Source organism: Mustela nigripes, chromosome 4, assembly GCF_022355385.1.
Source record: "Mustela nigripes isolate SB6536 chromosome 4, MUSNIG.SB6536, whole genome shotgun sequence".
NCBI lineage: Eukaryota > Metazoa > Chordata > Mammalia > Carnivora > Mustelidae > Mustela > Mustela nigripes.
This window is the reverse complement of record NC_081560.1, coordinates 96,043,581-96,187,759: the sequence shown is the minus strand read 5'-3', so window position 1 is coordinate 96,187,759 and position 144,179 is coordinate 96,043,581. Positions and strand designations below refer to the sequence as shown.

The following is a 144,179-nucleotide window of genomic DNA, read 5'->3' as shown; positions in this document are numbered from 1 at the left end:
TGCTTGACTGTTGTTAATTTCATCATTTTTTAATTAACTTCTTAATTATAATACTACATGTACCCCATGTTTTATATTATGCTTGGTTATTTCCCTTTTTAAGGAAATATTCCCTATCCAAAATTCATGAAGATTTTTTTCTCTGCCTTCTTCTCATTTCTTTGTATGTCAGTACTGATCAGTGCTTCCCTCTCTTATCAAGATTTAATCAGGTTGTTCTCAAAACTGCAGCTGGGAAATATTCTGCTCGTGAGACTAAAACCTAGAAGATAATTTTGCTAATCTTCTACTTTATTTTTTTTTAATTAATTTATTTATTTGACAGAGATCACAAGGTCCACAGGCAGAGAGTCAGGCACAGAGAGGGGTTGGGGGGAGGCAGGCTCCCTGCCGAGCAGAGAGCCCAATGTGGGACTCCATTCCAGGACCTTGAGATCATGACCTGAACTGAAGGCAGAGGCTCAACCCACTGAGCCACCCAGGCACCCCAGCTAATCTTCTACTTTAAAGTTAAATAACTTTTGAGAATTTTTCCTCAATTCCACATGAAGGAGAACATGATATTTTAGAATATGTTTTAGGAGAGAGAGATAAGGTCTCTGAAGTATTGTACATACTATGTTATAGAGATTTATTAATTCTGAGAACATTTATTAGATCATATTTATTTAAGTTGGGTTTGGATGATTTCTTGCCAGCGTCAGCTCCACTGGTGATACTGTATGTGTGTAAAGACTGCCTGCACATTTACGTTTCTCTTCTCCCTATGTGTTAACACATACCTTTTCTTAGCATCCATATTTGTACTTTAAGAAATACTAATATGTGTTTTGAAAGAAAGAGTACCATGATCACACACCTTTGAAAAATATCACATCATGACATTCTTACCCTGTACATTGCCACTTTAAATACTGTTATTACTGCAGCAAACAATGGACTTAACTTTGTTTAACCAGTACATATTCCTGAAACATGATTCCCCAAACAAAATATCTATTAAAACCAGAATGAAAAATACTTTCTCTGAGTAATGGTTAAACTATTTCCCAATTTGAAATTTTATTTTTTGAACGAGCGATATGAAATGAAATAATGTACCATGACCCAGATCCAAACAATGGCACGTGTCATTGATCATGGTGCCAGAAAAATAATCTTCTCTGATGGCCCATAATAGCCATGCCTTAGATGTGCAACTGACATCCCTGTGAATCCTTGGCTGACCAAATTTGCAATAGGAAAAGGAGGAACAGGGTAATCAGAGACCCCAGCCCAGTTTGATAGGTGGGCATCACGTGGCCTCCAGCATGGGAGAAGTGGTCCCACAGACGGCAGAGCATTTATTGAGGCATGGCGGTGTTCTGGTTGCATTTTCATATAAGTCATCTGATTTCAGTCCTCTCATAATAGTGTAGTCTTCCTTGTTACTGGAACTGTTTTACAAATGAGGAAGCTAGAACTAAGAATTGACCACTTACCCAGAATCCAGAGTCAGTCAAAGAGAATATATTTGCCATTCGATTCTTTTTTTTAATTTGTTTTTTATTTATTTTCAGCATAACAGTATTCATTATTTTTTCACCACACCCAGTGCTCCATGCAATCCGTGCCCTCTATAATACCCACCACCTGGTACCCCAACCTCCCACCCCCCCGCCACTTCAAACCCCTCAGATTGTTTTTTAGAGTCCATAGTCTCTCATGGTTCACCTCCCCTTCCAATTTCCCCCAACTCCCTTCTCCTCTCTATCTCCCCATGTCCTCCATGCTGTTTGCCATTAGATTCTTTCTGCCCTTCTATACTTTCTGATAGGCAAAGATCACTGTGGTAACATATTCCTTATATACAGTTATCCATATTTTAAGGATGATCAGACTGAGTTAAGTTAGTAATTTTTTCCAAAGTTAATCTTTCAGCAAGGGACAGAAATAAGACATGAAGTCAGGAGATTATTAGAAATAAGCTGGGGGGAGTGCCTGGGTGGCTCAGTGGGTTAAAGCCTCTGCCTTTGGCTCAGGTCATGATCCCGGAGTGCTGGGATCATGCCCCGCATTGGTCTATCTGCTCCTCAGGGAGCCTGCTTCCTCCTCTCTCTCTCTGCCTGCCTCTCTGCCTTTTTGTGATCTCTGTCTGTCAAATAAATAAATAAATAAAAGAAATAAGCTGGAAGTCCTTCCCATATCTGGGGTATCTTTGCGTTGAAGGCGTGGTTGTTAGTGTGGGCCCTCTTCTGCTCTTTGGCTTCTGATGCAGTCTACCAGGTAACCTAGCTAGCTTTCTCAGCTCGACCTTGTGTGATCAGTAAAACCATGTGGGGTCACAGTCTTGGTCTAAGCCGGGAAGAAGTGAAAAGTTACAATTTGTCACTTATATGAGGTATTTAGAAATAGACACTAGAAGGATTGCTACTAGGCATTAGGGGAAGGGGAAATGGAGAGGTGTTTAATGATATAGACTTGCAGTTTTTCCCAGATGAGAACGTTCTGGAAGTTAGTTGTACAGCAACATGAATATACTTCACACTGTTGAACTGCACACTTAAAAATGGTTAAGATGGTAAATTTTATGTGTATTTTACCATGATTAAAAACAAAAGTTATAAAAAGAAAAAAGAGTCTTTTTTGAAAATGTATTCTCCATGTAAAATTAATTGTTGTGGCATTTGAAGGAACTGGTGCTTATTAACTATTCTTTCTTCACAGTGATCTGCAGTCCTGGGTCTTATAACCCCCGCGATGGAACCCACTGCCTTCAGTGCAACAGCAGCCTGGCGTTTGGAGCAAAAGCATGCTTATAGGTCATGAGTTTGAGATCTCTAGTAGTTTGTTAAACACAAAAGTATATTTTTGAAATATTAATACATAATAAATCACTATTATGCCAAAATTAAATATATTAGATTTTACAAAATATGGTGTCATCATTTTAATTGAAACATTGTATATTGTATGTCCAAATGCTTCACGAATGGAGCATCCACTAATCTTTATCCATTAATGCCAGAACTACACATGATTTCAGAATATTTCTTGGATCACTGATTTTTAAAAAGGGTTTCAAATACACTCTATTGGTGTTAATCCCAAAAGACTTTTCCGGATTATTTTAAAACAGCCCATTCTCTTTACAGTATGTTAACTAATCTCAGGTCACCATGTTCTTTTATAATCATTTTAATTTCAGCTTGCTTCCTACCTTTGATTTAATTTTTTGAGATTATTTTCTTCTAGTTTGACCTTCCGTACTTCAAGATCACGTCTTACAAAGCCGGTGCATCTTTTCATGGCAGACTTTTAGCCACTATAGTATAAGGTCAGGTCCCAACAACTCAGTGGGTTTTTAATGTAGTTCAATGTGACCTTCACCTTTTTGGTTTAGAGACCTTTAAATTACCTTTCTGACATTTTAGAGTGGAATAATCATTGTATGTGCCTAAATTAACCTTTGAACTTTCACATTGTGGAGAGAGAGAGATTAGGCAATCTCTTGCCCTGAGGACACCTCTAGGGAGAAGTATCGAACAGTCATCACATCTTTTATTGTATTTCCTTTATCATTAAAGTGTTACATCACAGATGCTTCTGCTGCCACCAGTGTACCCCTCTCTCACACTGGGGTTCTGTATTTGAATATGAAAAATTACCCAAAATGTAAGGGTTTAAGTATTAGAAAAATACCTGAGCAACTTAGAAAATTAGTAGTTTCTCAATTTTTTGTTTCACTTGTAACACTTTCTAGTCTCTTGGACATTCCCTGTTTTTTCCCTTCATATTTCCTTTCTTAAGACATAAGCATTTGTAAATGGCAAATATTCACAGGTGGGGTCTAGGCACAATTTTGCATTGACAGGAAGAAAGTTTACTTATATCTAGGGTCTATTTGACTTTTTAAAATTGACCAGTAGATAAGTTAGTTTCTCATTTGGTCATGCTGTGGGCAAATATTACCCTGGAATTCTCACAAGTACAAAGGGAAGTGAAATGACATTTCTTTGTTAGCCATGGTGATCTTTTTTTAAAAAATTACTTGTAACTTTCATAATGATGACATAAATGTTTTCATAAGATTTTTAGAGGTCTTTTCTTTAAAAAGCCTTCTTGGCTCTTTTAAGTCACGTATTTGCAATGATACTCTTTGGGGGCTATGGTTCTTCAGTACCTGTCTTTTGTAACTAGTAAAAGGCCTTCTAAGTCATCATCTGTAAAAGCAGTGTAGCTGCTAGAGCTCTTCAGATTTCAGATTGTGTAATAAGATGGAATGAAATGTATGTTCTTTAGTATTGCCTGACTTTGGGTTAACTCTTTTCCTGGTATTTGAAAATACTGAGGAATTTGACTTAGAAAACATTTTCCTGGGGATGAACAGTATCAGCTCAACAGCTAGTCAGCCTCGGGAAGCAAAACAGAATTAAAATGGTGCTGCAGGTTACTGAGATTGGAATCCAGTCAAGAAGAGAGGGTGATCTGGGATAGGAAAAAACCAACCATAGGGGAGTCATGGGAGTGAGGCATGGAAGGGCCCTGCGAGTATAAATATACTTCAGTAATGAATACTTCAGTAATGAAGGTAACCACTGCGTCTGCTAACATATAATGTAGACTGTTGGAAATTGTTTTAAGTGATGACAGTGTGTTAGGTGAAAATTACAGACTAATCCCTGAGAGACATTATTGTCATAAGGCAGTTTCAAGTGTTTGTTGTTTTTGTTTGCATCAGAATAATATCTTAACATTTATATAATGCCTTCATTTTAACCTATTTTTAACAGTAAAATAATGTGATGTTTACATGAACCTGCGAAGCTAAGGTAAATATGATTCCCATATTATATCTTATTAATCAGATTTGTTTCTTATTATAAACGTGTAAATGTGTATTCATTTGGTAATATGTAAAAAAGAGCCCTAACAAGGTTGATCCAGGAATGTCACTTACAGGGAGACTATCAGAAAGTAAAACAGAAATCAGGTGTGATATTATGCCTGATGGTATTAACATCCACATTCTATATAACAATGCAAATGGAATTAATGTTGATGACCTACAGGAGTGAAGTGATTGAATAAATTGTGCTATTTCCATAGGATAGAATGTTCTGTACTATTCTTTAGAGTTTTGAATCAAATGAACCAAAATGTTAACAACAGTTGTTTTATGTAATAGGATCATGTGGGAAGTTTTTTTGGTATCCTCTGTTTCTCAAATTTCCTACAAAGAAAGAAATTACTTTTCAAAAACTTGGAAGCGATAAACATACTTGGAAAAATTAAAATAGTCAAAATTGGCAGAAGACATTATTGCTCACCTCTCCAGCATGAATTTGCTTCTGCCCCTCTTCCCAGCAAAGCACCAAGTTTGTTCACTGCAGAGAGAGTCCTTTCTTAACTGTCAGCCCATGGCTTCTTTCTGGAAGTCGTATATTGAAACCATGGACCAACCTGCGGGCACAGAGTGGAGAAGTCCAAGGAACCAGGGCCTTGATGATGGTGTTGAACCGCTGCCCAGGTTGTGTCTGAGACCCAGCCTGCCCTGGGCTTGCCCAGTTGTGTGAGATGAGAACATGCCTTGTGCCAAAGCAAGCTAGATTTTCTGTTTAACTCGCAGGTAAAAGGATCCTAACCGATAGAATATTTACTACAGTAGCAGGGAATGTGGCCTGTAATAGCAGAACCCAGGTAACAGCAATGCTAACATTTCCAGATGGTGTGAGCATTTTATTCATGCTGTAGATACCAGTGTTTTCCTTAATATTAGGTGTATTTTCCATGCTAATTTATTCAATTCATTAACATCATTTTAATCACTGTAATATTTGGTACACTTTAGCAAAGTTAATATGGCTACATGTTTCTAATTTGTGGATGTTTGTACTGCTTTCCAAAGTTTCACTGTTACACATAGCATGACAGCTAACTTTTTCTTTCATAATACTCTGTGATATTTTGAAGTCTTCTCTATGCTAAGTAGCCAGAAGAATACCAGATTTGGGTACTTCTAATCATCTGGACCATTTGCCAATCTCCTTCCTAAAAAAAGGTACCAGTTTGTACTCCTACCAGTAATATATCCGAGTGCACACTTCACTACACTCTCTCTGGCATCATTTTTTAAATTGTTATTTTAATACATGGAATAGTTTCCCACATTTTAATTATGTTGAGTATGGGTGAGTGCTTTCCTCGTAGAGGAGAGCTGCTGCTGTTGCTGATAATTGTCATTTACCGACTCCTTACTGTGTGAAAGGTTTTGTTTGAAATCCTTCATGTGTATTTTCATATTTAATATTCTCAACTCTGTGACTTGCCATTATTCTTCTTGTTCTGTGTATGAGAAAATGAGTCACAGTAATTCTGTAACTTTCCCAGGTTACACAGCTGGTAAGTGTGAAGATGTGTGCCAGCTTTGACTGGGTTCTACTGCAAGTCACAGAGTACTGATTTGGTGGTTTCTTTTCTCTCTGAAGTCCAGGAGGTCAGCTTAGAGCTGGTGCAGTGGCGGCATGGTGCCGTCATCCCCTCACGCCACTTGTCCATTTTTTGGTCCCCCTCCTTAGTGCAGCTTTTGTCCTCACAGTTGCTGGTGGTGGTTGTGCTTCTAGGCCTTGAGTTTACCTTCCATTCAGAAGATGAAAATGAAAACCCAGTATAAAACTTCTAAATTATACTGAACGGAATCATGTCACAAGGGCCCCAGTAGTACAAAGGAGTGGAAGGCTGATAGATTCAGGTTTTGTTCTCATTAATAGAAGAAAGGAATAAAAGACATGGACTTGGGTCTTAGTGGGTCAAGCAGCAGGTGAAGTAATACAGTTTAATGAAGACTATGAAGTAAGGACTGGGTGAAAGAAAACAGTGAGTTGAAGGCTTTGGAGGACTAGAAATCCTCTTTGACTGTAATGAAAGTAGCTCTTTGCTCCTGTGACCACACAGATTTCTAATAAGTTCTAGTCAGACGGTGGGCTGATTGATCAAGTAACTTGAATTCACAACCTAGTAATGTTTCTCATGATAAAGATAAAACCGTGATTGGGAAAGAGAGTGTAGGACCCTCAAAATTGAGATGAGGGCCTAGGGAAGATCCCAGTGAAGCTGGGCACATTAAACCCAACATTGGACTGGGTTGCTTTTGCCACTGGAAGCTGCCCTTCCACCCCTGAGGAGTAGTCTTCCCATTGTCTGGAGAATCTATTGTCTCTCCTAAAATGGTTGTCTCACCTTCCCAAAGCCATCATCACTGTTTTTCATTGCTTCTCAACCTATACTTAAACTTGAAGTGCCCAGTGAGTAGCTGGCCAGTTGATATCAGAAGATATCTGGGTTATACATGCTGTCCCCAATGGGGATCCTGTCTCCAATGAGTTGTATCCTGTAGAATCCTGTCTGGAGTGTGGGAAGTACCTTTGTCTTGATTGGAGACGATAGAAGATGTCAAAGGTGGGATGGTCACTTATATGATTCCCTTACGTTATGTTAGACTTTGTATTAGCAGACTGGAGCAAGAGAGTCACCATCTGGTCCTGAAGAAATGAGCTGCCATGTTGTGACAGGACCTGTTAGAGATCCTGCAGGGAGCTCTGCACACTGAGAGCAGCCTCTCCTGTCAGATAATACCTATCAGGGCCTCAGTTCTACAAGTGCAGGTAATTGAGCTCTGCCAACAGCCACATGGGCTTAGAAGGGGTGTCCATACTCAGAACAGAACCCATCCCAGCTAACACCTTGACAAAAGCAGTGTCCTGCACAGAGGACCCAGCTAAACCACACTCAGACTCCTCACTGGCAGACACTGAGAGAATAAATGAATGTTGTTTCAGGTCACAAAATTTGTGGTAATTTGTTACACAGCAATAGAAAACTTATAACTGATATATATGGGAGTAGATCCCAAGGACACCTAGAATAGAAGGAAAATAATGTTGAATTGGACTGAGTTTACTGAAATGGACACACTTATCAGAGGTCTGGATTCAGTGTATTATCTTGAGTAGCTAAGAATAGCACTAAAAGAGTTTGCTCATCTGATTGACTTTGGAATCTGTGAATCAACTTGAATCCAGCAGTGGATTATGCTGAATGGAATTGATGAAGCCAGAAGTACTTGGCATGCTGAATAAGATATCTAAAGTCTGAGAAGATTGGAGTGCTGAAGTAGATTTTCTGTATGGTGACTGCTTGCCCACTCCCCTATCTCTGGTTCCTGACATGTCTAGAGCTTGGAGGAGTTCTTGGCAAGTGGACTGCTGGCTTTCTCAAAATCTCACAATGGAAGCTCTTTGGTCCCGTAATGGTAGTTGGAATGCTGTCATTGAAATAGACTGCACTAATCTAATGGTGATGATGACATCTAGTTATTGTGCCAACAGGAGATCAAAGACAGGTGGGCATCAGGGTTGAAATCAGAACGATTTTTGCATGGGCCTGTTGTTCATTATGCCCCTAGCACTGAGAGAAATGGATGGCAGTCCAGACCACCATTGTTTTAGAATCTAATTTTATATATTAGAGCTCTCAGCCTGTTTCAAAGGAGCCTGATTTAAGCCAATGACAGTTGAGTCTTGACTTCTTAGCTAATATTATGAGAATTGAATCACAGACCCACAGATATTTATACCTTGAACAGTGTGGGACAGGGGCTGCTCATGGCAACTCTTGAGGAAGGATTCACTGCTCTGCCAAATATTTATGCTTGCAAGTCTTTCCAGCCCTCCCTAAGGAGAACCGCATCCATTGAGTAGGGGGACTGCATAAAAGGTTATGAAAACTAGCAAATATTTTGGAGATTACTGGACTCCAGCTCTTACCTGATGCTCCTCCTGAGAACCAAAATGCCTCTATGCTTAGGGTGGAGACTAATAAAGGAATTTAGGGTCAGGCTCATCTCTCTATAAATTGGATGGACCTCCTAGCCCACTGTGAGTCCCAGAAAGTATAGTTGGAATAGCAACTGGACCTATTCCTCTTTTTGGTTTCATGAACTGTACAGTTATGGTGACTATAATAAAAAAAAAAAAAGTCTCAGTGAACTTCTCTAGAACTATCTTTACCTACCAAAATGTTTAACCAAAGCAATATTGCATTTCTGGAGGGCTTGCAGAGACTAATGTCATTTTCAAAGGCCAGAAGGAGGAAGGGATAGTGATTCCTATGCATCACTGAAGATCCCATCTCTTTGGGCTATACCGAAGATAGACATGAATCTCAGAGAATGACCATCCAACTTGTTCAGGTGGGATTCCACTCAGAGCTCCTTTTACAGATATTGTTTATTGACTAGAATAAATTTAGTCCCCAAAGTATGGAATGCAGCTGCAGATCTGGTGAACAGCTTCATCTCTATGCTTTAAGGTAGAGCCCACCAGGAGCAGTTTGTTTTCTGCAGGCTGGCCAGAAGCACTGTCCTGCTGCAGGGATGTGTTGTACTCTAGCCTTGCTCATCAACTTGACTGCTGGTAATTTCACAATTTTGTCCATTTTGTGGTGCACCACACTTATCTACTCCAGTTAGAGGCACCCTTATAACTGCATCTGGTACATAGGAATTATCAAGGTCTTCACACAACTTTGTGAGACGTATGATGTCAGAGGGTTGGATATAAGCCCCCACAAAAATTCAGGAGCCTGCTACCATGGTAAAAATTCCAGGGGTCCTGTGATCTGGGGTATGTTGATGTGATGATGGATGAATTTCTTTATTATCTGACTTCCTCCACAAAGAAGTGCATTACAAAAGAGGGGGGTTTTCTTGGGTTTGAAGTTAGCATTTATGTCAAGTAAGTGTTGTTTCTGCTCATTTACAAAGTAACATGAGAGACCACCAGTACTGAATGAGGCTCAGAACAAGACCTGGCGCGGCAGCCATTATAGCCAGTGCACTAGCCGCTCCCTGTGTGGGCAGTGTGACCTAACCAGTCCAGACACACTAGGAATGTCGCAGCAGATGATGTACTGTGTGCAATCTTGGGCAGGTTTCTAGAGGTGTGGTAAATCGCCGTATGAAACTTTGGATTGGGAGAGAAAACCATGCTGATAACTCTTCTTCAGATAACTGTTCTCCTTTTGAGACACAGCTTCTGGATTGGTTCTGTGTTTTAGAGTTGTTTGCCAAGCTGCTATGTAATCAGAGCTGCTGGCAAAATGTCTTGTTCATTTGTACTCCCAACACATGGGGCTGTGAAACTGGGCATGCACAGGTGTAGAGGCAGTGGCTCAGACTCTCATGGTTCCAAGCCCTGCCTTCTCACTTCCCCCTGCATCCATGACCTCATGTGGTATTCGCCAACACAAATTGACTGGGGGAGAAAAGGTTTGATTCTAACCTATCTGCACCAAATTTTGGCAGCATTGCAAAGTGGACAGCTACAGTTACACTCACAGGGGTGATCCTGACGGGGAGTGGTAAAGAATTCCCCTTCTCCACAGGTAGAACTTGGAACAGTGTACCTGTTTTAACACTTTGTCAGGAATGGGGGATGACTAGAAGTATAGGTCTGTGTAGATTTTTAAGCAACAGTAAGTCAACAGTTTAGCTCACTGATCAGAGACTTGGATGGAACAAGATTGGACATCTGGTGACAGAGTGTTAGAAAATGTGTATGATCTCTCCAAATGAGCACCAAGTGTGAAGGAATGCACAGTAGAGAGAAACTCAGCGGAGAACCTTAATAATCCCATGGGCATGATGACCCATCCATCCATGGATAATGGTCAGTTTCTCTCTTCTTGCCAGTAGGCTCATGAGCTAAGTGGTCATGGTGACAAAGATGGTGGGTCTGCTGGCTACTAAGGAACAAGCTGGCTACAGCTACTTCTGAGCGCCTGACCTTCCAACAGCAGAGTCCAACTATGAGCCCCCAACATGGCAATGTTTACCAGAGAGATGACCAGCCACTGGCATAGCAGATTGGCTACACTGGACCAAGCTCATCATGAAAGGCTCGTCACTTTGTTCACACGGGAACTGGATACAGATTTGCCTTCCCTGCATACAATATTTCTGCCCAAACTGCCATCTGTGGATTTACCAAATGCTTTCATTGCTGTCATTATATTCCTCCCAGCATTGCCACTGACCAGGGAACTCATTTTGTAGGAAATGAAGTGTGGCCGCAAGCTCATAGTCATGTAATTCACTGGCCTTGAAGCCATCTGGACTAAAGCTGAAGACTTGTATGGTGCCAGCCAAGTGACATCACTTACTGGAGCTAGAGTAATGTCTTCCTGGTGTGATGATTTTTGCTCCAAATCACCAACTATTAGCAAATAGCCACATGGCCTTCATCCATTTTGTGCCTGTGGAGTTATAGTGATTATTGTAAGATGGGCATAGTGGGAGACTCTAGAACTATGACTGACTAAATGACACTGATGTATCATGCTGTTGGTGCTATAGTTAAGACTCATGGGTCTCAAGAGTTATATGTGTGTTGGGTGTAGGTAGTAGGAATGGCTTCTGCCTTTCTGCTAGAAAAACACTGGCTTCCTCCCTCTTCAACTTTGGATTTTGCTAGTTTGGAGGTATTATTTACATAGGGAAGAATGCCTCTATTAAATTGTAAGCTGGAACTTCTACCCCATGAGCTTGAACCAAGGGTAAAAAGCTAGTGATTGTACTGGTTTGAACTGATTGACCCAAATCAACAGAGAACTGGATTGCCGTAACACAAAGGAATAGGGATGATGCTAGCAGTCTTCCAAGGCAGGTCTGAGTGCTGCTTTGTCCTGTGGTAAAAGTAAATGGAAGACTAGAGCACCCAGTATAGGTGTGGCTGGCAGTATTGGCATGACTGCCATGACAGTCTTTACTGGAAGGAGTAACTGACTGACGGCCCTGCTGCTACTCTCTGAATCCACCTCTGCTCACACCAATCATGTGCTTCCCACAGACTGCTGCCACCACCAGTGACAGAATGCAGGCCCCTTACCTAGGTCTGTGGGGGCTTCCTGATGGGAAGCTGGGGTTTGAGAACCATTCATCAGCTGAGCCAGTTCCTTCTTAGAACTGTACTATAGTCTACAACTCAGTACCTAAGACCTTCCCTCCTCCTCTCCTCATGGGGTCCAACCTGCATCATTACATGTTTTCTCTTCCTCCCATTTTTCTTTCACAGATATATTCCCAGATTAACCTCTTCCACATCCAGTCCTAGTTTTGTGACTTTCCCAGAAGATCCAAGCTAACCTAAGTAATGCCTGGAGCTGGTCTGAGAATACAGGCAGTAAGATGGGATTTTCTCACTGACTCCCCAGTGGGCAGAGGGATTGCTCTGCTGAATGGCATATCTTTGCAGGTTGTGATGAGTTAGGTCTTTAAAAGATAAGGGAAAGTGATGCCAATAGGTCACTGTCAAGTCAGATTGATACTTTGAAAAGAAAGAATCTGGGGTGCCTGGGTGGCTCAGTGGGTTAAAGCATCTGCCTTCAGCTCAGGTCATGATCCCAGGGTCCTGGGATTGAGCCCCGCATCAGGCTTTCTGCTCCTTGGAGAGCCTGCTTCCTCCACTCTCTCTGCCTGCCTCTCTGCCTACTTATGATCTCTGTCTGTCAAATAAATAAATAAAATCTTAAAAAAAAAAAAAAAGAATGAATCTGAAGTGGAAGTCTTCACAAGCAGTTGAAGACCATGTGTGAGAGCCAAAGGCCCTCCCTGGTACCATACAGAAAGACCCTATACTGGTATGGGCAGGAACTAGGGGATTGGAGTTTGGAGATGTTTGATCAAAGGAACTGGAATATAAAACTGACTATGCAGGAATTTATTACCTAGTATACTTTCAAGGGATATGATATTTAACCCCCTGGCAAGTCCCCTAGGTTATGGGGAAACTTAATGCTTGGGAGATGTCTGGAAAAAGTGATGGGCCACACTGAGCAACATAGAAATGCCAGAGCTGCCCCAGCACATGGTTGACAAAGAAATTTGCTAGAATAGTATTTGCTAATATATATATATATATATATATATATATATATATATATATATATATCATTGTGTTCCACAAAAAAGCTCAAGGACACACCATTCACAGGGTCATCAGGATGTGCTGGTCTGAGTATTGGTGGGTTTCCCACAATGGGAGGAGAGGTAGCCAGAGCTATACAAGTCATACAAGACTGAAGGAATGCCTAACTATGGGGAACCAAGTGGCCATGAATCCAGAACTGTGGTAGTGGCCAGAACCCAGAACTGACCTGCTGGCAATCCATTGTTAGATGGAGATGGTACATTGAGAACTGAATCCAGGCAGGACCAGAGGACCCAAGTAGGTAAGCTGCATGAGCAGGTAATCCAGACCTCCATATCACCTATACCAAGTGTACTGCTCTGCTTCAAGCTCACATTAGTTCAAACAGCTGAGGATAAGGAAAAAATCCCAAGCTTGATTTTTGAGTGGATCGGCTTTGCCAGTGGTTTCAAGCCAGAATTTGAGAGTGGTTATCCTATTTTGGAGGTAGCCCTGAAAGACTGGAGAGGGTAAACTATAGTGTTCCTAGTCAGTGGTCAGTAGCCTGGCTGTGGCTAGAGGCCTAGAAGGAAAAATACTAGGAGACTGGAGACAAGGAGGTCTGGGACAGGGGGCCATGGAGTGACATATATCATAGGTGCAAAGTATGAAGACTTTATTTTATTTGAGAAAGAGTGGGGGGATGGGGTGAAGAGCAGAGGGGGAGGGAAAAACAGATGTGCCGAGCATAAAGCCCCACAACCCTGAGATGATGACCTGAGCCAAAATCAAGAGTCAGATGCTCAACTGTCTGAGCCACCCAGGCCCCAAAAGTGTAAAGATTTTTAATCACACACTAGCATACAGCAAAAATCATCCTTGGAAAAGTTACCAAATGACCAAGTAGTTTAAGTATCTTGGCCAGCTTCCCTCATCAGCTGCACTAGCATACATGTCGTATGGACACGTAAATGCAATGGCCAGGAGACAGTGATGGGGCTATATATGGTCCCAATAGCATGGGCTTCCATTTCCCCCATTGACTCTTATAGCCAATGACACCTCTGAATGTCAGATTTATCCCAAACAGAGACCTGATAGGGCACTGTTCCTCAAGGACACCAAACGTCCATGTGGTAATAAACTGATGACATCCAACTCTTTCCAGTGGTTCACCTTTTATGGAATATATGCCTGCCCATTATGTATAGCATAGCTGCCCAGGCCTGACCCCCCAGGCATGGAACCCTTCATAGAAGAACATTCGGCCAAGGTATGGGCCACTGTGCAGTGTAAGAAGTGCAGGAATTGGGCCAAAACCAGCCAACAGGGACATGGGAGTGCCCTCTCCTTCTGTGGGGTAGAGGATGGGTGGGAGGACAGCTGGGACAAGTAAGACCAGGGCTGGAGGTACAGTCTTGCCTTGGTGCTTTCACTTGGTAGGGTGGGTTTATGGCCAGAAAGGTCTTTGGCTACCAGGTCAGTCAGCTTTTTCCCAACCAATTTTTTGTCTCTGTTTGTTGGTGGGCCTGGGATATATGGGGTGCAGTAAAGAAACCAGGGAACTCCAGCAGTGGTGTCCCGCAACTCCTGAGGTTCTTAGGCAGCCTTCTCCTCCTCTACAGATTCCTGAGGTTTCTTAAGCTTGTTTGTTGTGTCAAGGATTTTTAGTAGTAACATGGTGAACCTTGGGGGAATGGGGATACTTTATTTTGGCAGGACCAGAAGTCTCCTGTAATTTAATTTCATTATCTTAGTATCTTTGGAATCTGTGGTGAGTTTGCCTTTCCCATTCCTGACATTGGTTATTTATGCCTTCTATTTATTCTCACTCAGTCACATCAGATTTATAATTTCTGTTGGCCATCTCCTTTGTCCTTTGGCATATTTGGAATTCTGTTTCTTGATTTATAACATATGGAGATTTTTAAAATATTTTTTATTGATTTATAGTTTAATTGAACTGTTGTCAGGATTTATAATCTCCATGATGTCAGATTATAGTATGTTGAGACTTCATGGCTCAGTTTAAAGTCAGTGTTTATAAATTTTCCACGTGTATTTTTAAAACGGTGTATTCTGTAACTTTTTAGAAAGAAATATGTGCATGTCCAGTAGGTCACCTTTGTTAAGTATGGTGTCCAAAACTTCTGAATTTTTTATGTCTCCTATTTATTCCACCAGTTACATATAAAAGTATTACCCTGTAGATTATGCTGTATGTCTTTATCAAGATGTAATATTTATTGGTCCTTTTACCGTTTATATAATCATCCTTTTTTAAAAAGAATTTATTTGAGAGAGAGAGCATGAACGAGAGAGAGAGCAAGAGCAGGGTTGGGGGGACGCACAAGTAGGGAGGGGCCAGAGCAAGAGGGAGAAGCAGACTCTCTCCTTATCAGGGAGCCAGATGCAGGGCTGGATTTCAGGAACCTGAGATCATGACCCAAGCCAGAGGCAGACACTTCACCAACTGAGTCACTCAGGTGCCCCCTCATCCTGTAAGAATGCAGTTGCCATAAAGATACTTTCAATCAAATGAAAATTGAAAAATTATCACCAGTAGAAATTCACTAAAAGAAATACCTAAAAGAGTATTCTGCGGGCAGAAGAAAAATTATTTGCAGTGAAGCGAAGGAAGAAATAAACAATAACATGGTAAATATGGAGCTATAGCGAAATGAATAGTATATATTAGAAAAATGGTTGTAAGGATTTACAAATTTAAAATATGCAAAACTAAAACAACCAAAACAATAGGTGTAAGTAAGGAGGGGTTCTGTGGAGTTAAACTGTCCTGGGCCTTTTGCATTGTCTACAAAATGATAAAAGCATCAATAAAAAAACTAGATCTTGATGAGGCGCCAAGTGTACTGCGATCTCTAAGGTTCTGTGTCTGTACATAGAATTATTATTATTTTTTAAAATTTTTTTTTAAATATAATTTTTTATTTTTTATAAACATATATTTTTATCCCCAGGGGTACAGGTCTGTGAATCACCAGGTTTACACACTTCACAGCACTCACCAAAACACATACCCTCCCCAATGTCCATAATACCATCCCCTTCTCCCAAACCCCCTCCCCCCAACAACCCTCATAGAATTATAAGTTGGCAGTTATTTCCTTCAGCGCTTTGAAGATCTTTAACTCTATTCGGAATTCCATGGTTTTTGTTTTTTGGTTTTTTTTGATACCATGTTGTTATCATTGTTTTCTGCATTGTTATTGTTGCCCTCCTTCATTGTCTTTAGAAGGTCATCAGTCATTATCTTTCAACTGTTGCTTCTGTTCCACCCTTCCCCCTTCATCCTTTTGTAGCTTTAAATATTCACTATATTCTTTACTTTCTTCTGCTTGCTTTTGCATTTTCTATCTGTGCTGCTTTTCTTTTGTTCGGTCTTCCAATTCATTATTCTCTCTTAAACTGTGTCTAATATGCTGTGAAGCCCATTCGACCATAACTTCGCATTTTGCAGTTCCAAAATTCTTAACTTTTTTTTTTTTTCCGTTTTGCTTGGTCTGAATTGGGTTTCTAATCCTCTGCTGAAATTTGTAATTTTGTCCTGTGCCTGTTGAGTGCAGTGGACTGGCTTTATATTCTGGATCTGATTACTGGCTCATTAGACAACCTGTGGATCTGCAGGTGCTGTTCCAGATTTCAGCTCCTCTGTGTTGATGTTGTCTCTCAGTTCCGTGTGCCTCTGTAGTTTTGACCATTGCTTTGTGTTTGGTAATGTTTGTCGTCATAGTTCAGGGCCAAAGATGGTATCACTGACTCTTAGAAAGGAGTCAGACACTGCAATGACCTGGGATCACTTTAACTCGGTTTCAGCAACTCTGATTTTTGGGAGTAATCCAATGATTCAGAGATGGGCTGTCATTAAGATGGCACCTAGTTCACCCTCAGAACACCTGTGCACCTTGCATGCAGCCCTGGGGTCACCCACTGAAGTGTGGGGAGGTTACAAAGGTCCCACGCTTGGTACACCCACACTCTGCATATTGCCCTACGCACTCACCCCACATGATGCAAAAAGTGCTGTTCAGTGTCTCTGTTCACTGTCCCAAATAGGAGTCATACTGGGGCAGGAATGCTCAGAATGCCAGGCTATACTGCATATTTGAGTTTTCCAGCTCTTGGTTTGGTAGTTTTTCCTAGGTTTTTAGTGCTTCAGGAGGGATTATATATTCTGTCCAGTTTATTTTGTTGACTTTGGCAGGAAGATTTTTCCAAATTAACATAATGTGCCAGTTCAGGAATGTGAGTAAAGTTCTTAGTTTTAAAAAGATTTTTGTTTTTTATTAATTTTCAAAGAAGCCTTTCTTGATTTTACAGCAAAGAAAACTCTAGTGAGGGGTCCATAAAAAGAATCAGAATTCAAGATACGTACTTACCCTGAGTCCATAGTTCTAGTTATTTTGCTTAAGGAGCATTATATTCACTTTTAGAAATGACGGAGTAAAAACATACCATCATCACGTGCTGTGGGGCATGATTATAGTGTAGATACTACTTAGTATAAAGCAGTATCTGTCCTCCATTTAAATGACACAAGTGAAAGCCAGAATATATATTTGAATAAGCCTCAGGATTTTATTTAAATAACTTAAAATAATTGTAGATTTTTGAGTATTTTTAATGACACACTTTATTCTTGTTTAATCTAGTTTAAAAGGCTGAAATATTTTAGACGTATTCTCTTAAATGTGACTCTGTCTGGAAGTGCAAAACCCAGTTTAATAAATAGTTTATTTTACAAATCAGTTCAACACACATACCCATGCAACAACACATACAGATTGGGCCTAACCATATAAATTCAGCTCCACATAATATTAAGGTATTATAAAACATTTTTCTGGCAGATATTATATATAAATGGGATAAAAGCTATGAGATTATGTAAGTTGTATGTTTTTAATTTAAACATAGGAACAAAATGAGTCCCAAATTAGACATCCACTTTTACTGAATTAGAATCTCCAAAATGTGTTAGTTTTCAATATTCTCATATTTCCAGTGTATTAAGTAATAAACCCCGTTATGAGGACCTTGTGCTTTGTCAATATTATCTATTCTAGCCTGTGTGTTTTACAAATAGGAACGCATGTAATTATCTTCAGGGATGCTCTGCTGTCCCACTTGACTAAAGAGCAGTCAGAAGTACAGAGGTAGGTGTCTTGTACCTGATCAACATTCAGTGAGTGGTAGGATGGTGTTTGGAACCACACCTCCAATGGCCAAAGGCTTTGCTGCTAAATTACATAAAGCAAAGAGTTTGCAAAAATTTTTGAGGATATTTAAATATTACAAGGATGCTTTGGCCTTGGATTTTAGCCATTGCAATTCTGTGTGGACTAAGGGCTGTGCCGGGGGTGGAAGCCAGGTGCCCACATCCTCTCACCGGGCACCAGAGCCATCGCTCCACCCAGCACGTGCTAGTCCTTGTTCCCTAAAAGCATCGTGGGCATTCCCTTTGGATCAATTTCCTCCCCTCTTTCTCCCTGACTGGAATTCCCCTTGGTATCTTCAGCACTGAGTGTGATAGTCTCCATATGTCAGATAAGCAGGAAAGATAGTGGTTAGAGATTCCTCTGTTGTTACACTTGGTAGAGAAAATTGATGTTGTTGTACCCCGAACATGAACACTTGCTGGCAGACTCACTTTCACTAAAGAACCTATAAAAATATATCATTGTTCTCAGTCTATAGAAAACTGTAATTCATAAATGTAATAAGTACAACATTTTAGTATATTTTTTTCCCTACAACAGTTTGTTAGAAATGAAAACAATTCTAATTATCTGGCACCTTGTAAAGCATCACATATATTTGCAAATGATGCCATTTGCCAAAATCTTTTCTTTTTTCACTTTCAAATACTGGGTCCATGTAATAGGAATTTAAAATTCTTTAAAAAGATCAATTCAAATTATAAGTAGTAAATAACACAATTGAATACATATGTATATATACACATGCTCGTATTTATAGCTATGCAGAAATAGTTACAGGATTTATGTAGCTGCATTTACACAGACAAATGACAAAATCAGCTGAAAAGGGTCTTGGTCTACCCAGTGCACCTGTTACTGCTTATAGCCAGCTTTCTTTGATATCTGGTTTAAAAGGAATGTCTAGCCAATGATACTTCTTGTGTCTTTTGTTTTCATCATATCCCACTTCTGTTTATATTTTAGGTTTCAGTAAATTTAGAAGGTAACTATCCATTTGTATTCATGCATGTATAGAAAGAGAACCTCCAGCTTTTTTGAGGAATAAATTGAGTGAAAATTATCTCACCCATAAACTACTTTTGTCTTATTATTTTCTTTGTTTCCTTAAGAAAGGGGTTCATTATATAACCTTGAGTTTTTAAGAAATACCTGTCATGATTTGAAAAGTTTCTAAAATGTCTTTTAAAATTTGCATTACTCTTAAATTTCAACTTTCCCATTTTGAGTTCCATGTGCAAATTAATCACTCTCTGTACGTTCCCCCCAATTATTATATAAAATTATTTGTCCTTTCAAAGTGTAGATAAACTGTTTATTGTACTAAAAAAGCCCATAGTGTTTCTTTTAAAGACATTTAGTTTTTGGTAAAGGGCACATTTTGATTCTCATTTCAGTGTTGCTAGTTGTAAAATCTTTATATATATTTTTTTACAGTATCAATGCCACAATTAATCTACAACATACAAAAAGACAGATGGGACATATTTTTGTATCAAACCCCTTTATTGCAACAACATCTATTTTTAAATGGGACTATTTTCTTCTAGAGAAACAGCAAGGGAGGGCAGGGGCAGGTGGATCCACCTGGCCAGCAGCCCACAACTGGCAGCTGGGGACACCTTCTCCAACCACTCCCATCATCTCTGAGTTGTTTTGGGAAATAGCACGTACTTTGAAGTCGCAGATTTAACATTACATAACGTGAGCAGAGCACTCTATAATTAATTTATAGTAACTACATTAAACCATAGTTGGCGAGGCTGAGGTGGAAAATGTGTGTAGAATGCGATGGAGAGAGCAGAACTAACCCAAGAAGGCACTTAATTTTTTTTTTAAGTCATTGGTTCCACACAGTATGAGCTTCATCATTCAGTCACCAGCTAACGTATGCCAGGAGGTAGTGCAAATTTGTTCTCAGTTATAAATGGTGTTGCTGATGCCAGTTAATGGCTTTAGTGCCCAAGTTCAAAGTGGCCTGCAATCTCTTCCCTATTTCTGCTGATTTTTGCACCTCTGTAGTGTACTTGACTAAGGGTACACTTGGGAACCATGCATTTCCTAGTCACCGAGGCTGAAGCCAAACTTGACACAGCATATACCCCGTAAATATCCGTAGACGGAGAGAAATGATGGAATAAGGTCAGCAGCTACTCTGATGGAAGAATATTTGATGCAGGTGGTGCGATCCGTTCCAGCCCTGACCACACCCCACGCAGGAAAATGGAACCAGATGGAGATGCCTCACTTCTCTCCCTGACATGGAACAAGTTACCTACCATGTGTTAATTTCCTCATCAATACTTCAGAGTTGACAAAAGGGAGAACTAAAGTGAAAGAATTTGAAATGCCTGTTGGAGTGCTTGTCATAGAATTGGCACACAGTAAATGGCAGGTAGTTTCACTCAGCTTCAGGAAGACTGGGTCCTAATATTTAGCCATATTTTGTAAGTCTCAGTGGAAGGACCATATCTAAAAAATAGACATATAAAACACCACTGAAGCTTGAATACTATTTGAACAAGCAATCTAGGTATTGTTCAGTTAGGGATCAAAATATATGACAAACACTTAGACAAAGGAGGTCAGTATTTTGTGAGGAGCTACCTTTTGCTTTGACAAATATCAAAATCACCATAGTTGAATTAGGGGGTCAGGAGGCTGATCCCCTAAATGCCATTCATACAAGTACCATTCCCAGTATTTGGGAGGAGTAGAACCCAAGAGCATTTTGAAAATCTGGTCTTCTATCTAGAGGCCCCTGCTCTAAAAGTGAATGGTAAGACTTCAAAGCCCAAGCTCTCTCATAAAGCAGAGTTTTGTTCTTAATCCCATCAATCACTACACTGAAATTTAAGCCTATTTCTGAACTTCTCCAAGCCCACATTGACTTTTTTGCAAACAAAGGGAGACTATGAACCACTGGGGATACTGAGGCTAAATGAAATAAAAAAGCACCTATAGAACACCTGGGTGACTCAGTGGTTAAACCTCTGACTCTTCATTTTGGCTCAGGTCATAATTTCAGGGTCCTAAGACCGAGCCCCACATTGGGCAACTTGCTCAGGAAGGAGTCTCCTTCTCCCTCTCCCTTTACGTCTCCCCCGACTTATGGTCTCACTTGTATGCTCTGTGCCTTTCAAATGCATAAATAAAAAATCTTTAAAAAGTTAATCATTAAATATTACTAAATTTTAAATAAGAGTGAGAAATGTTTGTATTTCCTGAAAATTGAATTTGAAACTAAGGAGGCAACATTTACAATTGCTTTAACTCCCCAGCATGTGTCAGTGATGTACTAAAGTGACTCTAGGTATATCCTTTGATTATAGTTAACCCTGTACCTGAATAACGTTTAAGTCATAGGTTTTGTGTACTTCTTTGAACTCACTGGAGAGAGTTAAATAGTACATATCACTTGGACTGTCAAATGCCCATGTGCCAGAGCGCATTTTCACTTAAATCTTCCTAATGTTATTGACACTTTGGGTGAGCATGCCTGGCAAGGATGTCCCTGTGACGTAGCATTCAACAGGATTTATTCCCTTAAGAATTAATCATTTGGGGGGCGCCTGGGTGGCTCAGTGGGTTAAGCCGCTGCCTTCGGCTCAGGTCATGATCTCATGATCTCAGGGTCCTGGGGTCGAGTCCCACATCGGGCTCTCTGCTCAGCAGGGAGCCTGCTTCCTCCTCTCTCTCTGCCTGCCTCTCTTCCTACCTGTGATCTCTCTCTGTCAAATAAATAAATAAAATCTTTAAAAAAAAAAAAAAAAAGAATTAATCATTTGGTGCCCTAAGTAACAAGATACCTAGCAATAAAACCTAACTAAACAGGCAAAAGATCTATACTCTGAACATTGTGAAATACTGACAAAAGAAATTGTGGGTGACACAAAGAATGAGAAGATATTCCATGAGCATGAAGTGGAAGAACAAATATTGTTACAATGCCAATGTCACCCAAAGCAATCTACACATTTAATGGGACTCCTATCAAAACACCAACAGCATTTTTTACAGAACAAAGAATCCTAAAAGTTGTACAAAACCACCAAAGACCCCAAACAGCCAAAGCAATCTTGAAAAAGGAAAGCAAAGTTGGAGGCCTCACAATTCCAGACTTCAAGTTCTATCACAAAGCCGTAGTGATCAAAACACTGTGGCACTGTAGTGAGCACTGGGTGTTATATGCAACTGGTGAGTCACTAAGTTCTACCTCTGAAACTAATGCAAACAAACATTTTTTAAAAAAGCAATATGGTACGCATACAAATATGGACATATAGATCAAAACACCAGAAATAAACCCACAATTAAATGGCCAGTTATTCTTTGACAAAGCAGGAAACAAAATCCAATAGAAAAAAGATGGTCTCTTCAACAAATGGTGTTGGGAAAACTGGACAGCTACATGCAAAAGAATGAAACTGGACCACCTTCTTATGCCATTCCTGAAGATAAATTCAAGGTAGATTGAAGACCTAAATGAGAGACCTGAACGTAAAAATCTTAGAAGAGAACACAGTGACTTCTTTGACATCGGCCACAGCAACTTTTTCTAGACATGTCTTTTGAAGCAAAGGAAACAAATCAAAAATAAACTTTGAACACTGAAAAAATAAAATTAATTTAAAAAAAAAAACCTACTAGGACTACATCAAAATAGCAACATTATGTACAAGAGCAGAATTATGGAAGCTACCCAAGTGCCCATCAACTGATGGATGGGTGAGGAGGATGTAATATATATAAACAATGAAATGTTTGTCAGAAAAAGAAATGAAATCCTGCCATTTATAATAACACGGATGGACCTAGGGAGAATAATGCAGAGTGAAATAAGTCAATCAGAGAAAGACTGATGCCATATGATCTCACTCATGTGGAATTTAAGAAATAAAACAAATGAGCAAAGGGGGAGAAGAGAAAGAGAGAGGGAAGCCAAGAAACAGACTCTTAACTCTAGAGAACACCCTGATGATCACCGGAGAGGAAGTAGATGGGGAAGCAGGAGCGCACCTGTCATCATGAGCACCTGGAACTCTTGAATCACTCATTGTACTCCTGAAACAGATACAATACTGTATGCCAAGTAACTGGAATTAAAATAGAGATGTAAAAGCAATAAAACATAAAAATAAAAATTAGGTGTTTGGACTTTATTTCTACATTTTCATGTTAAAGTTAAAACACATGCAAAAACAAATAAAAAATCCCCCAAACCCAGGTCCTCTGCAAAACTCAGAGTGAACTTTGACACGCGATGAAATGTAGGCAACCACCACCTCCTAACACTTTCCCAACAGCCTGTGGAAGTGGGTGTTTCTGCAGACATGACTGAGTTCATTGATTCATTACTTTATCAGAGACCTATTGAGTAATTACGTACAAAGATGACAGCATGCATGCATACTGCACTGTGAAAGTCTAAGACAAGAAATTTATATTCTGAAAGTCAGAAGTAAGTAAATAAATACTGTAAAGACCAAAGCTGTAAACTTGATTTGTTTTATCATTACTAAGAACCAGTGTCTCCTCAATATAAGAAATTATTTTCAGCCTCAGAAATTTTAATTAGGCTTGCATCAGAAATGGCCAGCGCCTAAGGGCCATTCGCTATAAACTCTGCAATAGTGGGGATTTGCTATGTCTCAGTTTGCTATACCCTGGACACTGAGGTTTGCACGTCAGCTGAGAAAGCAGGAGACAACAGGTCGGGCAAACAGTCATGGAAGCTTTGAGTTGCTCTTCAAGACAGTCATTGGCCTTAAACATGGACAGCAAAGAACTCTGTGTTAATATATCGAACACAATTCAGCAAGCCTTTAGCATAAAAGTATTGGATGAGAGTCTAGGGACTGAATGTTCTGTAGCCTGAAAGAAAGAGATTTTAGCATGAATAATAGAGCAAACAGACAAAAGGAACTATTTTGCAAAGTATGTTATGATCTCTAAATCATGCTAGCATAAAATACCAGACAGACAGTATGGTAGGTGCCCAGAGCAACTGTCCACATTAGGACGAAAGAAGCTTTCTCAGAAGCAACAGCACGTTAGTTGGATATTGAAAAATGGTGACCGTCTACAAGTGCTGAAAAGCCAGGGAGTTGGGAAACAGAGGCCATGTTCAGAGAGTGGTTGGCGGCACCCAAAGCCTGAGGCTCTCACAGCCAGCAGAGACTCAGGGTGTGGGCTGTGACCTAGCTGTGAAGATGCCAGCCCATACCCTGAGGAGTTTGCCCTGTATTTGTTCAGTCAAAAACATCATCTGTGTTCAGGGAACGAAACTGGTAGACTGGGGAGGCTGGCAAGAATGGCAAGGATGAGCCAGCTCTACAGGGAACAGGGAGAAGTAGCCTCTAGCACACAGAACATATGAGCTAGAAACCTTCGTGTATTCCTGAAGGAGTGATTGCTCTCTCTGCATCTGAATACTCAGGAAAAGTGAGGGCACCAGCCATCCACAGGGGCTGCTAGTGGGAACAGAGGGCTGTGCAGGTAAGTCTAGTAACGACAGTGTGTGCCAATTATACTGGCTAACGGAGCAGATGCTGCAACCACAGGTGCCTGACCTGCCTTGTTGTGTGGATAAGGTGGCACCTAATCACTTCCCCTTAATTGTTTTTTAAGTAAACTCTACTCCCAACGTGGGGTTGAACTCATGACCCCGAGATCAAGAGTCACACGCTCTACCGACTGAGCCAGCCAGGTGCCCCTCACCTTTCCTTTTTACATGGCATTGCAGAAAAGCATCTGATTTTTTAAAAGTTATTAAGAGAAGACTCGATCTCTTGCCTATTAAAGCAGATATAGCAAACTGCTGATATTTGTTAAATTTGGCTTGTGTCTATAATTCTGTTTCCTGGATGTTTATATTTAAAAATAATGGATATAATTTTCAGTGTTCGGTTAAGTTAGTGTATACTGGGAGCATTTCAAATAATGGATACATTAAACACCTTTCACTGCTTAAAAGCAAAGCAAAAAAAAAAAAAAGAAAAAAGAAAAGAAAAAGAAAGAAAACACCTAAATTCTTTGAAACTGGATTTTTTAAACATTGTATACATACGACATTTGTGTTGGGGGAACAGAGAGGAGAGTTTCTTAAACATATTCATGTTGCTACAGATTTTTAAAATGGGTAAGAATCTATCTCTTAAACCTGTTTCATTGTGCAAAGAAGAAGAAGAAATTGAAAGTGTCAAAAAGCCCAAAGAAAAATGCTGAAATGTCAGCTTCAAGGCATGTAATCTCCTTGTGTCAAGGACGCTCTCACTTCTGCACCAGCCTTGGTGCTGGGTGGGGACGCGTCTCACATGTGCTGCAAGAAGGAATAAAATGCAGGGCTTTGAAATTACCCCAGACTTCCGTGAAATGTACAAGGGCTGACAGACCCACGCAACGACACAGGAAAGATCCTGTGACTGAAAGAGAACATCTCGCTTGGATGTCTGGGACGCCAGGTTCGATCGTTTCCAGAGTACATGTCGCTTCGCATGGGCAGATATGCAGGTTGAATAACTTGAAGTACATGTGTGCGTTACGTCTGAAAGCGCTATTTCCCTTTTCAACCCGAAGAAGTCACTTAACAACATAAAGGGACCCAAGGAGCAGACCTATGGGAATACTAAGAATTATGGCTCTCCAACACATCTGCATGTGAACTTTGAGGTTCCTTTTCAGGACCGTGTCCAAACCAGAATATTTTGGAATCGGATAACTTGGATGTGTATTTTCCTCTTTTTATAATGCAGTTATTAAGGTTGAATGAATAGAACAATGTCACTGTTAAAAACTTTTGCAAAAGATTCTATGGGAAAAAAGAAAATAAAATTTCAATGTGCTACCACCTTCTAGATGGGGAACCCCACACTCATGGCAAGAACTAACCTAAGAAAAATAAGTCTCTCTTAGACAAAAATGCAAATAGCATCATTCTACATTAAGGATACGCAGTGTCATTAACCCAGATTGGGCCACATGTGTGGTTTACGCAGTGTTCTTACGTGGAAAGAGGAATGAGGGGTTCGTCCCAGAGAGGGACAGGGACTTACTTCAGTGTAAGAACAGCTGCTGTGTTCCAGATCTCCACACTGCCCCTGGGACAAGGGCGGGTCACACTTTTAGAGCATGAGCAAGTCTGTTTCTCAAGGTGCTTTCCTGTTCACTCTATACGACAAAGTCCCAGGTTTCCCGAAATTCTCACAGGTCCCCCTGTACTTACTGCAGAGCTCACCACCCATGCAGGTGGGGACTTACATCATCACGGGAGGCAGGGAGACCCTGGGCCTCTGACTGAGTCTAACTGTAGCATGTTTCCTGGGGAGAGAAGAGGCTACTTTGTGTACTGTTAGCAATAGTCAATGACCCACCTCCCAATGGGGATTAGAGCCCACTGGTGGCAAAATCGTAATTTATATAACCTCGTCTCCAAAGAAAATCTACCTTTCGATAATAGAGTGATGATGGCCAATGTCTAGTAGCCTTTAGTTTAGTACGGAAGTTTAAGTTTTGGAAAGCAACTGGCTAGTAATTCCCCTGAGTGTTTTCTTGAAAATCTATGTGTGTGGAGCCCATTTGGCCCACGGCGGTTTGTGATAAACAAGATTCAAATTAAGCGTAAGCATATGTAAAGTTCTTGAGGCTTCGGTTAGTGCTGGCTGTACATTTATTAAGGTACATAGTGGTTCATGTTTTCAATAATGACAAATATATCCATTTTTCTTCATTAGTCAACCTTTAATGATTGAAGGGGTTTCTTAGATACTGCATGATATTTTGGTATTCTCTGCTCTTTTCAGGGAAGTTTTCCAACTTTCCTTTGAAAGTTGAAAAGGAAAGTTGAAAGTCTCCTTGAATTGACCTCCTGCCACAAGGCACTATAATTTCCTACTCGTGTTAAGTCTAGGGCCCAAAGCCCATGAAGACAAGAAACCATGCTTTATTCTCTTTTTTGTCATCAGATGATTTGTACCTAATCGCTGCTTAATTCAAAAATTTGGAATAAATAAAAATATGGAAGAAAAAAAAACCCTTTAAAGATTCAGATAATGACAATCATTATTTCTCACTGTATGCCTATTAAGACTGGTCACCTTCCCCAGCAGTGTGCCGGGGGTCAGTGTGATTGCTAAAGGCAGAGATATTCTGATATATGCATTGCTCAAGGATCGGGATCTGCAGTGGCTTCTCCTGCTCCCCTGTCCAAATGAGGAGAGGCAAAATCCGTTTGGGATTACAGGTAACCACACAAAAGTAGCTGAACACATGTGGGGTGCTGTGTTCACAAACTGGCTGGGACGCGCCTCTCTCTGCTCAGGAAGGACGCCTAATACAGGGCCATCTTTCATAGTCTACACTGCCCCTTACAGAGGGAAGTTGATCGTTCTGGTAAGAAACACGCATCCACTGAGAGGACAGGTGGGAATCCCTGCACTGTGTCTGGATTCCAGGTGGAGACTGCCTGGGGTTTGGGTTTTCCTCTATTCTGCTCCAGACTCAAGAAACCCCCCTATTTCACTGTGCGCTTCAGCCTGGTAGGACGGTAAGGCAAACTGTCCATCCTGCGCCATTGCTTGGCTTACGAGATGATTGAAGGCATGCCCGCAAGAGAAAGTAATGTGCGTGAGAATGAGCCCTATGCTTGTGTTCATCTCTGGTCCCCAACACAGGAGCCTTGAATACACAGAAAAAGTGCGTGTCGGTTAACTTTGTACCTTCCTCTCCCAAATGACTGAGAACAGAGGTGAGCAAAGCAGGGAGTCATCACGAGTAGGAAGCATGTTTGTGCAAAGGAGACCGGATCTTGTAAGGACAGACACGGGGTCTGTCTCTGTAACGAGACAGAACGGGACGGGGGTCAGGATTTCAGTATTTCATTTTCTTACGGTCCATCGATGGGCGCACTGTTCCAAGGTGTGAAGCAGAAGCCAGCCACCACTTAAAAGCTCACATGAGAGAATCGGGAACTGAAGACGATATGCAGGTACACAGTGAGCACGGTTGACAACACGGCATTTTTAATCTGTATCTATAGAAAACATTTATATAAGCTCTCTAATAGAGGGATTATAGAAATACATTTAATATAGAATAGTGTACTTCGGTGTACTTACTGTGAAAATAGCACATTTATTTAGAGAGAGGGTTTATGCCCAAAGTTCTTGTGGACGTTTGGAAACACACCCATTTCCTTCTTTTGCAGTAACTGTTAGCAAGAAACGCAAAAGTACCAACCATGTTCCATTGTCCTCATCAAAAAGTCTTCTCCTGTTGAATGCTATTCCCCAGAGTCATCATCTAGAATGTTCCCATCAGTAAAATGTTCTAGAAAAACTTTTTTTTGTTTTTGTTTTTGTTTGCGGTCCTGGGTCTACATCTGCCGGCACTCGTGCCTCGTGCACATGGCCTGTCTCTCGATCCTCCACGTGCCCTCCTCGTAAGTGCAGTGACAGATGGTGCACTCGTCCGTCTTGACTTCTCTCCCAGCTGGGATGACCGCCGTCTCCGCAAAGCAGTTTGGGCCTGCAATGCAGAAGAACATTTATATTAGCAGTGTGCATGAATACGCAATGCATTTCATTAGGTAGCCAGCTTTACAGGATGTGTTTTATTCCCTCTCCTATGAATGACGGTGGCAAAGTGACAACTTAAATGATACGAAGCACTCCCACGTTTGTCCTGAAATGAAACTGATGTTATTTCCATTTTTTATGAGAGGCCATACTGTGATTTTCACTAACTGTTCCATTCGGGGGCCTTCTACAGAAGTCCAATCTGCAATCATTTAATTTAATTAATTCTAAGGAATCACAGTAAAAAGCTAATTAACTGTGACTTTCAAAAACAACCAGCCTTATTCTTCATGGCACCTTTACAGGAGGAAGTTTAAATAAGCAAACTTCCTGGAGTCATAGTAAGCCCCGTGTAACTGCTGCACCTCTCAGAGCCGGTGTTTGGACATAGGCCCCCAGGGGGCTCTTCAAACACTGGCTGCTAGTCCTAACCCCGCAGTTCTGATTCATTCGGTGTGGGATGGGGCTGGAGAACAAGCTTTGGTGACATGTTCCCACGTGCTATGTGCTGCTGCCACTGCTGGTCTGGGATCCCCTTCGGAAAGCACCATTTAGCACTGGACCAGGCCTGTACATTCCACAGGCTTCCAGATCTGCTCTACCTCCGAGCTCCCTGTAAAATGGACACATGAGTACTTACTGGGGCCTAAATAAGGCACCCCACCCCCAGCTTTGAACTTCAACACTGAGTCAGTCTCATTCTCCCTTCTCTGCATCTGTAGTCTTTGATAACATGCTCACTACCAAAATATGTTTAATTGTGATGTTCACAGCCATAAAAGAGATGAGAAACATTCACCTGCAAGTTTTTTTTTTTTTTTTTTTTTTAACAAACTAATCCAAACAAGCTCCAGGATAAAAACTGGCTCTTATAATTCTGCTTTTCACATTAGCCAAGGGGTCGATGTCATCCTCTGGAACCTGTACCCCAGTATACACAGCTCCTTCTCCCTGCCAGGGCTCTGGCTTCTTCTTGCCCCTGGCCCTTCCTACTCAGACACAGCCCTAGGATTCAGCCCTTGCCTTATTTTTTCTCCACTGGAGACCTTGAAGCATTCACAATCATCCATCTGAGGATGAATCCAAATTGCGGCTCCGCTCTTCTCTCTCGAGCGCTGGTTCTGTATATCCAGCCTTACCAGGTGTGGTCAAGATCCTCTCCTCTGTCAGTTTTGGTGAATTACAGTATTTTAAATACAGACCCTCACCCACTCAGTCGGTCAACGTGAGATCCTCCATCTCTGCACATTCCCGCACAACCCACTTGGGGCTCCTCCTGACCTCTGTGCCCCAGGATGGCTTCCTCAGCTCTCTGTCTGAGGTGAGAGCCTAACAGTGGCATGGCAGCTGCTCCGGGCAGGACCCACTTTGTCCACACTGTGGCACGTGAAACACCTGTGAAATCTACAGTCCCTCTAGCTGTCTTTAGCATGTTTCTTTATTTCTGTTTGTTTCTTTTGCAGAGTTTAATCTAAGGACACAATCTCCTTCTAATTTTCCCTAATATCTCTCAGTGTGCTCTTCACACAGAAGACACACTTAGAAGACACAACTGTCCAGAAATCCTGTACTTGTGGGTGTAGGTCCTTACAGATCTCCTCTCCAGAAAAATCTGGATTCAAATGTGATACCTCTGCTTAATAGTTATGTGATCTTGGACTAAGTAATTTCATTGTTTTGAGCTTTAATAGCCTCTTTTACAGAATCTAGGCAGAGGGACCCGGATAGACACTTTTCCAAAGAAGGCATTTGGATGACCAACAGACACATGCAAAGGGGCTCCACATCACTCATCATCAGGGAAATGCAAATCAAAACCACAATGAGCTATTGCCTCACACCTGTCAGAAGGGAAAAAAACGAAAAACAAAAAAACAAACCAACAATAAACAAACAAAAAACAAGAAATAACAAGTGCTGGTGGAGATGGAGAGAGGTGTAAACCCTCATGCACTGTCGGTGGGAATGCAACCAGGGGCAGCCCCAGTGGAATACAGTATGGAAGTTCCTCAAAAAATGAAAAATAGAAATATTATATAAGCCAACAGTCCTGCTACTGGGTATTTACCAACTTGAAAGGGTGCCTGCACCCCCATGTTGTAGCAACATAATTTACAATCACCAAGCTATGGAAGCAACCTAAAAGTCCATTGATAGGTGAATGGACAAAGAAGGTGTGGAATATATATGCACTGGAATATTATTCAGCCATAAGAAAGAATGAAATCTTGCCACTTGTAACGACATGGATGGACCTAGAAAGTATTACGCTAAGGGAAATAAGTCATTCAGAAAAAGGCAAATGCCATATGGTTATATGTTTATGCATGTGGATGCCTAATTATTCTACCACCATTTGTTAAAAAGATCATCTTTTCTTCATGATACTGTGTTTACTTCAAGATCAGGTCACTCTATGTATTTGGACTTATATTTGGGTTCTCAATTCTGTTTATTGAGCTGGTTATATATTCTTTTGCCAATACCAATGACTCTCATTTCATGTGGGTTGTCAAACATGTAGGCACAGAATTGTTCTTAGTATTCCCCTGTTACCCTTCTGACGTCTGTAGGATCTGGAGTGATGTCCCCTATTTCATGGTATTAGTGGTTTGTGTCCTCTCTCTTCTTCCCCTAGTTAGCCTGGCTAGAGGCGTCTCAATTCTATTAATTTTTTTTTTTTTTTTCAAAGAACCAACTCTTGGTCTGTTTGACTTTCTCTGTTTCTCATTTTTTTAAAAAAATGATTTTATTTATTTATTTGACAGAGAGAGAGATCAGGTGCCCCTCTGTTTCTCATTTTGAATGGAATTTATTTCTGCTCAAATTTTTATTATTATTTTTTCTTCTGCTTCCTTTGGATTTAATTTGCCTTTCTCTTTCAATGTTTCTTAGATGGGAGTTCAAATTGATTTCAGTACTTTCTTATTTTCTAATATATACATTCAATGCCTTAAGTATCCCTCCAATCCCCACTTTTGCTGCATCCCACAAATTCTGATCATTGTGTTTTCATTTTAATGAAGTTCAAAAAGTTTAAAAATTTTTAAAATGTTTAAAATTTCTCTTGAGACTCCTTTTGTGATTTGTGTGTTTTTTTGGAAGGCTGTTGTGCCCCTCCAAGTATCTGTGGATTTTTCAGATATCTTTCTCTTATTGATTTCTGATTTAATTCCACTGTGGACAGAGAGCAGACACTGTATGACTTCTGTTCGTTTACATGTGACACAGTGTGTTTTATGGCCCAGGTTGAGCTCCATCTTGGTAAATATGCCATGAGAACTTGAGAAGAATGTGTATTGTGCCATTCTTGGGTAAAGTAGCCAATAAATATCAACTATATTCAGTTGATTGACGGTACTGTGTTCAACTACGTCCTTGCTCATTTTTTGCCTCCTGGATCTGTCCATTTCCAATAAGAGATGTTGAAGTCTCCCACTGTAATAGTGAATTCATGTGTTTCTTCTTGCAGTTCCATCAGTTTTTGCCTCTTGTACTCTGAAATTCTGTTGTTGAAGAATACATGTTGAGGGTTATTATATCTTCTTGGAGAACTGACCCATTTATCATTATGTAGTTACCTCCTTTATCTTGGATATCCTTCTTTGCTTTGAAGTCTACTCAAATTAATACAGCTACTTCTGGGGGCACCTGCGTGGCTCAGTGGGTTAAAGCCTCTGCCTTCGGCTCAGGTCATGATCCCAGGGTCCTGGGATCGAGCCCCACATCGGGCTCTCTGCTCAGTGGAGAGCCTGCTTCCCTTCCTCTCTCTCTGCCTGCCTCTCTGCCTGCTTGTGATCTCTGTCTATCAAATAAATAATAAAATCTTTAAAAAAAATACAGCTACTTCTGCTTTCTTTTTGTTAGCATTAGAATGCTTTATTTTTCTCCATCCACTTACTTTTAATATATATATGTTTTATATTTAAAATGGGTTTCTCATAGACAATACATATATATAGCTGGATCTTACTTTCTGATCTGTTCTACTTCTGTCTCTTAGGCCACTAACATTTGGAGTGATTATTGAGAGTTGCCTAGGTGGCTCAGTCAGTTCAGGATCCAACTCTTGGTTTGGGCTCCAGTCATGATCTCAGGGTCATGAGACTGAGCCCCATGTCAGGTTCCATGCTCAGGGGGGAGTCTGCTTGAAGATTCTCTCCCTCTTCTCCTCCCCCGACTTGTGCACACTAAAGCACCCTCTCTCTAAAATAAAAAAAAAAAAAAAATCTTTGAAACAAATAAAGTGATCATTGATATAATTGTATTTCTAGCTACCATATTTTTTACTCTTTTCTACTTGTTGCTTTTATTCTTTGTTCTTATTTTTATTTCCTTCTCTTTCTACCTTTTCTGATTTAACTTAGCACTTTATAGGATCAGATTTTCTCTCCTTCTTAAACATATGTTGCACTTTTTTTTTTAACTAATCCAAGCCCACTTTCAAATAACACTATTGAGCTTCAAGAATAGTGTGAATAATGACAAATAACAAATAATCCCAACCCCTCCCTCCCAGCTATTGCAGCTATATTACTATTAATTTCACTTATTCATAAGCATAACTAAAGGTATCTATCCAACTATGTATCAGCATATGTAACTGGATCTATGGTTAATAGTTTCATTTTGAATGAATTATTATCTGTTAGATCACTGAAGGTTGAGAAAAATAAGGGGCATCTGGGTGGCTCAGTCAGATAAGTGTCCAACTCTTGACTTTGGCTCAGATCATAATCTCAGGGTCATGAGATTAAGCGCTATGTCCAGCCCCAAGTTGGGCTCGATGCTGGTCATGGGGCCTGCTTAAGATTCTCTCTTCCTCTCCTTCTGTCCCTCCCCACTGCATGCACACGCTCACTCTCTCTTTAAAAAAAAAAAAAAAAAAAAGATTAAGAAAAATACGTTTTTTTCCTACCTTTCCTTATTCATTCTCTGATGCTCTTCCTTTACATAGATCCAAGTGCCTGCATCTCACCTTCTCTCTCTCTCTAAAGAGCTTCTCTTAACATTTCTTGCAAGGGAGGTCCACTGGCAGAAAGCTCCCTTAATTTTTGTTAGTCTGATAAAGTCTTTATTTCTCTTTCAGTTTTCAGGATATTTTTGTAGGGTATAGAATTCTTTCAATATGAAATATTTTAATATACACTACTTGCTTCAGTGGTTTCCAAAGACAAGTTGGATGTGATCCCTTTATTTGCTCCTCTATGGGTAAGGTGCTTTGGCCTCTGTTTCTTCTCTGTTTCTCTTAAGAGTCTTTCCTTATCTTTAATTTTCTGAAGTTTGACTATGGTATGCCTAGGTGTAGGGTTTTTTTTTTTTTTTATTGTTGTTGTTGTTTTGGGTTTTTTTGTTTGTTTGTTTTGGGGTTTTGGGGGGCACTTATTCTGCATGGAGTTCTTGAGCTTCCTAGATCCATAGGTTGGTGTGTATAAGATTAATTTGGGGGGAATTCTCAGTTACTAACTCAAATATTGCTTCTGTTCTTTTTTATGTGTCCCCCCTTTCTGGGATTTCCATTATGCATACATTATACCTTCTGCAGCTGTTCCATGGTTCTTGGATAGTTTGCTGATCAGCCAGCAAAGGCATTCTTTATTTATGTCAGTGCTTTTGATATTTCTATAGCATTCTGAAATTTATTTTTGGTTCTTTCTTAGAGCTTCCATCACTCAACTTACCCATCCATTCTTGTTTGTTGTCTATTTCCATTAGAACATTTAACATATTAATCATAGTTACTTTTTAATTATTTGTTATTTGACAGAGAGAGATCACAAGTAGGCAGAGAGGCAGGCAGAGAGAGTGGAAGAGAAGCAGAAGCAGGCCTTCTGCTGAGCAGAGAGCCCTATGCAGGGCTCGATCCCAGGACCTTGGAATCATGACCTGAGCCAAAGGTAGAGACTTGACCCACTGAGCTACCCAGGCGCCCCATTAATCATAGTTATTTTAAAATCCTGGTTTGAAGGGCACCTGGATGGCTCAGTCAGTAAAGTGGCCAAATCTTGGTTTCAGCTCAGGCCATGATCTTGCACTCATGAGATCGAGCCCCACATTGGGCTCCATGCTCATCAGGAAGTCTGCTTCCCTCCCTCTTAGTTTCCCTCTGCCCTTCCCCACCACCTCTCTTCTAAATAAATCAATCTTGAAAAAGAGTAAAAATAAAATCCTGGTTTGAGAATTCCAACATGACATTATCTGACTCTGGTTCTGATACTTGCTTGTCTCATCTTTATGGCCTTTTAGTATGCCTTATAATTTTTTAAAAAAAATTTTGATAGTTAAAGACATAATATATTGGATAAAAGAAAGCACTGTGAATAAAAGTGTAGTAGCATGGTGGTAAGGTGTGGGGGAGAGGAAGCATTCTCCAGCCTATGACTCCATCTCAGTTTTTTCCCAAGCCATTGACTCTGGACTGTGAACCTCACAAATGCTTCTTATCCCTACATCCACTTTGGCTGTCCAGGATGGCTAGATTGGGCTGGAATTGGGTACTTCCCTTTTCCCATGTGGAAGGCTAGGGCGAGATAGGGTTGGCTATGTCCTGTACCCCAGGTCAGTTAGACTGTCAAATAGTTTCTCCTGAGGGAAAAGAATGCTCTGAACAGTTTCAAAATGGGTATTTCCTCCTTCTCCCTTCCCTAAGACATCAAAGCTCACAAAATTAGTGGAATCCTCCATGACTAGGTCCTGTTGGAGTTTTTGACTCTCAGACTCACCAAGCAACTGAACCTCCAGCAACTTGTCAATTACAAGTTGGGTCTTCATCAACTATAATTTAGGATTTTTAGCCCATCACTGGTTCCCATGGAGGTTCCTTCTCTTCTAAGTTGGCTTCTCTGTATCTGTCTGTGTCTCCAGTTTTAGCGGGAGCAGTTTGCCCTGTGACCTTACTTCTCTGATGAACTGGAAACCACAATGACTGATTTTTGAAGACTAAACAAATTTTGCATACCTTAAGTAAATCCCAACTTGGTTACAGCATAAAATTCTTTTTGTATATTGGTGTATTTTGTTTGTTAATATTGTAGTAAGAAATTTTGTTTTTATTTATGCAGGATATTGATTTGTAGTTAAAAAAAACTGTCTTTTTCTCTTGCCTTTTTTTTTTTTTTCAGCATAACAGTATTCCTTGTTTTTGCACCACACCCAGTGCTCCATGCAATCCATGCCCTCTCTAATACTCACCACCTGGTTCCCCCAACATTCCACCCCCCGCCACTTCAAACCCCTCAGATTGTTTTTCAGAGTCCATAGTCTTTCATGGTTCACCTCCCCTTCTAATTTCCCCCAACTCCCTTCTCCTCTCTAACTCCCCTTGTCCTCCATGCTATTTGTTTTTCTCTTGTCTTTACCTGGTTTTGGTATCAGAATAACACCGGCTTCATAGAATGGGTTGGAAAGAATTCCATCCTCCTCTGTTGTTGGAAGACATTGCATTGAGGTCATATTAATTCTTTAAATACTTGGTATTATTCCCCAGTTGAAACCATTAGGGTTTTTAGGGAAGTTTTAAAATTATTAATTCAATTTCCCTAATAGTTTTCATATAAATTATCTATTTCCCATTTGGATGAGTTGGCGTTGTTTTTATTTTTCAAAGAATTGGCACTTATCCTCTGGTTGTGAAATTCATGCATGTGGAGCTGCTGACAGTATTTCTTTGTCCCTCCTTTCATTTCTGTTGGGTGTAGTGTGGTGTATCTTGTTATATTCCTGTTGTTAGTAAATTGCACCTTCTCCCCCCACTAAAGTCCTTCATTTTGCTAGAGGTTTATCAACTTCATGGATCTTTTCAAAGAACCAATTTTTTTGTTCATTGACATTTCTCTAGTGATCTTCTGTTTTCAATTTTATTGACTTTTTTCTTATCTTTACTATTCTTGTCTTGCTGCTACTTTCGGTTTATTTGGCTTTTCTTTCTCTGGTTTCTTGAAGTGGTGACTTAACTGATTTGTAGTGTCAGCATTCGGTTTCATCCATTTCCCCTCCCGTACTGCATTAACTGCCATCTCACAGGTGTGGATGGGCTGTATTTTCCCTTTTCATGAAACAGTCTTACAGACTTATAACTCAAGAACTACTAAGAATCTTGAGGGGAAAACAAACAAAAACCCACCCACTTCTGCTTATGCTAAGTTGGTAAAAGTTGGTAAAACTAAAAGATAAATTATTGAAGAGAATCCTGATGTATAAAAATAGATTCTGGCTACTTTAGCCATTTAGCTGCAAATAAAATTCCAGACAGTTTACTTCATTAGTAAATATGGGGATATAAATAGGTTTTAATCTTTATTAATTAATCTCATTATACTATTTAACTTTCATATTTATATGCTACTTTAGCAGAAACAGGAGGCATAGAGAACAATTTTACAAATATGGAAAATGAGACTTAGAACAACTATCAGTCAAGTCTCACGACTCCTAATCAATTACGGCTACAATACGTTATGTTCATCGGGCCCGGTTGTTCGGAGAGGACCCTCCGGCTAAAGATGGCCGATTCCGAAATGAACACAGTATAGAAGGCTTTTCTTGCCTCTGGGACAGTTGTTCCAGGGGACAGCTGGCAGGCACGGCCACATCAAACTTCTCTGTGCTAACCTGGTGTCAGGGCAGAGGGCTCGCATTGCGGATGGAAGCCGTCATCTGTACCGTCAGGACCTGGCTGCGGCTGGACGAGCCTGAGGCAGGGCATCGGAAGAGCCTGTAGCAGTCCGAGCGTGGCGAACGGAGGTCTGACCACCGGCGGCCGACCACGGCAAGGAGCGTCTCTCCTCCCAGCACGGTCCTCCACACTGCGTCTCCCGAGGTAGTGGGTCCAGTTCCCTGTTCTGCCTTGGTCACCTACACAAGTAGCCCATGACAGGTGTGTCCTCTTAGTGTGTACTCAGCTCAGGGCATGAGGCTGAGCTTACAGATTCCAAGTCCAGAGGCACCTGCTGGGACTTTCGTCATGAGCCACCGCCCTGGCTGCTCCTGCGTGCGTCTCCACTGGAAACTCCCGCATCTCCACCGGAAACTCCCGCGTCTCCACCGGAAACTCCCGCGGCTCCACCGGAAACTCCCGCGGCTCCACCGGAAACTTCCGCGGCTCCACCGGAAACTCCCGCGACTCCACCGGAAACTCCCGCGGCTCCACCGGAAACTCCGTCCACAGTGACAACCTCCGTGGCCATGACGGGTGCTTTCCCTGATGGGGCGTCCCGGCGGGCAGGAGCCACGATCCCAGGGTCTGGGATGGAGCTCAGTTTATTACTGAGTTATGGTTACAGTTACAGTACAGGTACAGACGGGTTGCAGTTCTAGAATGAAGTCATGAATTGACCTAGCTCAGTGAAACTAACACGTCCAGGCTGATGGACAAGTTGCTGATGTGCTTGAATGTTTACAAGCAATGTACGCAGCAAGACGACCTGGTGTTAATGAAGGCGCAGCTACGCAGGTGCCTGGAGGCGTATCGCCTTCTCTTCCATCAAAGACTAAACGCTGAGGCACAGCCCTGCTCCCGAGAATGACAGGGAGCTGGAGCAGAAATCCACAGGGTGTAGGTGCCCAGCGGGGCCAGCACTGGCTCAGGGCAGCTCATGTTATCTGAGGTACCAGATTACAGGCATTTGCTCCCTGGGAACCATGACATTAATATAAGAATAATTTCCAAGTATGCCGAACTTGAACACCAGTTCCTTGACTTGAAACAACGATGTTCTTTCTACCCTATTGTAAGTCACATTTCCTACCCATAAATCTGACTTCTGAATACGAAATCCCCCTGCTGGTATTTACAGGGAAAACGATGGTTTCAATTTCCTTGTCGTGCACCTGGCAGATATGGTGCCTTGCAGGGCACTGGTCTCAGAAAGGAAATACTGTTTCCCTAATGTGCATTCTCATCTCCCAGCCAAATCAAATGAAGTAACCAAGTACATGTTCGTATGTGTGTGCATACGTGTCCATGTGCACACATGTTCTTCAGGGAAGGATCTAGTACAAGATCATCGTTTAACCAGGAAGCAGCAGCAGGACAATTAAAATAAGGATAAATTTAAAATGGCACTAAATTGTGCACGGAAAGGAAATAGGTTTGATTTCTGTAAAACAGACCTTTTTGTAAGAAAGCTGCCTCTGCCGGAGGAATATACTGTCCTCTGGACAGCTCTGGAAGTGAGCAGATGAGGTCGCAATGTCCCACCTTTCCAGTCCTGGGAGCTGATGTTCCCTTCAGCTTCCTGGGAGAACCCCCTTTTTCCGATTCCTGGAACTTAGGAGTAGGTAATCCTGGGTCATCTTACCCCATCCTTCCGAACTGGTGCAGTTTACTCTCTGACCCCAAGCATGCACTGAAATTCAAGAAGCCAAAAAAAGTCCTTCCCTTTTAAGTGACACAATCTCCAAAAACGCCTTAGTTAAGTAATGAGACCTGAAAGAAGCATTTTCCAAAGTTCTGACACATGGTGAAAGGCCTGCAGTTGGGAAGAAGTCCCCACTGTCAAATCACCCGGGGCAGGCCTCGTGGGGTCTGTGCCCTGCAGACCCAATGGGTGTCTTCACTGTTGGATCTGCACTGAGAGCCTTGGAGGACGGGCTCACGTGTGCAGCCTGCTCAGAACTCAGCTGACCATGGAGGCCTTTGTGCACAAATGGTCACTCCTATCCTGAGGGGCATTTTTATTCCGCAGAGCGGTGTCTGATTAGGGAAGCAGTAAGAATAAGTGCAGGGAGGAGACGTCTCCCCCGCCCCCACCGCCACGCCCTGCACAGCACCGCAGAGCCCACAGGTAGACAGGGGGGCAGCACAGGCCAGCTCTCCAGCAGGTAAGCCGGTGCGCAGGGCCATCCCACAGCCCCCGAAATGTTTCCTAATTCAAGCACGCTGTACACCTTGTTACTGGGGCATTTTTAATGCAATCGTTTTATTTTCCAGAAAAAATGTACAAATATTCGGTTGTAAGCTGGGTGAATTTTTCCCCAGTCAACACACCCATGAACCCGCCACACAAACTGAGGATGGGGACAGGACTGCGACCTGAGTATCCCCCTGTGCCCCGGCCCCAGCGAGCCACAGACCTCATAGGGCCACACGTGTCTGCACTTCGTAGGAATAGAACCCTCATGCACAAACTGGTCTGCGGCAGGCAGCTCTTCCCAATGTGATGCTCCCGCCATCATGCGTCTTTAGCTCATTCGTGTTCCATTTTCTGAATATTCTACAATCTGTCTATCCTTCCTATTATTGATAGATGTCTGACTTCCAAATTTCTGAGAGGCGGGCTAGAGTACTATCTGAGCTGTAGGGGATACAAGCTGCTACATACATTCTTAGACTTGATTCTAGTCTGTGCTCCCCCCACCAGAGTGGGGCACTCGGGTCACATGGGGTATGTGACCTTTCAGCCCTAGTAGAAACCCATGCATACACGTTTTCTCAAAGCGACTATAACACTTTAGTCCCCCAGAGTTAGTATGTGATAATTTTAGTTCATTCAGGTCCTTGGCCACACCTGACATTGTTATTTTTTATTATATTTTATCAGATCAAGTGCATGTGTCAAAATATTGGATTGTGTTTCTTAAAATTTTTTAAAATATTTATTTCTTTATTGTTTTCAGGGAAGGGAGAGAGAGTATGAGCAGGGAGAGGGAAGGTGAGAGAGGAAGAGAGGGAGAATCTGAAGCAGGCTTCTCGCGCAGCCTGGTGCCCTGGAGGGGCTCGATCTCAGGACGGTGAGATCATGACCTGAACCGAAACCAAGAGTCCCACCCACTCTTAACAGACTGAGCCACCCAGGCACCTCTAGATGGTGGTTTTAATTTGCATTTCTCTGATCACGAATGATTTCGATGTTGCCTTTCACAGTGTGACATCCAAGTCTTTTGTCTTTATTTTCCATTGGGTTGTCCAGATTTTATTTATTTGTAAGAAGTCTTCACATACGCGGATGGTTCCTGTTTCTGACACATGTCTGTGAATAATATTTCCTATTATAATTACGGGATTCTTGTCTCTCTTTTCAGTTATCTCAATTTTTTAACCTATTTAAAGCTATGCCATTAGGTACATGTATATTTAGATCAGTGGCATGTTCACGTTTTCATTGGTCTCTAGGGATGCTTCTTGCTGTAAAATCTAAATTATCTGATATCATGTATCAGATGCTCCCGTTGGCTACATTACAGGGTCTGTCTTGACCCGTATTTATTTTCAATATTTTTTTTTGACCGTATTGTTAAAGTATCTCTTGAAAGAAAAATCTGGAGTTAGAAAGGCTCTGCACGAAACTCTTAATCTTTTAGTCACACTTGCTTATTTTTATTTGATGCAATGCTGAATACATTTGGGCTTCAATCTATGGTCTTGGGATTTATTTTCTATTTGTCCCAGCTGTTTTCATTGCCTCTTCTCCCTCTGCTGTCTTCTTGTGGATTAATCAAGCACTTTTATTCCTTTTGATCTCTTCTCTGAGCTTGTTCCTTTTCCTGCTGCCTGACACGCTCCTTGGAGCCACTTCAGTAGCTCACGTCTGCTGGCAAAAGACACTCTCTGCTTTCCTCTTCTGCAGTGTTTCCCAAAGGACTGGAAATGGAGCCTTCACTTCCGAAGGGTGATGCTGTGCTCCTAGACTTCTCCAGCATCCTTGCTGACAGCCGGCCTGGACGGGGCTTTGTTCCCCCGAAGATAGCCTGCCGTCCTTCTGCTCGCTCTTGAGACTTTTGTGTCCTCTGGTTTTCCGTGTTTTTAGTCTCCGTCTTGCTGAAGATTTCTCTGTTTTATTTCCTGCTTTGGGTTTCTGCGACTTGTGACTCTGGTTGGACTTCCTGGGCCAATGCCTCTTCAGGTTCATTCCCATTCCATTCTGTCCCTTTCTTTATTGCTTCTGCAGCTTGGTCAGTCCTGCATCAGACCTTCTGTCTTTCTAGAAATCCATTACGTTCCTCCCATTTTCCTCTTGTTTCTTGGGCTGCCTCACCTATTTTCCACAGACACGCTTTCTAGATCATGACCCTGCTCTCTGCTCCACCTCAGCTCTTGGGCAAACCCTTCCCCAGAATCCTGGATTTCTTCCTGCATTTGTCAGTTTTATGACTTTCTCAGTGCAGTCCAGTTCTCTGGGAAATTCTCCAGCTCTTCTGTGTTCCTTGAGCATCTTAACAGAGTTTTAAGAAAAACAAAAACAAAAAACAAGGAACAAAACAAAAAACAAAAAAACAAACCTGTGTGGTATTTACCATATCTTGATAACCTGTGTGTATATTTATTATTTTCTATTTTGTGTTTCTCTTGGTTTGGGTCATCTGGTCTTATTTCTTGGCCTGCCTGGCTGTTTTTTAGGAAATATGAAGGCAGAACTGTAAGGCTGGGATGATGCCTTTGGCAAGATAGTAGGGGACGTGAGGAGTACTGGACCCAGCTGAGAGTAGACTGCTGGCTTTGTTGGGGTGGGTCCGACCGTCTCCCCACACTCCTGGGGCAATCTCGGTTGAAAGCCCAGGATGTTTACTAGGGTCTCTTTGACTCGGAAGGCCCTGGGATGTCATCTCTGTCCTAAGCACAGCAATTCCCAGAGAGATCTCTACTCCAGTCCCAGCCACCGCACTGCTTACTCCTTGGGCTCTGCGGGCCTTGCCCTGCACGTGAACGGCCTCAGAACCTGTGAGTGCATGGAAGGGAAGTTCCATGAAGAATTTCAGCCTCACTTCCTGGTGGCTCCCTCTTCTCCAGCAGAGCTTCCCTCTCAGTTCCCAGCTGCCCTGGCTGCCCCAACATCATCTTCCATCCCTCAGCTCAGCCCAAAGCCCAGGCTCTGGCTTTCAGTGGGACATCTGACCCAGCACTGCTGTCCCAGGAAGACTGAGGGCACTTGCTCCCCAATGTCTCCAAACCATTTTGTGTGTTTGTCTTGGGTTTAAATGTGGGTCTACGCTATCCTGCCCTTAGCGTGACCTTAAATGGGCTTCTCTTCATCCGCCCTATTTCGTCCTGGCTGAGAGGAGAGCATGGGCTTATAATTTTGTTGTCAAAACCTATTGGACTGACCGTTCTCAAGTGAGGAACAGACCCTAGGTAGCCCTGTAAGGTGGGATGATCACCTGTAGACATCGTGAAGATGCTAACGTCATATAAACCATGGGGGATGCACTGATTTATTGTCAACCATGAAACAGCATGTTAGTCTAACTTAGCAATCTCCTGTGTGCATTCCTTTCTGCAGGAACCATATACGTCCGTGTTTTCTTTTCTTTTTTATATTTTATTTATTTATTTGTGTGTGTGTGAGAGAAAGAGAGAGAGAGAACGCGAGCATGTGGACAAGCAAGGGGAGCAGCAGGCAGAGGGAGAAGCAGACTCCCCGCTGAGCAGGAAGCCCGATGTGTGGCTCGATCCTAGGTCCCTGGGGTCATGACCTGAGCCGAAGGCAGATGCTTCACAGGTGCCCCACGTCCCTGGTTTTAAGCAAGCTCTTTTGCCCTCCTGCTATTAAGTCATTAGCAAATTAAGTACAAGTTTTCATGTGTGCTCTATGTGCTTAAGTAAAAATATAATGTATATGGGGACACAATTTCCAAGTTTGTAGCAAATATACCTGCCCTACCATTAGTAGGATAATCAACACCGCACATGTATGTGGTTCTTCATACCCTCACTTTGTCTTGCCTCCATATGTTCCCATGGGAGAGGCGTGGGTGTTAAGATGGGAAGATGGGAAGGTTGAGGGTTAGGATGTCAAATATCAGATCTGGAACTGGGCATCGTGTCCAGACCTCCCTGACCTACAGATGGGAGGATGGAAGCCTAGAAATACCAATACAGTTGAGGTGAGATTAGACATTAGACTTTCTTTTGCAAAATGTGTCTTTGTCTCTTGAACTTTTGGATGCCTTCTACCGTGCCAGATGGCCTCCCTGTTTTAAAACCGCAAGTGTGAATGACGGTGACATACGGGGACACGTCTGTGCTGTTGCTGAGGACCAACAAAGGCTTCTGGAATTCAAATGGGAAATTTAAAAGCCATGTTAATTAGGCCTGCCAGTCTTTTCCAATATGCACTTTTCCCTCCAACAAAAGTGTACTGGTCACCTTGGAAAGCCACCTGTGGAAGCTCTGAAGAGAAGGGGACCAAGGAGGGAATGCAGAGAGATCCCTGTGTGCCCCAGAGTTCTGCCCAGGCCGCTCTCCTGTAGCCGCCTCCTTGTTCGCTCATTCTGTCAGCCTTGGGTCCCCGCACCTGGGGCGTCCTCCTTTGTCTGTCCATCTCGACTGCTGGCCCTCTCCTCTTGTTGTGCAAAACTTCCCGCTGTCCCCACACACAGGGCACAGACCCCTCAAGCACGTGGGAAAACACCAGCATCACCACCTGACTCTTCTCACGGCACCCAGCTCTGTCCAGTGCCATGTCATCAGGCCAGCCTTCAACACGGACCCTATATGGCATCCTGCAAACCCCATGGACGTGGGGGCAGTCCAGGAAATGGCCCTTTTCCGGGCCATGGGAGACAAACACATCTGAGGTCATCATGAAGTGAGCCCATGTCACCCCAAAACGAGGGCTGTACCACTGGAACTGGAAGAGATTTGCCATGGACGTCTGGTGTCCTCAGCAGGGCCCACTCTGATGGCCACAGGCAGTGCCTGGTCTGTGTGTACACTCCCGCCGGGCCTCCCCCTGCCACACAGGTGTCAGGGCTCAGCCTCTGCACCCCTGGGGCTGGGGCTGTGCTGGAACGCAGCTCCCACTACGGCAGGCCTCCCAGGGCCCAGCATTTGCAGCAACCCCTTTGCACAGAGGAGCCACAAGGGCTGAGGGACATCACCAAACCTGACCAGCAAGTTACAAAAGAGGGTGGGAAAACCCTTATATTTCTAGTAGAATAGAACGTACTAGAATAACACCTTTAGAGTCCAATACCTAAACTTATCTGAGCAAGAACTAAACTTAGAACGTTCGGTGACCCACTGAACCACAGCTACGGACAGGAAGGGTCAAGTCCCTCTACCTAGCTCATGCCATTTTATGGAAGAATAAAACCTACACACACAAGAAAACAGTGAATTAGATACCAAAGGAACATCCTGTTAAATCCCTCCTAAAAGTCAATCAGGAGTCAAGGCAGAATCTGCCAAAGACACAGAGGAAGTTCAGCCTTCTGGGGCCCACAAGCAAGAGGGCCACACAGACCACCCGGAGACAGACTCTGCCTCACGCCCTCTCAGAATGTTCAAGAAACTCCAACAGGAACCTACATAAGATACATTTAAAAGACACCAAAGGATAAAAGCAAAACACACGGGTTGAAAGCCAAGAAAAAAACACAAAACTAAAAAAGGATCCATGAGATAGGAAGCAGCAAAGTCTCATGGGGTTCTGCGATGGTGAGGTAAGGAACAAGCTGATGGTTTTCCATGAACAGGGAAGCTGAAGGAAGCAGCCGAAAGTGTGGCCTGCAAGGAGCAGAAGTGTAGACCAACGATCAGAAAATCTGAACAGAAAGATGAATTTCAAAGAGGGGGCCATTCCTATAGGACATGACTCATCATATTACCTAAAGAATGAATATGAACATTTTGTCAGAAAAACAAAATCTAAAATTAGGCTGTACATATATCGAAGAGCATACTTATGAAATACATGAGGAAAAATCCCTTTGAGGTCAAAGCCTCCACACCAGGAGACATTTTAACTGAGGGTTTACAGCCACCCGGAGACATTATCATTGTAGAGGTCGTGCTGATATGGAGAAGCAACCCCTTCTGATATGAATATTCTTCGTGTCTGAATATTCAAGGGCTTTTACTGAAAAGGACTCAGAGCCCCACAGACAATCTCAGTAAACAGAATGCAAGCGCAGTTTGCCAGGGTCCCCTCTTCCGGGGCTGCGTGGTGGCGGCCAGGGTGCACTTGGCTTTCACCCAGCCTGGTGGCCTCAGACCCCAACGAGCCCCCAGCCCCCAGGTTCTCCCTTCCCCACAGCTCCCCAGCTTCGCTCGCCTGACCTCTCCACCTGTCTACACGACACCCAAGGGGCCTCTGGTCGTCCCTGAACTTCCTCACGCCGGGAACCAGTGTCTCTCCTCCACTGTCACTTTTCTTGGCTGTTACGCAAAATTCCACGTTGTGTCGTTTGCTGGGAGAAATGACTGAACCCCATCATGAAGCATGTTAGCTGCCCAGTACTTTATTTTAGGCTGTTTAACTGAATAATTGAAAGCTAATGGAAAATGATCCTTTTCGCTCCCAGTAATGTAACTGCCACACAGGTTTCATGTCTTCCTAGACTTGGTAGAAGAATTTCCAGATAAAATGGTGTTCAAAATGGCCACAGTTGCCAAACTAAGGAAGAAACAAAGATGCCCTTCAACGGACGAATGGATAAGGAAGATGTGGTCCATATACACTATGGAGTATTATGTCTCCATCAGAAAGGATGAATACTCAACTTTTGTAGCAACACGGACGGACGGAACTGGAGGAGATTATGCTGAGTGAAATAAGTCAAGCAGAGAGAGTCAATTATCATATGGTTTCACTTATTTGTGAAGCATAACAAATAGCATGGAGGACATGGGGAGTTAGAGAGGAGAAGGGAGTTGGAAATTGGAAGGGAAGGTGAACCATGAGAGACTATGGACTCCGAAAACAATCGGAGGGTTTTGAAAGGGCGGGGGGTGGGAGGTTGGGGTACCAGGTGGTGGGTATTATAGAGGGCACGGATTGCATGGAGCACTGGGTGTGGTGCAAAAACAATGAATTCTGTTACACTAAAAAGAAATAAATAATAAAAAAAAAATGGTGTTCGAACAGGTTTTCAGTCTCAGAAGTGTCTCTTGGCATCTCACTCTTTAAGCTTGAATTGAAACAGACATTTCTTGTATTTAAAAGTGTTTTTAGAGCCAATCCTATCATTTCTAGAATAATTACCCTTTAGGATGTGCTTTGCTTATATTTAATTTACTGTCCTATCCATATTAGTAAGTGGGATTTTTCTGTAGCTTTCCTACAGAGCTATTTTTTTCAAATTTGGTTGTGGCAGAATCATCCTAATCTTATGAAGTGCATTAGAAACTTTCTCTCCTTTTATAAGATCATGACCTGAGCAGAAACCAAGAGTCGGACACTTAACCGGCTGAGCCACCCGGACACCTCTTGAGCTAGAGACATATTATCTGCTCCTTGAAAGCTTTCAAAATGTCACCACGTAAACACTCCTGAAACTAAATTATTTAACAATCATTTCAATTTCTTCTAAGCTTTTAAGACCATTGCAACGTTCCACTTCTCCTTTTGCAGCATTTTTAGTAAACCCCAAAATACTTCCCTTCTTTGAGACTTTCGTATTTTATTAATTATGTATTAAACCTTACACGTGTACAATGGATTCTTTAATATTGTAAACTCAGCCCCACCACTATTATATCCTCTTTACGTCCCCCTCATTTTGTAGGTTAATTCTTCGCATCTTTGTCTTTATTTGACTCGTTGGAGGTTGTACTTTCATTGATTTGGTCAAAGAAGTCTCTTCCTGAGTTTTGGTTTCTTTTTTTCTTTTTTTAAGATTTTATTTATTTATTTGACAGAAGTTTATTTATTTATTTGCCTACAGAAATGACAAGTAGGCAGAGAGGCAGGCAGAGGGAGGAGGAAGCAGACTCCCCACTGAGCAGGGAGCCCAATGTGGGGCTCGATTCCAGGACCCTGAGTTCATGACCTGAGCCAAAGGCAGAGTCATTAGCCCATGGAGCCACCCAGGTGCCCCTGAGTTTTGGTTTCTGATCTTGTCTTGGGTTCTCGGTCTCGGAGGACAGACTGGGGGAGAGACACCCCCGGTGACAGAGTGGTGGGGGAGGGGTGAGAGGAGCCCTCATCTCTCCTACAGGCCCAGTGATGGGGATGACTCAGCTTTGGGTGGGCTACTGCTTCAGAGAGGACAAGTCTCAGGAGAATTTAGACGAGAAAAGTACATAAATCTTGCTTAAAAATTGCCTTAATTCCCTTTTGGAAATTAGAATAATCAGATTCCTTTAGATACTTTTCTCCATGCTTCTGGAATAGGCATTTCAAGAAGGGTCCCACATTTATCTCCCCAACTGAAACCTGGGGGTGGGGAAGTCACACGTCTGTCTGTCTGTCTGTCACTCTCCCTCCCCAGCTACACTGTTGTATCCAACCATTATAGTGGAAGTCTGAACATGATGTACGTGGAAAAAGAATAGAAGAGAACACTGAAATGAAGACAGTGGTGGCTTATTGCTGTGAAAGAACAATGTTTTCCTCACTGGCTTTTTATTGCTGTAACATATGTGCAAACATTATGAGATGAGGTGGGGCTAGGGGACAGGCCCTACAGAATGGAGAGAAATATCCAGCAAGCTACGTTCCTCCTCCTACTTGCACATATTGGACGAGTTCCCTGTGAGGAAGAGAGGGCCTCTCCCTTCGTTCTGTTTTCTGTTAAATTAATAGAAGAACAGAATGAATATTAATTGTATCTCCAGTTTATTAAGTGTTATGGCACGTGTAAATCTATTCTTAAATATTTATGCACATTTTCTGTGTTAAAAATTTTTTAAAACCGAAAAAAAAAAAAAAACCTTCTGTGCACCACAGTTAAGCAAGCAGATGGCACTTTGTTGCTTATTGAGAAGCTGTTTTCGTTTGCTCTCAGGCATGGAAACTGATATAAAAATATAATTTATTTTCAGGACAAGTTTAAACAAAGAATAGCAAAACTTTACTCAATTAAGTCAAGATTGACTATACCAAATGATAAACATTTTTATTTTAGTATTTGTTCATTCTTGGGGCATTTGTTCATTCTTGTGGCTCAGTGGGTTAAGTCTATGCCTTCGACTCAGGTCATGATCTCAGGGTCCCGGGATCGAGTCCCACATCGGGCTCAGCAGGGAGCCTGTTTCCCCACCTCTCTCTGCCTACTTGTGATCTCTGTCTGTCAAATAAATAAATAAAATCTTTAAAAAATATATTTGTTCATTCTTTTTAAAAGGATTTTATTAATAGATATAGATATATAGATATGAGATATGGATAGGCAGGTGTATGTATGTGAGACTTACTCTTCCACAAAGTGCCAGGAGCACAGAGTGGGGAAGGAAAATCTCTTCAACAAACAGCTTGGAGAACTGATTTCCACATACAAAGGGAAGAACCCCTACCTTACACCATACACAAAAATCAACTCAAAGTGGATTAAAGACTTCAGTAAACATAAAACCTGAAACCATAAAACTCCTAAAAGGAAACTTAGAGAAAAATCTCCTTGACATGGATTTCTTGGATGGGACACTAAAAGCAAAGAAAACAAAAACGAAAACAAAAACAAGTGGGACCATATCAAGTTAAGAAGCTTCTACAGAGTAAAGGAAATAATCAACAAAATGAAAGGCAACCTACAGAATGGAAGAGGCAGTCGCAAAGCATATAACCCAATAAGGGTCAGTATCTGAGATGCGTGAGGAACATATGGGACTCGACAGCAAAAACACACAAACAAATCACCCAAATAAAAAACTGGAAGGGGCCTGAACAGGCATTTGTCTAAGGAAGGCAGGTACGTGAAAAGATGCTCCACATCACTCATCGTCAGGGAAATGCAAATCACAACCCCAATGAGATGCCACCTCACACCTGTTAAGATGGCCATGGTTAAACCAAACAAACAAAAAAGGAAAGTGATTTTTAAAAAGGAAAGATTAAAGGGAACTCTTCTCCACTGTGGGCCAGAATGTAAACGGGTGTGGCCACTGTGGAAAATGGTACGGAGGTTCCCGAACAATTTAAAGCAGGACGACCATAGGATCCCGTGATCACGCAAAGGAAATAAAATCACCGTCTCAAGGGTTCTGCACCCCGTGTCCACTGCAGCATCATTCACCACAGTCAAGATACGGAAACAATTGAAATGTTTGTTGTCGGATCAACGGATAAAGAAAATGTGGCTTTTCTACAATTAAATATAACTCAGCCTTAAGTGGAAATCCTGCCATTTTCGACCACCTGGATGTACCTGGAGGCTATTATGCTCCGAGAAATAAGCCAGACACGGGAATACCGCGCACTTTCGCTTATATTGGAATCTCAAGACGTCAAACCGACCAAAACAGCAGCGCCGTGCTCACCGGGGGCTGCAGGTGGGGACATCAGGGGATGCTGGTCAAAGGATACAAACCCTCAGTTTCGAGATCAGTAAGTTCTGAGATCCGAGGGACAGGTGGTAGCTACGGGTAGTCCGAATGTATTGCCCATCTGAAATTTGCTACGGGAGCAGCCCTTACGTGTTCTCACCAGAAAATAATTAACTACATAATACATAAGGGGATGAACAGCTCTTGAGCTGTGGGACGGGCCGCATCGAATAAAATACCTTCAAACATCCAGAAGAGATCAGGAAAGGACAGGGAAACCTAATGTGAGGGACACAGGATGCTGCCCCACAGCACAACCAAAACGCGGAGCCCAGGCATGAGGAGAGAGGAAGCAGGTGCCTGCTCGTGGGGGTGGGGAAGAGGGGGAGAGGGCCCTGACGGTTTCAAAATCACCACCATACTAATAATTATAGTAATAATAATTTATTACAATTACATTAATTAGAATTCTATTATAATTAATGATAAGAGGCTTAAGTGAAAGTAGCTGATAGCGGCTGTCCAGGGTTTAAAGTTAGGGCCTGACATAAGGCTGTAACCCCCAGCTCCTGACTCTCTGTGTTCACCCCCCCACCCCTAGCAGACACACCGCAGCGGTGACCAATCAGAATCTGTCCACCCATGAGTCTGGGAGAAGGAGGAGGGAAAAGAGGATGAGTAAGTGAACCGGGCTCGGGGAAGACTTCGGAGCACCCACTAGGTGCCAGGCCAGCGGCCTGTGTCTGCCCACGGGTTTTCTCATTCGACCCTCACACCACCTGGGAGGGATGCCGGTGGCAACATTTTTCCTTCTGGTTCCTTCTGGCATCGCCCCTAATTCTGGAAGAGGCTGGCATTCAAGCAGAAAGTCCGACGCCAGGGCAAACGAAGGAATAAATGTGGTTAAGTGCTCGCCCTCCAAACCCGTCAAAAGAAACAGAGCAAAGGCTCCGTGAAATGAGCACACCAAACGCCCCGCACGGACAAATTTAGACCTTGTGTTTTAAGTTGACTTGGCAGGCTGTGTCATACTCCTTTGCTGTGAGGGTTGAGCAAATAAAGCAACTCCACAACTGTAATTAGGAGATGCGTTTTCAAGCTAATTATGCCGCATTTATGCATACCAAATAGAACTGTAGTGACAGGTGAAGACTGAACACAGATGCAGACTGTCAGAAAGAGGAGGAGGAGGAAGGGGGTCTTAAAATAGGATAAAATGTCAAGGCTCCTGAAAAAGAAAATTCCTCCCCTGACCCCTGTTCTGGGGCTGCCCTCAGTTACACTCATACTCTTCCTGCAAATAGGTCTCTAACTGAAGTACTAAATTAAATACTAATCATGTAAAAAATTATCTCTGGACACTCCTTAAGATTTCCCCTATACTTAGATAGGAGTTTTGGTCTTAAAAGAGATTTGGCATATGTTCGGTGATTTTTAGAACTCTGTGAGACAGGTGTTATGTTCCCACTTTATAGATAGGAAAACTGAGGCTTGAAGTTTAAACGTGACTTGCCCAAGCTCATCAATGACAAAGCAGCAGACGGAAAAAAACCAACATGCTTTTTTTTTTTTTAAATGGAGGATGTATGGATTTTTCACTGAAGCAACCGAAACTGCTCCCCGTGCAGAAAATGCCCGTTTTCCAATTTCCTTGCACGATGTATTTTAGCATCCTAGCGTACTGACAGGACTGACCCAGACTGTGTCTCTTAGCTTAGAAGTCCTCACCAGTGACTTATATGCCTGAGACGGCCTTCTGTAAGTTGTGGGTTACAAAGGATTATTTCCTTTGGATTAGCTTCTAGAAGTACAAGCCCTAGGTCACATATTCTGAACTTCAAAAAAAAAATTATTTTGAGAAACAGTGTGTGCAAGTTGGGGGGAAAGGCCAAGGGAGAGGGAGAAGGACCATCTCCCTACGGGAGCCTGAGGCAGGGCTCGATCTCACGACCTTGGGGTCACGACCTGAGCTGAAATCAAGAGTCGGACACTTCACCGACTGAGCCACCCAGGTGCCCTCTTTTATTTATTTCTGATTAGTTGTTTGAGGTTTGTTTTGTAATGCTCCCTTATCTCTGGATTCTTAGGGGTAAGTTCTCCAATGCGTTGGTTCTTTGGGATGTTTTCCATAGCTTTGTAGTTTTTAGCACATTTCCTCATTTTCAATTATCAACTCCTACAAAGGATTTTCCTCTAAGAGGGTCTAACACATCCCAGAGCGGTTTCACAGGTGCTTTGCTCAGGCCCTATGGAATTTACCTGTCATTAGTCAGCTTTTTTTTTTTTTTTTTTAAGTTTCTTGAATTAGACCCCCACAAAGATCAGTGTAAAATGAGATGTAAGAGAGTCATTCCTCTCCAGGAAGGGACTGGGTTGGACTCATGACTCACTATGCATGGGGCGTCTCCCCAGCCCAGGTTCATGGGGGAAATTTTCTATCATCTCCCCGTGATAATGTCATGGATTCCTGGCTCCTTCACCCAAAGGGGAGCCAGTTTTGCCCTCCCTCAGGCACAAGACACCTGTAGCCTTAGCTCACTTGTGCAGGGATGAGACTCTCAACCCTTAAGGCAAGATCTGTTCATTATTACCCAAGTAATGGTCTCTGCTATCACCTACCATTTACTCATCTTTTAAATTTTGTTCAAAATATTTTCTTTATTTGTTTATTTATTGTAGAGAGAGAGCAAGCACATGTGCCTGTGGAGGGGAGCAGAGGGGGAGGGAGATAATCTCATGCAGACACTCCCCACTGAGCTTGGCACCTGATGTGGGGCTCGATCTCATGACCCTCTGATCTCATGACCTGAGTTGAAATCAAGAGTCAGACATTCAACTGACTGAGTCCCCCAGGTGCCCCTATCACTTAGTCACCTTTAAAAATTTTTGGTTACTTATATACAGTTTAAAAATAACAATCTTACAGGTCAGAGGAGTATTTTCATACATAGGTACTTGTGCAGCGACGACCCCAGTCACCAGCAGAAACTTCTTATTTCCCCCGAATGTTTCCTCACGCCCCTCACTAGCACAGACTTCTAACGCGCTCTTTTGCTCACGGCTTCTCTTCCTCAGAAGAGCATTTCTGGACTCCACCATGTGTTGCATCTGAGAAGTGGTTCATTGGTTTTGAAATCTGGAATTGGTCAGTGTGTTAATCCGCCCTCCTCCGGATGGGCACATAGGCTGTCTGGAGTTTTGAGCTCCTCTGACTAAAACGTATTGCACGCATTTGTAAATGTCTCCTGGTGGGCAGGTGCAACTCCTTCCCCTGGCCGGGTCTCCAGGAGTGAAGTGCTGGCCTTGAGGGGCACAGGGGGACGGTTGCTGAGTGAGACAGCGCCCCCTGCTGTATGCCCTCGCTGTTGCTTGCCACGGGTAGGCTTTTGCATTTTAACCATTCTAGGGAGGAACACATTGATTTTTAGGACTCTTATTCCAATGACTTTGATCAACGTGTATCAAAAAAGGGATTTAAATTTTTGCAAAAAGATTGGGGTGCCTGGGTGTCTCAGGTCGGTGAGTGTCTGACTCTTGATTTCAGCTCAGGTCATGATCTTAAGGTCATGGGATTGAGCCCTGCCTTGGGCTCTGTGCTGGCCGTGGAGCCTGCTTAAGATTCTCTCTCTCCCTGTCCCTCTGCCTGCCCACCCTGCCCCGATCACTCTTTGTAATTTTTTTTTTTTTTGAGAAAAGATGATGGACATATAAACATCTAAGCTACTCACAGCCTAGAAATACTGTGAAACACCAACGGCAGCACCTCATTTTATCCTTTATGAGACGATTTTTTTTTCCCCTGCCTGGAATTTTCCTACCCTCGCGTGGGCCCTGATTTTTGAAACCGTTCATCTCCTGGACTCCTGCTCCTCCACCTGGAGCGGGAGTGCCCCCTTCCAGCCTTGCTCAGTATGACTTCCCACCGTTACGCCCTGGGGCCCGGGTGAAGGAGTATCTCCGTCCACCCCATGCTTCCTACAGGCTTAACCTACAGCAATTACCACACAAAACGGAAGAGTCAATGTCCGCCTCTTCTCCGAGCTACAGGATGCCATGTGTCTCTCAAATGTATGCCCTCGATCTCCTGCAGCGCTTACCTGGGGGGCCAGTGTTCTGAGGAGAGGTATGGGGAAATCGTGTGGACGTGTCAACAGGCCTTCACTTGCAGCATTTCCAAAAACTCACATTTCAGAGGGAACCCCAATGTTTTTTTAAACTCGCTTTTCCCTCTGAAAGTTATATTCTAGAATACCCTACATATATCTGAGACAAGAACATTTCCCGCCATATAACCATCTTTCATACCTCCTTACATGAGAGCATTTAAAAAAAAAAAGATTTTATTTATTTACTTGAGAGAGAGCATGAGCGAGAGAGAGGGTCAGGGGTGGAGTGGCAGAGGCAGAAGGAGAAGCAGACTTGCTGCCGAGCAGGGAGCCTGACGTGGGACTCAATCCCGGGACCCTGAGATCAGGATTTGAGACGAACTGACTGAGCCACCCAGAAGCCCCTGAGAGCATTTTAATGGTGCATGTGAATGTCAGGAAAATTTATCGTAGGTGTAGGACGATCTAAATACGGGAACATTTGCCAGCACTTTCTCTCCTTCTGGGTGGTCTGCATGTTTTTATGAAACATAACCATAAGCCCTCAACAGGCATGGTGACCTGAACTAGACGAGCTTCATCTCACTAGTACTAAGTGTGTGTACCCTGTCCACAGGTCTGTGAGCAGAGAAGTGAACCACCCATGGATAGTTAGAAATTCATGCAAAATTCCTGTGGGTCAAGAGGACAAAACTTGGTTACTGCCTTTAAAAACAATGAAAAAAAAAAAAAGTAAATAAACAAAAATGTATGCCTTCTGCCAGCTGAACCTAATCTTTCCCTGAGCTCTCCTTAATGTTACCTCAAGGGACAGGAGCACCATCACTGTAGGGAAAGTGGATTATATGGAGTCTTCCTGATCAAGATGTAATTTTCCTTAAAAAAAAAAAAAAATCCTACTTCTGGGGACAGCGGGCACCTGGAAAGAGTCCATCCTTCCTACAGGTGTCTTGGGGCACATTCCCAGCCCCTGTGTGGGGAAGACTGACAGGGGTACCTTAGGACCAGGGTTGTCCGCACCTCCAGCCCCAGGTCTCTCCCAGAGCCAGAACGCAGCAAGATGAGCTCCTCAGACTCCCAGGTCCTCCCCGACACAGCCCAGAACCTTGACCTCCACAGAGCCTGTGGGCAGCCGTACATCCCTTCACTTACAACCTGCGAGTGTTGGGTGTCAGCGCGTGGGACACTGTTGATTTAGCTCAGTGCGCCATTTCCTAACCTTTTCCTTCCACGTGGCTGTGCAGCAGGACGCCCCAGGGTCGTCCTGACCTGCCTTCCACCACGCTCTCGGCCTGCTCCCGTCTGGGCTCAGAAGCCCAATCCGGCATTAAGTGAATTCATGAGAACACAGCTTTTCCTCATTTTGTTCTTGTTCCTCCTTTCCACCCATCTTCAGGAGTGAAAAATCCTCAAATATATAGATATTTAGTAGTGATACTTCTGGTTAATAAAATGTCTCTGTGGGATCCATAAGGGGTGTGGACAGATACAGGCTAAATCTCTACAGGGCAAGTTGGCTGAGGGGAAAGATGTTTCTCACACTCTGCTCTGTATACATTGGACTCCAGAGAGCAGGGCCCGGAATATTCGCAGGACCCCTGGTGTTGTCATTTAAATTTCATGAGCCATCTGTCTTTCTACATGGAGCCACAGGATAAGGAGCATAATCCTTTCTGGGTGATCCTGCCCTGGTTGAAAGTCTCCCTTAGGAGCCTCTTGACAAGGAGAGGCCACAGAATGGCTTTCCAATCTCTTGTCCCTCTGAGACAGGAGGGTTTGCTTCATTGCTGTGGCCCACTGGAACCACTTTAGGCATGTCCCTGCTTCAGTCTGTCCAAATTGAAAGGAAGCAAATGTGGTTCCATCCCTACCACACAGAAGCCCAGAGACCCAATGCAGTGCGGCTTTGCTCAGAACTCTAACGAGCCAGTGATTACAGCCCCCGGAAGCCGCTGCTCACGTGTCCTCCCTCCTTCTACTAAATGGGAGATCAGCAACTCTCCGGTGTCCTCCAAAGGAGGCCCATCACCAGCCCTTTGCGATGAGCCTTCACGTCTCCTTCCAGGAAGAACTGGAGTCTGTTCCCCCATCTTTGAAGCCAGGATGTGGTTGTGTGACCTGCTCTGGTCCGAGAAGCACCAGCAAGTCTAACACAAGCAGGCCTGAACCTCTCACTCCTTCCACAGCCCCAAGGCCCCAGGGAACAGCCACAAGCTTCTGTGTGCCATCAGCATGAGGACTGGGCCGCGGGCAGAGGCTGGGCGAGTGGCGTGGACCCTGCTGGTCAAGGCAGGAAGAAGGACAGCTGGGGTCAGGTGATGGTGACACGATTAGCCTATGTGACTTCAGGGAAACTCAACAGGAACACATACACCTCACTTGCTTTGGGATGTGTCTGAGGGTCAGCTGCTCCCAGCTGTGTCTGGCAAGGGACTAACGTGCGGCGGGGGAGGCATGAGCCTGAGAAGAACTATTTAGCTTATAGGCAGTATGGACAGGAAACATGGGAAGCCAGAATTTTCTGGGTTGAAAAATAAGTTTCCCATTTCCCATATTGTCACCTAGAGAAAGACTCTAGGAAGAAGGAAGAACTAGTCTTGGGAGACACATAAAGCAAGAGTTTTTAAAACTAAGACTGGGAAGGTTTCAGGAGGTTGTCAGTGAGTCCATCAATGAGTCAAAATGGCTGCCAAGAATCATGAAGTCATCGCCGACAACATCATGAAATGCTACCCAGTGTAGAGGGCCACCACGGTGTGGAGACCAGTGGGGTACTGGGTAAGAACTTGGGGGACTGGGAGGCAGCAGGTGAGGAAATTGAGGGCTGAAGTTTAACTTATCAAAGAGTACCAAATGGCTGGGAGAGAATCCATGATTTGATCTGAAGGAATCTGATCTCTGATCACAACCCATGAAGACGCTTCCAACTTCCCTGCCATGCCCTTGGCCCCTTCCAGAATAGTCTCCTCGTCTTTAACTCCACGTTCTTATAAAATCAATATACAAAATTACATTTCTACATGACAAATTTCAGTTGGAAAACGTGGCACAAACCCCGTACCACTTACAATTATTTACAGTGGCCCATGAGGCCTTTTGGAGTAAATAGAGTGGTCTCAGCAAAATGGTGGAACAGAGGGCTCCACACTCCATCCTCCTGCAGAAACGCTGAGAAACAAGCAGGAATGGTCAGAAATAACCGACAGAACTTAGGAGAGGAAGCCTGTCAATGGTCTACGGCAGCTGAGTGAGCACCGAAGCAAGAAAACGGCAATGGAAGAATGGAAGGAAAGCTCTTCCCCTCCCCTTGTGGCTCCCCTTGAAGACTGCAGGCTGCTCTCCCCAGGGGGACCCTGGTCCTGGGTGCGGGGGAAGGGGCGTATTTGCAAACCATTGTATATGCGTGTTTGAAGCTGCCCGGGGCTACCTGTGGGACCCCGACCAAGTCTGCTTCTTCTAGCTCAGAACCTGTTCCCTTGGGGTGGAAAAGCCCCACAGAGAACTTGAAACCCTCGTACAGGGACAAACACCTGCAGCCACCTGGGTGTCGGACAGGGGTAGCACCCCACCCCCTCCTCCAGTGAAGGGAGGAAGCTCAGGGAAACGTTTATTTGTGATGTTGGAGCATTCAAAAGTGCCCATGCACACCGGGGTCAGGAGGAGATCTAGAAAACAGTGGACGCACCTGAAGCAAGATGCATGGTCAGAAATATCCCAAAAAGACCCTAAGCTTCCATCTCAGGCTGACTGATCCCTACACTCAGCAGAAGTGCCATGGCCTTTCTCCGGCCCACTTGGTGTCTCCATAGGCTAGTGGTCCTTGTCCACCAAAGAGAGGGGGGGGACCACACAGGCCTTCCAGAATCTTCCAGCTCCCCCTCCTTATGAAGCAGGGCACCCCTTCACTCTCATGTCAGTCCACACCTGAAACGGTGGAGAGCCATGGTCTGGATTTATTTGGTGAGAGAGAAATTAGTTGTCAATGCATGTGCTAACAACATATTTCAGGGTGCAGCAGAAAATATAGGGGCTCTCTGGCCAGGGTGCTGTCTCTGGGAGGAGCCCCTTGTTGATGCTCACTGATTCTCAGGGAGCCGGTATGGGCGCTCAGTGGGCTCAGAAGCATAGCAGAGAACCTTCCTCATAAGTAAGTTACCTGACACTAATAGGATCTGCACGCTTCTTGATTTTAGGAACAAAAGGAGATGCAATTTGAGGCACCTGGGTGGCACAGTTGGGTAAGGGTCCAGACTCTTGGCTTGGGCTCACATTGTGATCTCAGGATCACGAGATCAAGCCCCACATTGAGCTCCCTGCTCAGCACGGTGTCTGCTTAAGATTCTCTCTCCCTCTGCCCCTCCCCTACTCATGCACGTGCCCTTTCCCTCTCTCTCTCTCAAATGAATAAATAAATCTTCAAAAAAAGGAGAGTTAATTAATTCATTTATTCATACAATATAATCAGCGACTGTTTATGGAGATCCTACCCTTGTAGACACACGAGTAGACCGATACATGAGACAGACAAGTTTCCTTCTCTCCTGGAGCTCAGATTCAGGGAAGGGTGTTAGGCAGGCTGGGGAGGGCAGAAAGGAGATGGGAGATTCACACACAAGTAAATGGACAACAATGGAGCTAGCATTAGGAAGCCCCATATGACATAGAGTTCTTGAAATGTATCTGCACATGTAATTTCTGACGTTTTTCTGACCCTGTGAAGCAGGGAGTTGGGACCAATTTGTTCCCATCTTACAGATTTGGAAACCAGTTCGGCGATGTCCAAGGGAAGGGACAGCAAACCAGTCATCATCTAATGAGGGCTCTCGCACCCCAGGGCAGCGCTCTTTTGATCCTCCGTCAAAAACCCCATGAAGTATTTCCTCGATACGAAGGAAGGGTAACTTGTGAAAATGAGACAAAGCCAACACGAGGTGTAGGGACCCACCATCAACACATCTTATGAAGACAACTGAAACCACTACGAGACCCTGGATGCTGTCCTGCCCCTAGTCCCAGGAACAGGGTCACCTGCAATATGCGGGCCCCTCCCCACTGTTGGCTCACCTTGTCCTCACTGAGGCATGTTCCCTCTCTCCTGGACCTCCCTCCTCCTTCCCTTGGAACTGCCCTGCCACGTCGTCCCACGAAGTGGGCTCTGGGAGAGTCAGTCTCATCCAGCAGCAGCAGCGGCCAGTCCCCGTCCAGCACATGCACCCCCCAAGCCCAGGCTATCGGGATCCCACCTACTCTGGGCTGTCAGGGACGGGAGGGAACATGAGGAATCCCTAAGAAGGAACATGGACTGTCAATTCACCAGGAATGTTTTCTCCGGCCACTGACTGCAACACATCCCACTTCCAAAGGGGATGCATGACGTGTGCAATGGAAGGAGGTGCCTTTTAGGAGCCGTGAAATAGGCTCGTCGTGGTCACTGTTAAGAACGTAACAGGAGCACACTTCTTACAATCACGTTTCTGCTTCGGTCACACCTGACTGGGAAGCATATTCATTTCTCCGGTTTAGAATACAGAAGCAGGGAAGTCCTGGTCCCTCCAGACAGACACGCGGTCCTTGCATCGTTACCATACTTCCTATTTCTCTTTATTTATTTGCGAGAGCAAGCGAGTGAGAGAGCAGGGGGAGGGGCCGAGGGAGAGGGAGAATCTCAAGCAGAAAGCCCGCTGAGTGTTGAGCCCCACGCAGGGCTCCATCCCACCACTCTGAGACCGTGACCTGAGCCGACAGCCAAGAGTCGGGTGCTTAACGGATTGAGCCTCCCAGGCTCCCACATTTCTGTTCTGATGGCAAAAAATGTTCTCCCCGGCCCCTAACCAGGCAGTTCCCGCAGCTGGCACTGGCCATACTACTCCTGCTCTGTCCTCAGAGCTCGTGTGGACAGTGACAGTGACCTCAGCAGGTGTGATGGCCACGCCGCCAGGTCCCTCCCCCGTGTGGGTACGCCAGCACCAGGGAGGTAGAAAGTAAGGCCTCAGTCACCTGCGAGAGGTCCTCCTCTCCCGACGGTGCTCCCTGCTTCCCACAGGCGTCAGAGCAGACACTATGGCCATCCCCAGGGACCCCTGCCCGACGGCCTGTGACCCCATCAAAACCTCAAACAAGGTTTCAGCCAAGGCTGAGGTCCTGGGGCTTTTGCCTCTGTCCTTTGTTGCTGTTGGGTTTCCTGCGTGGGGCGAGGAGGAGGAGGGCAGGGTGTTGGGTCATGAAGGGCTGTATGTAGTTTTATGGAAGATGATGACCCCGTGCTTATTCTCATCCTCACGGGGGTCCCCAGCCCCCTGCGGGGGATTCACCGCGCGCCCTCTGACTGAGCCCGCAGTTCAAGCATGCCGCCACCAGATGGCACTGCCGTCCAGGGCACGACCCAACTGTGGCTCCTGGGTGGAGGGGCGGTCCAGGCCAAGACTTGGGTGGAAAGCCCAGACCCCAAAGGCCTGTGCAGGACCAGGCTCCGGGAGAAGTTAATGCCGCTCTAATCTCCGGGGGAGGTTGATGAAGCCAGAGACACCCACCCCCCAGACACAGGTCTGCAGGAGCGACACCCAGCCCGGTCCACTCGCTGCTGGGTCACGGGGCTTCCGCTGAGGACGGACCAGTCGCTTTGTCCCCAGGCCATCACTTTGTCCCAGATGAAAGGCTCGACCACACACACACACACACACACACACACACACACACACACTCACTCATTCAGCCCGCGGGCCCCCAGGGTTTGCTTTGCAGACGGAGTGAGACCCTCTGGCTAAAGGGCTGAGAGGCATCGCTCGGGGAGCGCGCAAAGACCAGCGGCTGATCAGCAAACGTGCCGCTGACAGCAAGTGGCCCGGGCCCAGAAAGTGACCCGCGCGGGTCATCCCGGCTCCTCGGGGAGCCCCGCGCTGCTCTAACGCCCCAAGACCGAGGATGCGAGTGAAGTCCCAGGGCGTGGGGTCACTCCGGTCACTCGGCTGGACGCAGGCCGGGCTTCTGCGGCTGCCCGTGCGCCGGGCCGGTGTGGGGAGGGTCTCACACAAGGCAGGCCGAGGCATGGCGCGTTCCTGCCCGCCGTGTCCACGGGGGAACGTCTGTGCGGCTGGCCCCCCGCCAGCGTCGAGGCCCAATTCTCGGGCAGCTCTTGTGCGCTGCCCATCTGCTCACGCAGATCTCGAAGGCGGGGTGCATGCATCATCGATGGGGGCGCACCTGCCCTCCCCCCACACCCCCGCACCCCGCGCCGCATGGAGCCACAGTGGGAGGAGCCGGCCAGACTCTGTTCCCGAGCGGAGGCAGGGAAAGACCACCCCGCCGTCCGCTGTGGCTCTGAAGGGCTCTTAGTTCCAGGCCGTCCCAGTCCTGAGATATGGTCTTGCCGGGCTCATCCTGAACCCGCCCACCGAGCCCCGCAGGAGCAGGGTCAAGTCAGCCACTGCGTCTGCAGTAAAGGGGGATGTAATTCAGGGCCCGGGTGCAGCCCGAGCAGGGGTCTTTACTCTCAGACCCTCACTGGTGACAGACCCCTAGTGCGTGCTGTGCTGGGGGACTGTGCTCAGTCCTCCTATGTACTTTTCTGTGGTGCTGTGCTCAGTCCTCCTGTGTAATACGTTGTGGTACTGTGCTCAGTCTTCCTGTATATTGTTTTATGGTACTGTGCTTAGTCCTACCTACTGTGCTACAAGACTATGCTCAGTCCTATTCCCAGCTGTGCTGTGGTACTGTGCTCAGTCTTCCTGTGTACTGTTCTGTGGTACTCTGCTCAGTACTCCTACCAGCTGTGGTATGGTACTGTGCTTAGTTCTCCTATGCAATATGCTATGGGTCAGTGTTTGGTCTTCCTTTGTACTATTCTGTGGTACTCTGCTCAGTCTTCCTACCTACTGTGCTACAGGACTGCGGTCAGACCTCCTGTGCAATGTGTAGTGCTGTGCTCGGTTGTTTTGGGTACTCATTTATGGGACTGTGCTCAGTCTTCCCACGCACTGTGCTATAGGGTCCTACCCTCACTTTTCCTGAGTACTGTGTCGTGGTATGTGCTCCGTCCTCCCAAACTCTTCTCAATTCCACCAGCTGGGCTTCCAGTGCCTTCACAGGTCGGAAGACAAGCTGTGATCCAGCCTGGGACACGACGAGGGCAGGAGCCCCATCTGGACAGCTAGACACACAGTCAGGGCACAGTCAGGGCAGTTGCCCGTGGTGCTGGCCCAGGCAGCCATGTGCAGTCCTCCTGTTATAACTGAAGGGCGAGTACACCTCAGACCCTGACCGACAGCTGCTGTTCTCAGACTGAGCCGGTGCAGGAAGGCAGGTGGAGGCTGGTGTGTCTCTGGAGGTGCTGACATCTGGCCCTACCCCCTGTGGAACAGGAGCACAGATGCCTGGGGGCCGTGGACACTGAGCCCCATGAGGCCTGCAAGCCCCATGAGTCCCACCGGCCCCACAGGCAGGTGCCCTCTCCCAGCCCTGCTTCCAGAGCCTTCTGGGGCCACACATACAGCTCCTTCCTTGGCTACTCGGTCCCCAGTGCTCTCTTTGCCCACCTGACTGCCCTGATGAATGATTTCAGAGCTGGGAGGATGCTATGCTTATCTAAAGGACAATCTGTTTGTCAATGACCTAAGTAGCGTGGACTCAACTCCTGGCAATTGCGTCCATTTCTCCTCCAGTGGGGTGGACGGCACAGCTGTTCTCTGTATCCTTCCCAGGGCCGCAGACCAGAAACTGGTGGTGGGGCCTTGGGGGCAAAGTGGGAGAAGGGGATATGGGTCACAGCTGGACAAGAAACCCCAAGGCTGCAGCTCTTGGCTCTGCCACATACAGACACATGTTCTGGGGCCCGTGAAACACTTTGCTACTTCAAGGATCAAGTGCCATAAAAACACACTTGACAAGTATCAGTATGTTTATATGCTCCCTGTAAGATCATAATGCATCACAGATACGGAGCTTTAAAACAATTCTGGAAATATCCTTAGTGGTATTTATCGCCTAGATTCCTTTCTGGAACTCATTACATTGATTATACTTTTAAAATGCATTTTCTTTCTTTCGTTTTTTCTTTTTTCTTTTTCTTTTTTTGTGGAACAGAAAATAATTGAAGGAGGCTCCTAGGTGGCACTGCGGGTTAAGCCTCCGACTCTTGGTTTTGGCTCCAGTCCTGATCTCGGGGTTGTGAGATCGAGTGCCCCGTCAGGTTCCACACTCAGTGCCCAGAGTAGGCTGGAGTTTCTCTTCCTTTACCTCTGCCCCCACCAAAATAAATAAATAAATTCATTCATATATATCTATATATATGAATATATATATAGATATATATGTAAAATTTAAAGACCAGAGACTAGTTACCAAAATGTCCTTCGATGTCATCAACATGTAAGAAAAATTCTTTATACGAAACATAAAAACAAGTTTGTTTCGTAGATTTTGAACCTATGGGATCTGGGGAAGCAGGCATGAGCAGTCAATGGTTTATAGATGGACACTTTGGGGCAAGATTTCACAAATGGCAAATGCAAGTGATAGCTCCTGCCAGCAGCCAGAGGGGAGAAGGCAGGCCAGTGGGGAGCAGGGGCTGAGACCTCTGCTAGGGACAGAAGCACGTGTCAGGGTACGGGGATGTCTGCCCCAGGCCAGGTCATCTGGAGTCACCTAGAGAACGCTTGTCTGGAGCCCCTGCCCTGGCTCCCACGGGGGAGAACGTCTCCTACTTCCTCTGTTCAGTGGGGCTGCACAAAGGCGGCAGGGCAGGGGCAAGATGGCTGTGAGCAGATCTGATGCCTGCAGTGGGGGGGCTGTGGGACCCCTGGGTAATGGATGGATGGACACACAGAACACAACAGATGCCCCATGGGGCGTGCCATGCTGCATCAGCCTGGTCTGTTTCCCAGGTTTTGAGGCTTGGTCATCGGGGGCCCTGGGGCCTGGAGAGATGGCCCCTCCCAGGGCCTCGAAGCTACGTGGAGGTAGCCAACAGCTACCTGAAGTGCTTTCCAGAAGCACAACATCAGATCCCAAGCCACAACCCACCTGTCCTCCATGGTGGGCTCTCACCCTCGGGGAGGTGGAGGGGGAGGCTATCTCTCCTCCTCATCACTGCAGAGCCAGGAACCAGGCATCAGGGCAGCCCTGGTGCCCGGAATGCATGGAATTACTCACAGTCCTCAGCCTGTTCACCTGCTTCCTTCCCAGGAAGACCACAGGAAAGGGCTGCAGGACGTTTCCTCCGTCTCCCTAGGCCTCCCACTGGACCCTGGTGCTTCCCTGTGTGACCCCCTATGGCTGCTGCACCCCTTTTCTTGGGCATTCATCTCCGCATGCGTTGGCTTGCCACCTGTAATCATCACGGAAGGCACCCCATAAAGCGCATGGCCCCAGGAGGGTCGCAAGGATATCAGGGGGCTGATACGCAGGGACCCCGGCTGGCTCTATATTCAGACCCCCACACTCAGCGCTGTTGGACCCTCGCGACAATCCTGCCACACGGGTCCCATCAGCACCCCGAGTTACATATGAACAATGAGGGTAACGGACAGTATGCAGATTGTTGGAGGTCACACGCCCGATCCTGGTCAGATAAGGAATGTGTCGCCCGACTCAGTTATTGGATTATAAAATGCTCTCCCTATTTACGTCTTAAACTCACATATTGCAGAAGCTTCCTCCCACCTGGGAGAGGCCCTTTTAAAACTCATCTCTTCTTATCACGCTCCAGTCCCTGTAGCTTGCTGTTCTTTTAAAACACTTTGCAAGTAAGAAGCCAACATTTTCAAAGACATCCACAGTCTGTAACACAGACCTTCTGCTCACTGCGAGCTACAGTTAAACTCCGCGTGCAGAAAATTCACAGCCTCGCACTGAATAATTCACATGTGCGGTCTGTCAAACTGCTAATTATTCTTTCAAAGAAAAACAATCAGATATTTGTATCATAATATTTTTCTGCATCCAGGAGAAACTGCCAAGGTGTCAGGGTGATTAGCGAGTGAGCGTGCTTCTCTGCCTGTCAGAGGATGTGGGGGAAATTTACATACGCAGCCAGATACAGGGAGGGAAAAGGCGTGCATTCCTCTGTGGTGAGATGATGAATTAATTCAGGGAATACATCGTGAGGGACTAGAGGGTCAGCAAGTCTTTAGGCCCTGTGGGTACAAGGTGAAGAAATCTGTGTGGTGTTAACAGCTGAACGCAGGAAAGAGAATATTAAAATATTAAAATAATAGAGGATTGTAAGGCAATGCTAATAACAGTGTCATTAGGATGAAAGCAGGGAGTCGTCTTAGATGCCACTGGCTTTCTAAAGAGAGGCTGCTTGAGCTGAGTCCTGCAGGGTCACGGCCAAACCAGGAAGGTGGCAAGGGCACAGCCTGCACGGGGAAGAGCAGGTGCAGAGGCCAAGGGGAGGGGGAAGGTAAGCCGCTCTGCGGGGCTCTGGGACACACCCGTGAGAGTGGGGAGCAGTCTGCCCCTGGAGAGCAGCCAAGGCTGGGTCTGACGGTAGAGTGTTTGGGTGAGAAGCTGGCGTCTGTGTTCCGCTGAATGCCTTGGGACGTCGGGGAAGGACGCACACTGGGTAGTAATGTGAGATTATTTTTATCTTAGACACCATGTGAGGTTGGGAAAGGAATGCAGAAGTGGGAGGTCAGTCTGGAGAGATCCTGAAGAATAGAGAAGGTGGTCTAGGACTCTGTCCAGGTGCTTACCGGTCTAAAATTTCTACAGAAATGCACATTTTCATATACAACCAATAATTTCAATAATACCATTTGTGATTATAACCATCCAAACACTAATAAGAGAGTTACCCTTGACATTTAATAGTTTCAGTATAAAAAAGACTAAAGTGGGGTGCCTGAGTGGCTCAGCTGGTTGAGCATCTGGGTCTTGATTTTGGCTCAGGTCATGATCACAGGGTCATGAGATCAAGACCCGCCTCAGGCTCTGTGCTAGGCTCAGAGTCAGCTCGAGATTGTCTCTTGCCTCTGTCCCTCCTCCCACTGGCTCTCTCACTCTCTCTCAAATAAATACTTTTTTTTTTTTTTAAAGAATGAAGTGTAAACAATGAGAGACAGGGAGTGAGAACACAGGAGAAAGGGTTAGTCTGAGAAACCAGTCGGATGTTAACACCAGACAGAATCTTTGGGGCCAGGGACAGTGGTCACTTTTCAAAACCAGAAATCCCTAATGTCAAGACAACAACCCTCCGTGGTACTTCAGAGACAAATTATATTTTCTAGTAGAAGATATTGACATTTTAACACCATGGAAACCATGAACACTTCTCGGTACAAAACAGAGTGAGCTCTCTCCTCCCCTGTGGCAAGTCTCAGAGGGGCCACAGTTCCCAAAGCTTGTCCTGTTGGAGTTGTACGCAGAAGCATCTAGGGAGAAAGGAGGGTGTGTGTGTGTGTGTGTGTGTGTGTGTGTGCACTCAGTTTCTTTTATTAGGTGTTGGTGGGTAGAGATTTTTCACTGCGCTGTCTCTGGAGCCCACGCCCGTGAATTGTTCGGTTAGATCCTCCCCGGCATGCTCATCATAAAACTCGGCTTTCTGCTCTACAGCTGATCTGTCATCCTCCCTTCCTGAGAGACAGTTGAGGTAGCTTCCCAAAACAAGCATCCCCTTGTTTGACACCGTCCCACTGTCTGCAAGACCTACTGGTCCCGAAGGAGCCTGCGAGTGCCCTGTCCCTCGGAACACGTGGGCCTGCTTCCAGACCTCTCTCCTCTCACCCATAATGGGTGTCCTCAGGCCACGGCTGCTGCTTGCCAGGGAATCGTGGAAGAGCGAAAAACAGCCAACAGGTGAAGTTTGGGCACTTGGAATGAAAACCCATTTCTGGACCTCCTGAAATCATTCACTTTAGGGAATAGGAGAATGTTCCTGGGTCCGCAGATTGGGCTGCTTCTCTGTGGACTGAGCTGATCAAGGGCAGGTCCCCTCTCTCCTGAATGTGAACCAGGGGCACAAGCCCCTGAATCTCCAAAAATGTGTGCCTCGTCAGCCGATGGGCCTCACGGAGCCACAGCCCCTTCACTCAGCAAAGCCATGGGTCTGATAATTCCTGATCTGTGGCCCAAGACGTTCATGGGCCTGGAGTTATCTGGGGCAGCACCAAGAAAAGTGGCTCATTCATAAGAAAATGAAGTTGAATGCAGAATTTGAATCTGGATTTTCATGAGTATGGCCAAGTCCTGGAATTCCCATATGCACCCCTCCTTGTTATAGGAATCAAGACGTTTTCAAGCAAGAGCCTATGGATGATCTCACAGGGGCATCTAGCACTCATCATGAAGCACAGGGAAATACAGCCTTTCCCACTGGGTCACACTGGCCTCCACGCTCTGGTGGAAACATCACCAAATTCTCACGGAGATTTTCTTCCATCTCAACAGCTCCATGACAATCACTCACTTTGGACTTGCACAACTTATTGTATCATCTCCTAAATTCCTTTTTGATAACGTCAATGAGAGTTAATCAGTATGCAAGTGCATAGAATATTCTGACAAGAACTTCTTAATTAAGCTCACTAACACAGGCTCGGGGGATCTATTTCTGGAAGAATCCTTGAGATGAAGGTGTAGGTTCCTTTCCTGTCATTGAGTATTTCTGGGGTGGACTTCCCAACATTAGTAACCTAACCCATGCTTGGTGCACATGTTCCCTCTGAGTTTTTATATTCTACTGTACTGATTTGTCTAGACTATTGTATCTAACAGGTATCCATCCACTTAAAAATAAAAGTAAAGGAAATAAAATAAAAAAAATAAAGGAAAGGAAAATAAAATGAAGTAAAATAAAAGAAGTCATGGCTTTTTTTTTTCTATTTTAAATTAAAATCGGTGGACAATAGATTTTTAAATATTTTTTTTATTTCCCAAATGATAGTGTTCTCATATGAGCTACGGTGTCACAGTCGCCATTGTTTATTCATGCAGGTGCATGAATGGGAACTTAGCGTGTATTTCCTGTAGATTTCTATGATGCTAACAACATCGCTAGAAGAGCTGACTTTAAAAGGTTCTCTTCATAAGAGTGGCTGATTTTCTATCGGGTGCAATGTTGCACTTGTCTTGCTGATCTTGAAGGGGTGAAGGCAGGTGCTACAGGTTCTGGTGCTAAGAAATGCAGAGAGGCGAGCACTGATTTCCCACAGAAGCGGGCTCTGTGCAAACGTCTCCTTAAATTATGACACGATTATAGGTGAAGTGGACAAGGACATTGAGTAGGATGAAACATTAGAAGAAAAGGGAGCCAAGCTGTGTACATGTATACAGCAGGGCCTCTCACATGTGTCCCTGCCAACTATGAGGTCAGATGGAACACACTCCACATCCACCTTATTTCAGGAAATTTGCTGTACTGATTCTTAGAGATTTCCAATATGCCCTGCCAAACTGGACCTCTGAGGCATGAAACTCCGGAAAAAAAGATACTTGTTCGCTTGCATTTAGGTGAAACTTTTATATCCACATTTAAGTGGTGAATCCCTCACTTAAATTCCACCAACACATTTAATTTCCTTTCTCTACTCAAATCTTTTATTTCTGCTTGCCTACGGTACTTCGAGCTGATAGTTATGCTAACTGCTTTTGCCTTATTCTCTTCTTACAAGAAATATACCATGTGATGTCTTAGGCTCCCTTGCAAACGCGAGTTCTCATAAGTGGCCATAAGTCTCGGTTGTGTTTGTCTGTGTTAACAGGGAACTGTCAGGGTCCTCTTCCTTGCCTCCATGGTGCCCCGTGAGCCTAGCACTTAAAGACCACATTCTCTGGAATTCCTCCCAGACCGGAACAGACAGCTTCACTCCCACATGTATGATGTCTCAACAGACAGAAAAAAAATCCCAAGCTACCCTCCTACGTGCACTCAAATAAGACCAAGTGTTTCTACTTCCTCTCCTTCGGGGGGATCTGATCCAGAAGAAAGTGTTCCTTCTACTTCTCCTCCTGATGCCCTCCCAGTCCACCCTCCCCCTCGTCCTCTCCTGCAGCTGCCTCGCTGACCAGCGGTGGAGCCGACCTGCACACATGCCGAGGCTGCCCATGGCCTTGGGGGTTAGAGAGACGATGGCGGCAAGAGACAAACCAAATATAAGGGGGCGTGGCTCCTTGTGAACTCGAACCCCAGTGAAGCTGCAGCAGGAAATCATGAGAATTCTCCTGAAGGCCTGATGCATAGAAATGAACGAGACAGGAAATAGGCAGCTTATTAGGCGTAAAGCTCCTGACACTGCACTGAAGTCAGGGTTTTAGATATTTAGGAAGAAAAAAGAATAATCTTTCCACATCCCTTCTATTCTCGAAATAAATAAAAGCAAAGGAATTTCCAAAACATCTGCTTATTAGGGAACCTAACGCTGACACGCTCAGTGACCCAAAACACCTGCTCCCACTGCCGGACATTACCACTGGCGCTGGAGTCTTCCTGAGTTTTTCTTTCTTTCTTTCTTTTCTTTTTTTTTTAAAGAGTTTATTTATGTATTCATGAGAGATATGGAGAGAGGGGCAGAGCCAGAGGCAGGCTCCCCAAGGACTAGGGAGCCCAATGCGGGGCTCAATCCCAGGACCCCGGGATCATGACCTGAGCTGAAGGTAGCCGCTTCACCGACTGAGCCATCCAGGCGCCCCTTCAATGACCACAACTTCAATGCTGAGGTGTGTATTCCCCAGGACTATTAGAATATTTTATACTCAGTCTGAAGAGACAGCCCCCCTCAACCCCATGCTCTCCGCAGTTCTAGACCATGGTGGCGATTCTAATAATTTGCATTTAGTATCCAAAGAAACATTTACTCATCTATGAGCCATGTTAGGAAATAATTTCCAAGATTTACTCCACTACTATCCAAAGAACGGTGGCTGCCCTAGAGTAGCCTTCCTTATGTAGAGTCAGTGTGACAGGAAGGGGGGATTGGGTTTGTGTACAGGATGCTCAGTTGACCATGTGGGCCCGAGTGGTGGCTAGTGTGGGAGAAAAGTGTCCCAGCATCCACCTCATGGAAAGAGACATTATGTCCAACTCCCTGAGCCCTCACCATGGCCTTGAGCTTAGGAAGACACGATATGGCCCTTAAAATCATTCATGTGGGAAAACAGTGACAGACACTTAGTTTAGAAAACAATACACCTGTGTTGAATGTTTGTAACTTCAGGTTCTAGAAACACAAGACCTCACAATGAGAAACACAGGGTTCAAACCCCAGCATTAACCTTGAGATAGGGTCAGAGGACCCTCCTTTGACAGGCTCTTTTATCTCAGAACGTTTCCAGCTACCTGCTAAGCTCCCATGTGCACTGACCCAGAGTGTGTTGTCCTGGACCTTCCAAGCAAGGGCACCACGTGAGGGACCTCCAGCATCGCTGAAGGAAAACACACACCCAGTTCCCGGAGGATAGCCCTGCCCTCTGGAAGGTGCTTTCCTCCCCAGATCATGCCTAGGTGCAAGCTACCAATCCATACACTCTATCTCTGCACTTCCCGTCCCAAATATGTGAAATGGGATTCTAGACATTTCTTAACCAGCAAAGCTTCAGGTCCCCTGCAGTTCCAGGGTCCTAAGAGCACATGTGCCAGAGAAGAGTAAATCACGTGATGTTGCTTATTGCCTGTGAGATACCGGGGCATCTGTTAAAGACTTCGGGGGATACAGAGTCCGAATTCAAATCCTGCCTCTGGATCTGATGTTATACAGTTCAGGCTGCCCTAGCAGACTGGGAAGGGGTTTAAACAACAGAAAGGTATTTCTCCAAATTCAGAAGGATAGCACATCCAAGGGCAAGGTGCTAGGGACTCAGTTTCTGGGGAAAACTCTCTTTCTGGCTTGTGGACAGCCACCTTCTGGCCATGTCTGCATATGGAGAGCACACTCTGCTGTCTCTTCCTCTTCTTGTATGGACAACAGCCCTATCCAATGAGGGTCCCGCCTTCATGAACTTTTTCAGCCTTATCAACTCCCACAGGTGCTATCTCCAAATACAGTCCTATTGAGGGTCAGGAATGCAACTCATGAATTTTGGAAGGATGTAATCCAGTCTGGAAAACCTCTTCATAGTTGCGTGATGCTGGGCACCATATGTAACCCCCTCTAAGCCTCGTTTCTTGATATACTATTTATACACAGTATATATCTTTTGGAGAGTCACCATGAGGCTTAAGCGATATGGTATAAAATAAAAAGTCCTAGAAAATCCTGCAAACTTTAAAGGTCTTGAAAAATTACTGTAGGTATCATGACCGTCGGGATTTACCAGGATGTTAGTCCATCCCTCTCTCGGAACACGTGTTGCACACGGGATGGTCTACTCCAAGAGCAGTATCCAACCACACACCATTTCCAGGACAGACCACCCTGGAGCCCCATCGAAGAGGGCCCTCCCTTCCCCAGCCCCTGGAGGGATGCCAGCTGTGAGCCTCACGTCCTTAACACCTGTCCCTGCTGTGCTCCCACCGTCAAGGGGTCAAGATGCAAAGCAACAAGAGTCTGCTTCTGCTCTGCCCTGGCTCTGCCAACAGCCAGATCCTTCCGAAAGGTCCAACCCATTATCCTAGCAAATGAAGCAGAGGGCAGATGTGCAGAAGAAGACGTGATTTAAATAAGAGAGCATAGGTAAATCACACTTTAAGCCTTTCACACAATATCATTCAAGAGTCTCTGATGAAAAATGCGTCACACTCACACTGCCGTTCCCCGTTCCTGGTTATGGGTCCCCAGTGCATAGTTACCAAAAAACGAGAAGCCTGATTCTACTCCCCGGTTCTTATCAGAGGCTCACACATCAGAGAGGGATACAGAACAGAACCTTCTAGAAAGCCCTCAATCCCACAGCATGTGTATGTGTACATTTAATGCTTGGATAAACCAGACCACCTGAGACTCCCTTGTCTGGGCTGGAGAGCTCAGACTTCTGATTCACTTTCACTGAGCAGTGCTTGGCCCTGACCCACCAAGTCCACAGAAGAAAGTTAAAAGCATATCCTTGAACTTTATGCTTGCATTTTCTGTAAGGATTTCAGAGACTTTATTATTATTATTTTTTATTACATCATAAAGACTAATGGGAATTTCCAAGTTCACCAAAAAATAAAGAGATAGGCTTCTCCTGAGCAACATAGTTTGTTTTATGAGCACTCCACATCATGTGATGGCTTAGAATCCCCCACCTTCGGTTCTAGAAAATGCAAAACAGAATTTGTGTGTCCTCTCGAAGAAGTGTGAGTGACCTTTGGAAAGCATTCAGGGTCACAGCCTGCTATTCGATTGATCTTTTTTTTTCCTTCCTCCCAGATTACGTCGCTTCTTAGATTTCAAACCTTTCTGTATTCTGTATCTGGGGCGAGTGTCATCAAGACTTCCCTTCTTTTCCAGTTTTATTGCGATATCATCACAAGTCCTTTCTGAAAGGAAGTAGGGGTGCAGAGGACAGAGCTCCTTGTTTTTCGTGTATATTTCCCAACTGTGAGTTTCAACGTGTCCCTCCAGATACCAGGGATCGCTCTGAGGACAGGTGTCCAGTGAGTGTCCTATTCTTAGCAGGTGAACTGGAGCCTTGTTCTGAGCTTTTCTATGCCACAAGCAGCCTCCAGGCCTCCAGGACAAGCTTTGCATGAAGGATCTTTTTTTTGTAGCCAAGAAGAGGGGATCCAAAATTCCTCCACCCGCGCTCTCGCCTAATCCAGTAAAGGACATAAACCAGATCACTTGTTATTGGTTTCCTCACACTGAATATCAGTTTTTGTAGAAGATAGACACAATTTTCAGCAATTATTCTAGGAATGTCTGAATTTAATTAAGCTTGATTACACAAGGCAGTATGAAAAACGTTTGCATGGTCCGCCGAGTTTCACAGAGCTCTGGTGGTTTCAATATTCCCTCACTGAATATCACAGTTGCAATTCTTAATTTAAAATCCTCACATCTCTATGGAATATGTTTAATAAAAATGTTTGAAAAGAACTGGGTCATTTTTGTGAAGTTCCTCAACTCACTTCAATAGTTGCCATATAATATCTCGAAAGCCAATTTTTAATGTCACACAGACCAAGTAACTTAGACTTCAAAGACTCAGACTTTGAGTAATTACTGACTACAGTCTTTAGCAGTTAATTGTGCACAAACCCTCATGTCTTTTGAAATTCTGTTCAAGGGCAGGACAAAGGTAGTGCGAACCTCCCACCTTACTTCTCTCTGAGCAGAATACCCAATACAAGCTGTATCCATGATGAAACAGCATCTGGTTTATTTTTGAAGGCACAGATATCGTTTTGCTTCTCAAAATTCTGAAATATTTTTCCAGCCTCCAAGAAAGATTTTTGTAAATTCTGTGCATGCTTGAATATAGATTTCAAATGAAGTTGTAATAAAAGCCAAAGACCAAAACATTAATAGTAAAGATATTAATGGAAGTCATCAACCTACTCCTTTCTCAATTTATTTTAACTCAAACATTGTTACCAATTTGTTTTATGCCCACCAATATACCTTTTGAGTAATCTGGCTAAAATACTGTCTCCACATTAAATTGATGGCTTGACTCCTGTATTGGATTAATCTGGGAATAGCATCTCAGTCTTCTGTTAACACCAGAATGAAAGCAAACCACTTAACGAAGACTCATCCGCCAGCTTCTGTTCATTACTACCTGAAATTATCATGCAACGTCCAGGAATGGAAAACCAAGGAATTGTATTTTCATATAAAGCAACTGAATTGATCTTCAATTGTTTTTGTAAGGAACTTAAATCACGGTAAAGGTTTCAATGTTTTCCTTTTGTCTGATGGTCATTATAACAAATTTGGAAAAAAAAAAAATGTGTCAAGAAGGAAACGAAAAGTATTAATAGGCCAGACAGTCAATGACGATAGGTCATATATGTCCTTGCAGTGACACTGAATCAATAACCCATTTATCACACTTTCTAATTAGTTGTTTTTGTTGTATAGGAAAGCCACTGATTTTTTTTTTCTTTTCTTTCCTTTTTTTTTTTCCCCCCTTTTGTATCAATAGTCACTGACTCCGATGGCTTCTCTTTAGACTCTTTGGATTTTCCACATTCTGTCTTCTGTGAATAGGACTGAGATCATATGATGTCTGGAGTCCAGGTCAATGGATATGGTTCCAGCCCAAGAGCAAACAAGGTCCTGCGCTCCTGTTATGGTCTTAGACCCCCGCATAGCCCTAGATTCCCAAGAACCAGCGGGGCTAAGGCAGGCCAAGCCGGCTTGAGCTCAGCTTCTTCGTAAGGGTGAACTCCTCACCCTGGGAGGAGCACGAGCGTCATGAGGATCCCAGACAAAAGCCACGCAAAACCTTAAGCCCGCCTTTACATGGGACAATCATTCTGACGCTACATGAAAGACACCCGCTCACCCCAACCTGGGGAGCCAGGAGTTTGGAAGTCATTCCCCGTGATCTCCTTATCTGCTGCAAAGAAAGTCACCTTTGGTGACGACTCTCCACCGCCTATAGCCAGCGACAGCTCAGCACAGAGCAGACACGCGCAGCGGTCACAGCACCGCCCTCCTCCCCCGCCGGCGCTCGCTCCTGTGCGTCTGCTACTTCGCTCCTGTATTCCTGAGGACTTCCAGTAACCCGCCAACACACAAATGATGAGAACGGGGAGTCTCTCCTTTTCCTGAAGAGAATGCTTACCGTGTTCCAGCTTTAACTGTGTCTGCGGCCGGTCTTTGTCTTGCTGGCGTCTCTATCAGGTTCTAGACCTCGCTCTCACCCCTCATTTGCAGCGGGTGTTACTGTTTGGTCTGAATAGGAACCGAGGGCTCTCAGACACTTCTTCCAAGCACGGGAAAAGAATCGCACACTTAATCCCCTGATTATCTCTCAACTGCTTTTCTTATGGTGGCCATTGGACTGCACGGAGAAACGCTACTTGATCATCAAAGGGTTTTCGTGTCACTTTGATGGATTCGGTCTGATGACATTTTATGTATTAATTGTTGTATCTGTGTTTGTGCGACCGAATTCCAGAACTACCTTGTCCAAGGACTCTTTTCCCCTCATGAAGCGCTCAGGCACTTTCACATTCTTTCATCACCCACACACTGTAGAGCAGCACAGCGGTTCGCCGCTTCTTGACAGTCTGTAAGACAATCTGCACCTGTTACTTGGGAGCAGGTTTTTAAAAACTAAATCACTAATTTCACTTTTTTTTCAATGTTTGCATGGCTATTTGGATTTTTTTTCTTCTCTTGGATCAATTTTGGAATTTCATCTTTCTCCAAAAATGTTTATTTTGCTCACATTTTCAGTATTTTTGCATACAATTATTCACTGTGTTCTTCTTTGAAATAGTGTAACCTCCATTATCGTTTTGACTAGGTCTTGTGACTTTTCTCTTCCTGAATACTGCTTGTGCCTTTTCTCTATTTTATGCTCCCTGTTGCAAGTTCATTATTATTTTTCACGTGACCTTATTTTTGGTGCAGTTTAATATTTTCAGGGATTGCGTTGCTCCCGATTTGTGGAAATGTCCCTGGACTGGTGTGAGCTTCCTTCCACCAGGGTTCCATGGGTCTAAACTTTAATTTGTGGACCTTGAAGTACCTGGTCGGATGGGACCTCTGAGACTGTGCTGACCCCCACCCGCCTAAAGCTGGCTTTTACCTGGGTGCCCCACCGAGGCCCCCCTAGCTCCTCTAGTCTTCGGGGAGTCCTCACTCAAGAAAACGCAAAGCTGCCAAACACCACCTCATCCGACCCTCAGCCAAGCCACGTTCGGTCCTCTCTTCTGGTACTTCCTGTTTTCCCCAGTCTCCCAAACCCTCTTCGTTCCTCTTTTTTCACTTCCCCGTATCCGCCTCTATTCCCACTGTTCTCCGCTAGAAACCCTCTTACCTGCCTTGGGTGCAGTTGAGCTCAGTCTACACTGGTCTCTCTCCCCAACTGCAGTGGGTTGAAGAGAATCAGCCTTGCACTGCCCCTGGCAACATGTTTCCGATGCTGCTTGCTGCCCCTTGACAATTTCCAACTGTGTTTTTCTGATCCCCACCCTGGGCACAGAAAAAGTTGTACCCCAAGCCCATGCACATGTGTGGTGGGGGGCAGAATTCTCTCACCTTAAAATGCGCCTCTTTGGAATAAGGACTTTTGGGGGCTGAATATTTTTGAGAGGCTGCAAACACAGGAGACGCTATGCAAACAGAAACTGCCCTTTTGGAGGAAAATTTATATTTATAAGAGAAATCATGATTCATATCCGGAAGAGAAGGAAGGCTAAATCACAAGAAACTCTTACCATTGACAAAGGCAGGGCCTTAAATCTCTCAACAAACTTACCCTAGTTTGCTGTTTTCCTAGTCACCTCCCATAACTGGCTTCCATACCCCAACATCTCTGCCTTTAACCAAAGATGGCTTGGGCCGTCCTGGAGACTTGTTCAGTTTTTCTGGGTCTTTCCAAGTAGACATGAGGTATACAGTTAAAAAGCCTATTTGTTTTTCTTTCATTTAAGTCTATCTTTTGTTTCAGGGGTCTCAGGTAAGAGCTCATAAGGTTAGAGGAAGTTATTTTCCCTTCCTACTTGTGTCACACACAGCCAAATGCCCCGTCCCCACAGGGGATCACAAGGCCAATCGTTGGGGCCTCCAGCCAGTCCCAAACTGCCAGGTCACTGGTATTGACTGTCTAATTTGATTGATTGGTTTCCACTTCATGTCTAACACTTGGGGGATTTTACTTACTTATTCTCTTCCAGACCAGCTACATATTTCAAAAACAAAAACAAAAAGTATGTATTTACCCAGCATTTCTTGCATGTAATAGGAGGGGTTTCATGAGCCTCAGCTCTGTCTGCCATATTGCCAGAAAACCTTGTATTTTCTACTGACACATAGTAGGACTGACGAAATTGCTAAGTAATCAACTTGCTCACCAGCTTATTGGAAGAATATATATTCACATCACCAGAATTCTACTCTTAAAGCTCTGTACTTTATTTCCAACATGGGCTTCTTAATGTGTGGTGAAAGCTCTCTGCCTAGATTCATTCTCCATATAATTGAACTATTTGATTCCCACAGAGTCCCTCCTGGAAATGAATTAGCCACTGGAGATAATGAAAGGAAGACAGAGGAACATACAAATGAGCTGCATCAAGTCAACCTCGATGTGTGCCCCAAGGCCCACATAACCCATAAAATGTTGTTCAGCTAAACTCAACAGCCCTGCTCAATGATCAGAGAAGATTGTTTTGGAAAACAGGAACACTACCTCACTCCCAAATCCTACCCATCAGCCCAGAATTCCGAAAGACCACAGCTGGTCTTGCCCAACCAATCTACTGTCCCTGTGGTACAAGGCCAACTTTCCGGACTGTGCATGTGATGATGCAAGGGCCACTTCTACATGTTCCTCTCCAGACTGGATGCCTCGTGTGGGTTCCAGGCTCCAGTTCCTTAAGTGGTAAAACCATTTGGATATCTAATTGGCTTGCCAAACTTAACTCCCTAAAACTGGACTCCTAAGCCATCCCCACCATCTTGATGCACCCACATTCTCAGCATCAACAAATATCAATCCCATCCTTCCAGCTGCTTCGCTGAACTTCTTGTAGTTAATTGGGATGCCTCTTTTTCATGCCCCAAATCCAATCCATCAGCAAATCATAGGGCTTCCTTGTGTGCTTTTAGTCCTGACTATTCATCCTGATTTCCTGAATTTTGTGCATTTTCCACTCAAAATGTACATAGTCAGTAGCTGGAGTTCTGGAAATGTCTTCCTCCCTGGGATGTTTTTAGTGTGATCTCCTGGGGGAAGGGTCAATTTATGGGCCACACCGTTAACTTCAGGACCTAGTGGAGCACATGGTAGGCATTTGGTAAATGGTCCAGGAAAGCAAAAGGACTATTGGGCACTGCTCACTGTCAAGACTTCTCAGACACAAGAAAGTCTTGACAATGTTGAGTTTTATCTGAAGGTCAAGGAATCCCCCCATCATTTTGCATTCTGGAAAATGGCTGACCACCAAGGATGACTCTTCCCCATGTGACTTAGATGAGTTTCACAGTTGCTCTCTTATTCACCCATGATGAAGCCAGACACAGACCTTCCAAATGTTCACTCTTGATTAGCTGGACTGATATATCCCCAGCAATCGATCAGAACAAAATTTGAGTTAACCTTTATTCAGGGCCACCATCAGTGTGAGGGGCAGACAGCAGCACCCTTACCCAAAACACACTGATCTCGTGTAGAATATTCTCCGATGTACTTTCTGATCCATCCCACGTTCCCCCGCATAGTTGTCTCTGTCTGGCTTATTCCTTTCTAGCAAAGAAAGCCTATTTGGCCTGAGGGCACCTGTGATTTTGCTTTTTGCAACGGTCCCTTCTCCCCTTGCAATGATTGTCTTAAATGAAAGGCTATTTTTACCAAGTTGGAATTTTTAAAAATGTTTTTTTTTACTCCAGTAAAATTAACATCGTGTTATATTAGTTTCAAGTGTACACTATAGTCACCCAACATTTATGTACTTTACTCAGTGCTCATCACGACCAAAGCACTCTTAGTCATTATTAGGAGTCTCTATACTGAGCCAAAATTTTCCACCTGTGCATTCATTCTACCCATAAGGGCCTACTAAGCTACACAGAATAAATCTAGCTCCTTCCCCATTAAATAAGTGCTCAGTTATTACATTTCTCCCTTGAAACGTTAAAACCTTCTCCTCTCCAGATTAAATAATTATGCTAAAGAAACACAACTTTTGTCCTATCATCCCTGCTGTCCATACCACATGGAATGTTCCTTTTTATGATAGTGGCTGAAAATTTTTTAATTAAAGGACAGAATAACATTTAACCAAAAAGAATAATACTTCACTCACAATTATTTAAAACAACTCTGTAAAACCACCACATGAACAAGTGTGTTGGAACAAGAGGAGAAGAGCAGGCAGCTGGGGACAAGTACCCTCCGTTTGGACCCAGGGGCAGCCTCCCAAGCAAAAGAAGAAGCGCAACTCCCTAGAGAAAGTAACAAGAACATCCTATTGTATCGGTCATGCTAGACATGCAGTCGGGGGCTTGAGGATCAATGAACTTTCCAGAAGGTTCAAACCACGGACTAGAGAGGAACAATGAAGGGATTTACCTGAGAAACGAGCTATTCCAGGAAAACTATCACCAGCCAAATGGACAAGAAGGCAAGAGTGACACAAGGTGAACTCACAGATTCTGAAATCACATCCAGGAAACTCCCCTCACTCAGAAATCAAGACCCCAGAGAGATCAGAGAACTCTAACCACAGGGAGCATTCAGCACCCCATGGAGGACCAGTTCCTAAGGAAAAGGCTTTGCTTCCAAGCTGGGACTTTTGCTTGCTAAATATATATGTATTTTTTAAACTCTAAAGGGAAAATGAAGATGCTACAACTTGCGAGAATAGAACAGAGGAGAACGTCTCAGGTTTGCTCCCGGGGACTTGGAAGAAAGGGAGACCTCCAGGGAAGAGCTGAGCATAGCCAGGAGAAGGGGAGCTACCAGTGCAAAAGCCTCACTCCATTCCATGGACTGTTCTTTTGAAGGCAGAAGAAAAATGTCTCAGTAGCAGGAGGACATGAGAGAAATCTGTGAACCCACTCCCATGGCTGTGAACCTCACTACAGGCAGCAACAACAATCTGAGAGCAGGTGAGCTGGAGAGATCACAGCAGCCCAGCACAGAGTGGCTGATCTCCAGATGACTCTCTCTTGGAAGCTCAGCTTCCAGGTGGCTAATGCACAGTCTCAGGACGCCATCCTTTTTCCTCAGAACCAGAAGGCATTGCAAGCCCTCTAGGACCTAAGCTGGGATTGAGGTTTAATGTGCTCATCATTTTGGAGCCAAAAGGCCCAGAGTGGATAAATCCAGAAAAAGACAAGCCTTCCTGGTGACAGAGAGTGACTGACCAGGAGGGGGCGGCTAGAATATTTGCCAATTTTAATAGCCCCCAGCAGATGGCCTGATGCTATCCACCAGCTCTGAAGCCAGTCTTCCCCCCCTCCAACACTTGCCCTTTTCCACGGGTTCATCAATGGCCTAGGGGACGTCTAGGGCAGGGCAGCAGAGCTGCCAAGCTGTCCGGGTCTTTGCTGAGCACTGTGCATGCCCTGCAGTGGCACAGAGTAGAAGGAAACCATGAAAGCCAGGGACACCAGCTGCACAGAGGCAGAGCAAGGGGAGCCCTCCAGGGACCAAATAACCAGTGGCCTGGCTGTAAACAGAGAAAGAGTCTCGTAGTTCAGAAAGCTGTCCACTGAAATAGGAAACTTAAAAAAAAAAAAATCCAGGTCAAACTGGTTTTCAGATCCCAAGTCCTGGTAAAGGGATAGCCCTGGTCAAGCTCTAAAAACACCTGACACCAGGGAAGAACTTACACTCCACGGCCGCAACCTGATGTAGATGCTGGGTGGGGGGTGCCACCATCCACCCCCAGGGAGGCTGGGTTTCCAAAGTGACAATACAGAGTCCTGGTGAGGAGGTTTATCACCCAGGATTCTCACACATTGTTGGCAGGCACGTGAAATGGTACCCAACGCTTGCAAACTGTCGATTTCTTGTGACTTTATTTATTTATTTTTTTTAATTAAGATTTTTTTTTTTTTTTTTTTTTTTTTGGACAGAGATCACAAGTAGGCAAAGAGGCAGGCAAAGAGAGGGGGGTGGGGAGCAGGCCTCCCCAATGAACAGAGAGCCCAATGTGGGGCTCAATCCTAAGACCTGAGATCATGACCTGAGCTGAAGGCAGAGGCTTCAACCCACTGAGCCACCCAAGTGCCTAAAGATTTTATTTATTCATCTGACGGAGATCACAGTAGGCAGAGAGGCAGGTAGAGAAAGGGGGGAGGAAGCAGGCTCCCTGCTGAGCAGAGAGCCCAATGCAGGTCTTGATCCAAGGATTCTGAGATCATGACCCCAGCCAAAGGCAGGAGACCAACCCACTAAACCAACCAGGCACTCTTGTGACTTTAAACATAGACCTAATGTGTGGTCCACTGGCCACTGTTCCCCTAACAGCCACACAAGTGCAAGTCTGTGCAAAGACTGCTACAAAGTGTTTGTGCACCATATTCATTACAGCCAGAACTGGAAGCAACCGCATGTCCATCAGCAGGGGAGAAGATCTCCGGATTGCAGTGGATTGTACCATACAGCACCACTCAGCAAGAAAAACAAGCCCAGATGCAAAGGAGCACGGGTCCATGGAAGAGCATCGGAAACAATGCTTGAGTGAAAGAAGCCGTGCACCAAGTATCCCATGTGTGACTCCACTTAAGCGACGTCTACAAACACACAAAAGTGATCTACAGGGACAGAAACTAGAACCTGGGTTCCTCTGGCGAGTGCACGAGGGTGGAAATTAAAGGCTGTGTGCCTGAAGGAGCTTTCTGTGGTAACAGGTAGTCCGACGTACTTGACACAAATGCACATATTGCAACAAACCAGATAATGAAAATACGTGCATTTCATGGCCTGTAAATCAGGCCCCCATACACGCTCGACCCGAATAGAGAAAAGACCAAAATTCATTCTGAAAACATATTCAGAGATCAGCCTAGGGCAATAAAACGAAAGGACTAAGAAGGGAAGGGAGGTCCATGGCTGGAGGGGTGTGGGGGGGTCCCAATGCTCCATCAAAGAAGCTTCCTAGCAAGTCCGTGAGGCATGGAGTCACTGGGCCATGACAGATGGTGTACAACTGCTCCTTACAGGGAGCAAGTGGACATCTCAGACAGTGAGGACTATGAACAAGAGGATTTCCCATAGGAATGGCAGGAAGCAATGAGAACAATCTTTTTTTTTAAAAGATTTTATTTATTTGACAGAAAGAGACACAGCGAGAGAGGGAACACAAACAGGGGAAGTGAGAGAGGGAGAAGCAGGCTTCCTGCCAAGCAGGGAGCCCCATGTGGGACTCAATCCCAGGATGCTGGGATCATGACCTGAGGCAAAGGCAGATGCTTAACAACTGAGCCACCCAGGTGCCCCAAAGCAACTGTTTTTGAATGTAATATTAGTCTAAGTAAAAAAGTCAGACTGAGAAAGACAAATACCATATAACTCAACTCTTAAGTGGAATAAAAGAAATGAATAAATGGGGTTTCTGGGTGGCTCAGGCAGTTAAGTATCTGCCTTCAGGCTCAGGTCATGACCTGGAGTCTGGGGATTGAGCTCCATGTGGGCTCTCTGCTCAGTGGGGAGTCTGCTTCTCCATCCCCCTCTGTCCCTCCCCACAACTGTGTTCTCTCTCAAATAAATAAAACTTAAAAAAGTAGAATAAACCCATTAGATCTATAAATAGAACTGAAGGGGGAAGGGAAAGGAGTGGGGGATGGGAAGAAATGAGTGAGAAGGAGTGGGAGACACAGACTTCCAGTTGTGGTGTGAACAAGTCACAAGTAGAAGAGGCACCACATAGGGAATAAGGTGATAACATAACAGGGTAGCTGGAAGGTATGTTTGTGGTGAACACAGCATGGCGTATAAATCTGTGAAATCAGTAAGATGTACCCCTGATGTAACACTGTGGGTCAACTCCCCTCAGAATAAATCTAGAGAATAAATGCAATTACCTCTCATCTTACAGGAAGAAAAAGGTGGTTACTGTTCCACAGATAGTGAATACAGAACTAAAAGGAGCTGACAGGTGGTCCAAGATGGCGGCACAGGCAGATGCTGAACTTGCCTCCTCCCACAGAAACACTGAATCTACCGCTCCATATCCCCTAATTTCTTCCAAGAAGCACCTGAAAACTAGCTGACCAGCTCCTCCTCAACGAACGATAAAGGAGCTGGGGAAGAGAGACAGAGATGTGGTCTTGACAAAACCCCACCCCTGGCGTGGCAACCTACAATGAAGAGAGATCTCAGAAATCCTGAGCTTCTCTCTGAGAAGCAAGTAGTTCGTGGCCCCCATCAGGCACCCCAGCCCTTGGGAGCTGCACTGGAAAGAGGAGCCCCCAGAACACCTGGCTTTGGGAACCAATGGGGCTCATGTCCAGGAGACCCAAAGGGCCGTAGGGAACTGCAACATTACTCTTAAAGGCCTTGTGTACAGACCCACTCACCCTGGACTGGCACAAAGGCAGCATTTCCAGAAGCCCCAAGACTGTCATGAGGGGGATTCTTGGGCTAATCGTGAAGGATCTGCTGGAGGGCAGGGACCCATCAGAATGGTCTCCAGAAATGGAGGCACTGTTGGTTGCCATTTGTGCACTCCCTCTCTCTACCTATCTAGCACAGGCAGGTGCACACGGTCCCTAAGCTCTCCTGCAGCCCCCACTAGAACAGGCAAGTGGGTTGCAGCCCTGAGTGCTCCTGCTGACCCTATAACATTGGCAGATGCACCTTGGCTTTGTGCTGTCCTGACACCTTGCCACAGCCAGCTCACTTGGGGGATGCCCCTTGATCACATGGCTCTGGTAGCAGTTGGGGGGTGGGGTGGTGGTGTATTTCTCCGCCTCATGGATCTGGGACAACTGGAAAGACAGGTCTTGGCAGGCTGGAACCCCCAAGTACTTCACACAGTGGACTGAAGTGTAAACCCCCTTTTTTCCATGAAAAAGGTCTATTGACTTGTCCTACAGCTTCAGCCTGAGGGACAGGCTTCAGGTTTATGTCACAGATGCGATGAAGGTGTTTTTGGGAGCAAGGGGGCGCCATCTTTGCATTTTCCCTCAGCTTCACTAAATCTCACCAGTACCTCCCAGAAAGGAGCTTATGCACTTGTCTAGGGCTCTGATTTTTGCAACGACCACTCAGGAGACACCTCTAGACCACCCAGGCTAGTGACCAGCAAGGATTACAAAACTATGGTCCCACAGGATTATACATGTGCCTATTTTAAAAGCTGCTACGGGGGGTGGGGTGCCTGGATGGCTCAGTTGGTTAAGCAACCAACACCTGACTTTGACTCTGGTCATGATCTCAGGCTTGTGGGATCGAGCCCTGCATCAGGCTCTGTGCTCAGCAGGAAGTCTGCTTCTCTCCTTCTCCCTCTGCCCCTCCTCCCACTCACACATATGTCCTCTCTTTGTTTCTTAAAATAAATAAACAAAATCTTAAAAGAAAAAAAAAACCTGCTGCCTGAGGGTCTTCCTGCTCCAGTCTTGAACTCATGACCCTGAAAGCAAGAGTCCCATCCTTCTGTGAATGAGCCAGACAGGAGCCCCACCCCTGTACCCTTCACCACCGACCCCACAACCAAATGCACTTGGCCAATCTCCACAAAGGTATTGTTTGTCTGAAAGGTCAAAGAGCTGCCTGCTCTGGTCATTCTTCGGCTCTTCATTCCCTTGTGAAGACTCCCATAAATGTGTAAACATTTAATAAAGTTTGTGTCCTTGTTTTCTCTTGTTGATCTCTGTCAATCTTCTTTTCAGATCCAGGCAGGAACTCTAAAGGGCCAAGGAAAACTATTTCCTCCCTACACTAGGAATAATTATCTTTTGTCGAGTTAATAACAAACTTCATTTTCAGTGTCTTAACCATACAATCCCATTTTTGAGAGAAATTTTTTTATAGTCTTACTATTTTAAATGTTTCCAAAAAATTTCCTGGAATTTTTTTCAAGTTACCATTATAGCTTATAAATTTGTAATGATTAACATATTGAATTGACTTCTCTGAGAGTATATTTTTAATTGGGAAAATTCTCTCTCTATCGGTGCTGAGCTACCACCTGGCAAACTAAGAGAAAATTTGTGAAATGGAAAAAATCCTCATTTCTAATCATGGTTTTCATGGATATGCCAAATATTTTCATAGGTCCTATACAGCACTATAGAGTGACTTTCCTTAATAAATACATTTTAAGACTCAACGCAACAAATATTTTGTCCCTGTTTATGATTTTTTTTGTGTGTTCATTGAATTCAAATGTTAGAAAAATCACAGGGTTTCTCAACTTTGTGTCATTTCATTACACAGTATCTAGGGATCCAATTTTACATGAGCTCAATCAAAACACTCTTCCCACACACTGATATGTCCCCACACACAATGATCTGAAGATTAAATCACACACAGGGGTGGCCCCACTCTTTCTATCCAGAGCCATCTACCTACTGTCTGGCTGACCAGTTTGGTTCTCTCAACCATTCCTCTGTAAAACTTCAAAAGCTGAAGTCTTTTTTCTATTTGTGGAATACTGTGACTAAAGACTCCCAACTGATTTTGAAAGAAATACACAGCCAAAATGTAGACAATGACTTTATGTTTAAAACAAAAAAAGCCAAAAAACACTGTTATGCACTCAAGGTCAACTCGACAAATCTTCCAAGTTCACCCGTTTCTGAAGAGAACCCAACTGGTGAAAGTGGCACCCACAAATCTGCCCAAGAGATTTTTTTCTTCACAAAATAATATGCTTAGATTATTTTAAAATCTTGACAATTATAGCTTCCGTATCTATTTCTAGGATACCACAGTTTGCTTGGACGCCATTACAAATACCATGCACGCCACATTCAACTTCAAATGTATTTCTACTGTACCGGTTTATGAGGTTAGCAAGATCATGGTGTTTTTGTTTTGTTTTGTGTTATTTTGTTTTTTGAGGAGAGACAGAATGAGAGAGCGGGTTAGGTAGGGGTGAGGGACAGAGGGTATAGGAGCAGAGGTAGAGGGAAAGAGAATCTTAAGCAGGCTTCACGACCCAGAGATCATGACCTGAGCTGAAATCAAGAGCCAGATGCTTAAACGACTCAGCCACCCAGGCGCCCGCGATCATGTTTTCACAATGATACTCTGTTCTGCCAAAAATGTATTCATAATAGCACTCAAACAATAATTTTACTTTCAACCTTGAACTTATTAAAACACGTCTAAAATAGGATTAGTGATTGCTTTAGATGTTTTACCTTTGATAGGATTAATTTCCAAAAGTTTTGCTTTGATTCCAGGAATTGAATTTCAACAACAAAACCAAACAAAACTGACTTTGGTTTTGAAAATAACTGAATTGATTTTCTATCTTAATCTTAGGAGAAACTGATAGAAAATGGACATTTTTTTTTTTGCTGCATTTTTCTTCTGCTATTGGAGAAACCATTTTTAACAGCTGTTGTTTTAGCTTTTGTACAAAAACAAAAAAAACATGCAGCTGAAAATGAGTGACATTAGTCCGCAGTAAGTGGCTCTCCGTGAGAGTTCATGGTTTAGAGATGAACAGGTAAGTATGCCTTTGTCACCATTAAATCATTGTCTTAAATCATCTTAAATCATTGTCTTTAGACAGTCTTCTTAAAATTACTACTAACTTTTGAGCTGGAAGCCATATTTCTTTATTTTTTAAATTTAATTTTTAATGTTTCAAAATTTATTTGAGAGAGGCAGAGACAGAGACAGCACAAGTGGGACAGAGGGAGTCCACATCCAGACAGATTCCCACAGAGGGGGAAGCTGGATGTTAGGCTCAGTCTCACCACCCAGGAGATTAGGACCTGAGCTGAAATGAAGAGTGAATACCTAACCCACTGAGCCACCCAGGAGCCCCTGAGAGCAATGTGTCTTAAGCAGATTCATGTTTCCAATTTATCTGTATCTGTTCAGAGAATTCACTGTGACCTCATCAGTGACTAGACAAAGTTTATAAATTACGAGTTCACCACCAAGAACCTCGAGAAATGGAAAGTCAACACTGTTTGCTAAATGTTCACTTTCGGGCCATCCAAGTGGCTCAGTTGGTTAAGTGTCTGACTTTGGCTCAGGTCATGAATCCAGGGTCCTGAGATCAAATCCTGCACTGGGTTCCTAGTTCAATGGGCAGCTTCCCCACCCCCACCCCCCGCCGTGCTCTCTCTTTCTCTCTCATGTAAATAAAAAAATCTTTAAAAAATGTAAATGCTCACTTTCCTCCTAATTTTACCCCTTCCTTTTTTTTTCTCCCCTTCCCCCCCCTTTTTTTAGCTCATTGCTAATAAAATGTTTAGTTACAAAACAGAGGGTTGCAGAGTGCAGCTCCGGCTGTGGGACGGCTGCTCATTTCTGTGCATGAAGACCTTTTCCTCGGGGTCCCCGGGAGTGCCAGACTCCCCATATACTTACAAGCCTAGGCTTGCACGGCTTCTCTGGGGTGTGACTGTCCCTTTTCAACTCTTCAGGCATTTCAAATGATCGATTTCTACCAGTGTGGTTAGAAGCTGTAAAGGCATTACCTGTTTTAGTGATAGGAAGAGGCAGTTTCGGTGGGGTGCACCTTACTTGTATTCCCAGCATGTGCCTGGGAACATATTTCCATTCCTTCAGAACCACAAGACAAAAGCAAAATTGGTCACACTGATCAGAATCTGTGAACAAAATGTGGGTAAAAGACCCCCTTTTGGCGACACTGGATTTTGTTGTAATCATTATTTTTTAAAATACATTATAATCTCTACAAAGTTCTTCTAAGGTAAGGCTAGACTAGACAAAAATGGATTTCCTTAAAACAAGTATCTTTTTATTGTCGCCTGCTTATAAAATCTTCAGGCTTTTCATTACTCACGGGGCCTGGAGGGAACAGTCCCAGCGTCTTCATTATTCTGAGGCTGCTCTCTTGAGATAATGAACGTCAGCCTGCCTTCGTGATCATTTCGTGGAGTCTGGGGTTTGAAGCGATTGCGTGAGAGATGTTTCCGGCACTTAAGATAGTTCAGAGCCCAGAGAAGCCATGGGGTAGATGGTCAGTAAAGTATTCATGAGAGCTAAAGAGACACAAATTCCTCCTGGGGCTTCCAGAAGCATGGCATGGTCACTGCCACCAAGCTGGTCTCTCTCAGGTGGGCGGCAGGGGTGGATGGAACAGGAGCCAGCAGCCCTGCCTGGCATCTCTGTGCATCTCCTCTACAAGACTGGGAGGCGACACACGCCCTGCTCTCTGTGGGTCTTCAAAAAATAAGTGCGTATCTTGTTTTCAGCGATTATCGTGTTCCTTTACAAAATGACTTACTGACAAAAGGAAGATGAGGAAAGACAAGAAAATGCATGAATTTACCAGAGAAAGGAACACTGCTCTTACTGGGCACTCAGAGTGCATTGCTGACTAATGATGCTGGAGATGCTTATGTGTTAGAGCCAAAGAGGAATAACGTTTTAGCCCTGAAGGGTCCTACAAGTCCTCTGGCCCGGTTAGTCTCTGAACTGGGCTTCACAGCCTCTGAACACCTTCGAGGGATTTTCCTGACGGTCAAAGGCATCCCCCATGTGCTTTTCCATGGCCACCCACTTAGCCTTTCTCTCCACAGTGACCTGAGTGCAGACGCACCAGCATTTGGGGCTCTTGGGGGTGAAGCCCAAGATGTACTCACTCCCGCCTCGTGTGACCAGATTTGTTCCAACAACTGCTTCTGTCTCCCTTCGTTACCAGAATCGAGTTAGAACACGGGTTAAAATAGAGACCCTCTTTTCAGGGTCCCGCAATTCTATGAAATGTGACGGCTTCTCATTAAAGAATTGGTGATGTTTTCCTCCCATAGGATAATACTGTTCTCGCTGTTGGCTGATGGGCTTTGAAAAGACACTCAGCAAATGTGTGATTAAGGATGAATTCAGTGCACAGCTGTCAGGGTTACCAAATTGAAACCGCTCTTAAGTGAAGGCATTTGTTTTAGAAAAGATGAGATACAATTTTCAGAACCCGTGGTTTATGGATCCCTCCTGGGGTAATGGGCTCTTTTATACCTGAAGTTTATCTTCCCGCAAGACAAATAAAAGGTGTGAGTTTTCTGTCGGCGTAAGAGTGGAATGTGTCTTCCGATCAACAGAGACGGGATTTTATATTCCCTGGTGCATCCCTGAAAGCCCTCTCTAAGAATATTCATTGGCTTATTCTCCTGCAGACGGAGACGAATTGGGGAAGCCGTGCACGGGGCTACTTGTCTTCACACTGTCAGCCCATTTCTACCCAAATGCAGCCCGTTTAAGCATTTTGGATGCAGTTCGAGTTTGCTCTGGTAATGGCGCCATTGATCATGCTGTTGGATGTGGCAAAGATATCTGCCTGCCTCAGGATGAATAGCTTTATTGTCTACCGTGACAATTGATTTCCCTTTGGCTAAGGACACAGGGTGGGGGTATTTTTTGGCCACTGTATTAATGACCAAGCGGCTTTTACCAGATGAATAATGGCCAAAGTCTATGAATGGGTAATCTTCTGGAGGACAAAGGGAAACGCAAGCTCTTTTGCAACCTTCGTCTGCCTAAGGCTGGGCCAACTGCCACAGCATCCACGGTACCAATTCAGGGGCTCCTCACAAGAAAATCTGGGGCCAGGTTAGTTTTAAGGAGCCCAGGTGGACGGAGCCCTAGGAGGACAAAGGAGGGAGGAAATGGTCGTTGCGTCCTGATCGGACAGAAGGAGTTGGTGTGTTTGACCCTCTCACCAAGCCTGCTGGGTGCGCATGGACGGTGCTCGTCTGCAGGTGAAGAAGCGGAAGAAGGACACGGAGCAAGGTGACAGGGACTCGGCCAGAAAGTCACATCCGCTGGGCTCCAGAGCCGGGGCTTTCCACGCTACTCCTACAAGGAATTTAGTCTAACTCGACCGCGCAAAACACCGCACAAGGGTATCCACAGAGGCGTTGTCTTCCAACAGAGCCTACAGCCTGCTCTTCCGCGGGATCTGAGCCCACACCCAGAGTGACCACTGCAGGTCAGATACATTTGTGCCACTTCCGTCCTAAAGCCCTTGTGGGGTGCCTCACTGCCTTGGGATTGAATCAGACCTCTTATGTGGCATAAAGGTCCTTGGTGAGTTTGTGTGTGCCCACCCTCGCAGGAGCCCACTCCCTCCTACCTCCAGGCTTGTGGGACTCTCCCAGCCCCTTCACTCCTGTGCATGCCCCACCCAGGGCCACCCTCCTGGCTCCTCCTGCTTCCAGAGCCCTCGGGGCTGCTCCCTCCTCCTCTCCCATGTGCTTCTCGGTTTCGGAGGAACAGGGGTCAGGGGTGGGTCCCAGTTCCCTCACAGGACCTGTGTTTCTAGAATCCTTCCCTTTTGCCAATGTATCTCCTACAGCAGGAAGCGAGGCTCAGCCAATATCTGAATGAATGAAACACTTGTAAACCCACCCTGTGGCTTTGCTGTTTCAAGGCAGCCACAGCTGAAGCTGGATGTCCACTCTATAGATACAGAAAGGATACGGAGAAATCAGGTTACTTGATTAAATTCCTCGCCCCCATACCTCGTTGTATTACAGGGCACTGCAAGAATTTGTTTGCACAGCAATGACTTCCAGACACCAAGGACTCTTGAAGTCCTGCTCAAAGTTATTTATGTTTTTAGTGACTTTTTTTTTATTGTGTTATGTTAGTCACCATAAAATACATCATTAGTTTTGGATGCAATGTTCCATGATTCATTGTTTATTTTTTTTTCCTTTTTAAAGATTTTACTTATCCATTTGAGAGAGAGAAAGTGGGAGAGAGCATGAGAGGGGTGAAGGTCAAAGGGAGAAGCAGACGCCCCGTGGAGCTAGGAGCTCCAGGCGGGACCCGATCCTGGGACTCCTGGATCATGACCTGAGCAGAAGACAGTCACCCAACCAACTGAGCCACCTAGGCACCCTGATTCATTGTTTACGTATAAAACCCAGTGCTCCCTGAAATACGAGCCCTCCTCAATACCCACCACCAGGCTCACCCATCCCCCTACCCCCTTCCCCTCCAAACCCCTCAGTTTGTTTCTCAGAGTCCACAGTCTCTCATGGTTCATCTCCCCCTCCGATTTCCCCAACTCCCCTCTCCTCTCCATCTCCCCATGTCCTCCGTACTATTCTATATGCTCTACAAGTAAGTGAAGCCATATGATAATTGGATCTCTCTGCTTGACTTACTTCACTCAGCATAATGTCCTCCAGTCCCGTCCATGTTGATACAGAAGTTGGGTATGCACTCACACTGAGATACCACCTCACACCAGTCAGAATGGCAAAGATTAACAAGTCAGGAAATGACAGGTGTTGGTGAAGATGCAGAGAAAGGGAACCCTCCTACACTGTTGGTGGGAATGCAAGCTGGTGCAGCCACTTAGGAAAACAGTAAGGAGGTTCCTCAAAAAATTAAAAATAGAGCTACCCTATGACCCAGAAATTGCACTACTGGGTATTTACCCCAAAGATACAGATGCAGTGAAAAGAAGGGCCATCTGTACTCCAATGTTCATAACAGCAATGGCCACAATAACCAAATTATGGAGAGAGCCAAGATGCCCTTCAACAGATGCATGGATAAAGATGAGGTCCATATACACAATGGGATATTACTCAAAGTTATTTTGTTAAGAAGGCAGCAGAGTAGAATACGTTATGGCAGCAGAGGGGGTGGCGAATGCCATGAAATATTTTAGAGTCTAGGTCCTTAATACAAATAAGCAACATATTCTATAAATTAAAATAACAAAAAATTTAGCAAGGTTATCATGAAACCAGAAGCTTTATAAATGCATGAACCATTCTGCAAAACCACATGAAGTTATGTATCTGAATCATAAAAATGTTCTCACCCTTTGACCTAATCATCTCACTGCTGGGATTGCATCCAAAGGACAAGATTCGAAAACAAATACAGGCCATACACATGGTAATGTTTACTGCCATCTTACTCAGGATTTCCCCCCTATGTCCCTCACTGCTGTCATCATAAATTCCAGCAAAGTAGCAGACACAAGTTATTTACAGGACTACTCTCCCCTCCACCCCCGAGACTATGAGCTCACTAAGGCCGGGCACCATCACTTGACTCATCTTTGTCTCTGCAGTTAAATAAGGAAGACGTGCCTCAATGTTTTCTAAAACACATGTGCCCGCACAAATGTATGAGCACACATGTGTGCACTCACACACTACTCTCCAATAATCTTAAGAAAGAAAAAAAAAAAAAGACCCCAATGGTCAACAAAAGACCATGTTTCATTATGGTGTCTCCCCAGTTCCTGCATCAGAATACAAAGTGATTAGGGCTCTTGCTTTGGAGAAGAATCAACAGGGCCACAAACTTGCCTTAAGAAATAGGCTAGAGAAGGTTTCCCAGGTGAGGACAGTTGAATATGGGTCTTCACAAAGAGGGGAGAAGAAAGAGGGGCTCCAGGTCTGGCCCTCAGCAAGATCGAATGTACCGGGTAAAATGGAAATGGTCAAGCCTGGTGGACACTAGTTTGTGACCAGAGTCCCTGCCTGCCTGAAATTCGTGGCCAAATGCAGTCTGACTTTAGGAAACATTAAAAACAAAACAAAACAAAAAAGCCACAGTCATACAGCTTCTGTCTAGAGGTTTAACTCAGGAAAGCGGTTCTCCATCATTATCCGCTTGCCACCGCTTTGGGGCAGTATGGGTCTCGATTTATTCATCTCAACAAATAGGATTCTGTCCCAAATGTTTGCACACAAAAGTGTCCTTTAGAACTACTGACAATTTTCCAAAGAAGAGTGGCTAATGCAGAGATTTCAGGAGGAGATGAAAACAAATGAAGCTTCTGGATTTAGGATTTCACACTCTACCCATTCTTCCTTTTTGGCTAAGTTATCAGAAAGGAGAAGACCTGGGAGCCGTCCGAGCTTCTCAGACGACCCTGAGGATCTAAGCCTGGATTGAGCAACCTCTAACCCAGAGTGAGGGCCTCTCAGGAGAGGGAGGAGGAACACCAGGGGAAATTTGAGACCTTCTCTAAAGAACAAATGATTAAGGGAGCCCGGGTGACTCAGTTGGTTAAGCGTTCGACTCTTGGTTTTGGTTCAGGTCATGGTCTCAGGGTCATGGAAGCAAATCCTGTGTCAGCAACTTGTGCACCGGGAGGAGTCTGCTTGAGATTCCTTCTCTCTCTCTGCCCCTCCCCCAACTCACACTCTTTTTCTCTCTCTCTAAAATAAGTAAATACAATCTTTAAAAAGAAAGAACAAGTGACTGATGCTCACCGGGCTTTATGAGCATTAATGGGATGCCATCTGCATCACTGTTCCCACAACACCAAAATGTAAGTATAACAGAAGACACATGAGAAAGAAGACTTAAAAAAATAATCTCTACATCCAACATGGAGTTTGAACCCACAACACTGAGATCAAGAGTCACATGCTCTTCCAACTGAGCCAGCCAGGCGTCCCTAAAACTTTTACAATTGTAAAAAACATCATTTATGTTATTGTTCCTAGGCAAACACTTCACTAGGAAGACATGTCTGCTGAAAAGCAAAACTGGGGTATATTTCTCTTTGTAGGTCGAATTTATTACACTACTCGCTCTTGCTTTGTCTTCTAGGAAGCTTACAGTCAAATCTGCTGCTCGCCTGTCCTAGCCGATGTGTAGGGTGATGGAGAGCATAAATCCTGAGCAACGTTTTTGACTGGCCAGGCAAGTCATTTTCTTTCTGCCCTGATATTTCCATTTTTAAAATATTATTACATGGTACTTATTTCTCTAAACTCTAAAATCTCTAGAGGAACACCAAGTACAAAATAAGGCATTTGGAAGTGCATCCCAATCTCTGAATGACCTCCTGTATGTCGAAAGCCTCGAAACTTCTCTTCTTACACTTGACCAAGACGACAGAGTGAGAAGACACAAGCCTGAAATCATTGGTTCTGCAGGGGCAGTCCCTGCACCAGCAGCAACAGAAACAGAAGCATGCAACTCTTGATCAATGGGTGGGGTTCAAGTCCCATGTTGGGCATAAAGCTTACTTTTAAAAAAAATGCAAATTCTCAGGCCCTAGGCCAAACCTTCCAGATTAGGAACTTCAGCAGTGATGCCCAGAAGGTTTGTTTTTCCTAAGTCCTGGAAGCTATTCTGATGCTTACCAGGGTTTATCTGGGTGAAAGGTGCATCCTGGAGTCTGGGCTCCCACCTGAGACCTGCAGGCACCTAGTGACCCTCATTCTCCCTGCATTTGCAGCCCTAGGATGTAGGAAGTTGAATCATAGAAAGGAAGAGTCTAGAATGACTACAAGGGCGCCATTGAAGGAGGCAGAGGTATCCACAGAGCAACTGAAGAATAACTAGACAGGTGTTGTGTGGGGAGCTGACTTCTATATCCTTGCTTATTTTCTATCTAGTTTTTCTATGATTGCTGCATTGTTTTTTGCAATTTCTAACTACAATTATTTAAAGTTTCTATTTCTTCTTTGAATTGTATCCATTTTTACCTTATGTGTTTTGGGGCTGTGTTAAGTGCATATGCATTTTTATTTGTTTTCTGTAAGCTTCCTGGATTTTAATCTTCTGTTCATCCCTGACTACCTTTATTATGTTAGATAAATATTTTTAGTGTGTCATGTTTAATTCTCATGTTGATTTTAATTACTCTTCTAAGAATTAAAATATGCATCTCAATTTATCACAATCTACTATAGAGTAATTCTAATTTAATTTCACAAAAACAGGAAATCCAATTTTCTTTCTCTCATGTCTTTGCACCAAGAATAGGTCCATAATATTATGGAAGTTGTGGGGAGTGGCAGTACCCAACACTCACTGAGAAGATATGTCTCTCTGATCAGTGGAAGGAGGAAAAGGACACTGAGGTCCAAAGAGAGGTGGGAGTCCCCATTATGGTTTTCTTTCTTTTTTATCTCTCAGCTTTGTCTTTATGTGTTGGAGTTGTTCAATCATTTATCAGATTTATGTGTTGCATTTTTCCCCTATATATTTGGGTTGCTTTGCCCTGGCTTAATAAGTGTTGTTGATGAATAGAGGTTCTAATTTTTTTTTTAAAAAACTTTTATTTATTTATTTGACACAGAGAGAGAGATCATAAGTAGGCAGAGAGGCAGGCAGAGAGAGGAGGAAGCAGGCTCCCTACTGAGCAGAGAGCCTTAGGCAGGGCTTGATTTCAGGACCCTGAGATTATGACCTGAGCCAAAGGCAGAGACTTTACCCACTGAGCCACTCAGGTACCCCAAGGGTTCCTAATTTTAACAAAGTCCAATTTTATTAATTCCTTTCAATATGATTAATGTTTTCAGTGTCCTTTTAAACTAATCTTTGCCTACTCAAAATCATAACAGTGGTCTCCTATGTTTTCTACTAAAATCATTATTAGTTTAACTTTCATATTTAAATACTATCTGAAATTGATTTTTTCATACAGTGTGAAGTAGAAGACCTGGTACTTATGTCTTGTATAAACCTAGCACCATTAATTGAAAAGATCCTCCTACCCCAGTGTACTGTGGTGCCAGCTTAATCACACATCTAGTGATCTTTATGTCTGTGTCTTTTCTGATTCTTTTCTTCTCCCAATTGTTAGTATTTTTATCTTTGAGACAATACCACAATACGTGAGTTACTTCTGTAGTGCACATTTTTCAGCTTTGTTGCTCTCCTTCAGCATTTCATTGGCTAGTCTTTTAACTTTTATATTTCCATGTGGATTTTAGAATCATTTTGGTAATAGCCACACATGTACACACATACACAGCATCATTTCTGTTGTCTTGTTTTTGCTTTTTTTTTTTTTAAACTGGAATTGTGCTGAAACAAGAGCTTCCTTTGAGGCAGATAGACATTTTTCACATTATTGAGTCTTCCACTTAATGGACATATTATATCATTCCATTTACTTAGGACTTCTTTAATTTCTCTCAATAAATTTAAGATTTTTAACTGTGGTAATCTTGCAAAATTTTGTTAGATTTACTTCTAAGTATTTAATATGTATGATGTTATTTGAAAGATTAATTTTATATTTTTATCCTTTGTTTCTCCTATTTATTTTCTAATTTAAATTCAATTAATTAACATAGCATATATTATTGGTTTCAGAGGTTGAGTTCAGTGATTCATCAGTCTTATATAACACCCAGTCCTCATTATATCACATGCCTTCCTTAATGTCCATCACCCAGTTACCCTATCCCACAACCTTCCTTCCCCTCCAGCAATCCTCAGTTTGTATCCTATGATTAAGAGTCTATTGGGACATCTGAGTGGCTGGTTGACTGCCTGCCTTCAGCTGAGGTCATGATCCCAGGGTCCTGGGTCAGGTCCCACATCAGGCTCCTTGCTCATCAGGGAGCCTAATTCTCCCTCTGCCTGCTGCTTGTGCTCTTTCTCTCTCTGTCTGTCTCTCTGACAAATAAACAAATAAATAAATAACAATTTTTATTAAGAAAAAAAAGAGTCTCTTGTGGTTTGTCTTCCTCTCTGATTTCATCTTGTTTTATTTTTCCCTCCCTTCCCCTATGATCCTCTGTTTTGTTTCTTAAATTCCACGTAAGAGTGAAATCATGTGATAATTGTCTTTCTCTGATTGACTTATTTCATTTAGCATAATACCCACTAGTTTCACGTCATTGCAAATGGCAAGATTTCATTCTTTTTGATGGATGAATAATATTCCACTGTGTGTGTATATAATAATGCATATATTTTATATATTTATATATTATATGAAAGATTATTTTTCAATTCATTTCTATTGGTTGCTGGTATATAGAAACATGACTGATTTTTACATATTGACCTGTACAACAATTCTGTATCAAGGATTAATTCTGATACTTATAGTTTCCTTGATATTTTTAATAGACAAAATTCACGTCATTTCTAAATAGCAACCAAGCATTTCCAAAAGATTGGTTTTATGTCTGTGGTAAAGATTTTGGAAAGATTCGATGGTGAGGCCAATGAGAGTAGGTTGTTCCTCGTGAAAAGGATTCCTGATATGAATCTCTCTCTCTCTCTCTCTCTCACATGCAAACACACACCATTCAGTTCTTCCCAACTCACTACATGCAGTTTAATTATTTTATCCTACTCTTTGAGATACATGGGGAAAAAAAGAAACTCTAATTCTTAGTCAATGTTTCTCATATTTTTCATGAAAGTGCTTCTAGTAATTTGAAGTCTCAGTATTTTTCTTACAAATTTTATGAAAATTTTCATTTTCTTCTCCAAAAAGCCATATTTATTTTCTTGGAGAAATACAGTTCAAATAGCTAATCGACCCTGGGACAATGTGGGGGTTTAGGGAACTGACCTCTGTGCAGGCAAAAGTCTGTGTATAACTTTTGACTCCCCCAAAACTTAACTTAATTCACAGCCTACAGTAAACCAGAAACCTTAACAATAACACAAAGAATTGATTAACACATATTTTGTATGCTGTATGTGTTATATTCTGTATTCTTACAAGAAAGTAAGCTAGAGCAGAGAAAATGTTAAGAAACTCATGAGGAAGCAAAACTACATTTATAGAACTATCCTGTACTTATTGGGGAAAAAAACCCCTGCATATAAGTGGACCCAAACCCATGTTGTTCAAGGGTCAACAGTATCATTAGTGAGCATGATACTGTCGTGAGATGCACAGTCTCTTAACTCAGGACTTTAGTGCTCTCGAACTACCTCCTACCACCTTGGGCTATTCCCCTTCAGAGAATCAGAGTGGATCCTAGCAAGGCTCAGAGTTAAGGTCGTGCCTGTTCCTATGCATGAAGGAAGAGCGTGTGCATGTGCAGAGCAGAGCAGCTTCACCTCTGCCATCATAGGTGCTCTGAGACCAAGGGGCTTCCGTGGCATGAGTGCTGTGAAACTCACCTCTGAGATGCCCCTGTCGCCAGAGCAAACCTGAAATCTTGAAAGTCCATACAAATAACATTTGCTGTTTGTATCACTGGGGAAAAACAAAACAAAACAAAACAAAACAAAACACCCCCCAAAACAAAAAAACAACAACAAAAAAACCCCAGTGCCACACAAGCCATCTTATGGAAAGAAAATCCTTGGCAGACTCATCTATACCAGTCATCAAAGTGGAAATACTAAGTCGTACTTGGTTTGTGATCTTTTATTTGTATCCCTTGCATTCTTGCTCCTCTGACATGAGTGACTTCGGCAGCTTGCTACAGAGCCGAAATTTTCCCTCTGTCAGAAGGAGGAGGCATTCAGTGCTACAGGGGAAGACATTAGAGTATGCAGAGTAAAGGCCTGTCTCACAAGATTGGGACTCAGAATCTTCATACTGCATCCAAGCAACTTCTATCCTGGCATCTAATTTTGGGTAAGGCACTGGTTTTGATGTCTACAGTCTGTGAGCCCACTAGTAGTATTTTCTTATGACACCATTGTTTTGTGCATGCGGGGAGCAGAGATAGACTACTATAAATTATTTGCTAATCTCAGTTAATTACTATAGAGCATTCACATTCCATAGAAATTCTTCTCATTTTCAAACGAATCTTTTGGTAAGAATTCAAAACACCATTGACCCTGTCAAGGTGAGAATACTACAGGCCGCAGAAAGCCATTCCATCTGGTGAATATGGTATATGATTAGGCTCATTTAAACTTCTTTCTCCTTGGCACTCCTGAAAATAAGAAGTTGTTGATGTTTTGACATAATTGGATCAAAACCTTTTAATACAAATCCTTCTTGAATCTGTAATCCTTCTTGAATCTGGTTTTTTTTTAAAAAAAATATATTTGTGCTCCTTCTAAGAATCTCTAATATGCCATCCCCCAAATCCTGCTCTATTCCAGCCTGTGCTATCTCTCAAAGTAAGAATCCTTAAACTTTTAGCATATGCACACCAATAAAGAGTTAATTCAAGAACAAACAGGTGACTGCCACAAGGGAGGGGCTGGGGTATGGGAGAAAGGGGTATAAACTTTCAGTGATGAAATCAATGTCCTGGGGATGAAAAAAAAAAAAAGAAATTAATCCAGATACTTTCTAATCATAGTTCACCGATTCTCTACCCTAACTGGGATAAATCCTAAGAGCAAACAGAACTGCAAAAAAAAGTCTTGAACTCTATTCAGTAGGCTTCATGCTGGCGTTGGTATAAATAGAAGGTCTCCAGCTTCTATGATGGGAACGAACAAAGAAAGAAATGTGCTGATGGCATTGGGTTATATACAGAGATGGGGGGAAGTGGGGACAAAGACAGAGACCAAAAGAGATAACAGCGAAAATGGCAAAACATTTGCGATAGGTAAATGCAGTGGAAGGTCTACACTTGTTCATTGTACAAGGATTTCAACTTTTCTGTGGGTTTGGAAGCTATACAGTTTCAAGGACTAGCACTTCCTCAGAGACTGAAACCACATCTTCCCAACTTTTGGAAATATACAAAGACATCCTATCAAATGCCAAAACATTGTTTCTTACCATGCTTCTTAAGAAAAAATACACTGTATGTATCTTGGATATTTAACATAACCAAATATGTGAGCACCTCACATTTGAGCCTTCTACTGAATAGCCTGACTCCATGAGAGGTTTCTTGTGCAGTGCACTCCCCTGCCCACTGGCAGGTACTGCTACCTGGATAGGAACCGCCCTGATTTCCTGAGGGATGCCACAAGCTCACCAGTTCCTCAGCAGGCTCGCAGCACTACACACGCCTCCAAGGGCTGCTGGCCTCTCTACCTTCCCTCCCTTCCCCAGCCCAACTCCATTCTGCCAGTCCTAACTGACACCCGCAAAGAAAGGCAAACTGATGTCCTTCCCACCCCATAGCTGGTGGAGAAACCTTATTTGTGAAGTCTGCTCAGAAACTCTCTCCATCTCAGTCTCATGGAATCATGCCTCGTGGTTTCCATTCTTCACGATGGGTGCACACGGAACAGCCCACCCCACAGCAGATGCACTCCCCGACAGCTCTGACATGGTCCACTCTCGTGCAGAAGACTGCACGAGCCAAGCCTCATAGAGTGACCTTCCCCCCTCCCCAGCTGCGGTGAGCTTGCTCTTCGGGGACCTTCCTTCTTCCACTTTCACTGGAAACTTACGTTGGAAAGTTAGTGACATTCCCTCTTCTGTTTATTTACGGTCGTGGTGAAATCTGGTGTCTGCCTGTACCTCGGGCAGGCAGGGCATCCTTGGCACCCCACGGCCCACAAAAGTTTGATTGCGGAAACTCCAAATCCCCCCAGACTCTAACAATAGCCTCTGTGTCACCATCTGCCACCTACAAAGCCCACATCTCAGGGCCTCCTGCATGGTCCAGCAATGCCGCAGTGACCAGTGGACCACCTCCTTCTCCGGAGTCCTCAGGTCAGGGATAAGCTCCCATCTTTCTGAGCCAATTTGTGGCTTTGGCCTTGAATCCTAGCACCATGTACTGTGGCCACGCAGACATTCCCCTCCCCCATCCCTCTTGCAGGGAAGGGACTCAAGCTCTTGAAGAGGTGAATCCAGAGCCAGCTCGCTTCCAACCCAACGGCCTCATCAAGCCTCCCTCGAGAGCCATCACGGCGAAGCCCACTGTCCCTGGGAACGCACTCTTGTCATATACCCTCTTAAAACGTGATGCCCAGGACGGCACTCAGTACTTTAAGGTACAAAGTCATTCTCATTATTCAGGATGAGGAAACGCTCTCCCTTTATAAATTATGATCAAGGACATACTGCCATTTCTTTTCCATAAACCAGATGAGGCTTTTGATCTAACACCGGCTCTCACTGGAGAGGGGGTGCTCTTCCTGCCTAATTTACTTATGAAAAATATTCAATTACGTCCCAAGTTTAATTCACTTAGTAATGAAAAGTAAATGAGCCCAACCAGCATGTTTGATTTGTCTTGAAAAGAGAGAAACTGCTTTGCAAGAACAAACAGAGTTAAATTAAAATAAGTGACTCCCCTCGCTCTGGAAATGGAAATTTCTCCCCAAAGCGCTTCTTGACTCAGTCTGTGGAACACGGGGACTGATACCACACCTCCATGCAGAAGGGCTCCCGAATGCGCCCCAGGGCCCTGCAGCCACGTGGTGTGCACATGAGGGTGTGAAGACAGGTGTTCGAACCCACAGGCACACATCTTTCATCCTCCACGAAACAGACCGCGAACTTGGGGTGAACCCCCTGGGGGCGTGGGGGAGGCCGCCCCGTGCTCGACGTTTGCCTCACGTACCATTTTTGCAGATGGGGCAGCACTGGTCAGGCTCGTACACGGGGTCCACACACTCCGTCTGAGGACACGCGGACACGGTGCACAGCACCTCCCCGTTGGCTTCGCAGCGGCACCGTTCACACGGAGACACCTGCAACACAAGCCCACGGTCAGGCTCAGACCTCCCGCCATACTCCCCGGACAAACTCAGGTTTTCCTCCCCGCCGCCCCCCCAATCCCAGGATCTTCTGTGAAGACACCCTAGTGTCTTAGGAGTGTCAAACACGATGCAGCCCCATGGTTTGCAAAGTGCGGAGCCAGGGTGCTGGAGCAAAGCGGGTTTCCCTCCGAAAGCCCCTTTTGCACAGCTCTGCCAGGGCCACCCAGCTAGTTGGGGACACCGCCACACGGGAGCAGAGCAGATAGCAGAGGGGGATGGGACCGGGTGAAGGAAGGAGGTACCTAGCCAAGAGATGGCTGAAGGCGACCTCAGGGAGCACTCACAGCAGCAGTCAACCGAACCCTCTCCCAGTGTGCTGCTGCAGAAGCAGACTCGGGGGCAGGCAGCTTGCCAAGGGGCCTGATTCCAGAGCCAGGCAGGTCTTCCTTTTCTCCCCCACTGCCTCCAGGGGGCCCTCCCTCCACCACTGAGTGAGCGGGGGCCTTCTCTGTGCTGCAGCCCGGCAGCTGGCCCAGATTCTACCTCTCGGATCATTCCCATCAAGCATGACGGCATTCCTAGAAGGGTTGCATTGACACCAACCCGATCGGCCACAGCCACACGCAGGCTGTGATGTAGATGATTTTTTTCCCCCTGGAAATCACCACTAGAGTGACTGTCCATGAGGCTGACCCAGGACAAAGCAGAAACGGCACATGGGGACCCAGCAATCAGAAGCAGGAGCCACCATGTGGAAATAGACGCTTTGAAAGATAGTGGGGGTGGGTGTCAGGCAGAGCGTCCTGGACTGGGGGGTCCTGGGTTCTCTGCTCTGCACAGCACACCCTGACTAACCAGCACTTGAAAGGGAGAGAACACAAATAACACTCACGGACACCTCCTTCGTCTAGCCAAATTTAAGTCCCAAATCTCTACCAAATACCCTGGTTATTTCATGAAATAGAAGCTCATTTTTTATGAAAACCTGGTCTTTTGTCCAGCTCTAGCCCTCAGTCAGTCTGGCTGGGAGCAAGGGCTGAGGCTTATCTGTGTGAGTGTGAGTGCGTGTGTGCATGTGTATGTGAGTGAGTTTGTGAGTGTAGGTGTGTGAGTGGCTACATGTGTATATGTGTGAGTTGTTGGAGTGTGTGTGGGTGTGAGTGTGTCAGTATGTGAACATCAGTTTGTAACTGTGTGTGTGTGTATTTGTGACTGTGTGTGTCAGTGTGTGAGTTTGTGACTAGGTGTATGTGTGAGTGTGTGAGAATGAATCACTGTGTGCTTGTATGTGTGTGTACGTGTGACTGTGAGTGCATGTGTGTGACTGTATGTGAGCCTGTGTATGTGTGTGAGTGTGTAACTATGTGTAAGAGTGTGTGCGTGTATTGTGAGTGTGGGGTTTCTCAGAGTGTGTGTGTATGGGTGTGTGGACTGTGTGTGTGTGCACACGAGCCTGTAGAGTGAGTGAGTATGCATCTGTGAGACTTCAGAGCAGCCCAGGGTAACGCTCTGAGCTGGTGTGCAGGACAGCCTTAGAAGCTGCTGCCAGTCTTGCAACAACACAAGGCACGATTTCCAGGAACACGGTGGCCACCGTGAGGCTCTCATGATGCTGTCACAAACTTTGTTCTTTGCTGCTCTCTTTTCTTTCTGCCCACACTAACTCCTTTGTCAGCCTGTAGCATCCTTCTGTCAAGGCTGTGTTGCCTTAGTGAGCAGGAAAGAAAAGGATCTGGAGTTTTAACAGGAGAGACCTTGAGTCGCAAGAGACACAGTTCATTGCGTGTCCGAGCCTTCAGTGTGAAGTGTTGGACCGAAGCCATACAGCACAGACAGGGCAGGCTGCACGGTGCGGAGCCAGGCCCCCGGCCCCAGAAGAGGTGAGGACAGTTCCATCTGGAGGGCAGGGTAGTCCGAAAGGAACAAAAAGGTCAACAATCACTGGGGTCTGTCCTCCAGAAAGGGGCACAGCCTGACACCACCCTCACGCTGCCTGCACTGTGGGGATGCAGGAAAATGCCCCGTTCTGCTTTGGGAATTTGATGGAAGGGGAGACCAGGTTTCCGGGCTGTCCCCGAGGGGAGCTCCAGGAAAAACCACAAAGGAGCAGACGTGGGTCCCAAAGACGGCAGACACTAGGATACAGGACTGGAGGCGGCCTCACCCTGCAGCTCCCCACATGAGGGAGCGCATCCTGGGCCAGACAGCCCAGAACCAAACACTCCCTCCTGCTCCCGGCTCCACGACCTCCCTGTGTCCACGCACAGAGTGAGGCATGGACGGTGCATGCCCATGGCCCTGAGTGCTCCCTTTGGAAAGATTCTGCAACTTGACCAAAAGTTCTGATGGGAACTTTGCTATCATAGAACACTGAGAAACCCTGATTCAGCTCTTTGGAGATAGGTTCATGTCTCAAAAACAGAAGTTTGAGGGAGACCTGGGTGGCTCAGAGAGTTAAACGTCAGGCTCTTGGTTTCAGCTCAGGTCATGATCTCAGGGTCCTGGGATGGAGTCTCAGGTAGGGCTCTGTGCTCAGCACGGAGTCTATTTGGGATTCGCTCTCTCCCTCTACCCCTGCTTGCCCGTTCTCTCACTCTCCAATCAATCAATCAAACAATCTAAAAATGTATAAATATATATAAGTTGAGGCTCAGAAGCGGGACCACCACAAGCAAGAGTGTCACACTCAGGCCTCACCTCCTGTCACCTGCTCTGCCTATCCTCACCACACCCCACACCAGGCTCCTGTCCCTCGTCAAAGAGCTCTAGCTCTGCTGAGTCCCACACAGAGCAAAGTGGCCAAGCCCTGCCCCACCGCTCAGAGAACACCGTGGCCACTGCAGTCCCATCTGGGCAAAGGCCCCCACACCCTGTTCATAGGTTTCCTGCCTGCCCTGAGTCAGAGCTCCCCATCTGACCACGGTTCCCGGAACTGCCTGCCCAGGATGGCAGTCTCCCATTGGCAGCAAGGTCCCAGGGCACGGGGGAAGAGTGCAATCCAACCCCAGAGAACTCCAGCTGAGTTCTGTGCATGTCTAGTTTGTGCATGTCTAGTTCTGATCACCAAGGGTCAGGCTTCACCCGGCTCTCCGCTCAGAAGCACAGTTATAACAGGCTCCTCCCCTCACTAAGTCCATCACCTTATTTCCCATCAGTGCCTCATACGGAGCAGGAAAGTTCACTAAAGTGCAAACCACTCCACTGCCACCACTCCAAATGCCTAGGTGAACTCAGTGGCTGGACCAGGAAGTCACAGCCACGTGAGCTCAGCGTCACCACGTCACAAAGGAGAGGTGTGACAGCATCTCAAAGGGAGGTGTGACAGCACCCCGCTGCACTCGGGACAGCTGTTCTCCCTGCTGCCAGTCCCACCCCACCCCTGCACCCCCGACTCCCATGCAAGCGCTGTCCCTGGGTCTGTCGCAGACAGACCTCGTAGAGCTGACTCCTCTACAAGGCAGTTGCCGGGGCCCTCCCGTGACTGAGATGGGGATGCGAGGGCTTCCCAGAAGACAGGAAGCCGCAGCCCAGGATCCAGCATGGGCTGTGGCCTCAACGCAGAGGTTGGGTCAGCAGTCATGGGGTGCATCTGGCATTCCGGGTGCCCATAACCCTCTTTCTGGCTCATTTCATTAAGCCACGTACGGATGGAGTCCCTGTCCCCCCGCCCCCCCACCCGCGGCAGCAGGGGCAGGCAGCTGACTCCAGCAGCCGGACTCTGGTGGAGGTTTGGATGGCCCATGAGGAAATTCTGACTGTAGCCACCAGGTCGGAGCTGCCCCAAAGCTGCAGAGTCCTCACGCACCAGCACGAGCACCAGATGGCTTCCCGCCATCCCCATCTTCTCCATCCTGCCATGGAAGCTAAACTTGACCATGCCCGTGCATCACTGCGCCTGTGACCAGCAAGGTGAACTTGCCAGCTGCATTCCGGCAGTCAGACGAGGCCATCCTTTCTCTGCTTCCCACGCTGTTCAGTCCCCCAAAGACATTTCAGCAGGGGTCACCTCGTTCTGAAACAGCAGCCCCTCTCCTTAGCAGGTCACAGCCTACATCCTGGATGGCACGCCTTCTGACGGGAACACCCTTCTCTGCAATCCTCTGGGTACAAACCCCGGTTCTGCATAGACAGAATTTAAACACACAGCCTAGAAGAACAGCTCAGCATGTTAGGAAAAGTCCCCATTCTCAAGGAACCCCCCCACTCCACCGCGTGCCGGGAGGAGACAGGACTTGTGTTGGGGAAAGAGAATAGGAACCGGAAGCGAGACAAGGTCTGTGGATTCGTGCAGTCACCCCTGTCCTGAAACCAGACTGACAAATACCGCTTCCGCCATGTTTCTGGAAGGTAAGAGCACGGGCGGGAGCTGGGCTGGTGAGCAGGACTGCCAGCAGGCCAAGCACCCCAGGCCCAGCCTCAGATCCAGGGTCCAGGCGGAGGCCGCTGGCCTGCCTTACTGTGGTCATCTTCAATGTGCATCCGAGAAGGTTCCCCTCCAACCTGAGGCAGTGCAGTGAAGGACCAACCCTTCGAGCACGTGCTCGGTGAAGCCACCGTAAACACAAGGCATCACGGAAGCTCCAGTGCTATTACCTTGAGGGCAGCTCGTAATTAGACCCTCATAATGCTCGATAATTATTCGCATATCTCCATCACATGTGTGTTGGCTATAAGGACCATAAAGTAAAGATTGCGTCTATTTCCTAACAAAGAAGTAGGAACAGGAACCGTCATTTACTGGGACGATTCTCAAATGTGAAATGACGCCTGCTTAAATGGATATTGCTGAAATCCAGTGCCCCATACGTCCAGATTGAAGATCTCTACGGGAGGGGGACAGAGGTTGAGTGGGACACGTCTCAGTGAGGATTACATAAGCGGCTTCCCATTTATCACCTATATTTTACGTTAATGAACTCAGGTGCAGTGAGGCACCGATGGTAGGAAACGCTGCCTTGTATGATTTCACAACTGTGATTATAATCATTATCACCACGAGAAGTACCAGGCTCTGAAATATTGCAGAAAGCGTGTTGAATAGGGAATCCTGGTCTTGTCCGTGGCCCAAATCTCTTTCCACTCTGGAAGGCACAAGCTCGCTCCATCCTTCCTACAGATCAGGTTCACATCACGCACCAGAAGACGCATCTGCTCTCCTCAAATCCACTTAAACTCGCCCTCCTGTTCTATGCTGCCACAAAGGGCCCCTGGCAGGGGGAGGGGGCAGACAATGCCGTGCATCCCCTGAATCCCACGTTGCCTGCATGGCAACCTCTGCTGTACTGGGATCTGGAACTTTCTGCTGGGATTGCTGGAGGAAATGCCATGAAAGCCCTGTGCCACGAAATGCATGTGCTCCTCGTGGCCAGGAGACAATTCCAGGCTGGGTGCAGATGCTTCCGTAGGGACAGACAAGTGGAAGGCAGAACATTCCCGAACAATTGTAGGGTTTTCATAGATGGGTTTAATTTCCACACAGAGAAGAAAGAGAAGAGGAGCTAGTAGTGTAGAACCTTCACAGTGAAAACCTTCACCGTTGGATAAAATCTTCTCCCTATTTCTGTTTCACCCATCAGCAGAGGTGTCCCACTAGTAATCCCCAAACTGTTGGGACACTGCAATGACACGAAGTAAGATTCACATGAAAACAAAGGACGCTGAATTCTGGGCTTCCTTCTCCCTTCCTTCTCCTCTTTCCCCGTGCTTCCCTTCCTTCCAAATCTCTTGAATTTTCCCGGGTGCACCGGGCTTAGAGCATCAAGTCCTCGGCACCGAGAGCCCGGATCCCAGGCTGCAAGTGGGCCAGCAGCTCCTTTCAGGACCCCTCAATACTAGGGCCATGTGTCCGTCACGTATGGGATTGTTACAGTGACTGTCCCCGTGCAAATATCCAGGCTCATTAGATATTGACGGAGTCAAGAAAGAGACAACTGGGAAGAGCTGAAATGAACTTGCATGGCACATGATGAAAAAAATAAAAAATAAAAAATAAAATTTACAGCTTTGCTGCAGTAGGAATTGGCTCAGCACCCCACAAGCTGCGCCAGGATCAGACACCCACATCTGGGGACGAGGGAAGGAGGACAAATCTTTCCACTAAGAGGGATGGGGATTTGGAGGACACATGGAAGAGAAGGTTCAGTCGCCAGCGCAATGTGAACACTGAGGCAGCAACTTCGCAGAAGGGACCTGAGAATGTCAAAAGCATGTATGGGATCTGAGGACCTTGCTGCATGCCTGCGATCACACAGCAGAGCCTCCAGATTCTGCAGGAGTCGAGTCCCGAGCCCAGTGGACAGATGTCACATGTGCTTCCTGCTACAGATTTTCTAACTGTCCTCTTTGCCAGGTTTGCCTTTAAAGAGCTCAAATTTGTACTGAGCAGCTGGGGGTTCAGATTCTGTTACTCAGGCGATGCACAAACTTCTTTTCAAATCTGAATATGGAAGATACAAGGTCTGGACTCGTGCATCCTGCAGACTGGATGATGGACACACAGGTCCTGGGACAGCGACACCAGGACTGGCCTCCCTGGGTCCCATCGCCTGCTCCAACCTCTGTGCAACCCCACCGGCCCCCTGCCCTGTGGAATCCTGCATGTCGAGGACAGATATGAAAAAATCTACAGCTCGCCTCAGTGCTCCATCTGGCTTGGGAGCTGAGGCATAAATAAGTAAAAAAGAAACTAACAGAAGGGAAGAAAGTCACAGACGCTGAGAACTGCAGGTGCATCGTAAGAAATTCTGAGGCGAAGCTGTGGTTTCTAGTTGGAAAAAGAGAGAAGACGGTTAAGGAAGGTGAGGAGGACGGGACAGGTAGAGAAGCGGAACGGCCATAAGGACAGGGAGGAGCTTTACAGCCAGACAACCTAGCAGGGATCCTGAGAGCTCGGGGCTGGGGCAGCGGCAGGGAGCAGAAAGGAAGCCCACAGCCACAGACCCAGGAGGCAGCACAACACCCCTTCCCCCTGTCGTGGGGCTACATGAGCTCCCAGAACCATTTAGTGGAGACGAAAAGAAGGTGAAAGACATCTTCCAAGGGGGGAGATTGGGAAATGCTGAGTAATTACCCCCAATGATGAGATTCCTAAGACCCTCAAAGGAGCATGCTTTCCACCACCAGCAGATGTGGGGAGCCACAGCACGGAAGGACTTCTCCAAAAGCTAAACAAAACCTGCGTTTTGTTTACACATCCAGACCCTGTTATGGAATTAATCTGATGACGGTGAATTAAGCCACAAGTTGCCAGAGACACCAAGCAAAAAGGCAGGTGACTAACCGCGGTCTTTGCTGGGGATGACAAGCAGCTTCCCCAAAAGTCACTGTCACATTTTGATCACCAGATGGCGGAAGCGTCCTTTCCAGCAGCTGAGCCTGTTTCCGAAGGGCCTGGCGTCACACTTACTAGTTAGCAAGTTGCATCGGAGGTAAATCAGAGTCTGCTTCTGTGTAAACCACCAGGTCTTACCAGCTTCCGATGGCCCGGAGCTGTGTTACTTGGCAGCTGGAGAAAAACTCGGGACTGCTGCCTTTCAACTGTGGTTCCTCCCCGCTTCTCCCGTCCCCAAATGAAACACACCCACAAGTCTGGTGCATTGCCAAAGACTACACCCAAGTCTCAGCAGCAGCCTGAACGCAGGGTCCAGTCGTGGACCACCAGGCCACTCGTGCGATTGTCGTGAGCTCATTGAATTCATCCTCCTCCCTCTCCCGACTCCTTGCACAATCCTGGGACAAGGGACTGTGTGCTGTCACCTGGAACGAAATCCTCCTCTGAGGTTACCTCTGGTTCCTTACCTGAAATCTTCTTATTAAATCAGCCAAGGCACTGCAAAGCTCTGTCTCCACACAGGACAGCAGTAGGGTCCAGCAGGGACACTGAGGCACCTGCTGGCCCTTGTTCTCCAGGCTCCCTCCACCAGTCAGAGCAGCAAGGATGCCTCCGGACCCCTGCGTGCCTTTCTGCCCTCTTTTCTGCACCCCCAATTAATGGGTTTTTGTCCTCAGCCCCCTTCCAGCCCCCCAAACTAGCCACTGGCCCTATAGCAACAGAAAGCTTCTGCTTCCTGCGCCCTGCGGGAAAGATTGTGTTTTTGTTCTCTTTGTCTTTCACTCTCTGTCAGAGAGCGGATTTGCACACAAAGGGACTTAATTAAGAACTGTCCCCAGAAGCTGTCAGGTCTCCAGTGTTGGGAAGAAAGCCGCCCCTCCTACCGCTCAACAGATCAACAGTGCAACAGTCTGACAACCCAACGCCACATCAAAGAATGACTTTTCCTTCTTTACGGCTTAGCTTGTGGCAAGACTGGCTGTCTAAGGACGCCTTTCAAATCCTCTTGTGACGAACTCCCTCAGATTAATACAGAGCATGTGGGATCTCACCTCAGAGAGCGGGGAAGGATGCTGGCAGCGTCTACACGGCGTTTTTCGCTCTGCGGCAAGCAGTTGAACAGCTGACAAAACTGAAGAAGGTTATTCCTTCTGGGCTAAAGATCCAGACCTGGGGAACATTCTGGAATGCCCTGACTACATGGTCAGATCCAAAGCAGAACAGAGAATCTGGCCTTCTGTTACAGACTGCACGTCTGTGTTCCCCCCGCAGTGAGATGGTATTAGGAGGTGGGGATGTCAGGAGCTGAGTCGGAGGGGCTAGGAGCCTAAGTAGGATTAGTGCCCTTTGAAGGAAAGGAAGAGCCTGGTGATCACTCTGGGCTTTCTCTCCACTGTGGGAGAGCACAGGTGGATATGGCCATCTTTGAGCCTCAACAGAATCAGATCCCACTCCCAGCCTCCACAATGGAGAGATGTGTCTATCCATTTCTGTGGTGGAGGGAGACGCGCACTCATGGTGCCTCAGCCCCCAGCCGCTGCAAATAGAGCAGAGCAAGGAGAGACCAGGCGCCATGACCGCAGGCCTCGAGAACCACCTGGGGCCCCTATCCACTCACCCCAGCAGCAGGTGATGTTAAGGTTTTTAAAAGAAGCTCTGCTCATTCACAGATTCCTAAACTGAGCCCTTAAGAGAAGGGACACGTTCCCTACGGGGCTCTCCCACCTGCCTGGGGGCAGACCAGGTCGATACTGACCCTGTGAAAAATGTTGTAAAAGCCAAACTTCTCTGTTTTAAAAATGGGAAGATTGAAAGCCTTCTGTTTTAGAATCAGAGTAAAGGGTGAAAAGTAATCCCTGAGCAGAAAGCTTTGTCCTCTCTTAATATAAAAAGGACTGGAATTAAATGTCTTCCAAAGAGGAGGCTTTTAAAAGGTGGGTATGAGGGCATAACATGTGATTGGTTCTCCCAAGGATCACAAATTCAACATTTTTCAGGGGCCTGTCAGGTAAGGAAATAAGGTGGTGAATGAGGTGTAATAGGGAATGGTGGGGACTGTGACAAATTAGAAAAAAATAGAAAAAACAATGCACTGAAATCAAGAGGCATACCTCAATCTAACAGACCCTCACAAGCACACACACACTCTTACCCCGGAAGAAAACTAAACTGTGCTGCTCCTTCTGGCCTTCCTCATTTGAGATGACAGTATAACGCTCATCTTCAGTGGGGAGGAATGAAGACGACCAAAGGAGGGTGTCCATTTCCTCTGCCCAAAGCTGGCCAGGTTTCAGGAACAGGGCTCACCCTCCCCAACTATCAGGTGGCCACGCAGGCACCCGTCTGGACAGCATCTGAGGTCAGAGTCTGGTGGCCCTGAAGCTTCATTCGGCGTGTGTCAGCAGCCAGTTACCCAGGGGGTGCTGGAGCCCAAGCCCAGGTGGGGGCACTGTCAGCTCACACCAGTGGCCCTGCATTCCTCTTGAATCTGAGCCTCTTCCAGAGGATCCTAGAATCACAACAGGACACTGCCAGCTGCTTCTCCAGAGAATGAAGTTCCTTCCTGTGGGTTTTTCCCTTGGGTGGAGAAGATGCTGCAGAGCTCTCTTACAAGAAACATCCTCTTTGGGCTCAGGCATGGGCATTGTGGCACCTGAGGGCTAACCATGAAGTTGTGGCAGCTGCCCTGTGCTGTCACTAAGAGCAAGAAGTTTTCTTCGTTGGCGTCCTGGGAGCCACGGGGACAAAAGGGGATCTCTGCCATCAGTGGGAAGTGACCTAAGCCGAGAGGCTGACGTCACAGCACAGCTCATCCCTCAGGCTACCTGCCTCCCTGCTCTGCACAGGCCCAAGGAAAGGCAGTGGCCTTGTGTGGTTTCTTTCTCTTCCAACCCACGCACCCCTGATATGTCTGCGTGTGTGACACGGTGAAGCCAGCAGTGGGTTGAGGAACAGGTGCACAGGGGAGGCTTTTCCTGTGAGACAAGGGATCGCTGCATCCGGGCCACCTGAGAACTCCCTGCAGCTGTGGCTGTGGGGACAGAGATGCCACTGTGACAGCTTGTCCACTGGCCGACAGCCCTGTGTCCCCAGGACTGTCAACTATTCAAGAGTGTGACCAAGGAGCACAGTTATTGCTTCTAATTCCTAAATGGGAATTAATAAATGAGTCATGGCTTGTTTGAAACTAAGTTTGTGTCTTATCTGCTTTAAGCCTCTACGGAGATATTGAGATAACTTTTTCAAAGTCACATGATATTTGAAAGTCAAATTTAAGTCAGAAACTGTTCTTAAAGTTGAACGAGGTAAATACATTAGTGTAGCCTGTCAGCCTATGGGGATAGCAAAGGGACCATACAGAAGGTCCAGTCTATATGGACCAGTCCATGTGGTAGATTTTGGTAAAGACAATACTATTTATTTCTGAGTTACCTAGTGGACGGCCAAAAGAACTTGGCAGCATCTGTGACCAACAGCCCTGGAAAGCAGGAAGGGCCCTTGGAACTGCTCATCTGTGGCATGACTTAGCCTAGACTGAGCTAGCTGGGCCACGCACAGTAACTTTTTTCTAAGAACATTTACGTCTTATCTAATGGCATTTCGTAGTTGTTCAAGGATCAAGTTCCCAACTCAAAACTCAGCCTGGAGACCACCTTCCCACCCCACCCCAGTTATGACAACCAAAAATGTCCCCATACATTGCAAACGTCCCCTCAACATGACCCCCAATGGAAAACCAGGGGTCTACACTTCAGTGAGCAAAAAGTTTTCTTCTGTTCCCTCTTAGCTCTGTGGATTAGCTTCCAGGGTCACGTTCCTCCTCCCTGGATTTCATCCTTTCGATTGCATTTTGAAGTTCTTTCAGCAATGATTTGTTTGATGGCATGCTCTATTTTAAAATATCTTTGATCAAAATGCTCAGTCAGTTAAGCATCCAAGTCCTGCTTTGGGCTCAGGGTTGTGAGATAGAGCCTGAGTCAGGCTCTGTGTTCAGTGCTGAGTCCGTTTGAGATTCTCCCTCTCCCTCTACCCCTCCCCAACTCACTCTTTAAATAAATTAGTAAATAAATACAATTTAAAAAAATAAAAATATATTCATTCAGGTGCCTTCCTAAAGGATAGTTTTGCTGGATACATAAATTGGATTAACTCTTCTTTTCTCTTTGCTCTTTAAAGATGTTCTCCTACTGTTTGGGATTTTCCACTGTTGACAAGAAGTCAGACGTCCGCTAAGTTACTGCTTTTTTGCAGGTCAAGTCTTTTCTCTCTGTTTGCTCGGAAAATATCTTGCATTGGGTGTTCTCTCATCTCACTATGATATGGCTAGGGGTGTCATTTTGTTCATCTTTCTTTAGATTCATGGGGATTCCTGAATTGGAGAACGGCAGTCTTTCCAATAGAAGGTCTGGCATGCTAACCCCTTATAACCCTTCCCATAGTCCCTACTACCCCCTTCCAGAATTATGATCTGACCCATATTAAATCTTCTCTCCCTGTCCTCCACATATGAAAACATCTCCTTCCTATGATCCATCTGCACATCTGTGTTTCACTCTGGGAGACTTCTTCAAATCTATCTGTTGGCTTGCTGAATTGTCCCATAAACTATCTGACGAGCTATTGAACCCTCAGGAATATTGGTTCAAACTATTCTATCATTCCTTTATACAAGTTCTAACTCCTTTTCAAAACTGACTAGTACTTGGAATATGCTCATTTGGTTTACTCATACAGTTTACTTCAACATATATATATATATTTGTGTATTAAGTAGTCTCATTTATGTCCCAACATCTGAGTCTTACTGGACTACCTTGGTCTTGGTGGACCCTTGGGGATGATGCCCCTTTTTGTGTGTAATTTTCATTGTGCGGTCACATTCCTGGCAACACTATTTGTGGGGATTCTTTGTAGCTTGCATGGAGTGTGCATTCCTTCTGGGAGCATTTGGTTTTGCCAGGTAATTGTGGCTCCTTTAAACAAAAATATCCCACCTGGACTTTTTATTGGACCACTCAGGGAAGCATGAATATGGGCTTCATGCTCGTAAGAAAGTATGGGCACTAGAGACAACAAATATTCAGAGCAAACCTGTCTGTTCAACTCAGCCCTGAGGCCCATCTGGGGCAGGCAGTCTGCACTGCCCCCTTGTAGGACATGCTCTTCGGGGGAGCACACCCTTATGAGTCACATCCTGATCCGATGCTCTCCGCTTGGGGCCCTGGGCTTGCCATGTGCCCCAGCCTGGCCACGAGTATTGAAGGCCTGGGTCCCAGGTATCAGGGGTTGCTTGCTGATGGCCACCATTATAAGGCTGACTTTCCTGCCTGGATTCTACCTCTGGGGATTAATTTCTCTTACTTTTCTTTTCTTTCTTCTTTTTCTTTTTCTTTTTCTTTCTTTCTTTCTTTCTTTTTTTTATCTGTTTCAGCTGTGCTCTTAAGAAAATGGGTTGTATATGCTATCTGAGACTTCATGAGTTTGGTAAGCGGTAGGTGTTCAGGCTATCATTCTTCCATATTCCCAGGCAAGCAAGGGGTGGTCTCATCGTGTTTAAGGCAAAATCATTTCTGGAAATGCTCAGACCCACGTGACATCTTAATTTTCCATCCCTATACTTTTCTACGGGCCTAGGGCTTCCAAGAGAACTCGCGGGGCCATGGGCAGATGTCTGACATCATCCTTTTCTGCAGATTCGAAAGGCACTCCATGTCCTGGCCGCACCCCAGTGCCCGACAGAAATAGAATGAGAAGTGAAATCCAGCTGGCAGAATCTCAGGCTTGGAACAGAAACAGAAAAAAAAAAAATTGGATTTCCAGCTATGTGGTCAGAAACATACCACGAAGGATGGCTTTAGGGTATGTAGGCTGGGGTAGAAAACTGTAGCCTCTACCCAAGCTCTATTTGAGACAGACTCTTAACTCTTCCCCAGAAACCTGCCCCAGGATCGCTCAGTCATTTAAAAACCACCCATCAGCCACAGAGTCTGGATGGGCCGTTTCCACCTGTGTACCCCGCAGAGCCCCATGATGCTCCTCACAGCCCATCACACGCTCTCGGGTCACTGCCTGTTTACTGGAAGCACTCCAAAGCTTGACATTATGTCTCCAGCATCTTGTCCAGTGCTTGGCAAATATTTGTCCCAAACAATGTTTTTGAATTAAAAAAAGCAAGAACAGATTTTTGTTGGGATTTATCAGGTTCTGAGACCCCACCTGCCGAGGAAATACATATGGGCAAGCCCCAGAGAGCCCCTCCCTGATGGAGAGCCTTTGCAGGAAGTCTTGCCAGGGCCCAAACACCCTGCTAGGGGGCAGTCATCTCCCCCAAGATGCAAACTCAACAGGACATACCTAGACACCACACTAACCTAGCTGCAGACTTTCTTGGTTTTTGTTTTGTTTTGTTTTTTTAATTCGTTCAGAGATTCGTAGGTTCAAACTGCTTTCACATACACTTCATTAACTTTTCATAAATGGAGAGATAATCAGGATACTCTCCATTCTGTACCATTGGGGGGAAAAAAAAGAGGTCTGAGAATTGCTCAGGGACTCAAGATGCCACAGGAAAATGGCCCACACGGACGTCTTTAGATGGTAAGTACTTAGTCCTCAAGTTCTAGAAGGTGCTGACTTTCTGCTCCATCTGAAGGGGTAGGATATGACAGCATGGGATCTGGGCTCCTAAGGGGACATTTCTCCCCCTGTGGCCACAGAGGCGTTCCAAAGCTATGTGGCTGTAAAGCCAAGGGTAAATCGTGCCAAGTGGAGACATGGGGAGCTGAGGAGCCAATGCCCTTCGAAAGGAGCAGCCCAGCACATCTCTGGCAGATGGCCACCATTTAGGAATCATTCCATTTTGACAGCAAATTGGCAATCTGGGTATGTAGAAGAATGTCCCATTTGTTAAATATCTATACGGGCAAAGAAATGTCTTATGTGTGGTGGGCCCAACAGGACACCTCGTTGGGCTGGAGTTGGCTTTAGGCCACCAGTCTGCCTGCTGTCGGCCTGATAAAGTCCGGGGTTTTGCCCGCATCTGGAGATTGATGGTGCTGTCCACTGCCCCCTTGCCCTGAGGGAGCTCCTGGAACTCAGCGCTTCTGTTCTCACTGCAACTCAAGATGTCATACTTTGAAGGACAGGATTTCAGGCCTTTATTTTGTCCTAGATGGCCTGAGTCGAATGTAGCAGGAATCCACATAGATAAACACTTGGCCAAGCTGACCGAGCATTTATTGGACACAAGTGTGGGGCAGGTTCTAAACCTGTAGGAGCGGTCCCTTCCTCCCCTACCTAGAATTCACCACATCCCCATTTGGTCGCCGACATAAGACGGTATGGTTGGAAGCACACAGCCTTCACCGGGCCACAATCTAGGATTCAGAGCCTGGTTCCAGCATTGACTAGGCTCCACGACTTTGATCAGGTGACTAAACTGCCAGATCTTAAAAGGTCAACACCCGCCCCCATCTGAAAGTTCCTGAGACAGCACACAGACTTCCTCCTTTTAAAAAACTGTTACTATTTAGGGGCCCCTGGGTGGCTAAGTCAGGTAAGTGTCTGACCTGCCTCTGGCTCAGGTCAGGACTTCAGGGTCCTGGATTGAGTCCCACACTGGGCTCTGTTCTCCGCAGGAAGTCTGCTTCTCCCTCTCCCTCCACCCACTCCCCACCCCGCTCCTGTGTGCATGCACTCTCTCTCCCTCTCTCCCAAATAAATAAAAATAAATCTTTTAAAAAGAAAACAAATAAATTTAAAACAAAACAAAACAAAAAGAACCTGTGACTGGTTAAATGGCTTTGGACAGACAGGCAGAAGCTGATATGTCCATAATTTAGAAAATCTGACTCAGAACTAAGCAGGAGTCGTGGGCTGACCTCCGAACATGAGCCTTACACAGCTTGACACCATTTTCTTTGCAAACATAAGTAAAAATAGTCTTGTTTTCTGTGAAGTGACCATCCGCCAAAAGAGCATAAATACCGGGGAACTGAAAACTATGATGACCGTGTCCTTCTCTCTGCCGCCACGTTTTCCTGTGATAGATCTACTTATGAGAGCTCTGATTCCAAATTTCATGTTTTCATTACTAAATGGAATGTTTTCATGACTAAACTTGTGGAAATGAGATCCTGCCGCACGGTTGATCACGGGTCAGACACTGATGCCCAGGGAGAGCCTGGGATGGCCCAGCGGCCCCAAGTTCCTTCGCCTGTGGATCTCTGCCCAGCTGCCTCCCGTTCCACAGGCCTCCACGCTTTGGAAGACGGTCGAGTGAGCAAGAGCTTTTTAATAATTCAGTTTCCCCTTTTCCTCAAAGACCAACACAATTGCCAATCAGAGCTCCTGCTAACTACGAGAGCCCTGTGGACAGACCGCACGGGTGTCCCACCAGCCAAAAGAATCGTGGAAACTGATTGAGTTCTAGAAAACACAGAAACAAGCTTGCAGACCCCACTTCTAACTTCACGGTCCCCCCAGGGGCTGGGGAAACCCTCTGTAAATTGCAAATTTGGGTTGCTGCTGGTCCGCCTGGTACCCATCGGGGCGAATCTGAAAGGCTCCATAGAGCCCCTGAGAACAACCCACAGATTATATCTGATGCACGGCTCCATGGACATGCACAGTACAGTCATTCCAATGCCAGGCTCAGAATGGAAAGCACACAGAATCAGAGGTTTGGGTGGGCTGCCTGACTCTGCTTCATGGGCACTGAGTTTATCACCAATCACTCTGTGCTTTCTTTGTAAATTCTTTCTTCCATCATAGTTGCTGATGAAGCCTCCCTCACCTCCCATTCCTTGTATTTCCTTGGGCTCATGCATATGAGGTCAACTCTGGCCTTTGATGCCCCTTAGAGCTAGCTACGTTACAGCCTGGATCAGGTCCTCCCTCTCAAATTCACAGGTTCGAGGGCTAACCCCGGCACTTCCCAACATGACTGTATTTTGAGACAGGGTCTCAACTGAGAAAATTCAGTTAAAATGAGGTCATACAATTGGGCCCCCATCTGATGTGAGGAGGGCACATGTGTCCTTCTAAGGAGAGGAGATTAGACCCAGACACCCTGAGGAAGGGCCTGGTGAGGACCTGGGGAGAAGGTGGCCATCTGCACACGGAGAAGAGAGGCCTCAGAAGGAGCCAGCCCTGCCCATGCCTTGACCTCAGACTTCCAGCCTGAAGGACCGTAAATCAATAAATCTATATTGTTTAAGTCGCCTGGTCTGTGGTACTTTGTTATGGAAACCCCAGCGAATGAATAGACCCCAGGAAGCAGACAGCACATGAAAATACCATTCAGGTATAAAAATCATCAACCCACAGACAGGTTTCCTTATTCAAAGTTGGATACCTGCTGGTCTAAGGTGACAAACGCTTGGTATAATTTGAGAGGCAGTGGAGAAAATTCTATCGTAACTACAGTTTTATTTGCATATACAAATTAAGTTGCAAATATCCCCAGAAAAATGCGGATAGGGCTCTAATTATTACCAGCAGCCTCATGGGATTCCGTGGAAGCAGTGAGTGAGGTCTTCTGCTGACATCTGGCTGAGATCAACCAGGCCGTGAGGAACGGAGGCTGTCATGGGGTCGGGAGCTCGGAGAGAAAGGGAAAGGCGGAATTGGCAGTGCAAACTGGGCAGGGAGCCACGTGTCCAAGAAAGAAGAGAGGCTGAGCCCTCCCTGGGGCTGAATGCGCATGACAGGCACAGGACACAAGGGACAGCTCTGCCATGCCCACGGTGAGCAGCCAGCCTCCAGTGCCCAGAGAGAGGGCAGAGAGCGGATGGTTTAAGCGCCTGTGTGCCTCCCAGGGAAGGAGGCCCGGAGCTGGCCTCCGTGTCACCTCCCTCCTTGCTATAGTAAACAGCACCTCGAGCAGAACCTTACTGTACCCACAACCTCCCTTTCAATTACGTCCTCTTCCAAGAAGAGCAAAGCGCTTCAGACAGCAGATGCGTTCACTGTGCTGTGCAAACCACAGACCCCGGCCTCTCTCTCTCTCTCTCTCTCTCAGAAGCCAGAATAGCCTCAGCAGGCAGGTGAACAATGGTTGTGCCCTGGTGCTCAGCACCACAATTCCGCAGGACTGAGACCCACAGCACCTCCCTCCCCCGCCCTGGGCTCCCTGTGGACGACCCTACTCCATTCTAGGCCATTTTTCTCACAACCCCCAACGACATGGTGCATCCTTCCTTGGACATGGAAGGAAACAAAAACATGGACACAAAATGACTTGCACAAAACCATGGTGACTTGGGGTCATGCCTACAATGGGAAGAGAAAGGAAGGAGCGTGATAGGTACAATGTCTGGGACTGAACTCATGATGAAGCTGTGCTTATTACAGGAGCAAGCACAGAATCAAACATTCGCAGCAGCCAGGCGACATGCACTCACGCACGTGTCCCTCCCAGCAGCCGGTAATGACGGGATGAAAGTTACAAATAAAGTGTCACTTGAAGATGAAAAGATGCACTTAATACCCTAAAAATGGGCTCACTGGGATCTTGATTCTTCCCAAGATGATAATCTTCCCAATGTCCCATTGTGGCTCTAACATGTCCCGTCTCCAGAGTCTAAAACACAGTCTACTGACTGACCACTGATTTTTGCAAACAGGAATCAGATAAGAACTCCCCCCCATCCCTGAACGCGAGGGCAGCTTGTTGGCAGTGAGCACTTAGCGGTGAGTTACAAAAACAGAAGTTTGGGTTCTCCCTTCTATCTGCCATCTCAGGTAGATGAATGGGCACCTTGTGATGTGTTCTGGCTTTTTAGATCAGAAATGCAATAATTCCTCGGCCAACTTCATGAGACTCTTAAGAAAGAACTCTTAACACCACATAGAGTGCAAGCCATACATGTTATTAGTTAAAAATGAACAATTTTCATTTGTTCTTGTAACTCCTAGATTTTCCTATGAGCCCCAAACTCAAAAGCTTTAGCGGGTTGGGCCCGTTTCCTCTAGCCCTGCCCCAGGCCAGCAGGGAAGGTGCTGCCTCTGCGTTGCACAAGGACCTTTGCCTCCACATGGAAACATCTGGAGAGGCATGGGCCCTGGTTCCCACAAGTCAGAGAACATTTTGAGAACAAGATTCCTACCCCACTCAGGGCCTATGGCCAAAGCCTTATTCATAGGATTTTCTTAATAAATCTGTCTTTCTCCAAAGGCCCGGAGTGAACAACTGTGCTGACCAGGAGGGCCTGGAGACACACTCTCAGCATCAGGTCTGGAGTCTGTGGTTTGCAGATGAGGAAGAAGAACTCCAGAGGGGACCAACGCTTTGTATCTGTCATGCAGCTGGCTATTGGCAAGGCCAGGAGGGACACCCATTTCCTGACTAAATCCTAGCATGCTTGCCATACTTTGTATCTTATCTCCAGATCCATCCTTCCTGGCTGTCTAGTTCTATACCCCTGGGTATTTATTCCTGAAATTCATTCGGTGCCCTCACATCCTGGCATTTCCAAATGTGCAGATCTCAGAGGCTGGCTTCTGGGGGACTCCTGCCTTTTTGCATAGCTTTGGAGGCTGCAAGCCCCAGGGTGCCCCCTTCCACCCAGGAAACCTCCCATGTGCCAAGGCAAGGCCACGTTGAGCAGGCCACAGGTTGAGCCCCCTTGGGGCCATCCAGATGGAGAGTCTCGCATCCTTGCCCAGGCCACCTGTGAGAGTCAGGGCTGTTAGCGCTCCCCCAGCACACACGTGGCCAGCATATCCAACCAAACCTGCACCCACTGGGGCTGGCCTTTTGTTTCCCATAAGATGTAGGGCGAAAGGGGGGCAATATGGAGTAGAACCGCTTGGCCTAGCACAAGAGTCGGCTGAACAGCTGCCTTGTCTTCCCCACGATATTTAAAGATTCTGTGCCTCAGTTTCCTCTTCTCCATCAACTGGAGATCACAGGTAATAATCTCTCTCCCTGCGTGGTATGAGGTTGAACTAAGTTAATGCATGTGGAAGATGCAGCATCAAGCCTGCCACACAGTAGGCCCCTGGGACATGGCCAGCTGCTCTTAATCTCCTTACCAGTCCTGACCTCAAACCAAACAATTTGTAACCATAAACCCAGCTTCTGGTTCTCGCCCTCCACTATCCGTTGGCATCCAATGAGCAAGCATTTTCTTTGCCTTTTCATTCTTTAGAACATTTGCATGATACCCCAACATGTAATCTAGGGAAATGGCTTATTTATATGACTAGTCTTCCTTAATTAGCTATTAGCTGAAGGATGTATCCCAAATGGCACGGCAAATTACCCTGTGTTTGAAAACAGGTTGAGCATTTCAGCGGCAACACTTTTAAATTAGGAGCAGTGGCTGAACATTAACAGCAGAGCCAATGAGTGTTGGGGTGTCCCTGCCCTGCTGCGGGCCTCATCCTCTCTGTACCCTTCTAAGGCGAAGACCCAAAGACCAAAGGCAAGGCCGTGCATTGGCCACATTGCTTTAGAGATTACCTCCGCACTGATATGGGAGATCGCGCTGAGGGGACGCGAGCACAGCGCTGTCCGCCTCTGAGGACCAGAACGAACGCGCCTCTTCTTCAAAGTGGGGGCGCATAGTGCACAGAGAGGTCTCACCCCGCGGTGGGAGGTGCAAAGTGGCCCGGCGGGCGCTCGCCTCTTACCACGAACTCCTCCAGAGTCTGGTAGGTCTTGCCCCGGAACTCGCAGTAGTTCTTCCTCTCCTTGCACTGCGGGCAGCACTGGCTCGTGTCGACGTGGATGCAGCGCGGGTGCAGCCGCGGGCACTCGGGCTGCGCGCACAGCGGCCCCTCCTCGGTGCACAGGCAAGGGCAGGCCGAGGGGCCCGGCGCGAACTTCTCCCCGATGGCATACACGAAGCCGCTCTCGTCCACGCAGCCCTTGCCGCGGTAGTCCGGGTACGCGTACTCCTCGGGTGGCTCCGGCGTGGGCGCGAGGTCCGGGCCGGTCGCGTCCTGGGCGGCGGCGGCCGGGGGCTCCCCCTGCGGGGTGTCCCCGCGGGGCCGGCCCTGCAGGTCCCCGGCCTTTGCGCCCCCGCCCTGGGCGGCCCAGGCCTGCTTCTGCTTGCTCCACGCCTCCCGGCCGGAGAGCCCGCGGCCGCCCTTGCTCTTCCAGTCCCGGCCGCTGCCGCCCTCTTCCCTCGCGGGGCGCCCGAGCTCGCTCACCCGCCCCGGGCCGTCCCGAGACGCGTGCTCGCGCTTCTCCTGGCCCGGCTGCTCCGGCGCCTGAGCCAGCTTCTCCAGCGGGATGCTCGGACTGCACAGAGCCACCATCAGGCAGCAGGTGACCAGGAGGGAACTGGACAGCGCGCCAACTGCCATCGCAGTGGAGCTGGGCATCCCCTACCACGTCCCGGCGGGCGGGCGGGCGGGGAGCGCGGCCGAGGGGCGAGTCGCATTCACAGCCCGGGGGCGCGCCGCCGCCAGCCGGGAGCCGCCGTCCCTGCGGAGAGAACAGCAGCACAGCTGAGCCCCGCGGCCCGCGCGCGCCCGGCCCCCACCCGGCCCCGCGCCGCCCGGCCCCGGCAGCACTCTAGATTAACGAGTCGCACGACGCGGGCGGGGGCAGCATGCCCAGCGTCGCTGCCCAGCCGGCTTCTGAGACCTCACAGATGGTGGAGACGGACGTGGAAGCGAACTCCGGGAGAAACACCGGCCCGCCGCGTTCCTCCTGTGGCCGCGGTAGGCGGTGGGGACGGCCCTGGGCGGGTGGCGGAGCCGGAGCTGCGGGAAGGCAGCGAGCCGGGCCCGCGCCCTCCTGCGAAACTCGGAGAGAGACACATAATCCGGGAGCCCGGGATGTGCCCCCCTGGGTGCCAGCCACACTTTCCCAACCGTTGCTAAATGGAGAATTCCGCAGTGGAGTTGGACAAGGAAGACCGTGCAGGAAGACAGGAGGGAAACCCTCCCTGTCTTGCCTTAGGGCGTTTGGGAAAAGGGGCGGGAGGGGGTTAACAAAGCTCCCAGGACCCCGTGATTCATCTCCAACAACTTTTTAAATGCCTCGCGTGCAGGGAGCAGACGCCTCTTCCCCCGCCTTCCTCCCCCGGCCCAGAAGCACGGAAGGATGTCACCGACCACCCCCGGCGGCGGGGTCGGGGGTTCCGGAGGCTTCGGCACCTCAGCCCTCCCTCGTCCCCATCCCCACCCCCGTGTACAGCCAGCCACTCGGCGACCGGGAGCATTGATGAGAACCCCCCGTGCAGGCTGCGACGCTGGGCTCCTAATCGCTTTCACCCTGGAGGGGGTCGTAGCGGTGAAGCAGAAGTGCCCAGGCAGCACCACCGTGGGCGGTTGGGGAGGCTGGGGATGCAGGGCGGGGGCGAGTCCCTCTCACTCTCCCCATCTCTGAAAGCCTCCATGGATCCCAAAGTTTCTGTCGCCCAAAGGGGCCAAGAGAACCCTAGACGCTGCAGGGTGCGGGCAACCCAGCTCCCTTCCCCTTGTCCTCCCCACTACTTCCTACCCTCCATCCGGCTCGCTGCAGGGGGTCTTCACACCCCCTAACCCGGTGAAAATCCCCTCCCCCCCGTAGAGCTAGGACAATCTTGTCCTGTGCTCACTTCCTGCCCCGGCCAGATGGACCTCGATTCCCACCCGCATTTGCAAACTCGGGGTCCGGGGGAGGTCCCCCCGAGCAGTGAGAGGTGGAACTGTGCTCCCAGCGCTTCCCGGCGCGCTGGGTGCGGACACCCCACATGCACCCTCAGCCCTGGGGGCTGGCGCCCAGCCTACATACATGAGCGCAGGGCGCGGGCCGGACGCCGGGCTCGCGGCGGGCTCGGGGGCAGCAGCAGCGGGCGCGGTTCCGGGGCGCCGGCGCCCATCCTCCGGCCGGCGGGGGACCCGCGCGGGGCACACCGCGGCGAGCGCAGCCCCACCTGCGCGCTCCGCCCGGCGCGTGCACTCGGCTAGGGCGTCTCCGCGGGCTGGCTCAGCGCGCTGCCCAACTGGCGTCAGTGCCCGCGCCGCCCTCCGCCGCTCCGCCCCGGGTCTCGTCCCCGCGTCTCCGCCGCGAAGCGCGCCCGGGGGGCCGCCCGGCTTGGCCTCGCTTTCTCCACCCCGCGGGCTCGGGGAGATCTCTGCGCCAGGCAACCGGATGCCGGGCCGCCGCGGCGCGTCGGAGGGAGAGGAGGCGCCCGGAGCGCGGCGGGCGGGCGGGTGGCACTGAGGCCCGGCGTGGGAGCCCGCGCGCCAGGCTCCCGCCTCCTCCCGCCCCGCGCGCTCCCCCCTCCCTCCTCTGCGGCCCCCGCTCTCTCGCGAGGCGTTGCTGCGGCGGCCAGCTCTGCGGGGAGTCGGGGACCTCTTGGCCGCTCGCCTCCCTGCCCAAATCGCTAGACCCACCTGTCAGTCCCCCGCACGGCCGCCTGCCCGACTCCTGCCTTGTCGCTCACTCTCCACGGCACCTTTCATCCGCGCCTCCTTCTTTCCTTTATTCTTCTCTTTAATTTCTTCCTTCCTAATTGGCCCCCTCTGGCTTTCCTCCCCGTGGACGGCTTGGTTTTGCCGCTGTTGAAAAACCTGAACCAAACTGTGTTCAATTTGGAATTCCAAGGCCGCGTCGGCTTAGCAGACCATTGGGAGTTATTTTCCTCCTGGTGGTCAGAAACCCAGAGGTATGGAGGAAAGAACTCATGAAAATCCGGACAGCGTACTTTCTGAATCCCTGTCCTGCCCACTCTCTCTTCTGCCACAAATAGAAACATTTCGGATTAATGTTGTAAGGATGCTAAACTGTTAAGCAGAGCCCTGTGTTGTGCGGTCTTGGGTCTTGGATTCACCCTTTGATCTTGGCCAGTGGATGTGCTACTTTTCTTGGATTAAAGGAAAAAAAGGCACCTGTTCACATTAACTCCCCAAATGGAATTTTTATAAGCATGTGCATTCCCGGGGCAATGTCATCTGAGAATCACTGAAAATGCGGGGGCAAAACAGGCTCTGAGCTGGGGCAAGCTCAGACTCTGAACTGGGGGACTGGGGACCAGAGGACTTTAAGACAAGTTCCTGTTCTCCCCCACCTCATTTGTTTGTTTGTTTAATTATTTAAAGTGGGCTGCAGGTGGAGCCTGGAGCCCAGCCATGGCTTGAACTCAAGACCCTGAGATGAAGACCTGGGCTGAGATTAAGAGAGAGGGATGTTCAACCAACTGAGCCAGCCAGGTGCCCCTCTCCCATCTCTCATCCTTGGCAAAGATGATGTACCTTCCGTTCTTGAAAGGACAAAGAGGCCACAGGAGGCAGGGAGAAGCTTATCCACACACACACACAAACAAACAAACAAAAAAAAAAAATTTAAAAACAAGGTTGGTTAGAGGCTCTCTGTGTTCACAATGATTTGAGACTTTCTGCCTTCGAATCCCTACTCTCTCTTCTCTCTGTCGCCTCCTCTCAAGTCACATGTGCCCCTGGAATGCAGCAGCCTGGCCACCTGTTAAATACATTTGTTTTGCACAGTACCGTCAAGTCATGGCATCGGGGTAGCCCCAAGAGCATGTGACTAATAATAAAACCCTACTGATACGTGCTTGTACTTCTGGCTGAAAAATTGGTTGGGGGTCTGATTGAGGGAATCGTGATGTCTCTGTATCGATCCCACCTCAATCACAGTTCCAGTTGAATCAGAAAGCCTTTGTCCCAGCCTCCTGGTCACAGTGGAGAGCCATGATTAGGAGACAGTGGGGCTCACAGGAAGCAGCCTGATAAAATTAGGAGCTAATTGTGCAGCCCAGCATCCAAACCACTTTCTGTCAGATGCTCTCAGAGGTGGTGGGATGAAATGAAGGGGAAAAGCAGTTTTAGAAGGATTTCTGTCCTTCTGAATAACAATACCCAGGCAGCCTTGATTAGCTGAGAAATCCAAGGAAATATTGGGGCTTTGCAGGCATCAGAAGAATTTACAATTTATTGCATTAGCAATAATGACCCTTCCTCCCCACCTGCCCCCCTTTCTTCTTCTTGTATCATTTGTCTACTGTCTCCTCGGGCTACAGATAAAGAGCAGAAAGTTTTTCCAGTTAGGGAGTGAAGTGACATGGGTGTCATCTCAGCTTTACCAAGGGTAGATTGGGGGACCTGGGGTGAATTACTGGGTGTCTCAGGAGCTTTGTTTTCTCACTGAGAAAAGAAAAAGGAAAGAAAATCTCCATATGGATATGAATCCCCAAAAATGCACTGGTGCCGTGGCCCATTTCTGGCCCCTTGTCCGGTGAACCCAGTCTGTTCCGTCCATGTTTCCTTTTGGGCGCCCGAGTTAAACCCACCAGCAGGAGCACTACCCTGCTCAGCAGGGGATCTGAGAGCCAGTGCCTGTCCTGAGCAGCGGAGAGGGGAGGCTGGTCCCAGGCCAAGATCTAGGTTAACTCTTCAGTCCTCTCTTCTATTTTAAACAAGACTATGACAGAGTTTTATATGTCTACAATGACATATTAACATCCTCTCTCAGCAAGACTTGGTTTATGTCTCCGTGACAGGCAGGTGACTTTCTTGGAGCGGCTGTGTAGCTGCACCCACCTCAGAAACAGGGGCTCAGTGGAGGGCTGGAGCTGTTCATGATTCATCTTTCTGTGCTTAGTCTAGGGCCTCAGTGACTCAAATAAGGAGGGAGGGAAGGAATGACGGATGGATGGAAGGGAGAGAGAGAGAGGGCAAGAGAGGAAATGAAAGGAGGGAAGGAGGGAAGATCAAGAACTTCTGTGGGAGCAAGGGGAGAGAAATCTTCGAGAAACACACTCATCCCTCCCACGGTGCTGGGCACGGTCAGGCGCATCTCATTCCCTTCCATTCCACGCTCCCAAGTCTTGGGGGTGCCATTACTGTCTTCCATTTTGCCAGTGGGAAACCATACCTCAACGAGGTGGTGAGTTCACTAAGGTCAGGGCTAACCGGGCTCCAGCCGAGCTGACACCGAAATCTCAGACTCTTGTCCTGGGGCAGCAAGACAGGTGGTCTCCAGGGGGAGGCGCTCTGTCAGTCACTTACTGTATTTACATCGTTCCTCCAGGCTCCACTATTCAGCCATTCCCATGGAACTGCGCGCCCCCAGGGTGCGGAGAAGCCCTGGGACATGGAAGTGACTAGACCAGGCTGTGGATGCTAGATGTCAGTTGCTGGCACTCTGAGGAATGTTCACCTGTTTATAACGATGGCAGGAGCTCAGCTGACCTTTGCCTAGGAATGCGGGAGCAAACTGAGGGAGGATAACTTGATGAACAGCCTCTCAGACCTAGAGGAGGAGTGAGGAAACAGGAAAAGGAAAAACTGCAAAAACCAGAAGCTGTCAGCCTTCATCAGTCAGGGTTAGGAGGAGTGAAAACTGCTTCCAGCTGAAATCAAGGGGAAGCAGGACTTCCGTGGTCTAGATGGAAGTGGATCACTCGTTCAACCCGAGGAGTGGGAGAAGCCACCTTTGGTCCTCTGATGTCTCCTTATGGATGTGCCCTGAGTAAGCCTGGCTGTTCCGGGAGCCAACAATTAAAGTTCTGCTGTGGACTGGGCTAGTAGACAACAGAGGCAACTGTTCCATTCCTGCTTACCCTTTGATCCATGCCTGGGTGGGAGAGTCACTGCTTTCTGGTGCAGTCCGTGGCCCTGGCTGCCTGATTACAAAGCACTGTGGAGGCTCCTCCCTTCTTGTTATGCCAAAAGTCAGCAGCATCTGTTCAGACCATCCAGTGTATGACTCACAGATATCCTTCTCAAATCAGTGGCAAAACTGCGTTCCTTGAAAGAGGGTTTCCAGGGATCTGTTGTCCATACACTCTAAAGTCAACTGCCACATTAACATCACAGACCACATACACATTGACCAATAAGAAAGTTTCAGAAGCAATCATTAGGAGACAGGGGCCCACCAGAGTGCATTGGCCTGAGGCAATAGGCGGTGAGGTCAGGGGTGTGGAACCTGCTGGCACATTCTGTGGGCATCTTATGAGCCCTGGAAGGAGAGGGCCTGCATGCACTCAGTACTAGTGAAAAGCATTCAGTTGTCTTACTTAAGGTTGTCTCCTTCTTCTAGACAGTTCCAAAGAAGGAAGTCTGTGGCAGGTGCTGGATGCTGTGGAAATTCAGGGCAGGATTTCCCTGGGGTTGGTGAAGAGAATCTGGAGTCCCCTCTGGGGCACTTCTGATTCAAGGTGTGTTTTCTCCTGATCGCTTCTCTGGCCCGTGGTCTTCCCTGGTGTCAGGGCCTGGCCCAGCTATGGCACTACCATAGGCCTAGCGTTATCTCTACGCTGTTCCCAGGGCTCCCAGAGTGGGCCATGAAGGGTATGCTTTGCTGGGCTGAGCTGATCGCAGTGTGTGACGGAGGGTGTGTCCAGGGGAACTGAGAACAGAAATGGGTGGTACATGCAGACTGGTGGAGAGTCAGGCCACGTGTCTTCCTGGGATGACTTCTCCCCCAGGCCCCAAGCCGGTTGGCTTCTGGAACCTTCCATGGTATACTAAGGGGACTTTGAAGTAGCCTGGGGTATCTCACTGTTCTCCCGATGTGATCAGCCACTCTAGTGACAGAGCTCCGAGGATGGGGAGCTACAGGAGTGAGTTCTGGAAATAGTCAGGCAGGGATGCTGCTTGGGGCTGGGAGGCTGGCTGGGCCTCAGACGCGAGCAAGTGTTCCGGTGCGAAGTGTGGAATCACTGTCGTGAGGGGTTGCTTCCCTGCCCCAACTGCTTCTGAATAGAAACTGAACGTGGGACTGCCCAGGTGTCTGGGACTAGTGTGGACGTGAGCATGAGGGAGTCCTAAGACATCTGTGGGAGGGACAGTGGGAATCAAAGTGGGAAGGACAGGCTGTTCAGGACATGGTCACAGGTCGGCACTTAAACCAGAACAAACCCGGGATCCAGGGTAGTGAGGAAAGTGTGTAACGGGTCCACGACCCTACAGTGATGCATGGCCACAGCTGAACAGGGTTTTCTTGCACACCGAGCTTTCCACGGAATCCACCTATTCTGGCCTCATGGGGGTTGCCGGGGAGGGGGCGGTGGGTGGTGATCTGGCCCTGTGAGCAGACAGGGCTGCCACCACATTGCCTCTCTAGCAGCCTTTTGTTGCCCTCCCAAATCTACAGTCCTCAGCATTTGTAAGATGATGTTACATACGCTGATTCAATCACCTCTCTCTACCCTCATACCCCAACCTCCTTACCCTAAGTCACTTCTGTATTTCCAGGATCTCGCTTCTATGGCAGCGTCTGTAGCTCACAGATGAGCTGTGGCAAGCGTTTATCAAAAGAATTAAGGAGGGAGCTCCAACAACACGACACGAAGTGCATTTTGAGATCTGTCTTGCCTCCACCCCCTGCTCCTGTCCCACCCCCACGCTATGCTTGACCTTGAAGACAGTCCACAAGTGCCCTGAGTGCTCCCAGGCTCCCAGTCTTCTCCCTCTGATCCAAGAACATGCAAGTTACGCTTTATCTCTAGCTGTGAAAAGACACTCCTGTCTTTTAGCGCCAGACATGAGGAGGCCTGAAATTTCCCCACCGTCCTGGGCCAAGAAGAATTCTGTTCTATACCTTCTGCATCCTGGTCATTCCCTACTCTCTTCCAGCACTCGAGGAAGAGGTCCTTTGAAGCTTTGACTGAGGGTTGAGGGATTCAACTCCCAGTCCCTACTGCTGGTCATGAAGAGGTGTCCACCCGAAGCGGCCATAGGTACTGACTCCCTGTTACCTACTTGTGGAGTTGGTCTCAGGGAATGAGCCACTTACATCGAGATATTCAACGTGGCCCACGAATCTGGGGATCCTCGTTCTATCTTCCTGCAAACTAACTCACCAGCCAACGTTTGTTTCATCTAGAGGTTTCCTGAGTGCGGCTTGGCGGCTCACCGTCAAGTTTGGGACTTTTCAAAAAGCACACTATGGCTCGTTTGCTTCTGGGTTGAAACTAATTCACTCATTAGTATTTTTGGAGTAAAGTTTTTCAAATTGTTACAAAATTTTTCAAATTGTTACCGTAGGGACCAAAGGCAGGCTGTCTGTCCGTGTGCCACTTTGATAAAAGTTACATAAGAGACCCTTATTCAAGGACACCAAGACCCTCCTCTGCCCCCTCAAAGCAAGAAATAAATCTCTCATGTGGAAGGTACCACATGTAGAAGGTAGAGAGACATCCTTAACACCAGAGAAAGGAAATTTAGAGCCCAGAAGGCTATTTACCGAACCCTTGCTACTTTTCACTAATTTATCTCCCCAGCTGGAATTCTGGTTAGAATTCCTCACCAACTGAAGCTTTCAAAGTTAAGTTTGAAAAGTATGAAAACTGCCTGCCTTAGTCATTTCTTGAGGTTCTGACTTCAGTATTAGAAACACATAATAAAAGTTTGGTTTCTTCTCCTGCAAATCTGTCCCATGTAAATTTAATTCTTGGTCCATCCGGAAAACCTTGAAGGGTAGAAGAAGAGTTTTTCTTTCCCTTCATTCCGTCCATACTGGCATTCAAATTACACTTCTCCCTCGTGGCCTAAAGATACTGTTACTATTTATTCATTCGAGGTTTACTTATTTGTGCTCATAATTATTTTATTGGAGCTCCTGGGCAGGTAAATAGATACAGCTCTTTCCATGACTATAGAAATAAAACTGTTTGAAGCCCATTGCCCGTTTTCTTTTTTCTGGTAACAAACTCTAATCTGATTTTCCTTGAGAGGACCAAGCCCTAGCCCACTTCTCAGCCACCTGCTTCTCAGGTAGAGCTGTCGGATTGGTACTGGTCTGGGCAGTAGTGCGGTCCCTGGGCCACAGTGGGAAATCAGGGATGCTCTGGCTGTCTTAGTGAAGACTATGAGAGTCACACTTGAACCGTATGAAAACGGGAGGTTTTTCTCTTTCCCACTGGACTTGAATCTTTTTTTTTTTTCTTTTAAGATTTTTATTTATGCATTTTAGAGAGAGAGCAGGAACATGGGGGAGGGGCATCTGGAGAGAGAGAAGAGGGCTCCAGGGAGCCCAATGCGAGGCTCAATCCCAGAACCCTGGGATCTTGACCTGAGCGGAAGGCAGACGCCCAGCCGACTGAGCCCAGAAGCCGTTGGACGAGTCTTACAACAAATAAGTCCAGATCAGCTGGGGGCTTTCAAAGTCGTAGATTTTACCCGAAATGGAGCCAGCACAGAAGAAAACCAAAGCAAGAAAAGAGGACAAATTAAATCCCCAAAATGTTTATGCAAGAGCCTCATGGTCTCAAGAAGGCTCCACCTGTGGTCTCCACTAGCCAAAGCCAATGTCTTTCTCTTTTGCCCTGGGGTTGGGGGGGTGAGGAGGGGAGTTTGGACTGGAGTTTTCTATCACTTGCAAATGCAAAAGGCGTGGCAAATAAAATAGCTCACTGCTTGAATTCAGTAATCTCCCAATTCAAAGGGCAGCCCCAAGCATATCTGTAGATTCCCCAAATCCCACCACAATGGTCAGACTGTAAATGGCTTCAGCCCCATCCTTGGCAGCCTCCAAAATGCCCCCTCACTTGGCAGTTAAGCCCGGGCTTCCTTTTGCACAAGAATTCCTTTCATGCAGTTCCAGCAATCTGCGTCTGCACGCTCAGAGGCAGAACTGTTTACGAATTGTGCGAAGAGTCACCCTTGCCAGCTCTGCTACATTTCCCCCCGCCCTGGCAGCCCCAGCATCCAATCGAGATTTCTGGATCCTTTCCAGTTATAACACCATATAGAAATACTCAGCATTTCCCAGCCCTGAATAATGTATTGATCCCTTTAAAAGGAGAAAATATTCTCACAGACCCCCAATGTTTAACTTAGATTCTTTTTATTGTAATCCCACTTAAATATATGCAAACCTAAAACCCTCCAGACTCTCCGGCTTACAGCTTTTAAGCAATGATAAAAATGAATTTACAGATCAGATAGAAAAGAAACTCTAAAACCAATGAAACCGAAATGGACCCCCTTCGGTTAAGGGGACAGAGGAGAGGGATGGTGGCTCCCAGTGCGGAGGCTCGTGTCCTCAGCGACCCCGGTTCTTCTGAGCTCAGTATCATGGCAAGACTGGGGCCTCGTGGCGGCTGGGTTCTCCAGCACGTTTCTCGGTTCAGACTCCTTCAAAGCTCCATGAGCATGGCTCTTACAAAGTCACTGGCCTCTGCTGTTTATAAAGACATGTTTATAAAGACTCGCTGTTGTTCTTTATGAAGTCTGTCAGGGTTACGGCTGTAGCAAGCGTGGTAATCTGCAAGCTCATCAATAGACAGACGTGGGTTGCAGGAAACGAAATTCCATCACGCTCCTCCATCTCCTCTGTTAAGGTCCTCATTGGAGGGTCTACCCATACACTGTGGTTTCTAACCAACTGTATAGTGGACCTGCTTCATATACAATGCACCACACTGCTTTTATTTACCTGGGTGAATGTTGGTGAGGTATATGCGGGTGTGGCCAGCACCCCCTCAAGATGGCCATGGTCGCCGCTTACTTTCTGCTCCGCTGAACCGTATCAGACTGTCCTCCCTGTCTGTCCTTCACATGCCGCCCCCGGGGAACTGCTTTCATTCTGCTGGGTAGCCACTTCCCATACTGGGCATCCTGGAGTACCGCAGAGCCTTCTGGGGCTCGAATTGTCACTCACTGTGATGTTTTCAAGACGCCTACCTGTGTGATGTGTCCTGGGAGACAGGTTTGTTTTCCCATTCACCCACCAAGGGACATTTGGGCTGTTTCTGGCTTTTAGAATAACAGCCAATATGATCATTCAAGTTCAAGTCTTTTTGTGAATATAGGTTTCCATTTTTCTGAGAGGGAGAACTGATGAATCTGGGTATTATTGTTACCGGGGCTCCATTCACTTGGGAATTCTGTTAATTATTTCTTTACATTCCCCAGGATTTTCTAAGCAAAAATTATATGGACTTCAAATAAAGCCCTCTTTAGTTATTTTTGAATCCTTATTAGTTTTTATCTTTTAATTCCTGCCTACATTCTTTGGGGACCACCAACAAAATGTGGAATAAAAGACTCAGAGACTTGTCTCCAATCACACATGGAAAGCATTAAAAAGTACGTGATTAAATATGATACTGGCTATTGGTTTTTTATCTCTGCTCTCCTTTATTAGACTGAAGAAATTCCTTCCTATTTTTTCTTTGCTGATTGTTTTTATGATGAACAAGTATTGAATTTTGTCCATCTGTTCTGCATCTGTTAACCTGATCATAAGATTTTCTCCTAACGTGTGAATTACGCGGATTGATTTTTGAATGTTGAACAAATGTTGCATTCCTGGGATGAACCCCATTAGCTCACAATTCCAGATTCAATCTGGTAATATTTCTTGTGGATTTTTATGTTTATACTCACAAGAAATCTTAGTCTATAATTTTTTTCTTGTGAGAGCTTTATCAGTTTTTGCTGTTAGGGGTACTGGCTTCACAGGAGAAACCGTGAAGCATCTTCTCATCGTCTTAAAATAATGCCTTCATTGAGTGTTTGATGTAACTCATCAGCAAAGCCATCCACACCTGGAGGGTTGGAGGAGGTCATCGAGAGGACATGACTGCCTGTGGTTCTAAGAGCCAGACCTGGGCAGCTGGTAGCTTCTTACCCCTCCCCTGGTCTGGGAATGTGCCTCCCACTTGCCTTTCCTCCTCCCAGAAGCTGCCCCAAGGACACAGCCTTGAGATAGTCATGTGTGGCAGAGACCACCTAAATGGTACAGGGACTGAGCCTGGTTAGTGCCTCCTTAAGATTTGGGAGAGGGGCGAGAAGCGCCTCATTTCAAAGGCCCTGAGACTAGGGTCCTGTAAGTCACCCAGTTCGTCCCACCTGCCGCTGCCCACCTCCGGCCGCTGCCTTTCTTCCTTCCCTGCCCTCCGAGGCCAGGTTGGTTTGAGATCTTACCAGGGAAGCTGCTGAGGCTGAGAACCAACACTCGTGAGTAGATTTTCAATTATAAATTCTATTTTAGAAATAAATATCTAACAATTCTGATCTAATTTGTACCACGTTGGTAAGATAATTTCAAGAAGTTTGGTTGTTTTATTTAGGTTATCAAATTATTTTGGCATATGGTTGTTCATAATGTGCTTCTGCCATCCTCTTAATACCGGAACCATCCAATCTGTAGTTGTCATTCCAATTTCTTCCTTCTAAGTGGGTTTTCTTCTATTCCCTTGAAAGTTCCCATCAATCTTTTAAAGACATTGAAGTTGGCCTCCACCGATGTGCTCTACAATTTGTTTTCTATTTCATCCCTCTTTTTTCCCTAGTGTTTCTATATTGGCAGCTTAGAGGAGTCACTTCATACTCCTCTGTTAAAATGTAACTATTAAAAACGACTAATTTTACTTTAAAAAACGCTATGTTGCATCCAGTAAATGCCTTCTCATAATTCAGTTCAAAATATTTTCTAATTTTTCTGGGGATTTTTTAATTTTTGAGGACCCATTTCTTATTCAAGGCTGCTGCAAAATTTCCAAAATGTTTTCTACATATTTTATAATCACTAATATTGAATTTTAATGTAATTGAAATGTCAGAGAACGAAATATTTATGATTGCCGTGTTTTGAAATGTACCAAGACTTGTTTGGTGGCCCAGCATGATCTCTCTTGGTCAATATTCCATGAGCCCTGGAAAACATTTTGTATTCTGCAGACTCAGGTGTAATGTTTTACAAATGTCAATTGTGTCGAGAATATTATTTGTATCTTCTATATTCTTAGTGAATTTTTGTTTGCAAAAATATTCTATCATCTGTGGGGCATTAAAATCTCCAGCCATGACTGTTTTCTTTGAGTACTTTCTGTTCTGTCCATGTTTCTTGTCATGGTTTCATATTGTTATGTATTTTCATGCACATTGAAGATTGCTATAACTTTTTGGTTATTTGACCTTTCTGTCATTATGAAAAGATTCTCCTTCTATCTGGCATCAACCAGGAAGGGGCCGTAAAGCCACCAGAAGTGTTAATTTGGGGTCTCAGGGATTACAATCAGGGAGACACAGAGTTGACCCAAATTGAAAGTGTGCTCCGAATGGCAAGTGGGGAGCACAAGCTTACAAAGGCAGAAAACACAGGGTTACATAACTTGTTTTGAAAGAATTATGATTGGTGCTGGGGGAATTAAATGGGCAATCTCATCCATGATGGGCTGTTTAGCTCACAGATGCTGCATTATCTCTGTTTCAGTCCAGAGTGGAGGGATGTGTTCTAGGAGGTGGTCCAGGTGCAACTCACAAGTTGAAATTCATTAAAGTTGAAAGTTCAGGGTGTTTGGGAAATTGGAACAGGAGACCTGCACTGGATGGGCTTTCTTCATATCCTCTGGGCGCTGTTTTGAATGACTTTCCTAGCAAAGCTCTCTTCACTTTGTGATGTCTTGTGTTGTCAATAGTCCTCTTCCGAAATTCTGTTTTGTCTGATATAGTCACACCAATCTTCTTATGCTTACTGCTTCTATGATCTTTTTCTATTCTTTCAATCTGTCTACATGCTGGGTATTTAACATTTTGTATTTAACATTCATCCCTTGAACACAGCGGGAAGGTGGGCAAGGCCAACCTGTCCATCCCCAGACAGGAGCATGTCTGTTCCCCTTCTTGAATGCCTTTTAAATGAAAATCTCTGCCTTTCATTGGAAGCATTTAGTGCATTTCCATTTACTATAATTGTTGATATGGTCAAGGTTACATGTACCATCTTGATATATGTTTTCTATTTTTCTCTTAGGATCTTTGTTCCTCTTTTTGGGTCTCTTTCTGGAATGATTTTTTTATTATGTCATTACATATGTTTTATTGGCTTTTTAAGCTAAATGTCTGTATTACTTTCATTATAGTTGCTCTGGGGATTATAATAGGTACCCTTTACTTAGTCACGGTTTGCCTTGATTGCTGTTGTAGCACTCCATCGAGAACTCAAGAAATATTACAACATTATGATTCCAGGTGTGCCCTCTGCGGTTCTGCTTGCTACTGTGGTCATGTAGTTTACTTCTACATATCTTATAAACACCCCACTCTAGAGTTATTGTTTCTGTACTTTGAACAGTCACTTAGATTTAAAAAATTAAGAATAAAACCAAAATAATATTTCCATTTACTTACATATTTACTCTTTCCAGGGCTCTTTGTTTCTTTCTCTAGATACAGATTTCCACTTGGTATCCTCTTTTGGTTTATTTCCAGCCTGAAAAACTCCCAGTAGCAGCCTTTACAGTCAAGCAACAAAATCGTTCAGCCTTCATTTATCACAAGTTGACTTTCATTATGGAAAATTCTAATCACTGGATATTGAATTCTAGGGTGATAGATTTTTGTTTTCCCCAGAACATTAAAGGTTTGGTTTCAACAGTTTGATCTTCCATTGTTTGGAATGAGAAGTCCAGCAATTAAACAACAACAAAGCAACATTATTTCCTTGTATCTATTGCAGAATTTGCTTTGGCTTCATTTAAGATATTGTATATATCGGTGATTTTAAGCCATTTAACTATGCTGTTCTCAGTTATCATTTCATTTGTATCGATCCTGATTACACTTACAGTGCGTTCTGCATATATGGATTACTGTTTTTTATCAAATTTGACAAAATTTTGCCCCAAATTAAAAAAAAAAACATTTTTCTCTCCTGGCCTGTCTCTTTTCTCCTATTCTTCTACTGGGGATCCAGGTACACATACTTCCAAATGTTTGACAATATCAGATCACTGGGGTTAGACATGACTTTTACCCAGCTTTATTGAGATTTCATACAACATTGTATTCATTTCATACAACATTGTATTCATTTTAGGTGTATGAGTGATGATTTGATATATGTATACATTACAAAATGATTACCATAATAAATTTGCTAACATCCATTCATCTCATATAGTTATAAATGTTTTCTTCTTGGAGCAAAAACTTTTAAGATCTCCTGTCTTTGCAGCTTTAAAATATATGAGACAATATTGTTAACTTCAGTCGCCATGCTGTCCATAACATTCCCAGAACTTGCTTTGTAAGTTTGTACTAGGAAGTTTGCATTTTTTTTTTTTTTAAAGAGAGAGAGAATGTGTATGCCTGTGGGCACATGTGAGTAAGCAGGGAGAGGGAGAGAGAGAATCCAAGCAGGGTCCCCACTCAGCAGGGAGCCCAACGTGGGGCTCAGTGTCAGGACCCTGAGATCATGACCTGAGCTGAAGTCAGGAGTTGGATGCTTAACCAACTGAGCCAACCAGGCTCCTCAACATTGTAGCCTTTGACTGCTGACCTTCACCCATTTTACCTGTCCATAACCTCCTACCTTCAGTGAGACAAATCTCTGCTCTGTACCTATCCATTTGGTTTCTATAGAGTCCACATGTAAGTGAAACACAGTGCTTGTATATCTCTGCCTGACATATTTCACTTAGCATAACACCCTCAAGGCCCAACACCTTGGTCACAAATGGCACAATTTCCTTTTTTCCACCTATGGCTGAATAATATTGCATTTGTGTAAATAAACCACATATTCTTTATTTATTTATTCACCTATAGATAACTTGGGTTGTTTCTTTGTCTTGGCGGTTGTAAATAATGCTGCAGTGAATGGGAGGGGTAGTACAAGATCACTTCAAGTGAGTGATTTTGTTTCTTCCTGGTGTATATCCAGAAGTAGGAACAGCAGTGAACCTTGTACCAACTTGCATTTCCCCCAAAGTGCACACTATTCCTTTTTTTCTTCCGCATCTTTGCCAACATTTGTGAGCTCTTATCTTTTTGATAATAGCCATTCCAACAGGTGTGGGATAATATCTCATTGTAGTTTTTACTTGCATTTCCCTGATGGTGGGTGATGTTGACATTTTTTCATGTACCTGTTGGCCATCTGTGTGTCTTCATGGGGAAAAAATGTTGTTTCTCTGCCCATTGATTTGTTTTGCTCTTGATTTTGAGTTGTATGCATTCTCTATGTGTGTGTATACACACTTATATTTTATTTAAACATCTCAAGTGTCTTACTTGCAGATTTACTTAATTTTACACAAAATTTAATGATTTCTTAGCTCTAAATAACAGTCACACATTTTTATGGTAGAAAAAAGAACAGTTCTTCTCACGTGTACTCATGAGGTTAGTTGGCAGCCTTCAAGGCACTGGGGTGATTTCACAAGCTACACGTGAGAACTTTAGTCAAAATTAAAACAGGGTGGCTCAGTCCTTTAAGCATCTGACTCTTGGTTTCTGCTGAGGTCATGATCTCAGGATCCTGGGATCGAGCCCTGCATTGGGCTCCACACTCAGAAGGAAGTCTGCCTGAGGTTACCTCTTTCTGTGTGTCTCTCCTTCACCTCTAAAAACTAGAAGGGAAGAGTGCAACTAGTCTTTGGAGAAACTGAGAAAGGTTTCAACATCATTCGTGTCAGCTTGAACCTTTCTGTGTACATCCAGTATAGAAAATAAGTTTTATTTTCTTCTCCCAAGTGACAGCAGAGCCATTGTGAAAGCAAATCTCCACTCCTTGGTCTGGCTCACACTGGGTCCTGGGTTCAAGGACAGGCGGCTCTCTGTCTAGAGCTCATCAAACTCCCCCATTGTACCCCCTGTCCCTTGTCATCTCCATGCAAGGTCTGGAGCAGGCAGAGGTCTCTAGGTGTGTGAGGACTATGTATTGTAGACATTAACCCCTTATCAGATATGCCATTTGCAACTAGTTTTTCCCGTTTTATAGGGTGCCTTTCCATTTTGTTGACGGTTTCCTTTGCTATATAGAAACTTTTTAGTTTGAAGTGATTTCTCTTTTTTATTTTTGCTTTTGTTGCCTTTGCTCTTGGTGTCAGATCCAGAAAGTCATTCTGAAACCGATGTCAAGGAGTTTACCCCTGTGTTTTCTTCTAGGATTTTTGTTTGTTTGTTTCATTTCTTACCTTGAAGTCTTTAATCCATTTTGGATTGGATTTGGTTTATTAATTAAGACAGAGATCCATTTTCATTCTCTTGCATGTAGCTGGCCATTTTTCCTAACACCTTTTATTGAAGAGATTATCCTTTTTCTGTAATATCTTCTTGATCCTTTTTTGCACATTAATTGACCACATATGTAAATGTGTTGGCCACATATGCATGGGTTTATTTCTGGGCTGTTTCCTCTGTTCCATCCATATGTGTGTCTGTTTATATGCCAGCCCCATACTGTTCTGCTTACTATAGCTTTGTAACATAGTTTGAAATTTGAAGATTATTCATTCTATTTCAATTAAAAATGCCATTGGAATTTTGATAGGGATTGTAATAAATCTCTAGATCACGGTGTGCAGTATGGATATTTTGACAATATTAATTCTCCCAGCCCATAAGCATGAAATATTTTTCATTTATTTGTGTCTTCTTCAATATTTTTGAATCAATGGTTTACAGCTTTCACTGTACTCGTTCACCTTCTTAGTAAATTTACTCTAGGTGTTTTGTTCTTTTTGATGCAATTGTAAATAGGATTGTCTTCTCAACTCCTCTTTCTGATAGATGGTTATCTGTGTATGGAAATGCAACAGGTTTTTGTGCACTGATTTTGTATCCTGTAACTTTACTGAATTTGTTTCTGAGTTATAACAGTTTTTGAGTGGAGTCTTTGCCATTTTCTAGATGTAATATCATGTCATTGGCACCTAGAGAGAGTTTTCCTTCTTTTCTGATTTTGATGCCTTTTCTTTCATGTCCTTGCTCTGGACAGGACTTCCAACACTATGGAATACTATGCATAAAAGGGGCGAGTATGGGCATCCTTGTGTTGTTTCTGGTCTTAGAGGAAGAGCCATCAGCCTTTTACTCTTGAGTAGGATGTTAGCTGTATGCTTGTCACATATGGCTTTCATAGGTTAAGGCATTTTCCTTCTATACCCAGTTAGCTGACAATGCTTAAGACAAGTGGTTGCTGGATTTTGTCGAATCCATTTCTCTGCATCTACTGAGATGGCCATATAATTTAAAAAAAATTCTTGGGTAATCTCTACACCCAACATGGGGTTCAAACTCATGACCCTGAGATCAAGAGTCCCATGCTCTACCGACTGAGCCAGCCAGGCACCCCTATGATCATATTATGTTTATGTTTAGCTCTTTTAATGTGGTGTATCCCATTATTCGATTTGCATACGTTGAAGCATCACTGGAATAAATCTCCTAGGATCATCGTGTGTGATCCTTCTAAGGTATTACATTTGGTTTGCTAATATTTTCTTGAGGGTTTTTGTACTTATGTTCATCAGGCATGTTGACCTGTAATTTCCTTTTCTTGTGGTGTCCTTGTATGGTCTTAGTATCAGGGTAATGCTGGCTTCATAAGTTTGGAACTGTTCCCTCCTCTTGTATTTTTTAGAACAGTTTGAAAAAGATTGATATTAATTCTTACCTAACTGTTTGGTAGAATTCACCTGTGAAGCCTGGGTCCTGAACATTTTGTTTGTTGGGAGGGTTTTGATTATCGATTAAATCTCCTTACTCATTACTGATCTGTTCAAATTTTCTAATTCTTCATGATCTAGTCTTGGTAGGTTGGATGTTTCTAGGAGTTTATCCATTTCTGATAGTTTGTCGATTTGATTGCTGTCTGAGTGGTCATAGTGTTACTTGTATTTCCATGGTATCCGTTGTAATGTCTCTTCTTTCATTTATGATTTTATTTATCCAAGTGCTCTTTTTCTTGACAAGTCTAGCTGAAGTTTTGTCTATTTATCTTTTCAAAAAATCACCCGCCAGTTTCATTGATTTTTTGTAATGTGTTTTTAGTCTCTACTTCATTTATTTCCTCTGTTCAATTTTTTAAAAAGCAATATTTTCCCAGCCTATAATTCAATTGGGTGATTTATATGGACTTTTTCTTCCAATTCACTTTTCATTATTTCTCCATGTCCAATGTGCTGTTAATCCTATACCATAAAACTTTATTTCTGGTATTGCATGTTTTGGTTTTACTATGTCATTTTATGTAGTTTTCTTTTTTTTTTTGTCTCTCCTAAAATTCTTCTTTTTACTCTTTTCTTTTACTTTTAAAAAATATATTCATTTAGTAGTTATTTTAAAGCACTTATCTGCTGATTCTAAAAGCTGAGCCATGTGTTGGCTGTTTTTACTGATTGACATTTCTCCAGAGTGTGGTTTGCAATCTTTTATTTCCCTGAATATTTCTCTATTATTTGTGTGCTGATGTGCTGGACATTTTTCTAAGAGGATAATATATGCTGAAAGAAAGTATGTGTGTGTGTGTCTGGAGACAGATACAGTACAGTTCGGCTATAGATAAATACCAATATATGTGATATAGACATATTCTCCTTATTTTAGGAAACACTCTCTTTTGTCTGTTTGGCAACTAGAATACTTCGACTGATCAGTTCTGGGAATCACCCAGAAAGATCTTCGGGCTGCAGTGTCTCACGTCTGGAAGACCCAGAGAAGCTGCCGGGTACGGAAACTGTGAGACCAGGAGGCTGAGGTCTAGATGCTGCAGGGATGAGATTCACAGACAGAGGTTTCATGGTCCAACCCCATCACTACCCCCCAAACTCCCAGCAAAATTCACAGGTTACAGAATTATGGTGGAAAGGATTATCTTTGCCTGTGTGTTTTCCCAAGACTTGGGAGTGGCATGTCGGCCTGTGGGTTTATCAGCAGTCTGTGCAGTGCCTCCTTATCTCAGCACGTTTGTACTTTCTCAGGCTAATGTCCCCAATTCCCGCCACCAAGCTCAATAGTGACAGGAAGGGGTGCTGGGGCCCTCCATTATTAGGACAGGCATGTCTTTCTAGAATTTAGTTCTTTCAAGTTTCTTTGCATCCTACAGCTTCTCAGTGACTTGTTAAAAAATTTCCTTTGTCTCTTTGTTGGTGCAATGGGAGTGACCCCCTCCCCACATCCTTCTAAATGCTAACCGGATGTGGAGACTGCTTATGTGGTCTATAAAAAATATTAGAAAAATGAAGCTAAAATTTTAAATCAACAAAATGGGTACAAATACCTCAATGCCTATGTCTCAAAATGCTCAGGTCCAAATCTGGCAAAAATATTTTAGGCCGTCACAAACCTCAGGAAGCTTCCAATGGGTTGTGGCCTGGCCCTGTGTGCCTTTATATAGAATATCAAGCCAGTGGTCTTATTTAATATGAAAAGTGAATCCAAGCCCAAGGGCCAGGGTAAGGGTCTAAGATTAAAAGATAAATCTTCTGGGGAACCCAGGTGCCTCAGTGGGTTAAACATCTTCCTTCCCCTCAGGTCATGATCCGGGGGTCCTGGGATCAAACTCCGGGTCAGGATCCCTGCTCAGTGGCGACTCTGCTCTGCCCCTGTTTCTCCCCCTAATCAAGCTCTCTCTTTCTCAAATAAATATATAAAATAAATAAATGAAAATAAAAAATAAGTCTTCTTTTCCTGGACCCTTTCCACTTGGGATTGCCAAAAAAAGGCATAACCACTGCGGGAGGCATACTTCTACTAAAAATATTGTATGTTGTTTATCAGAAATTCAAATTTAACTGAGAAGCTTGCATTTTTATTTGCTAAGCCTGACGACCCTACTTCTGTTGCATAATACCAACTCTTTTTATGTTAGCAGTTTCTACAAGAAGACATTTATCATGAAAGTTTCCCCCCTTATTTTTTTTTCCAAATCAAAAGGTGAAAAAATTAGTTTTTGACCTTCATTCTTCTATGTGATCAGTTTGGCTGGTAGAGAATTTTGACATACAGTGAAATCACTTTATGATCCTGGGATATGTGGAAAGGATCGAAGCAAAGGTTTTGGGGATCTAACATTTTCTTTCATTATACTGTAATTTCCTCGAGGGAAAGGACATGCTCTTTTTACTGATATTAAAGATTATATGAATGTCATTTAATAAAAAAATGCTCATATAAGGACATTTGGAAAATTATAACCTTGCATAAGAAAATAAAGCAACAAAAATTCATGACCCAAGAGAACCTCTTTCACATATTGATATGTTCATTTTACTTTTTATGTAGAGATAAGAAGGATGGGTATGTGTATGTGGGGTGTGTGTATGTGTATGTGTGTGTGTGTGTGTGCATAGTTACAGAAACAGCTTTTTAAATCACCTACAAGGTGACTTTTTTTTAAAAGATTTTATCTATTTATTTGAGAGAGAGAGCAGGGGGAGGGGCAGAGGGAGAAGCAGACTCCCTGCTGAGCAGAAAGCCTGACTCAGGGTTTGACCTCAGGACTTGAGCCAAAGGCAGACTGTTAATCGAATGAGCTACCCAGGCTCTCCAGCAAGGTAGCTTATAAATGCTGCTTGCATTCATGTTTATGCATACAATTATAATTCTGCAGCCCTAAAATGCCCTTCTGCTCTTTCTGCTGGTGCTTGCTACTCCAGACTCCTTGCCTCTCTGAATGATACACGCAATCTCAGACATCCCCATTCGAATCTCCTGGTCTCCTCTTGCCAAGTGCCCATCTGTTCTACTAACCAGCAGCGAATTGCTTGCTTTTTTGTAGCTCTGAGTCCAGGGAAAAGCAGTTTTTCCATCCCCTTGGCCTTTGCTGGCAGTTGGGAAAGCTGTTCCCACCCCCTGCCAACATGGCCAAAGGCCGTCTTGAACAACAGCCATTCATTGTTTAAGAAACTATAAAGCTGACCTGAGCACAGAAGGTAGGGGGATTCTTTGGGGTAGGGCTAGGCTGTCTCAATGGTCTAGAAATATCTTCCGGTGCCTCTTTATTGGAAGATGAATCTCATCCACAGCACATCTACAGTGGTGACAAATAAGAAGTCCTGGGGACAGTGTGGTCGTCTGTGTGGTCAGCCTTCCTGTTGGCTGGTGCATGGAGTATTTCTATTCTACTTTTGCTTCAGTTTAATGCCCTAGGTGACAGGTGACTGGAGATATTTCTCTGCTTTGGGAAAAACAAAAACAAAATAAAAAACATCACGAGGACTGGCGTCCACCTAGAGATCATAGAGGTTGGGGAGCTCTGGGGCAGAAACTAAAGGGGCGGGGCTGTGTTTGCAGAAGAGGTCCTTCTAGAGACCAAAAACAGGGCTTAAAATTTGCATGTCTTGATTAGCAGGGAATATTCTCTTCTATTCATTCTCTCTCTCTCTCTTTTTGTCTGCATGCATTTTCAGAAAGATTTCCAAGTTTCACAGGTCCACCTGCTTTGGGAATGGGGCAAAGTTCTCCCCTTCTCACCCCTAGAGATCCTGGCCTCCCCCTATCTGTGGCTGTAGTTCTGGGCTTCCTGGATCGTGGCCAGTGTATGAGAACAGACGTCCTGCTGAAACTGGGCAGACAGTGCGGTCGGAAGGAAGCTGCTGTTAGTGTCCCATGACGCCAGACAGACGCTGGTCTTCACATCCTGCTTCCCCTCTGTCTTCCCGGCTTGTCCTCTCTTCCCTGCACTCCTCCACAAATGTGGGGCTTGCTTTCATGCAAAAGTCTGTTTCAGGCTTTTGCTTGCATTCAACCACTTGCAGGGCAGTGGTGATGGGACCCAAAGTGGGTAGGTTCGAAAGCTAATTACGTGAGGTGGCACTGATGTCCCTTCACCTGCCAGCCGTATGACTGGAGGACACATTTGATGCTGTGAGCCTCTGTTTCTCACTATTTACAAAACAATTAGTAACGTCCACTTCAGACAGGTGGGCGTCAGGGCACACGATTTATGGCCTATGTTTTCCCTTGCAAGGAGAGCTCCCACAGAGGGATGCTTCCTATTCCTCTTCTTTTCTTCTTGGTACATCTGTCTTAAGCAGTGGGGATTTTGTTCATAGAACTTCTGATTAATTTCACTGCCAGCTCTGAGCAGGTGGCCACCATCCTCTCCAACCTCCTCAGTCCAGACATTAGAGGTAAGAACATCTCCACCCAGTGGCTCCCATTACATACTGAGGCTGGGACTGGTGTAGTAGCTCAGGGTTGTCTGTCCAGTAGTGCATTCTGCATAGACTCTTCTTTT

At 45.5% G+C, this 144,179-nt stretch overlaps 2 protein-coding genes across 3 annotated transcripts in view; one reads left to right on the top strand and one right to left on the bottom strand.

The window, feature by feature from the left end:
• The window catches only part of ZPBP (zona pellucida binding protein), a 108,716-nt gene extending 105,869 nt beyond the window's left edge, over positions 1–2,847 (top strand). The window contains exon 8 of the mRNA XM_059395779.1: positions 2,707–2,847. Within this exon, the coding sequence (XP_059251762.1) occupies positions 2,707–2,801 (95 nt within the window). The 3' untranslated portion in view covers positions 2,802–2,847. The remainder of the gene's footprint in view (positions 1–2,706) is intronic.
• A 23,751-nt stretch (positions 2,848–26,598) lies between these two features.
• VWC2 (von Willebrand factor C domain containing 2) lies at positions 26,599–121,981 on the bottom strand. 2 transcript variants are annotated; one of them, XR_009403885.1, is made up of 4 exons: positions 120,932–121,981; positions 100,827–100,956; positions 28,300–28,708; positions 26,599–28,214 (listed from the first exon to the last, which is right to left on the bottom strand). XR_009403885.1 is itself a non-coding variant. In XM_059397173.1 (3 exons), exons 1-3 carry the CDS (start codon positions 121,625–121,627, stop codon positions 28,557–28,559), a joined length of 978 nt encoding a protein of 325 aa, XP_059253156.1. In that variant the 5' UTR covers positions 121,628–121,981; the 3' UTR covers positions 26,599–28,556. The 2 variants fall into 2 exon arrangements, 1 of the variants encoding a protein (XP_059253156.1); XM_059397173.1 differs by having other exon boundaries at positions 26,599–28,708.
• Positions 121,982–144,179: the final 22,198 nt, after the last annotated feature.

Excerpts from the sequence above, each read along its gene's own strand:
- VWC2 (XM_059397173.1), bottom strand. The coding sequence starts at position 121,627 with ATGCCCAGCTCCACTGCGATGGCAGTTGGCGCGCTGTCCAGTTCCCTC. Across the intron at positions 100,957-120,931 it reads AGACTCTGGAGGAGTTCGTG|GTGTCTCCGTGTGAACGGTG; the intron begins GTAAGAGGCGAG and ends CTTGTGTTGCAG. Across the intron at positions 28,709-100,826 it reads CTGCCCCATCTGCAAAAATG|GCCCAAACTGCTTTGCGGAG; the intron begins GTACGTGAGGCA and ends TCTGCATTGCAG.